The following is a 122,836-nucleotide window of genomic DNA, read 5'->3' on the forward strand; positions in this document are numbered from 1 at the left end:
ATCATATATCCAGTAAGGGGTTGGTACCTAAAATGTATCAAGAACTCCTACAATCCAACACCAAAATAACCCAAACAACCCAATTAAAAAATGGGCAGAAGGGCTTCTGGCTGGCTCAGTCAGTTAAGTGTCCAACTTCAGTTCAAGTCACGATCTCACGGTTCATGAGTTCAAGCCCCGTGACGGGCTCTGTACTGACAGCTCAGAGCCTGGAGCTTGCTTCGGATTCTGTGTCTCCCTCTCTGTCTGCCCCTCCCCCATTCATCCTCTGTCCCTGTCTCTCTCTCTCAAAAATAAATAAATGTTAAAAAATTTTTTACATGAGCAGAGGACCTGAACAGACATTTTTTCAAAGAAAACACATAGATGGCCAAAAGGCAGATGAAAAGATGCTGAATATCAGTAATCATCAGGGAAATTCAAATCAAAACCACAATGAAATATCACCTCATACCTACCAGAATGGCTCATAGCAACAAGACGAGAAACAACAAGTGTTGGTGAGGATGTGGAGAAAAGAGAACGCTTGTGCACTGTTGATAGGACTTTAAATTGGTTCAACCACTGTGGAAAGCAGTATGGAGTTTCCTCAAAAAATCAAAATTAGATACCCCATATGATCCACTAATTTTACTACTGGGTATTTACCCAAGGAAAACAAAAACACTAATTCAAAAAGATATATGCACCCCTATGTTTATTGCAGCAGCCAAACTATGGAAGCAGCCCAAGTGTCCATTGATAGATGAATGGATAAAGAAGATGATTTACACACAATTGGAATATTACTTGGCCATAAAAAGAACGAGATCTTGCCATTTGTGATAACATGGACGGACCTAGAAGGTATTATGCTGAGTGAAATAAGTCAGACAAAAAAAGACAAATGACCACATCATTTCACTTATACGTAAAATCTAAAAAACAAAACAAATGAACACACAACCAATCAATCAAACAGACAAACAAAAATAGACCCTTGAACACAGAAAACAAACTCGTGGTGGTCAAAGGGGAAGTCAGTGAGAGGATGGATAAAATAGGTAAAGGAGACTAAGATACAAACTTCCAGTTATAAAATAAATAGGTCACAGAGATGAAAAGTACGGCATAGGGAATAGAGCCAAGAAGATTGTAACAACCCTGTATGGAGACAGACGGTGTCTGCACTTTTCGTGGTGAGTAATGAGTAACGCGCAGAATTGTCAAATGCACAGAAATGTCAAATATGCACCTAAAACTCATATAACATTTATGTCAATTATACTCAGATAAAAAAATAAGTGAAAATAAAAATGATTGTTATGATTTTTTAACCAAATCAAGAGATTTTCAAAATAGCCATGTTTGTGAATGTTTTCATTAAGGTCTGTCAACTGGGAATTCTTTAAATCTAAAACCAAAGATCACTATTATTAAAGAAGATTGGTTTTATTTATTTACCTTTTGAAGTGTATTTACTTATTTTGAGAAAGAGAGAACACACACGCATGCGTCCGGGAGGAGCAGAGAGGGGTGGAATCCCAAGCAGGCTCTCCCCCTGTCAGCACAGACCCTATCATGGGGCTCAATCCCATAACCCAGGGATCATGACCTGAGCCTAAATCAGGAGTCAGACACTCAATCTACTGAGCCACCCAGGCACCTCTAAAGAGGTTTAGGTTGAAAGTCTGATTGTTTTTCAAAATGTTTTGCTACTCGTGGAAGTTTCTATCACCATCCATCATGGGGGCTAATAATTCACTTGAAACACAATGAATTGAGTTTATGTAGGATGAATATCTACATATGAAAGAATTGGGGATTAAAGCAATTGCCTCTTTGCTTTGAAATCGCTGTGTGTTTGAAGTAAATGTATCGCTTCAACTAGAATCATCCCAATAAGTTATGTTTCCCCTCCCCTCCTATTTTGTCAGTGTAGCCAGAAAATCTGTAAATAAAACCATTTTATTCAGATTCCAAACACACACTGACGTGCACACACAAAGACACATACTCATATACATTCATAACCCCTTCAACAAAAACAAGACTATTCCTTTCAAACGAATACCAGCCTTTACTGTAAGCCACCAGAACACTAATGTGCTTGCGCATGAGTTAGGGATATAGAGTAGCTTCCCGAACCCATGTGTGGTTTTTACAAGCCACTGCCTTCTGTTTACCGCTGAACGTTTCCTAAGGCCACTTCCCACCACACTGAAGACCTTCCATCAAAGGGAATAATATCCCACTGCTCTTCCACAATGTGAATGTTACAAATCATTCCACTTTAACAAAATATTTAGCCCTTCAATCTCATGTTTGAAAAGCCACATGGCAAGGGCAGAAGCCACAACCCGAAAGGCATAATGTCTAAGTAGCAAAAGTAACAAGTTCTCATTATTGCTCTCATTTGGCCCTTCAGCATGATTCTTTCTTCTACTTCACAAAAGCTCTGTCCAGCCATTCGGCAATAATTGTCAAGATGTCGGCTAATAGACTTTATTTTAACCTTAAGGGTCATTGGATTTTAGTGTCAGGTTCTAAATGAATTAAAATCCCTTAAGACTCACAGCAATAAATATCCTTCGGAGAAATTTCAAGCATCGTAATCATTGGCGAAAGAATATTTGGAGCAGGAACCTTCCCAGAAACCACATTCTGAAAACATGCACCTGCTCGGCTCCATTTCACTGGGCTGGGGGAAGCAGGGAGGTGGAGAAAGAGCTTTGTTTAGCATCAGAAAGAACTAGATTCTAACAGCAATTCAGGTATTGATTACAAATATGGCTATGGACAAATGATGAAACCTTTCTGATCTTCACTTTAGCCAAATGTATCATGAGAATAAGAAAACTTATGTCTTCAGGATATTGTTACAATTGGATGTTTAAATGCATATGAAATGCCTACTGGGTAGTAGGTGCTTAATAAATGACAATGAATAGCTATCAAATTCATCTATTTGCATCTTGAAGTAAATGTAAAACTGTGACCTGTATCATCATAATTGTGGCTCTTTTTCATGACTACGGTTTAACATCCGTTCTTTAATATTTGTAAATTTAAAGCGAACTCAACAGAAACTCGTTGCTTTGTTAACGTGGAACTTTTTCTCAATGGTAAAAGCATGTCCACTGCCCTCACACCTGTCAGAATGGCTAAGATCAACAACACAAGAAACAACAAGGGTTGGCATGGCTGTGGAGAAAAGGGAAGCTTCCTGCACTGTTGGCGAGAATGCAGACTGGTGCAGCCACTCTGGAAAACAGTGTGGAGGTTCCTCAAAAACTACCCTATGATCCAGTAATCCCACTACTGGCTATTTACCCAAAAATCAGAGAAACACTAATTCAAAGGATTACGTGCCCCCTGATGTTTATTGCAGCATTATTTACAATAGCCAACCTACGGAAGCAGCCCAAGTGTCCACTGATAGATGAATGAGGAAAGAAGATATAGATAGATAGATAGATAGATAGATAGATAGATAGACAGATATAGAATATTACTCAGCCATAAAAAAGAACAAAATCTTGCCATTTGCAACAACATGGATAGAGCTAGAGAGTGTTATGAGAAGTGAAATAAGTCAGTCAGTGGAAGACAAATAACCTATGATTTCACTCACATGTGGAATTTAAGAAACAAAACAAATGAGCAAAGGGAGAAAAAAAAAGAGAGAGAAACCAAGAAACGGACTCTAAACTATAGAGAACAGACTGATGGTTACCAGAGGGGAGGTAGGTGGGGGGATTGTTAAATAGGAGATGGGGACAAAGGAGTGTGCTTATCATGAGAAGAAACAATAAAACAATTGTTTAAAATGTTCATTGATAAATGCTTTCAATTTCTACTCTGTAGTCAGCATTTTGGACAGAAATGGAACATCATTTGCTACTTGTATGGGAGTCTAAGTGATATGGGAATTCTATATGCCTCTGAAATCCTATTATTTTGTATAACCTGAGAAGCAAGTGAGAGAGAGGAAATGCACACCTATAGGATTTTATGTTGTCGATAAATTCAACATCATAAAAGTATGCCTCTGTTCTATAAAATATCCATGTTCCGTACCTTAACAACACTTTATTTGTATAACCAGAGAGTCAAAAACAGGGAGAGGATAGAGAAGAAATTATTTTTGTTTGCTTTTTAAAATTCTACTTGCAAGTAGCATTGTCACCAAAAAAAGTAGATAAATAAACAACAAACTATTTCGTGAAGGGATAACTTGACAGGAATCGCTTCATAAGCCACTTATCCATAAACTATGGATATCTGATTATGATATCAGGATATGAGCCACATTTAGATATTTATTAAGTTATACTTTGAAACAAAGAAGCTAACATTGGCTAATATCAAAACTTTATTGTGTTTTGTTTTCCTCATGAGTCTATTATAACGTTCCTGAACTTATGGAAGTCTGGTTCAGATAATCTCTGTGAGTAAATGTTTTATGGGACTGGGCAAAAACAAAAATTCTTACCATTTCAGGTTTTTTCTATGTGCCACATGCTGTTCTAAGCACCTCATTTAAACGTTAGAACAATCTAGAGGATAAGTATAACTATCCTCATTTTTTTTTAAATTTTTTTTCTCAATGTTTTTATTTATTTTTGGGACAGAGAGAGACAGAGCATGAACGGGGGACGGGCAGAGAGAGAGGGAGACACAGAATCGGAAACAGGCTCCAGGCTCTGAGCCATCAACCCAGAGCCCGACGCGGGGCTCGAACTCACAGACCGCGATATCGTGACCTGGCTGAAGTCGGACGCTTAACCGACTGCGCCACCCAGGCGCCCCAGACTATCCTCATTTTTAAAAAAGAGAAAATTGATTCTTTTTAAAGATGAAAGATCGCCACTTTTCCAACATCACAAAGATAGAGCCAACACCCAAACCCAGTTAACCTGAGTCCAAAGCTTTCATTCTCCTCAGACGGCCATGAACGTCTACCTGTGATCCACTTCGTCTTCCAGGTAAGATAGCTTTTCGAGTGCTCTCACCTTCTCTGGGAAGCTGATGGCGGAACTATGAGCCTCAGTCATGGTCAAAGTGCCAAAGGTTTCTTAACCTCCAGAATAGCTCTCAAAACACCTGTCACAGCCTAGTGTGTGCATATCAGCAGAAAGTTAGGAAACAAAGTAAGAACATTATCTAAAAAGAAAAAGGAAAGAAAAAGTCACACGTGGCATCTGGGGTGAGCCACAAGTCTGTGTGAACAATTCTGTATATTTGGTTTACAACAGAGAAACTTTGGTGTGGGCATCAGTGCTCAGGGGAAATCAGGTAAACACAAGGGATAGATGTTGGTTTTTTCAGTCATTACAGCTTCCGGTGGCATCGCATGATACTCCTCGGGTGTTTCCTCACAGCCATCCTATACTGCGGATAAGCCAGAATGACCTCTTGTGACAAAATAAATATCAAACTTAACTTAATCAGTTGACTTGCCTGAGATTCCATCGTCACTTGGTAATATTGATAAGGTAGGGTAGAGGTTCTCAAACTTTTGGTGTGAATAAAACTTAACAGGAGATCTGTTAAAATTCAGATGCTTTTTTTTTTAATTTTTTATTTGTTTTTGAAAAAGAGAGGGATGCAGAGCGTGAGTGGGGGAGGGGCAGAGAGAGAGGGAGACACAGAATTCAAAGCAGGCTCCAGGCTCTTAGCTGTCAGCACAGAGCCCGATGTGGGGCTTGAACTCACAAACCATGAGATCATGACCTGAGCCAGAGTTGGACGTTCAACCAACTGAGCCACCCAGGGGCCCCAAAGTTCAGATTCTTAAGTGCAACCCTAGAGAACCCTCCTGGGGTGAGGCTCTGGAATCTACATTTTTAACAATATGTCAAGTGTTTTTGTGGCAAATGACCCAGTCTCTGTTTGAGAAACAGAGCTTGTCAATGAGCTTCTTGGTCTGCAAATGTTAAGCTGATTAAGGACAGGCTTGCGGAATAATCGTGGCCTGGAGTTTCCTGGAGTGGGCATATTACGGGATTTAACAAACTGTTTATAATGGCTTAAATCAAGCCATCTGCCAAGGAAATAGCTATCCAGGACCGTGGACAAAGAAAGGCGCTTCGGATACCAGGTCCCAGGGTCATCACAGGGAAGCTCTGTCCACAGAGATAAAAAGGACTAATAGATCACATAACTAACTACTCCAGCCAGACCAGCCTATCTGCTTGGGCAGATGGTGGATGTATCTAGGGCCACGTCCTTAGTTGGTGGTCTTCTCCATTCTTCTGTCTTAGGGATTGCTGACTCTTGAATGAAAATCGTCCTAAGGGAGTGATTTTTGGTGTTCATGAGAAACACTGAGAGGATCATTAAACCAAAAATCTTCTCCAAAAACATTTGACATCTTCTCTTATAAAGAGTATCTTGATCCTACCAGCTGAAAGCAATCATTTCTGGACCTCATTTCCCATTGCATTGGGTGCTTACCTCCAAATGACACCATGACTGCTCTGTGAAGAATGCTCATTTGTGTACCTTTCCTGTCTCTGCACATGACTGTACAAGATCCATTGTGGAGTCACAGTTTTATCCCCCAAGTGTGCACAACACATATCTGGCACTTCTAGGCAAGGGTGTTCTGGGGATTTGAGTTACTGAAGGTTTCATTTGCTAGAGAGTAACTTCTTGCAGAACTGCTAATAACAGCCCTGAGAAGATAATTTGAGAGGCTCGCCAAGCAAGTGATATTCCAGAATTTATCCCTGCCAAAGAAAGAACAGAGTGAAAATCCCATGTACCAGATATGTTTTTCCTCTGATCTGAGATTTATGATATCACAATTTGTGGAAACAGTGAATCCAGCTTTAAGTCCTTGGAAAGAAAGTCATTATCATGAGGAAAGCTAGGATTCTAAGATTTTTTTTACTCTCTTCAGGGGAAGAGAAGCCGAGTTTCTCTGGACATGGACTTGGCAAGAAGAAATTGGTGCAAGGTCTTGGTTTACCTGCCAAACTTTAACCTGTGCCTGGTTTGAGGGGAAGGCGGTGCAGAGACCATTGCAAGGCTAAGCACATCCATTTCATCTAAAGGTTAATTGTTGGGCAAAGATGAAGAGAGATCTCTTTCACCTACTGCAACAGTAAAGATTTGTGGGTTGGGTGTGTGGTCGGAACCTACTTATTCCTTGGTTCCATTTATTGAAGGTTCGTGGAGTCTAGTGCTGTTAGCAACTGGTGAGGCCTCTGACTTTTATTTGCGGACTGTTTGACATAGGAATGTCACGGTCAATGCTAAAAGCTGTGGTTTGCTCTCAGTGACACCTTGGTCCAATAGTGTATCTTGGCCCAATACGATGCATCTCAGACCATTTGGTTAATTCCCTTAGCATGTTGTTCCAGAGGCAAGAGTTTGTGGTGTCTTGGCAGTGCTTGGAAACTGGTAACATTTTTCTCATGTACTTTAGTCTGGATAAAGTTTTAGCTAGGTAGTCACGGTAAAAGCTTGTGAAGGTCTAACTGAAACGTGTTCTAATATTCCAGTTATGGTAGCTTTTGGACTGTCGATTTGGGCCAATAAGTGGGATTTAGAAATGGTTCCATAATGTGATTTGCTTGGTGGAAGGGGGGCAACATTAGCCTTGCGGTCAGTTTTCACTACAGTTTGTAACCAATGCTCACTTGAGGAGATCTTCTTTCTCTGCAGGTGGTCCCTAGGGCATCCTATACCCAGTAACCAAAATCTAATGGAGCCTCAGCTCTATGGCCCTTCCTTTATGAGCTTGGTAATGGGATAATAGTGCAATGGTAAATTTAGAAGGTCTTCAAGTACATTGATAAAACCCATGGACTCGCCAAAAAGCTATCAATCCTTAAAGAATCCTCAGTCTACTACTGAGACTACAGTCTACTACTGTATGCACAGGTACACTTGCATTTGGAATGTGAGAAGAGATACCAAAAACCCTCACCATTTTCAGAAGCTGTGTTCTTTCAGAGACTGTGACAATGTATATTGCTCCTTGGTGACTCCATTCTTCTTTTTTTTTTAATGTTTTTACTTATTTTTGAGAGATAGAGTGAGACAGAGCATGAGCAGGGGAGGGGCAGAGAAAGAGGGAGACAGAGGCTCAGAAGCAGGCTCCAGGCTCTGACCTGTCAGCACAGAACCCAATGTGGGGCTCGAACTTACAAACCACGAGATCATGACCTGAGCTGAAGTCAAACACTCACCCAACTCAGCCACCCAGGTGCCCCAACTCCATTGTTCTTTAATCATTACGGGTGGCTGATAATAAAGGAATGTGGGTGCCACATCTGAAGCCCGGTAATGGTTCTCCAGTGATTATACACCCATGTTACTGTGTAGAATGGAGTAATGGTAGAGCTTGTGGGTTAGGCAGTCAAATATAGACATAGCCCTGGATACCCGATTCATCTTGGTGCTGTCGTTGTACAATTTTATGGTGAAGACAGAGTATTGGCTATATTTTACATAGATCATAAAGCGTTTAGAAGGGGAGTAAATATGGGAAGCTGATATTTTTCCTTTTGTAAGGGTTATCTGGGAGTCCAAATGTCAAGTGCCCTATTAAATGACATGTATGTTTTGGTTCCTACCAATTACCTATCCTTCTCAAAGATCACATTCCTATTAGACACTGAAACTTATCCACTTCCCAGAATATATGTAACCTAATTCCTTGGTGCTCTACTCAGATTCCTTTTACTGAGTCACTGTATGTACCCCCGGGAGTCTGGAGACATTTGTTATTAACAGTTCACACCACCACCTTTCTCCGGAAGACCACCATTAGAGAATGGGAGTGGACTCACCTGGAGAGGTGTGGAGTTGCTCCTTAGCCAATGACTCATGGAACAGGGGTCTAATAATCCAGCCCCCCCCCCCCCGCCCTTGTCTCTGGGCAGGACAACCTCTATCATGTGATTCAGGCTCCCTGTGAATCAATCTACTTTTGTTGAACAACATGCTTGCCTAACTTCTCGCCTGGTCCATCCGATTTTCCTGATCCCCTTAAAAGTTTGTTTTCCTGAGACCCTCCATCAGTAAATCACTTGCACAGGAATCTCAGACAGCCCTGAGACAGAAATGAAAAAAAAAAAAAAATAGAGAATTTATTTTAAAAGAGAAAGATGCAATTGTGGTCACCAAGGCTCAACCAGGCAACTCGTCATATACATTTATCCTTTGGGGGTCTATTAAACAACACCTTCTCCATGGACACAAATCCATAAGATCTACAGTTAGCAGAAAAAAAAAATTAGCAAGGGAAATTATTTACTACATAAAATCTCACTCATACACTCACTGAAGTAAAAAGCAATATTTATTAGTATGAATTTGTTTGGTAAGTTAAAATTTATGGCAGAGTTGATCAATAAGAAAATGGAACTGTGTTGAGTAACTGAAACAATTTTAGGGCAGTCTTAACCAATCCGAAATCTTGAAAAAATTCCTAGTGAAAATTTCCTGTTTCGAAGCTGAATCACTTAAAATCTAAAATTGCATTCTTTACCTGTAACAAATGCTGACCATCGTTACCAAATTGTCATAAGGAGAGCTTATAAGAATACATGTTATTTCACAAGTGACATTAAGCTATGATCCGATTATCCACTGAATAGGTGCTCTTGATATTTTGTCTCTGATCATAAGTATGGAAGGAGTGGCTTTTTTTTTTTCTAATACTCTACCCTACCGAGTATGCACCAAACTGTTTTATTAAAAAATAATGCAAGACTGGGGGGCACCTGGGTGGCTCAGTCGGTTGAGCGTCCGATTTTCAGCTCGGGTCACGATCTCGCGGTCTGTGAGTTCGAGCCCCGCGTCGGGCTCTGGGTTGATGGCGCAGAGCCTGGAGCCTGCTTCCGATTCTGTGTCTCCCTCTCTCTCTGCCCCTCCCCCGTTCATGCTCTGTCTCTCTCTCTGTCTCAAAAATAAATAAACGTTAAAAAAAATTAAAAAAAATAATGCAAGACTAAAATCCCTTAACCAATAACACATTTATTAGACATTTACATTTTTATAAAGATACTACAGAAAAAAAAGTCCCTTGCTCTATCAGAAGAAGTTCTCTTAAAGGATTTACAGAACCAGGGAGTGAAAGGTGCCTGTGAGAATCAGATCTGAGCATCATAGTCCAAAGAAATTTGATGCAAACAAGTGCAAAACCTGAGTATGTTCTTTTATGGCCATGACCTCCAGCAGGATAGTCTTTCTCATCCTTATATCCTCATTCTGCTCATTTTGTCCCCATTCTTGATTAGAGACCTGAAAATAGAGACCTGATATTACTCATGCCCACTGCCCACGTGCAGCATACGTCAACCAGCAAGAAACGTAAGTACATGAACTGCATAGCTGTTGAAGTTACCTAGAACCATCCAGCTCAGTAATTATGGTCAACACTGTGTCCTCTTCATATCTTCGCTAAATAGGAGGCTTTGACAGACCCTTCAATATGTCCCAGGGTATTTCCTGTCTTTCCAAATCCACTTCTCAACCTTTTGCCCTCTATCTTCTGTTTTTGAGACTAACTTGTAGGGACTATACTAATGGGCATCATTGCCCTCTGGTCTCCGTTGGATTTGGTCAACAAAAGAAGGAAAGTAAATTTAAGATATTTACCTCCACAGCTGTCTTCTTGTGTGGTTGCCTCAGACTGGTTGCATTCCTCAACCAAAGGGCAGAGATCACTGCTCTTTTCCTCCAGATAACCCTCTCTATAGGCTCTTTGTATCCCAGGTTCTAGAAATTGACCCCACCTCTTTTCCTGACACACATGCTCAGCTGTTACCATTGTTATCACCCTGTTGTCATGAACTATCTTTTGATTCTGCACCTCTTGCCCACTCATTTGCAAACAATTCCTCATTAAAGCTTCCCGGAATGATCATCATTAGGAGGTGTTATTTGCTTCAGCTGGCTGGCTGATTGATAAACAATAGCATGCTCACTTTCTATGGAATTTGAAAGATGGCTGAAGTTTATCCCTGAGCTCAGTCAGCATCTAAGGGTATATTTGTATAATGTCACAGTTAAATGGATTTGATTTTGTTCATTAGAAATTTGAGCACCTATGCAAGCTAAAATTGACCAGTGATTACTGGATACCAATTATTTTCCTAAGCTTTTGGGGATTTAAATCTGTACATCTGTCTTTGGAATTAAGGCAAATTAACTGAGACTCATATAAAGAATGCAACACAATTCTTCAGTCTCTCAGGTAGCAGTGTGGACACTGGCTAGGGGAGAGGACAGAGGGAAGAGGGACACAGGAGTCATGTTAAAATAGACCCACTGAGTGATGATGAGGAGTGTGGCCACAGTGTGGTAATGGTAGTTGGGGCACTCAAGGAAAACACTGGACAAGAGTTAACTTGAATGGTGATAGGACGAATTAAGATGGAAGAGAAAAAAGTCAATACTTAGTAGAAGAACTAATGACTTTAGACATCAAGATTTAACTTCGAGTGAAAAGTTTTAGTTTATGTGGAAAAACTGAAAAGAATCTCCATGAATTCTCCTTGAGGACTAGCGTTGCGTTCTTTTCTGGCAAACGCTTCTCTTGGGGAGTAGAAAGGGAAGTGAATTCCAAAACAAATGGGTCTAGCAATTAAGGACACAATATAAAGAATTTGTTCTCCATCGATTTCTAACATACTATTTTCATGTGTTACTTATTAGGTATTTGAAAGGACCTAACATTTTGTTGAATTAGGCAAAAGAGGCAACATTCATTTCTATTAAGGGTAATAAGAGAAATGAAAGCTACCTTTTGCCAACCTTTCAATGTCTTGGCCCATCTGAGTTTCAGATTCAGTTCAAAATTTTTCATCTAAGTTGGAGTACAAAAGGGGAAATAGTTTTGGATTGACCAAAGCATAGATGTACAGATTATGGTGGGTGTAAAATAATGATCAGAAACTATTTTATGAGTTTTGAATAAATAAATAAATAAATAAATAAATCAGTAAATAAATAGGCAAACAAATAAATAAGAAACATATGGACTGCATTTCCCTGGAAATACACTTGGGTTTAAAAATTAAAAAGAAAAAATAACCACTTTGGCAAAAAGCTGACAAGTGTTTGCCAAACCCCAACAGTTGGAAAAATAGCTTGAAACATTTGAGGAACCCAAACATGGATGAGTTTGCCCTAGTTAGAAGGCCTTTTACGGTCAGATGAATGTGGGTAACAGTGGAGGAGGCAGGGAAGAAAAACAAATCACAAACAGCACATGGTCTGGCATTTTTCCAGTCACGTTAATGGAAACCTAGATTAAAATATTCCACAGAATGTACCTGACTCGAACTTTCACACCAAATAAGATCAAGAATTTCCTGGGTAGTTGACCCAACTTGGAATGAGAAGTGTTAACAGCTTAGTATGTCCGCATTGCATACGTTCTAGACTTAGTGACCTGGATGTCAAAAAGTTCAAAAAAAAATGATATGAATGACCACACGAATAGGTTCTCTGCAAGGGAAGAAGTACTCTGAGTGCAGGTGATGTATCAGAAGTGAAATTCTAAGTAAGTAATTAAAAATCCTGCCCGTGGAGAAGAAAATATTGATGTCCTCAAGGCAATTTACAAATCTGGACAGAGAGCCCTCAGATTCCTGAATATTTGCCCAGCAGAAACATGAAAGAGAGAAGTATTGGTAACTAGGAAAAAGATATTACAATGGAAAAAACTAATGAAGAAACGGAACACAAAACCGAGGCTTTTGAGAAATGCAAAGAACTATAAAACCGTGCCATTCACTCGACAACTATTCACACTCTAAGAACCAAACAGATGAGCTACGTAATTGATTTGTGTATTCACAAATTGTATATTTGCGTATACACAAATTTGTGTATTCATGTAATTGATTTGGGATTCACAGGGTAGCATAAACTACCATCTTATAATTGTTTTCATTTTCCCTATCAAAGAGGATAATTTTCAAACTGGAGCAAGTTAATTTTGTTAAAATTTCAGCCTCAAATTAGCAAAAAAAAAAAAAAGAATAGCAAAGGACATTAACTTTTTGATGTGTTACCGTGTCTAGACCTGGTAATCTGTATTCTAAGGACCTGAACAAAACCGCAGAGGACAAGCCAGGTTCCCATCAGTAATCTTTGCTAATTCATGGATAATAGAACTGACAGAGAATAATATATTATTTTCATTTTCAAAGTCATTGAGAGTGCAGAGTGAGGATTTCACTATTGATGGGGCAGTAAACTTATGTGAAGTACTTGCAATATTTTAGAATATTAACTCAAGAATAGTTCACATCTTTTTAAAAATGTTTTATGTTTATTTTTTGAGAGAGAGAGCGCGCGCGCGCGCGCAAGCGAGCATGAGTGGGGGAGGGGCGGGGAGAGAGAGGGAGACACAGAATCCATAGCAGGCGAGCTGTCAACACGGAGCCCCACACAGGGCTTGAACCTACGAACCATGAGATCATGACCTGAGCCAAGACCAGATGCTTAACCGACTGAACCACCCACATGCCTCAAGAATAGTTCACACCTTGAGGAATTTAAAGACTTCACTTTAGTTTGACTTTATTGTAAGTTTTCTAGAAGAACCTGGAAAAACATGTGTAGGAAGATAATGTCTCAGATTCATGATTCTGGCAGGGAGTTAGGAAAAAAAAGAAACTGCCATGGAAATAGATGTGGAATAGTAATTAATAGGAGTAATAAACAGATTTCAAATAAGATGGAATAACTGAAATAAACAAACTTTTAATGAGCAATAAAAATAATGTGATGAAGTTATTTATGAAACTAACCATAAAATTCAAGCTCTATAGGAAGTCAACTCTACCAGAAGTGTAGCTCCTAGATGGAGGCATCATACTCTTGTTTATTCAGCATAAGTGAGATGAGAACCTACTGTGTATTAAAACCTGTGACTCATGGGGCGCCTGGGTGGCGCAGTCGGTTAAGCGTCCGACTTCAGCCAGGTCACAATCTCGCGGTCCGGGAGTTCCAGCCCCGCATCAGGCTCTGGGCTGATAGCTCAGAGCCTGGAGCCTGTTTCCGATTCTGTGTCTCCCTCTCTCTCTGCCCCTCCCCCGTTCATGCTCTGTCTCTCTCTGTCCCAAAAATAAATAAACGTTGAAAAAAAAAAAAAAACCTGTGACTCAGTCAGTTAAGCGTCTGACTTCAGCTCAGGACGTGATCTCACGGTTCGTGAGTTGGAATCCCTCCTCGGGCTCTGTGCTGACAGCTCAAACCTGGAGCCTGCTTTGGGTTCTGTGTCTCCCTCTCTCTTCCCCTCCCCTGCTCATACTCTGTCTCTCTGTATCTCTCAAAAATGAATAAATGTTAAAAAAAAAAAAAAAGAAAAATTTTTTTTAAAAAAGAACCTGTCTTAACTACTAAAGTACTCTAATGCTGTTTTATGTTCCAACTACGCTATATTTCCCAGTTATTCATACTGTGATCTGGGTATTTCTGTAAAGGGATTTTGTAGATGTGATTCACGTCTATAATCAGTTGACTCTAGGGGAAAGAGATCATCTTTGATAAACTGGGTGAGCCTGGTTCAATCAGGTGAAGGGTTTTAAATGTAGAACTCAGGCATTTCTGAAGTGGAATAAATGCTGCCTGTAAACTCCAGTCTCAGATGGTGCTTGCGAGTACTAACCTGCCTTCCTAAAAGTCTGTGTTATGGATTTTGGAGTGACGTAACAAGCCCCCACAGTTGCCTAAAGTTGGTTCCTTGCAATAAACATCTTGATATACATGTCCTATCCATTCTGTTTCTCTGGTGGAAGCTTAACTGATACAGCTTTTGGTTCCAGAAAGTGGGACACTGCTGTCACAAAGAAATAAATATGTGGAAGTTCCTTTGAACTTGGATCATTGGACGGAAGGTGGAAGAATTTCAAGACATATAAAAGAAAAAGCCTAGATGGCCTTAAACAAACTGCTGAGAAATACAGATGGTAAACACTTCTAATAGAACTCAAGGGGAAATGAGGAACACATGACTGGAAACTGGAGAAAAGGTGATTCTTGTGATACGATGGCAGAAAAATTTTGCCGAAGTGTGCCTTACGGTGGTGCAGAAAGCAGAATTCATAAGCAATGAATTTGGGTATTTACCTGAGGGGATTCCAAGCCAAGGGTTCAAGATGCAACTTGGTTCCTTCTTTCTGCCTATAGTAAAATATGAGCCAAAAGAGGTACATTGAGGAAAGAACCATTAAACAAAAGGAAACCGGTACCTGATACTTAGGGACGTTGTCAGCCTCTCCCAATCGCAAATGATGCTAAAATGAGCAGATTCATTGCTAGGAAAGTGTGTTCTGAAGAGAAGGCACAAGTGTGTGCGGACAACGTTGTGCTAGTGCAAAATGGTGAAGCATGTGACTCATCGGTCTTCTTAGCCCTCTCAACAGGAGGCAGGAAAGAAGATGGGGTTGCCCAGGTAAGGTCTTTGAATTTTGTTTTTAATGTTTGTTTATTTTTCAGAGACAGAGACAGAGAGAGCACAGGCGGGGGAGGGGCAGAGAGAGAGAGGAAGACACAGAATCGGAAGAGGGCTCCAGGCTCTGAGCTGTCGGCACAGAGCCCTTCGCGGGTTCAAACTCACTAGCTGTGAGATCCTGACCTAAGCCGAAGTCGGACATGGAACCAACTGAGGCGCCCCACACAGGTAAGATCTTTGGAAGACACTTTTGTCTAGAGGAGTGAATCCCCATGACATACACCTGAGAGCCACAGCACTTTTAAGAATGTTGTATCAGCAAAAAAATCAAAACAAAACAAAAAAAAAAACTGTCAGGACAAAATGAAAGAGGGTTGCCAGACTCTCAAAATTTCAGAAGCAGGAAATGGGCTGATAAAAACGACTCAGTTGCAGACATGTGCTACCATTCAAAAAAAAAAAAAAAAAAAAAAGTGTAACTCCAAAAGCAGAGACTTTCTCCCAGAGGTTACATGGGTGTAAAAGGCTGCACAGAGACTGAACCCATAGACCCAGAGGGTAGCGTCACAGACACAGAAGCCAGAGACTCTAAATGCACAGAGGATTATTCCCGGGGCCTTGAGACCCAAAGGGATCTCATCTGCTGTGTTTCAAAAGCACGTAAGACCATCGACCTTTCCTTCCTTCCATTTTCTCCCTTTAGGGATGGGGATTTTTACAGCTGCTATGCAATGTCTGCCCCACCATCAGAATTTGTGAACAGATCATGTCTTTTCCAGTTTCACAGATTGGCAGAAGGAGGGTTTTGCCTCAAGGTGGATCCTACTCAGAGCCTCAGCTATTCCTGATTTAGGGGATTTAAGTGATGACATTGGGACTTTGAATCTGATGATATTTAAATGAGATTTTGGACTTGAGTTGATGCTATAATGAGTTGAGACTTTTGGAAATGATGAGACGATGTGACTCTGTTTTGCGTCCAGAAGGACATGACACTTCGGGGCCAGAGTAGACATAGTGAATTGAATAGTGATCCCCTAATCCCTAGAATCCATAAGTGTTATCTTATTTAGAAAACTAAAAAGGTATTTGCAGGTGTGATCAAATGAAGAATCTTGAGATGAGATTATCCTGGATTATCTGGACAAGCCACTAAATCCCATCACGTGTGTCTTTCTAAGAGGGAGGCCAAGAGATTTGACACAAATGAGAGAAGGCAAGGTGAGCAAGAAAGCAGGAATTGGGATGATGGGGCTCCAAGGCAAAAAATCCTGAAAGCCACCAGAAGCTGGCAGAGACAAGGAACAGATTGTCCTCTAAAGCCCCCAGAGAAAGTGCATCCCTACTGACACTTGGACTTTGGCCTCATGATACTGATTTTGGGCTTCTGGCCTTCAGAACCGGAAGCAAACAAACTTCTGTTGTTTTAAGACACCAGGTTTGTGATCATCTGTTGTAGAGAAAGATTGTTCCACAGAGATTATCTCAGGCTCATGGGGGCCACACTCACGTCGAGAGGAATTACAAGCCCTCACAACAATGGCAGGTGCACAAAACAGGAAAGATTGGTTTCTCCTTGGGGTAAGGAGCATATCACAGCAATGACTTTAGCTGTGATTGTAGATTAAATGCAGCTTATCTGGATCAGTAAGAGAAAGGAGGTCACTAACCTAGCGGGAACAAGAAATAAAAGGGTATGGGGGCAACGAAAGAGTAAGAGGGGTTTGAAAAGTGAAAAGGAATCCTATTCAACAAAAAATATGGAATGAATGAAAAGAAGGACAGCAATGAAATCGAAGAGGTAAGCTGAGGAGGGGAGCACCCGGGTGGCTCAGGCGGCTGGGCATCCAGCTCTTAATTTGGGCTCAGGTCATGATTTCACAGTCGTGAAACTGAGCCTCGCATCGAGCTCTGTGCTGAGTATGGAGCCTGCTTGGGATTCTCTCTCTCCATTTCTCTCTGGCCCTCCCCCATGTGCTCTCTCTCTCTCTCTCTCAAAATAAACATTTAAAGACAAAAGAGGCAATCTGGGGCCTTATTGCTGATGGTCTTTGAGCTGGTACTGAAGATTTTGGACTTACTCGTGTAAGGAACAGGAACTCACAACTCTGACCCAGTTAGTGAGTAGGGGTTTATGATATACTTTATATATACGTATCTTAAATGTGTTCACCCGAGAAGCTACACAGAAAAGAAACTAAAGCCAGAGCAGAGAGACCAGATCAGTTAAAGAACAATTACAACAGTCCAGCTGCGAAAATACCACAAAGATGACAGAGAGGAGGAGATGAATTTAGCTATTTTTGAAGTCATGCTCCCTGGACTTATTGACCAAATTAAACGTCAGGAATGAGGAGGAATCCAAGGGGTTGTTTTTTGTTTTCTTTTCTTTTCTTTTTTCTGCCACAGATTGAATGGATGCCAGTGCTACGACCTGAAAAAAGAAAGATGGGGGTGCTTGTGGCCTGTTTACACAATTCGTTTCTTCGTTTAATAAATATTTACTGTTCACCTACTTTGTCCAGCCTCCGGGCTAGTGATGTTCAGCTTGGGGTGATTCCAGCACCTGAAGAAGGTCAAGCAGTAGGAGAAGGGGGAGGAGGGAAAGGAGTCATTCAGACAGTGTGTACTTTTTTGGGTTTATTTCGTTTTGATTTTGGGGTGGGTTGGCAGTGTGGAAAGGAGTAGATAGCAGGTGAAGAGGCTGTATGTAGATTAGACAGGCGAGCTGAAAAGTGTGAACGGTTGTTAAAACAAGAGGTAAATCAGCTGTCGATAAGAATGTTCTATCTCCTTGAGCACAAATGCAACTTGTCAACATTTAAATTTTTCTTTAATGTTTATTTTTGAGAGAGAAAGAGAGATAGACGGAGCCCAAGCAGGGGAGGAGCAGAGAGAGAGGGAGACACAGAATCGGAAGCAGGCTCCAGGCTCTGAGCTGTCAGCACAGAGCCCGACGCAGGGCTCGAACTCACAACCTGGGAAATCATGACCTGAGCGGAAGTCGGACACTTAATCGACTGAGCCACCCAGGCACCCCGCCTTGGCAACATTTTAACGATTGGTTGACTTTGAAAAGTTTTGGCTTTAAATGTAAATCACATCCCATATGAATCTTCTCCTCTTATGTGCATTTTTTAGACTGTACCGCTATATAAAAATGTACAGTGATCTACAGATATAGACATTCTAGTATGTTTACGGCTGCTAGATAATGAGGCACACTTAGCATTGCACTTTATTAAAATTCCAGGAGCAAACTTACCATAGACGTTCGAATGAACCTTCATCTGTCATTTAGTAATTCTTACACAGTAAAAACTTTGATACATGTTTAGATACGGTGAGATACTGATTACATGTATATGCTGTCCAAACACACGTTAAAAGAATACCAGTCTAGGAAATAAGCCATAATATTCCTCTTTTTATCCCCACCTATGATGCAATTGTGCCGGACTATAAGAAGGCAGTATACAATACACAGTGATTATTTTCTTTTTTGCCTGAAAGCCAGGATTATTCTTAGTCTAGGGGCATGGCGGTTCTTTTATATTGATAATCAGGGAATGTCCAGTGCTTCCCAGGCCAGTGATAGTCACGACCGCATGCAAACATCTCTCAAGTTTGGCGTCTTGGTTGAAAAGAAGATAAACAAATAACAGAGAAACTTTCCATGGCCAGAATTAGGTACCTGGTATATACATTGGTTCTTGGCATCCTTCTTGCATTGAGAATGGTTCGTTTTCACGGATGTAAAAATGGTCCCATGGATATCCTAAGCAGAGTTTAAACTTCATATCCTCTTGGGAAGCGCTCCAGAGCATTGTTATTCTCTAATTCTGCATCAGGGAGATTTCTAATCATTAAAGGCCTCCAAAATACCTGGTCCTATGTAAAAAAAAAACTTCTCTTCCACCCAATACTGCTGAAGAGAAATGTTACTTTAATAGATATGGAAACGGGTAATTTTCTCGTTTTAATGGATGAGGAAAATATTATTTTGGAAATTTTAATAGATGAGGAAATTTACCTGGCAGAATGGAGATTCAAACCAAGCATGTGACTCTTCCACCCCGATGCCAAGCTATTCCTAGCACAGCACGCTGCTTCAGAAACACAGTACCTCAAATAATCAAACAAAACTTATGTTTTTGGTGGGTTTCACCCAGATTTAGCCCTCTGAGGAAAAATGTCATTTTTCTATTACAATCAAAGTTCAGCATATTTATGAATGTTGCCTTTAGTTGGTTTAAAGGACATAACTAAAGAAAGCATACTCAATTAACTAGCGATGCCGAAACGTACTGATTTATTTTTAACCAAGGTATACAATGGGGCACCCGGGTGGCTCAGTCAGTTGAGCGTCCGACTTCGGCTCAAGTCATGATCTCACGGTCTGTGAGTTCGAGCCCCGCATCGGGCTCTGTGCTGACAGCTCAGAGCCTGGAGCCTGCTTCCGATTCTGTGTCTCCCTCTCTTTCTGACCCTCTCCCACTCATGCTCTGTCTCTCTGTCTGTCAAAAAAAAATAAACCTTAAAAAAAATTAACCAAGGTATACAAAGTACCATAATATTTAAGCCAAAAAAAAAAAACCAACCATACAGTATAGTGAGTTGGATACATTTTTTAGATAATTTTTTTCATTTAAAAAATGATTTTTGTTGCTCTTTAACCATGTAGGATTGACCACATGCATTTACATCCTCTCCCTTGCCTTCTCAAGAACACACTGAAACGAAAAGATGAAACAATGAGCCAATTTATTCTACTTTCCTAGACCACCCTGTCTCGTATTTCCCTCTCTCCTCACACCTCTGACACCTCCTTCCTTTTCTTCACTCAGCCAAAAACCTTGCTTGTTACAAATCGAGAAAATAGAGGACTTTGACAAACTCGTGATGTATTCAAGCTTTTATTTAACTCTATGGGGTATGAAGAGGAGGGCTATTTAAGAGGTCAATCTTGGGGCACCTGGGTGGCTCAGTCTGTTGAGCGTCCGACTTCCGCTCAGGTCATGAGCTCACCGTCCGTGGGTTCCAGCCCCGCGTCGGGCTCTGTGCTGACAGCTCAGAGCCCGGAGCCTGCTTTGGATTCTGTGTCTCCCTCTCTCTCTGCTCCTCACCCATTCATTCTGTGTCTCTCTCTGTCTTTCTTTAGAAACAAATAAAAAAAGTTACCAAAAAAATTTTTTTTAAAAAAGAGATCAATCTTTAGCTACTGTAAGAAGTCATTGGGTGATGATCAAAATTGGCAAATCATGATTAGCTGACCACCGATCAACATGGAAGTCAATTTCAAAAGAAATCGCTAAACGTTTTTAAATAGCTGCTTCTGAAGAACAGAGCTAGTAGATGTGGAGGCATGGGAATACTATTTTCTAACTCCAAGCCTTTTAGTATTCATTTAAAAGTCTATACAATAAAAACTAAAATTGATAAAATGATAAAATGAAAGGCCGGGAAAAAAAATGCACAAAAATTATACTTGCCTTACTATTAAGATGTTAGTCTGGGTGATAATTTTACCGTGTTTTTTCTCAATATTTTTAAGTGTTACATAATTCATAAAGTTTGCCAATAAATTCTCATACAGAATAAATTCTTTGGTATCTTATTCTATTTTAGAAAACATTTCCAGTGTTTGCAACATAACTAACTCAGTAGTGGAAGAGAGGAGAGTACATGTTTCTGTTTGTATATATTAACTCATACTTCAGTAGCCAGGACAAGAAATTACCCTCTTGCTGGACCTGTTATTGGACTGAACACAGGAGAGGCAACAGAAATGTTTTCCTGGACTGAAGGAGTTGCTGGCTTTATCAGTAAATGTAATTTGCCAAAGAAATTACGTATCAAAGAGGGTTTTCAGCACTGAAAAGTGGGTGCTCTAGGGAAATGAAAAGTCCAGTCTCATCTGCACAGGTAACGACCCAATCTTAGACCAGGAAAATTCACCAAGGTAGTAAGAATCTCCCAAGTAAGGTTCCTTGGTAGACAAGAATCTGATCTCAGAAGACAGTTCATTCACACCTGGGAATGACAGATAAGCCATCAAAATCAGCAAGAGTTGTCCTTGACAAGGACAACCTCGAGGCACAAGGAATTGGCTAGATTTCTGAGTCTTTGATTGTAGGTCAATATCACATCATCTATACCCAAGAACCAAAAATGAAGACAAAATTTCTCTTTCAAAGACTTTGCCATCCATTCTATTCTTTTCCTGGACCATTCTAAGACAGTCCTTAAATGTACAGCTCATCATTTGGGCTGTAAATGAAATGATCCCAGTTAACTTTGGTTTTCCCATAGGTACGATGTTGTAATAAAGAAATATTTCCTACTGAGGGTTGATGGGGGGGAGGAAGGGGAGGGTGGGTGATGGATGGGTATCAAGGAGGGCACCTTTTGGGATGAGCACTGGGTGTTGTATGGAAACCAATTTGACAATAAACTTCATATATTGAAAAAAAAAAAAGAAATGTTTCCTAATCAACATCCTGATGTCCAATTTTCTTTCATAAAATGACCACAGTTTCTCTCTTAAAACTGTCTCTCATTAAATCATAAATTTATATGCCGTGCACTGTAAAAGTTTTAACCGTATAGAGAAGTTAATAAATTTGAATGATGCAGTAACTAGAGACACTAACATACTTAGTATAATGAAAGTATAATGGGTAGAAATACTTGGTGGATAAAATTTAGCAACTAAGTTACCTTCTGAGAAGGAACAATATTACATAATAAAGAACAAGCTTTGGAGGCAGGAGACTTGGATAAGTTCCTGCTCGGCCTCACCACTCTTTGGCTTTGCCCAAGTCACGCACCATTTCCAAGTTTTAACAGGTTGATATATGCAAACTGAAATTTATGATGTCCTTGTCATAAATTTCTCAAAGGATTAAACACGTTTGTCAATGCAAAATGACTGCTATAGTGACTGTCCCGCAGTAAGTGCTCGGTAAATATTTGGTTGTTGGTACCTGTTGGTTAAAAAGAAAGAATATTTGCACAAATCGTCTATCCTACGTGATTATTATTGCTTATTGATAGGGAATGTTTGAGACCGAGAACCCAAGAGCACTCAGGCAAATGGAGCTGTGTAAGCTGCCGGGAGGCCATCTGAAGTCTCAGGTACTGGTTCATGTCAGAAAACACACAGTGTCACTGATGGACTGAGTGGCCTCCTGCCAGGGCCCTGAGTCCTGGGCAGAACACTCAGCATGTGACTCATTGTAAGTCCAATCAGTGTAAGGGAGGAACCACCCGTTTAAAACAAGTGCCTCCTGGAATTTCTTAGAGCATGAGAAAACTCTGGGAAAGAGTGATATCTCTGATGCAAAATGCACAGGTTCCCCCCACTCCCCCCCGACTCTGGCTTGCAGTACTTTCTAAGAATTCCCTTTGCTCCACTCCTGTATCTGGTCAAAGCATCTCTTCTAAGCTCTCTCTTTGGAAGAGACTGGGATCTGGGGGGTGAGGCTTCCTGTGGCCAACGCTATACATAGGTTCTGCCTTTTTTTACCACACTGTGGATTACACTACACAATAAAATAGGAGGTATATCCCTTTAGCTTCATGTATAAACCATACTAGAAAACCCTATGCTACCTATGTAGCTTGAGCGCTGTCCCATGTACAGGCATTCGAACTTTAATTCAACCGCCATCGCTATAATTTAAACCAAACGCCATCACCATCCGCAAAATCCGTTTATTTCCTCTTTCCCTTCAGCTTAGCCAAGAGAATCAATCTCTCTCTCCCTCTCTCCAGTTTTATTGGTAACTGACCTACATACATCACCCCGTAAAGTACAAAATAGCGCGATGGTCTGATTTACAAATACTGTGAAATGACAACAGTAGGTTGAGTCTCCACCCATCATCTCGTATAGATACAATAAAAGGAAAAGAAAAAAAGATTTCTTCTCGTGATGAGAACTTTTAGGTTCTTCTCCTAACATCACGCAAGAGTTAGCTCTAGTCATCATGTTGTACATCACGGCCCTAATGCTTGTTTATCTTATAAAGGGAAGTTTGTGCCTTTTGACCCCCTTCCTCCAATTACCCCCCATTTAAAATTTCTCTCTTTTTAACATTAAACTTAAATCCCACTTGGGTGCTGCCACGCATTACCTGGCAATTTTTTCTTTCTTCTCTCCTCACTATGAAAGCTGTACAAGCTCACTCTCCCTGTCTCCATTTGGGCCTGAATCAGCCTTCATTTTCTCTCATATTTTAGTTTATACTTACATTTCTGTTTCACTCAAAAGCTTCTGGCACTCCTTATAAACTCCCCTTTCTTTAGGCGACTGAGGAGAGGACCCTTACACGTTGCCGGCACCCTGATCTTGGACTTCCAGCTTCCAGAACTGCGAGAAAGAAGTGTTTGTTGGTTACCAGCCACCTGGTCTGTAGTATTTTGGGTTGGAGCAGCCCAAAGGGACTAAAACAGAGGCACCCTGGATGAATTCAGTCTTCAGTACCGTCCTCCAAGTCCCTGTCTTCAACTGTATGCAGAGTCTGTGGATATATTGCTATTTCCTGTATCTTATGATGTTCTGGCGTCTTAAAAAGAAAATTATCCTTCTGACTAGGGAGGCACTGCCCACCCTGGGACTAGACTTTGATATTCAAGCCCACTCCATACCTCCTTTCTCGGGCTCAGGCGCTAGAGCGAACAGGATTCCTCTGCCTTAATCGTTCATCCCAGGGCCACGTATCAGGCATCCAGGGACGTCACCTATAGCCCTGGTGAAATATCCACACTAGATAATCCTAAACTCTTTACCCTGCCCCTGTCTTACCTTACTGTGGAAACAGCAGGGAAGATCTAAGTGCCTGCCATCACCTGTTTCTGCTCTCTGACCAAAACCTGTTGCCTCCCCCGGCGTCCCCTGCAAACCCACGCTGGGCCTGTCGTTTCTGGAGGAACCGTATTGTTAAAACTATTTTTCAACGGCCTGGGTCTCTCCGTATCGTCAGTCAGAGCCACGCACAGAATAATCGTTTTATATTTTAAAAAACATATTTTTTTCTTTTCAATAGTTCTACTTTGTTCTCTTTTACGCTTACCTCTTCTTTTTCTATTGCACCTTCATGCTGTTTTATAATATCCTGTTCTCCGAGATAGGAATGATTTCTTCATCTGTCTCTTCAAAAGACCTCCGAAACTCTGAAGCTGTAATCCGCTGATTCCACGAAATCCCTTTCCCCTGAAATTATATTCCAATTTTGACTGTTGATTTTGTTGGCAGTACCTTTTAACATTCGATTTCTGGGTATATGTCGCCCACACGTTTAGATAAGGAGGTTTTGTTGGTTAGCTCTTTCCTTTACTTCCTCTGTTTACCCATCCCTGCCTAGCGATCATTAGTTCTAACACCCTGGTATTGCACACTTCAGTGTTCTTGCCAGAGGAGACAGTGGGGACATCACAGACATAAACACAGATTCACTACGTTCCCCGGTTCCATTTCTGATGTCTGAGCTTAGTTTTACAACTAACCCGGGGCCACAGCTTACTACAAACCATTGCTGCAAATACCAGCTAGGTGCCCCCTTTTAAGCCCAACATCATGATCTAGACACGCAAGGTAGAGGATTCAGTTGAGGCTTCAGCTGGCGAGGCTGACTCCAGGCGACTATCCATTAGATGGCCAGAGTCCTAAATGCCACTGCCCACCGGTCCCAGAGTCCAGAAAGCCTATGACTTTATGACTCCGAACTTCTGTTTCTGATCCAAAGAGACCTCCTTTAGAAAACGCCTGTTTCTCTTTTTCTATTTTATCTTCTCCGTCTTTGTTACATTTTTGAACACAGGGATGTAAACAGGTGTAAGTATAAACTTAGTGTTAAGTTTACACACTCGTTAAGTGTAACTCACATAAGCTTTGTGTGCTGCCTTGAGGCTAAGTCTTGCTAAAGACAACAACAATCCCTAAATCGATAAAAATACATACAGCGTATTTTTCTAAAGAAAAAGCATAATTGAGCAAATACTAAGTTCTGGACTATCACTTCATCTTCCATAGCAGCAGCATATCTCCATACTGGGCACACGTACTGAACTAAGATGTATACAGAAGAGGAGTGCCTGAGTGGCTCGTTTGGTTAAGCCTCTGACCTCAGCTCAGGTCGTGATCTCACAGTCCTTGAGTTCCAGCCCCACGTCAGGCTCTGTACTGACAGCTGGGAGCCTGGAGCCTGCTTAGGATTCTGTTTCTCCCTCTCTGCCCCTCTCCTGCTTGTTCTCTCTCGCTCGCTCGCTCTCTCTGTCAAAAATAAGTAAACATTAAAAATTTTTTTAAAGATTCGTGCACAAGATTCAGCATTTGTTGTGTCTGAAGACACGATTAAGTAATAAATTACCACAACCATCCCTTTCTGAACGAGCTGAGAAATATGCCAGAGAGTCTGATAAGGATCAACATATAATTGGCACAGCTTAATGGGACCACGGTTTGAATTTGTATCTGTATCCTTCCGACTTCCTGGGTTAGTCTTTTGGACCTACTTTTAGGAAGAGTTACAAACAAGATATTTACCAGTCTTGCTGCATACAACTGGGAGCACAGAGAACTCTGCTCCTTTAAAAAAAAAAAAAAAAAGGTCCTACACGTTTAATGATCTTTACCATATTCATTATTCCCACCTGGGAAATCTGACCAGTACAGATTGGTCAAACCAGTTTTCTTTTTCATTTCCCAATTAGCTGAGCCTCTCTTTTTCCCTGGGGAGAAGTCAGTAAGAGATGTAAACAGAGCAACAGTTTCTTTCCATTTATATCCGAGCACAGCACATTACTCAACTTAATGAGTATGTCAAGTATGTGGAGAGTTTCTGAAAATGCAGATCCGCCGTCCGAGGCCAGGCCTGAGATACTGCATTTCCAGAAGCTCCCACGTCATGAAGTATACGGAGTCCCTAGGGTTTCTCAGACCCTCTCAGGAAATCCCCCAAATCAAACTGATTTTTCCAATAATATAAAGACATTACAGTGAAGTTTTCCAAAGTGTATATGACACGTGATGTTACAGTGATTGAATACAGAAGCAGATATGAGAATCCATCTTGAGTAGAAGATTTGCAAAAATATAAAACAATACCACTCACTTTCATTTTGGAAAATATAGCTATGTTTAATAAGCAATATATTACCTAAATAAGCACGGAATCGGTTTATTGTTGTTGTTAGTGAATACATCAACAAATATTTATTTTTTAAGGTCTCGTTCCTATTATCGTCACTATTAGTAGATCTAACCACATATTGAGGACTGCTCATAAACCAGATTTTTGGAGGTTCTCAGTAATTTTTCAAGGGCTCCCAAATATCTGAGATGGACCACTTCATAGAGGGTGGAAATTTATTTTTCCATGTTTCCACAGAAATATTAAGAAAGAGAAAGCATCCCAATATATAGATAGGTCAAGAAAATATTGAGAATGCACTCCTTTTAAAATACTACCTTACTGCAAAGTACTTAGGGACATTTTAGGAGGAAAAAAAATAAAAGAGTTTGGCTATGACTTATACTCTTTTTAATGGAATGTCAATAAACATTCAAGGAGTTCTTATTCAAGTCCCTTAAGGTTGGGAAATGACAGAACAGGAAAACAAGTGAGTCTTAATCCCAAAATATGCTACATCGCCACAAAAGTAGATGAGTCAGCCTACCCTTGGCTTCCTTAAATTCTCATGTTTTCTTACCCATCTTGTGGAGGAATATTTGGGAAAGTATTTTCCTTATTGAGCATATTATTTCTTCTGAAAGCTTCTCTTCAAAACACTTGTGGGGCAATGAGTCAAGTAATGCATTTGTTGACTTCACATGTGGCAAAAGATACAATGCGTCGGGAAGTTTCAAACCAACATATTTACTCGAGGAGCGCTTAATCCAATTGCCTGTGTCTTGCCTTCACCACCTGTAGCTTTGTAGAAAAGTTTGCACCCTTGTCTTTCTCTTCAACCCCACTTTGTTGGCGATTTCCTGCCTTGTGCTTTGTGTGCGTGACAACACATTTTGCCATCTTGCAACGTTTTCGGATGTTTGTCTCACCAGTGAGGAAACTCTGCATGGCAGGAACCGGCCTGGAGATGCTATTCCATCCACCTCCTTTTCTTCTACCTCTGGGTAGTGTGAGTGAAACTGTTCACGTGGTAGATCTGAGCCATCGCTGGATTCTCCTGTCGGTGTATCCATTTTATTTTCTGTCTTAAAGTACACCTTATTTATGTTCTTGTCACTCCCACCACCAACAAGAACAGGTAACCTCCTTTGAGCAAAAAAGTTGTGGGGCCCCTGGGTGACTCAGTTAAACCTCTGACTTCAGCTCAGGTCACGATCTCGCGGTTCGTGGGTTTGAGCCCCACATCGGGCTCTGTGCTGACGGCTCAGAGCCTGGAGCCTGCTCTGGATTCTGGGTCTCCCTCTCTCTCTCTGCCCCTCCACTGCTCGCACTCTGTCTCTCTCTGTCTCTCAAAAATAAATAAACGTTAAAAAGAAATTAAAAACAAAAAAGTTGTGGTTGTAGATTTGTTTTGTTTGCTTGGCTTAAAGCAACAGAAATTTATTCTCTCGCATTCTGGAAGCTGGAAGTCCAAAATCAAGGTGTCAGCAAGGCCACACTCCCACTGGAGGCACTAGGAGAGAATCCTTCTTTGCCTCTTCCTAGCTTCTAGTGGCCCCCAGCATTCCTTGGACCTTCTTTGGTTTGTAGCTTCTGCGTCCCCCCAATCTCTGTTTCATCTCCAGATGGCCGTCTTCCTGTGTGTGTCCGTATGCGTGTTTTATTAGGACATCAGTCACTGCATTTAGGGCCTAGCCTAATCCACACGACCTCATCTTAACTAATTCTATCTGCCACAACCTTATTTCCAGACACGGTCGCATTGTGAGGTTTCAGATGCTTTCTTTCGAAGAAACAAGGAGTTGGGGTTTTAGTTTTTGCTCAGTATCTTTACATTAGTTGCCTGTTACGTGATAATGAGTATTTGAAACAAAATAAACAAAACCAAGAATCAGAAATGCCAGACAACTGCGTAGGGTGGCCCATTTCAAATTACAAATTGCTGTATACTATATACATTAAGTTTTTCAGGGAACCACCCAGTGATTGGAAATGTCAATACCATACCCACTCATCGTAAGGGTCTGAGGGGGTGATATGTTACATCACGTGGTGGGAAAGGCAAGGGTCATGGAGTCTTCCCTCAAGGACCAACAATGACACCATGCTGCTGCCACCTGAATTCCCTTCTGGATTCAGGGTCTAGAATGCAAAAGCTGCTATTAAACTGAGCTAGAGTCATGATTATCTTCATAAATTATAATGCTTTAATGCTTTCTCTTTTCCTTCAACTCAGGCCGAGATCGTGAAGAAGAAACAAGAATTACATTTTTGTTTGTTTGTTTTTGCTTTGTCTCTCTTCACTTAACTCCTGTGGGATTGAATGATGCCACTGAAATCAATTAAGCACAGGTCTGAGGTTGCCTGGGTGCTGGAGGCACGTGCAGATGGCGGTAACAGTCCTCACACTCTGTGACGGGCAGTAAGGCGCACGTCAGGAGGGACAAAGAGACAGCACAGCAGCAACTTTCATACTGTCAGGGAATATAAACACAAGAGGACATGGATGAGAAAATTACATTGGTCTGCTTTATTTTATTATTTTTAAGTTTGTATTTATTTTGAGAGAGAGAGAGAGAGAGAGAATCCCAAGAAGGCTCCACGCTCAGGGCAGAGCCCCACTTGGGGCTCGATCTCATGAACCACAAGATCACAGCCTGAGCCACGATCAAGAGCCGGTCGCTTAACCAACTGAGCCACCCAGGCGCCCCACATTGATTGTTTCAGATTCATCTTTATAGTTCACACAGACACCAGAGGTAAGGAGCATGAGAAGACGTGTCTCTCTGAACCCTTATGGAGTTTCCACTTTGCATCAGGCTTTTCTTCAACTTTAGTGCCTGGAATGAATGTCTTCGATATCGTTACTCTTCTCAGCTCTCACAGTTCTCGTCCAACACTTCCCATCAGGGCAAAGTCAGAGATACACTCTTTGAGCCAAAGTTTAAGTGAACACAAAACAGTTAAAACTAACCCACAACTAATAACAATATCAATCGTCACTGTAATCATATTTATTTGCCATGTACCAGGCACTTCATACATATTTAAACTCTAAACCTTCATAAAAACTTAGGGAGGTATGTGTTACGAGATTTCCTCTCTTGCAATGGGGAAATAGGTGTCTATTTATCCCAAAAGCCTAAATAACTTTCCCAGGATCGCAGATCATGCCTAGACTGGGATATGAGCTTGGGGGTTTGGCTCGTTGCTGTGTTTTTGTTTTTGTTTTAAAACAGTTCTCTTTTTTTTCCTTTTTTTTTTTTTTTTGAGGGTGTGCTCAACCATACAGAAGGCTAGCACAAAGTACATTTTCAGCCACTCTTCTGCGTCACAGTTTGGCAGAAGACTTTTGTCACAATGCGGACCTCTGGCGGTTTGCTCTAACTTCTACGAGCCACACGATCGGCATCTCCCCACACCCCAGGGTCAGGCACAGAGAAGGGGCAGGTGAGTCAAGCATCCCTTCAAGCATCCCACCTCAGAGGGGTGTGCGTACCCTTATGTTGTAAGATTTGACAAACATTTGCGGTACGGACTAGGATGTAACAGACCTAGAATAACAGAAATACAGTTGAAGTCAGGTTTAACTAATCCTCAATGTGAAAGTTCTGGAACTGGCGTATCGGCTGGGATAACGGGTGTTGGCAATTTTGATCCAGACCAGCATGAGACATGCATAGGTAACACAGATCAGAATCAGAGAAACAAAAACGAAACAAAACAAAAAAAAAAAACACTAATAAAACCAGTGGTGCACACGTATTAGTTACTTGAGACTACAGTTCTCGGGGATAATGGGATAAGCCTGATCACTAACATCAGACCAATATAATAATACTGACTATGCAATCTTACTATTTTCAATTCAGAAAATGTTTAGACCGCCTCTGTATGTAAAGCATTGAGCTGGGGACTGGACAGAACGTGACGAAACAGAAGTGTATGAATCCGGATTCTCCTTCGGGTGACAGAATTCCTAATGAAAGTAAACAAAAATCAAGATTTTAATGACCTCGCCGGATTCAAGGGTTCTGATGGCATTATCTTCTCTCTCTTTTCTCTCTTATTCTTTCTACCGCTTGGCTTCCTTCTTAGCCTTCTACCATTTGATGGCATCTCTGGCTAGGCGTTTATTCTCCCCCTTTCTTCTTGGGCTCATACCTGTTTCTCTTCCCCAGCTCCCACCTTCCCCTGACATCTGGATGGGACCACATGGCTACTTCTGCCAAAGGACTGCAAGCAATGAACGACACTACTTAGAGGCAGAAGCAGATAAGAGGGGTGGCCCTCTTATTCTCTCTTTCTTCCATTTCTAAGTCAGCCTTGGAGACAACAGATGGAGACTGGGTAGGATCACAGCATGGAACGAGCTTGAATTTCTGAATGCTTGCATGGAGCAGTAGAACTCCACCTGCCATCGACCCACAATGAAATAGGATATGAGTAAGGACTACAATGTGATTGTGCAAAAGCACTGGGAACTGGAAGGTGTTGATTACAACGGTTAGAGTAAACTTCAATTGTGTGAAACCATGGAGAATTTATGGGTGTTTATGATAGCAGTTAGATTTCTCTTTTTCGTGCCTGGTCCTTGTATCTTCTGATCATGGGGAAAGAGTACATTTGGCTGATGACTAGGGCAGATGTCCCCCATGGGACTCCAATGGGCAGAGCTCTTTCTGGAACAAACCGGGATGGCCATGTGTGTGGGTGCTCTGAGCTGCCAGGTTGGGTATCCAGTGCCCTGGCTTGTGGGAAGGGGGCAGGAAGAAGATCATCATTATTCAAACACGTGCCATGGGTTTCTCAGAAAAGACAGGGCTTTATTATTAGAGAGAAGATGGTTAAGAAGGGCGTCAGACAAACTTCAGTGAACATGTGCAAACAGACTTTAAAAAAAAATTAACGTACATATTTTGTAGAGCACACATGTCTACCCATGCCTCCAGGTGCCTGTTCCTGGCTAGAAACTGGAGTTACAACAGTGACAAGGACAAGCAAGGTTGGTGTTTTCATGGAGCATGCATTCCAGTGGAGAAGCAGGACATAAAGAAAGAGAGGGAGGGGGCACCCGGGTGGCTCAGTGGGTTAAGCATCTGACTCTTGATTTCAGCTCAGGTCATGATCTCATGGTTTGAGGGTTAGAGCCCCATATCGGGCTCTGCACTGACAACGAGGAGCCTGGTTGGGATTCTCTCTCCCTCATCCTCTCTCTCTTTCCCTCCCCTGATCTCTCGCTCTCATAATAAATAAACATTAAAAAAATAAAAGAAAAGAAAGAAGGGAGGGAGGGCAGGGAAAAGGAAAGAGTGTGGAAGGAAGGGGGAAAGACAAGAATAATTCTGAGACACTGAACTACATTCAGCATGCCAAAATTGCCTTGTGTAGGAGGGACCCAGCCGTGAGACTTGTCAGCGATCAAAGGCGAAACAAGGTTTACAATCAAATGCGGCGAAGGAAAAATAAAACTCCAAGACACCTCATAGTCTCAAGACATTGTTGTGCATTTCTTGGAGGGTAACCTGTTTAGCTGGGAGCTAACAGAGAGGCCACGGGATCGTCTGCTGTTTAACCCTCCATCAGCAATTTTTTTAAGTCATTTTTAAATTTTCTGCAGGTTCCATAGAGTTTATCTGTGGAATACACCCGAGAGGCTTTCTCTGTGCCGTACCCGACTGACAGTTTCCCTCTGAAAATGCCTCCAGTCTTTTCCGTTTTAATATGCACCGTTTTCCTCATCCAACTTTCCTCAAAGAAAGCCACCTCATACACTACCAGGTGTAATGAAATGATAACAACTTGATCAATGCAGTGGCAGAAATAAATGAAGATCCGAGATGCAGAGAACCAGGCTAGAGATTACACAATCACATGTCAGTGTGTGTTCAGTAATTCACATCCAACGACTGGTAAATAATTCTAAAGTAATGAGTCAAAAAGAAACCTTTCAGGTATCACTCAACAGAGTCCGCTAAATCATTTGGGCTTTAGTTGACATGGGCCGTCAAGGATGTGATAACCTTTGTGGGCAGATCTGGTGAGGACTCCCCTTGACAGGATGATTTCAAACACAGGTTTGAGTCTTACTGAGTGACAACTTTATCCTTTCCTACCCAGATCTGTTCTCTAAAAATTTGATGTCCCCCATTCCTGAAGGACAAGGGAAATCATGGTTTCATCACTTACCTAGACTGGAAAGGGTGTAGATGGGTTGGAAAAAGATCCTGAAAGGAGAAAAACAAAAGCAAAAGTCTAGCTTTTGGGAAGAATGCAGGAAAATGTGGTCAAGGAACAGTTCCCTGAACTAGATAAATCAATCAGTCTCTACTTCCCTGTCTCTTCTGCTGCCTGAGGCTCATCTGCTCCTATTTTCAGCTATCAGAGGTAGCAATCTTTTATTTTTATATGTATTTCTTTATTTAGAGAGACAGAGAGAACATGCGCAGGGGAGGGGCAAAGAGAGAGAGAGAGGGAGAGAGAGAGAGAATCCCATGCGGGGCTTGAACTCACAACCAAGAGATCATGACCTGAGCCAAAATTAACCAACTGAGCTACCCAAGCGTCCCCCCGAGATGTAGCAATCTTGCTGGGATTCTGGAGTGTTTCAGCGACTGTGGGAGGCTCAGTTGAGTTGATGGTGATTGACAGGAAGGGTTCTTCCTGCCATGTAGAATCAAATCGTCATTCAGGCAGTCTCATTTCATGTTTCCAAAATGATTCTGGAGACAGAAAGAGAGGTATAGGATGAGCATCACCTCCTAAGTAAAAGAAAGTAACTAAAAACTTCAGTGCCTTCATCTGAACACCTATCTGCGTGTAGGATCATCTGCTTTTCCATCTATTAGTGCCTGACTGGGAAAAATGTGTGTTAGAAAGATATGTATTAGCCTATGGACAGCCATGAAAAAAAGGATACTGAGTGTCTTTCTTAAATCATCTAAGCAACTTGCAGTGACCTCAGCATGGTGAGCAGGAGGAAAGCTTGTTGACTCCACAGTCACCTTGTCCATTTCCTTCCTGCCCAGTGGGGAGTGAAACAGTAACCAAATGGTGTCTATCAACTTTGTTTAGACTAATTTCCTCTTCTTACTTTACTGACCAGAATAAGGTAAATACATTTAACATGGAGAGATCGAATCCTTTCAAAGAAGACTGTAATATTCTGGAGCTTGAGCAAGGTGTTACCATGAAACCTGAATTAAAAAACAACAACAACAACAATTAATTGTTGCTATAGAACAACTCCTACCTACTACAATTACTACTCATTAAGGAATTTGAAATTTTTTCTTAAATTTGCCTCCATGAAGGGAAAAATAAAAACCTCAAATGTTTCAAATTACTGTAGGCTGGAAATTCCTGATTTTCCATGTGTTTCCAGTAAGGTTTGATTTCAAGATGATTTCTGGAAAATAAAGGGGCAAAAAAAAAAAAAAAAAAAAAAAAAGAACTGGAGTAACTCATAAAAGCAAGTAATATGCGCATAATTGTGTAAGAAAAGCTAAAACAACATTTCCCAGCTGGTCAACATAAAAACTGACTTGTTGGTTTTACTTTACAGATAGCACCTGTATGTCTTAAATAATACACGTGTACATTATTCACTCGAAGACTTTTTATAGTTTAAAATTTCTGTGAATAAGAAAAAGGAAAATCTATTTTTCCAAAAACTTACTTTTTATTTTCAGCAAACTGATTCTGAAGTGTATGATGTTATCCATCACAACAGATAGAATGTTCTGTAATATGTCCTAGGCACATAGCAGAGACAATAGCTTTACCAGGATTGCAGCAAACTTCGCTGGAAAAAAAATCTCTACTATGCATGAAAGATTTCTTTGCGAGGGGCAAAGAGAAATTGGTGTAATTAATCAGATCAGAACTTTCTCTGCACAGGCCAGTGCGGCACAGAGGGGACACTGAGTTAGGGGTGAGCGTGTGTGTGTGCGCACAGGCATGCTGACATGCCTTGTGTGCGCAATGTGTGGGAGATTGTGCACGTGTATCGGCCGGTCCAGATGCATGTTAGACCATCCTGAGATATAAGAGGATTTGGAGACGAAGTTAAAGGGCTGGCAAAGGAGAGGACCGTTCGGGTATAGCTTCATCTTCTAAACATTTAGGATTCGTATCAAAGCTAGTATAGTAAATATACTCCTTCCCACATTCCTAGACTGTCACCTTTAGCTTTGTTTTGCTTTGTGGTAAGAACATTTAACACGGAATGTACCCTCAATACATTTTTAAGTGCACGATACAGTATCGTTAACTGTAGGCACGACGTGGTCCAGAAGATCTCTAGCATTTGTCTAGCAGAACTGAATCTGTACTCCCCATTTCCCCCTCTCCCTGGGCCCTGGCAACCATCACTCTAGTCTCTGATTCCAGGAGTTTGACTGTTTTATAGGTGACAACACGGATGAACCTGGAGGCATTACGGTAAGAGAAACGGGCCATCACCAAAGGACAAATGCTGCCTAATCACACAACACGAAGGGACTAAAAATAACCTCTGGTTTTGAAGCAGGTCTTCTGAGAACTAGAACTTGAAAAGCTGAGTGGCCCCCCAAGGAAAGGGCTGGCCCAGAGTCTTCAAGGCATTCATAAAGGGCCTTAAGTAGCCACGGAGAGGCTGTCTTCCTCGAATCCACCATCAGGCCCCAAAGGGAGACGATACTAAGGAAGCTCGAAATACAGTAAGGCCGGGGGTAGGGAATCTGGGTGTGGGAAAGGAAAATTATTGCGCAGAGTCGAGAAGCTGTGATTCTCCTGCACGGGAGGTGAGGAGCAGGTGTTTGGCTAGAGGGGGAGTATTTTATTGTCACTTATTTCCTCACCCTTACCATTAAAATCATAGATGGGGGAGGGGAGGAAATGACACTTTAGCAAATGGAAATGTGAGAACATACTACTTACAAGGACACACAAGTCCTATGGAGTGAAGCGGTCCTGGAAATACATAGCTCAGAGCGCCCGCAGGGGTTAGTTACTCTCTTGCCTTTTTCCCTCCATATTTGCATTTTCCAGCCTGTAGTCCAAGCAGCTCCTGGTACAATTGGCTCCTCTGTGAACCGTGAGCGTCTCTGAACGTCAATCATGGCTTATTCATGTTTATGTGTCTCCGGAGAACTTCACACAGCACTTGGTAGCCAGCCCTCGACAGACATTTGCGAAACTGGACAGATTTTAAGAGGTGCTGTCGATTGAGCACTGACTGAAGGAGTCAAGTTTTCAGGATTCAGAAGAGCTGACCACTGGTGGACTTGTTAACCGCAGGCAATCGCTCTGGTCTCTGCTCTCAGCTCCTCTTTGGTACCCGGAGGAAGCGGCCTTAGGTGATCATCAGGATAAATTTCAACTGCAACTTCCCACTGGCCGGCAGAGAAAGTCTCCCCTCCTTTTGGGAAATGTAAAATTACGTTATCAGGTGTGATCACGTCCTCCACCGACGCAGCGAAAAGTTCTCGTTAAAAATGCACAAATACAACGGTATTTTCGGAATAATCAAAGACTGAAGTAGCAGTTAGCCTACCTACGCACGACTGCTAATATATTTTAGCCTTCTACTGTAAAAGGAAAAGAACAACTTGGACTACTTTCATCCAGGACAAATGACTTCCTTGGACTGACAAGACATTCATTGTTCTGGAACTTAGCACTTCATCCTAATCCACGAGGGTAATATCCGAAAAGCATTACCAAACGAACTTCCTAAAGTATCCAAGTTACTTTCACAAAAAAGTTAAAATCACCCCCAAGTAGAAATCGTCTGACTATGTAAGAATCCACTCATCCTATTCATAAGCTGTCGTTATAGTGCCTTTCTTTGTGACTATGTGGTTCTAATAAATATTTAGTGCTTGATAGTCCTGTTTGGAGCCTTCTCTGCCCTGTCCTGTTCTTCAACATATTTCTAAACATTTGAATACTCTGAGGACAAATGTCATTATGTAATTAAGCTTAAAGGCATAAAGTTCAGAGGCATGATTCACATGAGAAATACCGTGTTTTTGAAAGAGGAGCAAAACTTTCACTAAGGAAAATTCGGCTGGCATTCCCATAAGTGCTAAAGAAGACATTTCCTGCCTGTGAAGGCAAATAATTGTAATTCACAAGTTCAAGCCACTGTCATCCAAAATGCTTATCTCGCAAAAATGATCCTCTGGGAGTAACAATGATGAAATGATTAACATTAGTAAATCAAAGTTGTTTTAGAGATGGTGTTTAGTGCCGAGTATTGGTGCTCACTTTTCAGTGAAACTGGAAGCAAAAAAAAAAAAAAAAGTTTGCTCTCTATTAAGACCGAAGGACCACAAGGTTTTGAGGAGGGACAGAGAAGACAGATCAGGATAGATATCCTGATCCTGAACACCTCTGGTCCCTCCAACTATTCAACTTTAGAATTGGCTTTGGGCAACTGACCACTGAGAGACCTAGGGGGTGTGGAATAAAAAGGGGATGACAAGCCTTAAGCAACAGCAATTTCCTGCCAAGTCTGGAGGTATTGCAGAATCCACTAGGGGCTGTTGGGTGGTCCAGGGTCCCCAAGCGATCATTTCATTTATACACATGAGCTAATGCTCAGGATATGCATCACCCCGCCTCCCCCATGACTGACTCCAGAGGGTCCTCAACGCACGGGGCACCGGGCACCATTGCTGGGCAATTCTGAGCTTCCCACACGGGGTTCCCCACCACTCTGAGGACCTCCAACCACTTCCTGAAAAAGCGATCACACCTCTTAGCAAGGATCTGGGGAAACCACCTGTAGCTCAGGGCCTGCTGAGGAAGAAGGCCCACTATCCTGCGCATCTCTGTAAGTGAAAGGTAAGAAAGGCAGAAAAGTGCTAATTATACAGAATTCATTTTACCCACGGATTCATTAATTAGCCTGAAGAATGAAGGGAAGTGGGAGGTGCTGCTGTTCTAGGAGATCTTCTACCCATTACCAGATAGTGGTCAGAACGCCCTGGGATGTTCTTTCCGTTTCTATTAGGGTCCATAATGACAGGAAACAAAGAAACTAGGAGAATCCTAGTCACAATGACTATGCCACTCACCTACCAATAAGCACCGACCTGCACCCCCCTCTCCCCTCTTCTCCAGTCTTTTTTTTTTTCTCCTAATGGGAATTTCTGAGAAGGATAGTAGGTCAGGGCCTGGAGCGATGAGCGGTTGTTTTAGGACACATAAATGCAAATAACGGGTATCTGATTTTCATTTAAGCAGGAGGAAGAAGAGAAAGTATGGGCACATATTTTTTTTTAAGCTTATTAAAAAAAAAAAAAGCTCAATTCTCTACCACAGTTAACTCTTTCTCGCCCTGCCTTCTTAGAGCAGAGCGAAGGAAGTTCCAGTCGCCCGGGATTAAGTGACAGATTGCGGGCGCAGAGGATCGGCGCGCGGAGAAAGGCGGGGGGGGGGGGGGGGAGCCCCGGGCTCGCACACAAAGGCGCGGAGTTCCCAGGCGGCGGGCGACCCTGCCGCGGACACCGCCGGACTCGGGGCGCAGCGACGCGCCAGGAAGCGCCTGCGGCTCTCCGGCCGCCCGGCCCCTCTGCCGGTGGCTGGAAGAACTTAGTCACCCGGAGCCCGAGCCCGACGAGCGTCCTGCAGCGAAGAGGCTGGGGACCTGGGGAGGGGAGGCACCCCGGGACCGGGGCGGCGGCGGGCCGGCGAGGAGGGCGCGGGGCGAGGGGCCGCGCGGGCAGCCGAAAGCCCCGGGCGGGCGGGCGGACGGAGTGGCAAGGTCTTCGAGGCGGGAGCGCACGGGCGTGCACCGAGGAAAAAAACTTGCGGCAGGAACTTCCTACCCAGGGAGAAGGAGCAGGAGAGAAGGAGGCAGGGAGAGACTTGCACTGTCTCAGTAACTTTCAAAACACCCCTTTCAGGAGATGAGGTAAGCCGGGGTTAGCCAACCCCGATTGGTTGTGAAATATCAGACAAACCCGGAGCCACTGTGGCTTTAAATGAGGCCAAGGAAATCTGTTTTTCTTACCCCAATACTTTTTTTTTCCCCCCTCTCGCCCTTGCTCCCTCCCTCGTTCCTCCTTCCACCTCGCCGGGTCCCTCTCGGTCTTCCTTTCCTCGATCACCCCCCAATCCCCCCCCCCAACCACCACCCCTCGCCCGCCCTCCCCCATCTGATTAGGCGCGGACCGGGAAGGGTGGGAGGGGTGGGGGAAGCTCTCCCTTTAAGAGGCAGCTTGCAGTGACGAATTGTTGAAATTGCCATTGCAGGATGGCATGCCGCTATAAATTCATTGTTCCACCTCCTCGCATCTTCACAGCGCTCGCGCTGCTCTCCGCGCTCGCAGCGGCCGACTGGGGATGACGGCGGGCAGGACGACACTGCATCCGAAGGGACACGGACGCGCCGCTTCGCTGGGTGCCCGCAGGCCGCGCCTGGCATTTTTTGTTTCAATTTTCATGGCTTTTCTCCCTCTCTTTCTTCCTTTCTTCCTGGTTCTAGTAGAGTCAAGGACACCCACAGAATAAGAAAAGGACTGGGCTCCGGAGCTTGGAACCCCCGCTGCCGGCGGGTCCAGAGCAGCGAGGGGGCGGGAGGCCGCGCGCACCAGTTGCCAGGCTGGTGCGCGACACCATCCTTACTTTTTGTCTTGCACCGTTAGTGGCTGCATTGGGGGCTGGATCTGGGTTATTCCCCCCACCCCCTTTCCTTGTATTTGCGGAACCTCCACAACCCGGCGTCCCCCCCCTTTTTTTTTCCTTTTTTTTTACCCCCCCTTTTTTTTTTCCCGGAGCACGCATCCAAACATTTTCCAAAGCAACAAAGAAAAGTTCGCACGCTGGCACCGAGGCCGGGACCGGCTGGCGCTGCCGCCAGGCCCTCCTCCCTCCGACACTTGACTCAGCCTTGCAAGCAAGTGTGTGTTGTGCCCCCCACCTCCCGCCCCGGTCACTTCCACACCGAATAACAGATACCCATCAAGTCCCCGTCGCGCGGCCCCTCCCCGCGGGCGGCGCACTATGCTGCTCGGGTGGGCGTCCCTGCTGCTGTGCGCGCTCCGCCTGCCCCCGGTCGCGGCCGGCCCCGCCGCGGCACCTGCCCAGGATACAGCCGGGCAGCCTCGGGCTGCCGCAGCGGCCGCCCAGCCCCGCGGGCGGCAGGGGGAGGAGGCGCAGGAGCGGGCCGAGCCTCCGGGCTACCCGCACCCCCTGGCGCCGCAGCGCAGGAGCGGCGGGCTGGTGCACAACATCGACCAGATCTACGCCGGCGGCGGCAAGGTGGGCTACCTCGTCTACGCGGGCGGCCGGAGGTTCCTCCTGGACCTGGAGCGCGATGGCTCGCTGGGCGCCGCTGGCTTTGCGCCCGCGGGAAGCGGTCCGGGTGCCAGCCGGCGCCACCGGGACCACTGCTTCCACCGCGGCACCGTGGACGGCAGCCCCCGCTCCCTGGCTGTCTTTGATCTCTGCGGCGGGCTCGACGGCTTCTTCGCGGTGAAGCACGCGCGCTACACCCTGAAGCCGCTGCTGCGCGGGCCCCGGGCCGAGGCAGAGGCCGGGCGAGTGTACGGAGATGGGTCCTCGCGGGTCCTGCACGTGTACACCCGCGAGGGCTTCAGCTTTGAGGCCGTGCCGCCGCGCGCTAGCTGCGAGACTCCCGCGTCCCCGCCAGGGCCTCGCGAGCGCCCCCCGGCGCACGGCAGCCCAGACCCACGCTGGGAGCTGGCCCCGCAGTTCCCGGACCAGACGGTTCCCTCCTCCGAGGGGACCCAGGGACCCCAGACGTGGTGGCGGCGGCGGCGCCGCTCCATCTCCCGGGCCCGCCAGGTGGAGCTTCTTCTGGTGGCTGACGCGTCCATGGCGCGGATGTACGGCCGGGGCCTGCAGCACTACCTGCTGACCCTGGCCTCCATCGCCAACAGGCTGTACAGCCACGCCAGCATCGAGAACCATATCCGCCTGGCCGTGGTGAAGGTGGTGGTGCTGGGTGACAAGGACAAGAGCCTGGAGGTGAGCAAGAACGCGGCCACCACGCTCAAGAACTTTTGCAAGTGGCAGCATCAGCACAACCAGCTGGAGGATGACCACGAGGAGCATCACGACGCGGCCATTCTGTTCACGCGGGAGGTGAGTCCAACCTGCGTGGGTGGTCCGAGCGCCCGTGGAAGGAGGTGGGTCAGAGGTTCAGCCTTGCTGACCTCCTGGCTTCTCCCACACGCCGCCTGCCGCTGCGGATTTGCCGGAGTGCTCCTTGCAGGATAACCCAGCTAGCCTGCAGCCCTGCTCGCGTGGTCTGGGTGTCCCCAGAAGCAATCCCTGCCTTGAATGGCTAGACCTGCGTAGACCATCAATCAGGCTGGATGTCTCTAGTCTGAGATATGGTGTCCTAGAGGCATAAATAGGATAAGAAGGGACTAGAATGGTTGAGAAAATGTACAGAGCTAAGTGGGAGAAGGAGAAAAGCAAATCTGTCTTTTTTTCTTTTTAATGTTTGTTTTTGAGAGAGAGACAGTGTGAGGAGGGCAGAGGCAGAGAGAGTGGGAGACACAGAATCTGAAAGCAGGCTCCAGGCTCTGAGCTGTCAGCACAGAGCCCGATGCGGGATTTGAACTCTTGGACCGGGAGATCATGACCTGCACTGAACTGGGACGCTTAACTGACTGAGGCACCCAGGCACCTCAAAAGCAAATTTATCTTTGGAATGGGTGGCCTTTCTTTCTTTCTTTCTTTCTTTCTTTCTTTCTTTCTTTCTTTCTTTCTTTCTTTCTTTCATTTCTTCCTCCTCCTCCTTTTCTTCTTTCTCTTCTTTCTCCTCCTCCCTCTTCTGTTTTTGTGGGGGTGGGGGAAGGGGGATCTTCCACCTCTCAGTGAGTCTAAATATACAACTTGGTGCAACCTCATGGGAGGGGCTTGTTGGTTCATCCGTTGTAGAAACTTTCATCCATGACCTCTCATTGTCAATGTCCATACTTCCTTACCGGAACCACTCCTGTGGCATAACCTGAGGAAAGACTTTTCAAAGGAAAGACTCTTTTTCTAGTTTGCCTTTTTAACGAAGTTCTTACGTGTCCACCTTGGTGAATTTTTGTTTCTGGTAAGGAAGGGATTCGGGAGGGCAAGGAGGATAACCCAGTCTTGTCAGGATCCTTAGTGCCTCCTTTGCCTAGTCCTCCAGTCAGGCACTGCCTGTCCCTCCGGAGCTGCCAGCGAAGGGTCACATCCAGCTTGCATGTTTGGGTTTTGGATGAATGTGTTTCTGAAGCCCCAGTGTGGAAAGACCTGGGCAAAGAGTCAAGACACGAAGAAGGAATGCTTTCCCAGGATTTCCCTGTTTTAAGGAAGATGGTTAAAGGGGAAGGAAAGAAACTGATCTCTATAGGCCCGGAGGTTCTGGGAAGAACACAATATCTATTTGCTCAATCATTCAGTCCCCACCTAAATGTGACATTCAGACACGGAGCCTGGGCTGGTTTTGAGCCTGGCTTCCTCAGAGCTCTGAGCCTGCTTCATGACTGTGCTCTGATTGGCAGTTTTAAGTCCTGCCTGGCGGCTGCCTAGTAAGAATTGCCTTTGAAAGCTCATTCTTTAAGTGTTTGGGATCCACCCAGGGTAGCTGAAGGATTTGAAAGTTTGAAATATCATGCAAATGCATGGTATGAAATGGATTGCCCAGAGCTAGGATAGAAGATGCCATGATGGCTTGTAGGCTTTAGAATCACAGGGCTCCACCACCTAATTCTCTGTTTTTACCAAGGCACCCCTGGTATGAAGGAAAAGTGTCGACAAATTTGGAATGGAGAAACACTTGTGGTCCATGGGGGGGACATAAATGTAAACCACATGTAAACAAAGATGCCAGAGGGCAACAGTTTAGGAAGAACCTGGCAGGACATGAGGCTACGCACGATGGAAAATCTTCCTTCTCATTAAGTGATCTAAAAACCATCCTGTAATTTCTCTGCACTACATTAATCTTTGAAATGGAAGAACGTTCGTTTTGTAGCCTTCTGTATGGAGTGAACCTCTCCTGTAAAACTAGTCCTTTTTTATTTGGTTTCCAAGACTTTTTTTTTCTCGTAAGCAATTTTCCACGTCTGGATTTCTTGCTCTGCTGCATCACAAGAAGCTGCCAAGAAGAAGGCTTCAGAGAGTTTATGGAAGGAAGTTCTCTAGAGACAGAGGAAAAAATACTTTTGTAGGCACACTACTCCAAATGAGTAGGTCGTTTTAATAGTTCACTTTCATTTCGGAATACAAATGCACGTTCCATAATTTTTAAAACAAACAAAAATTAATAGAAGACCCCATTACTCCCTACCTCCTCCTGCCCCATAATTTTCCTAATTGCTTCCCAGAAGAAAAAAAAAAGGGAAATCCGTTAGTGGTTCTAAATGATCTGCCTATTGCTTTTCTGGATTTGTGTTTTATTTGGGGAGTTAACAATTCCTGTTTTCCAAGCTCTGAAACCTATCAGTACGTTTTAAGTAGATAAAAAAAAGGGAGCAAGAGATTAATGGTCTATCTTAATGTTAGTAAGGATTGTAATAACATAACATTTTCCAAAGGAGTCTGCACATGGAAAATATTTTACATGGGCCCTCCGTCACCTCCCTGCCAAGCAGAAGCATACTTTTGGTAAAGCGAATCTCACTTAGGTTGTGGTTGGCCCTCTGGTATATACATCTAACTTGAGAAGAACCAAATACTTGAAAAGCATGTGTATTGTGACTATATAGACTTAATTTCAAAGAATGCTGTTCACTGGGGGGCTGAGAAAAATATGACAAGACCCTTAATGCAGCATCCAGTAAGAGTACCTTGAAATGTAAAGTTAAACTCCACCTAATGCTTCAGAATGTGAGAAATAAGGGGACAAGAGCAGAAATCATCTGAGCCCTTCCACCGTAGAAATCAGGTACCCTAAGACCTAAGAGAAACGTTCATGGCTTTTTTTTTTTTCAATGAGAAATACCCGAAGTTGGCACCTGGAACCTACTTTTACAACTCTGTTTTGAATGTAAGAAGTACGTTGCTTAGCAACCAGACGCCAAGCCATCAAATCCATGTTTTGATGGGCTCTGAGAACCGTTCAAATTTTGTGTCCAGATGTCGTCTCTTAAATTGCTTGTTTTTCAGGCATGAAGCGAATGTGTGAGGATATGTTTTCCACCCCTGTTTACTGGCCCGGGCCACCTTGAACGTTGTGTCTGGGAGTCAGCAGAATGGTGCTAGTAATTCATTTACCTGGCACTCTAATTAGAGAAACTTAGCACCAGTCAATTTTCTGGCAGAGGAACCATTTTCATCGTGGAATAGCGCTCATGCTGGAATTCGCACCCCTTCTGCCATCAAACAGTAGATATCTGATCTCCCCAGGATTTCGTTTTGCTTTCCAGAATCTTTTCCTTGTCCCCTGGTTTCCTCTTTTGTTTTAAAATAGGTCCTTTAAAGACAATCTCTTAAACCCATTTAGGAGACCACACACTCTTCTTTAGGAACAAATGTCCTACCTGCAGGATGATAAAATCGGAGATTGTTTAAGACCCCCGTCATCCCAAACTTAACACGGATCGAAAGCATTCGACTGAGAATGAACCAGCTGCAGACTGTGCAATATACAAGGTGCACTCGCTTTCATTAGTTATCACTCTGCGAGTTAATAGGCAATTGTCTCTCAGCTAACACCTCTCCTTATGTTCTGCTCTGCAGTGCTGAGAAATGAGAGAGCATTTCTCCTCCAGCAGCCAGCCCCTTGTTAGCTTGTGACAACAGGGAGCCCTAACGGGTGACCTGAAGCTAGGAGGAAGAAGGACGTGCTGTTTCTTACTTGCTTGCTGACTAGATTGACTAATCCACTTGCACATCTGAGTTCAAATCCCATTTAAAGTCCAAAGTGAACTCTTAGCCAGGGTTCCTAGCCTGTATAGATCAATCCTAATCAATAAACATCTAAATAACTCACAAATGGGAAGACTGGGAGCAGATTAAGCAGCTGTAGTTGACATTTTAAAAAGAAATGTAGGGGTGCCTGGATGGCTCAATCAGTTAGCTCTTAGACTCTTGATTTCAGCTCAGGTCATGAGCTCATAGTTCGTGAGTTGGAGCCCCGCATCAACAGCACGGAGCCTGCTTGTGATTCTCTGTCTCCCCCACCCCCTCTATGCCCGTTTCAAAAATAAATAAATAGACATTTAAAAAAATGTGTTGGATGCCCGGGTGGCTCCGTTGGTTAAGCGTCAGACTTTGGCTCAGCTCATGATCTCACAGTTAGTGAGTTGGAGCCCTGCATTGGGTTCTGTGCTAACAGCTGGGAGCCTGGAGCCTGCTTCAGATTCTGTCTCCCTCTCTCTCTGCCCCTTCCCCCCTCAAAAATAAATAAACATTAAAAAGAAAAAAACAAATGTGAGTTGCAAATTGCTAAGAGAATAGACCTAAAGGTTCTCATCACAAGAAAAAAAACGTAACTATGCATAGTGATGGATATTAACCAGACTTATTGTGGTGACCATTTCACAACATATACATATATCAGATCCTCATGGTGTACACCTAAAACTAATATAAGTCAATTATATCTCAATTGATAAATAAACCAATAAATATAGTGAAGAATATTCTAAAAAATCTAAGGTTCGTTACAGACAATATACCAAAACACACAGGACTTATGTAATTACTGTCTCTCTGTCTCTGTCTCTCTCTCTGTCTCACTTTTGGCGCATGGATATGGATACCTTCTATGTGTGAGGCACTCATTGATGCAACTGAATGCAGCATATGTGGAATATACCTGTTCCCTGCCCAACTGGGCTTATCACCAAGGGAAAGGCAGCAGGTGCACACATCTATCACTCTAATTAAGGAAAACTTGGGTAAATGTTGTGACCAAGTTATAAACAAAGTATGTGAAAAGAGAAGGGAGGAGTAATCAATTCTGCCCATAGATCTTAACATAATGGCATTGTGCATGTGATATCATGCTATCATTGTGTTATACAACCAAAATATCATCATAATTGGGCAGATGAAGACGTTAATGAAAAGAAGTAGTCTTCTAAGAGTAATAACTGACAAGTGGCAGAGAGAGAACGTAGTCCTAATGCTCTCTAAACGAAATAGTATGACTAATTTAGTCAGACAGTCAATATGTTCCTAATAAACAGAGAGGGATTCAGAAATTTAAAATGTGACCCCTTTCCTAAGAATCTGTCCCAGGAAACAGACAAGGAAATGGATAATTGCTATATAGCGTGATGATTTGTATACACATGTGCCCATGAGATATCATGGAAATGCGTTAGAAGGTTGCCTAACCCAGCTGAGTTCAATTTGGAAGAAGTCTCAGCGTTAACCAGACCGTAAGGAGGAAGTAGGCGTTGCAAACTTGCCCCGCTGTCATGTGCAATGGCCCAGGGACAAAAGGGGTTGGAAGTGATACAGCACCCAATATGAAGGCAGAGGTTGATAGAGTCTAGTCTAGAGAAGACGATGACAACTAGATTATAGAAGAAATTGTGTGTCATGTGTATCTAGTCTGTTCAGGCTGCCATAAAAAAATCTATACCATAGATTGGGGGGCTTAAACAACAGAAACATTTTCTCACAGTTCTGGAGCCTGGGAAGTCCAGGATCCAGGTTCCAACCTATTCAGTTTTTGGTGAGAGATCTCTTCCTGCCACGTTTTCGCTGTATGCTCACATGGCCTTTCTTCCAGGGTCCGGCATTGATGGTTGGAGGGGAGAGGAGAGAGGGGAGATTTCAATGTCTTTTGTTTGAAGGACACTAATCCTATTGGATTAGGGCTCCACTCTTATGATCTTATTTAACCTTAATTACCTTCTTTTTGGCCCTACCTCCAAATACAGTCACATTGGGGATTAAGGCTTCAGCATACGAATTTGAGGTTTGGGGGGAGACACAAGTCAGTCCAAAGCACCACACTTAAGATTTTAAGTTGTTAATTAAATCCAATGGGAATCTAAAACGGCCGTGACCAGAAGTATGTTCTGGGATGAGCCTTCCAGCGGGAGTAGTTGGACTCAATCCAGGGGGAGCCATTGCAGGCTCCATCAGTAACCTTCAAAAGGAGACTTGAGATAATCAAAATGAAAAGAATGGTATTAGAAATACAGAAGCAGGCACCAAATCAAGAGATTTTAAAATGAGGTGGCTGAGTTAATTAGCCCTTTCCAACAGAAGGAGTGCTTGGGCTAAGGTTTGGCCCCAAAATGTTGATAAGATATGCAGGAAATAGCGGACAAGAGGGGACATGACAGTGCAGTGGAAGCTGACAGGAAGCCTGGCTTGCAGGTTGAATGCCATGCTAATCAGATCTGGGCTCTGGAAGGTAACTCACTGCCACGTACAGGCAGGGCAGTTACAGGAGACCAAGGGACCACTTAGAAGCCTCAGATGATGGTACAGGCAGGAAGCCATAATGGAAGGAAGAGGAGGAGACATTTGGTAGGTGGGATCAGTGACTTAGGTGACCAATCAGATGTGGTAGGAGAGAGAGAGAGAGAGAGAGAGAGAGAGAGAGAGAGAGAGAGAGAGAAGTACAAGTAAATGAAGTCCAGGTTTCTTATCCAGCCCTTCCATTTTCTTCTTTTCTGGAATATCTTTCTCAGTGCTTTTTATACATTTAGTATGCTTCTAAATTGCTGAGTTTTACTGAACACACCATAGAGATAAAGACCATGCTGCATTATTTGTTGTAGGAAAGAATTTGCTTGACCAGGCACAGGCTATAAATGTAAAAGGTAACAGAACTGTCAAGAAAAATATGTGTGATGCTTTACCAGTACCATGGTGAGGGTGGTTTAGGAATTGGGGCGTTTAGATGCGGGTTCAAATTTTGGCTTCACCAGTCTCAGGCTTGCAACTTTGGACACTTATTGCCCTGAGCTTTAATTTCTCCACCTATAAATTGGAGTGTTTCCATTTAATATCAACACAGGTAGAGCTGGAAAGACTTAGGGATCACCTGGTCCAAATTCCTTATGTTAATGATGAGGGAACTTTGTCTCAAAGCATTTAAACAACTTAGGTAATGACTCTGACTTATAGTGTTAGAATTAAAAAGTGATCTGCGTTAAGGGTGCCTGGGTGGCTCAGTTGGTTAAAACTGACTCTTGATTTGGGCTCAGGTCAGCCCCGGGTCGTGTGGGACTCTGTGCTGACAGCTCAGAGCCTGGGATTCTCTCTCTCCCCCTCCCTCTCTCTCTCTCTCTGCTCCTCCCCTGCTTGCGAGCTCCCTCTCTCTCTCTCTCTCTCAAAATAAATAAATAAAACCTTAAAAAAACAGTGATCTACTTTGCATTGACTGTGTCTAATCAGCTTCCATTCCTGTTCTCCAAAAGGACTCTCCCAAGCATTTCCTCCCCCTAACCTCCAGCTTGCTGCTTCCGTCTTTCCCTTCTTCTTACTTTACCTTTAGCAGACGAAATGTCCCATCTTGGAACTTGGGCCACACCATCTTTCCAGCTTCCCCTGATTGCCTTTCACCCGACAAATCCTACATTCTCCAGCCATGACAAGCTTCCTGTCATCCCCCCCAAACAGAGCCTGCCTTCTACCACCCCCTGATGTATTGACCAATCTTTCCTGGTTGGGATACCCCTCCTCTAAGACTTTCAGACTTCTATTCATCCCTCAATATCAGTCACCTCCTTTGAGACACTTTTGTTGATTCAGATTCATTCTACATTGCCTCAAAAATCAGTTGTTGTAGCATGTCACAATTTGCTTCCTTCTTGGCATATCTGTTTTGCTCACTAGATCGCGATGCTTCCTAAGGCCAAGATCAGATCTTATTTATTTATCACAGGGTCAGCACTGAGCACAGCGTCAGCAGATTGGGGGCACATCGTAATTGTTTTAGGAATCAATGCATCTGGATCCGTGGTCTCGGTATATTTGTATCACCTAGTTGTATCCAGAAGCATGGACAGAGATAGTATACCATGGGTCACCATAATGGTCGGACTAACAGACCCGATGAACCCAGTTTCTCTTGAGATCTAAATCAAGACCTCTGCTATTGGGGATTGCTGTACAGGTGGCCAGAAAGGCAAATGACACCTCAAGAATTGGATGCACAGATAAATCTGCATTATGGTGTATATGTTTGAATAGTACTTAAGACTAGAATATGTACCATGCAAGATGAATTCTTCTATCTTAATCCCTTTTCATAGGAATTGGGAAGTCAGACAGGCATCTGAGGCTTATTAATTCCTCTTCTGTGCCCTTCTCTTGAGCTCCATGCTTGCCCTTATGAGATGGTAATATTTATATAAACAGAAGTTGCTGGTATTTAACTCAGGACTCCATTGGACGACGGACTCTCCCTTAATTGGGGCTGCCATTGCTGCAGGTGTGATGATGGCCGCTCTTCTTACCTTGTGTTGCTTTTTGGCTCCTTCCCGCAGCGCATTTATGCTGCATGAGAGGCCAGTCTCCCAGTCAAGGCCAGAAATCCCATGGCTCCTGCCATTCATTCCTCTTTGCACATTCTCATGTCTTCTTGGTTAATTTCCCCCCACCCCCAGTACTGACCACTGGGATTTGCTAAGGGGTCATTGGGACCAGTGGGTCAAGTGGGATTTGTACTGTCTTCTGGGCATCTGCTTCTCCAGGTAGCATACTTTTTTGGCTCCCTCCCCCGACTCCATCCCCAAGAATAGGTCTGGGGTGCTACTAGTCCTTCTAAATTTCATGATGAATCACAGATGCTGACACATTCATAATCCCTTAAACGGCCACATCTGGTGAGTGGTCACCATGTCAATGACTTCCTTGTCAAGTCTTCATCGATCTTGTTGACCATCTAAGCTCTATTTTTGAGTTAGATCCAATGTCCCAGTCATATCTCCTGGCCTACACCACAAGCCACCTGTTAAGTCTCTGCATGCTTTTCCAACTTTTACATTTTACTAATCTTCCTTTGCAGTGCTGTCTACACCATGGTGATAGGATCTGGATCCTGCATGAAAAGGGCCATCATAACATAACATCCAGAAGACAGGTGGAGGGATGGATGGATGGATAATAGAGATTGATAGACAGATAGAGGCTATTGCCCCCTTGTCTCCTTACTCCTAATCTGAAATAACATTAAAAAAAAATCCTACTAACTTCAAATAAAGTGTGCACCTGTAAATGTCATAAATCTCTACCACAAATTGGTATAGGTGTGATGTGCTGTATTCTCAGTAATTTGATGCACAAGTTGAGTTTTTACGCATTGGCATGAACATCGGATCACAACGAAATACAGACTTCTCGTTCGAAATCTTGGGGGTGAAACTGTATCTGGGTTGCCAAGGTTTGCAATGCGTGAATGAAGTGGAGAGGTTGCCAGTTTACATAATTATAGTTACGAAATTATGTAAAGTATGGCCATGTCATCAAGGGGTTTAATCAGTTGTGCTTACAAAAAAAAAAAAAAGAACAACTGCTTCTGTTCACAATTTTGGCACATGCACACATTTCTGTGGCAAAGGGCCAACTGCATTTAATGCAATTCACGGATAACAAGGAGAGTTGATAGCCTCTAATGAGCAATTGACACAAGCACACAGAGATATTAAGAATCCAGTTTAAACTTTGTTCAAAGCAGGAGGGCCATTTCCATTTGCTGTGACTCTTCATCTGAGCTGCTGAATGACATACGGAGTAAGAAGGGGCAACAATTCCTGCATTTCGTTATTTGAAGATAACGACCCCCAAATTGTGACGATACACATCACTCTGGGTTTAAAAAAAAATGTGTGCAGGGAAAGCCTGTCGTGTCTAGCAATGACAAGTGAGTCTTTGGTCTTAACGTGACTGAGATGATTGGAGAAAAACTGGATTGAAAATGTATTGTGCTATATTATTATCTCGAAGACTGATTATTATGCAAAAGCGTGTTCCAGTTTCAATTTTAAAAGCTACTAATTTGTTCTCAACAGCTGTAATTTGAGATCCCACGGGATGACATATGAGGATACACAGGAAACTTGGGGAGGCTATTGCTGGTTTGGGGACTTGATTCACCAAGGCTACTTGGCCGAGATTTCCACTGTCTGAAGCTATAATAACATGGAGGCAACAATGTAATGCATCACAGCTGGGATCTCATAATCTATGGAACACAATAAGGACCTGAAAGTGTAGAGAGAAGATCGTAGGGTATATATTTTAAATGTTCTTTACCTTGGTTAGATTTGTATGCAGCAAAATAGGGAAGAGTTAGATGACTATGTTGACATGGAGTGGGTAATGTTGGTTATGTAGTAAAAACATCGTGCACTGACTTCCTGGAACCTGCTGAGAGCTTTCTAGCATACCTTGTATGCTAGCATACCTAGCATACAAGGTATGCTAGAAAGGTGTGCAAGGTCTACGTTGCATCTGACTCTATGTCCCAGTTCACCTCAATTAAGCAAATGAACCAGACATTGTTGTAGTTGGGGATGCAAAGATAATAGCTATGATGGAAACAGTATTTATTATCTCAACCGGTAAATAGTCATCTTTTATAATGGTATTTAAAAAAAACCTTTTTCTTCTGGAATTCATTTATGGCTCACTAGGATACTATCTTGCATTTGGGGATGTGGAAATACACAATGTTCATTAATTTTCATTGAAAACGGTGGTCAAACACAAGAAGTTCTGATGTCTCTTAATACTCAAATAGCATTTAAGGGAAAGCTTATTACAGATCGATCATGTACAAAATCCTGGCTTATATTTTCTCTTTATGCTTCATAACTTAAAATTGTCTCGTGATGTCTTTTTCAGCTAACTCGATCATATTTAATGATCATTTTAATGGGATATGGTCATGTTTTTCTTTGAGAAGCTTTTCAAAGCTATACAACTTCTCATCAGAAAAATGCTCCCACTCACTTCTATAAACACAATATATTGCATATATTTTCCGCAGATTGATCAGGTTGAGAAATGCTGCATCGGATGCTATGAGTAAGAATGCACGCATTTTTGAAGACGTAACCAATGAAATTACAGCTGCATTTGGAAATGAAGAGCCAATCTTTCAAGGGATTACGCTTTTGGATTACAATTTAGTTTCCTATTTGAGTTACTGATACACTTGTATTTTGCCACAAACACGTGGTTGCAGTTTGCCCCTGTGATGCAAAATAAATTATTAGGCCGGGCTTCTGATAAGCTTAGCATGACTTTCGGTCAGAATTTTAGGGCTTTGGTAAGCAGGACTGTATGTGAAAGTGATCCTGCCCGTTAAGTGCCTGTGTATATGCTGTACCTCTTTGTGAGAGCCGAGGTTGCTATTGTAACGGACAAGCTACAATCCCAGGACTTCTTTTTAAATGCAGTTGAGTCCCATCCCCTCTGGGGCCAGGAGATGTTTAGAAGAGTCCATGCCACTAATCTGTCTTTGGAGCATTTCCAGAGCTGAACAGGTGATCCCATAAACCTATCCCCCTCTTGCTGTTTGGAGTGAGCAAGTGACTCGACAAGGTGGCTCCTTCTGGATGTAAATTGATTTTAATGATTTCTTTCTTTCTCCCCGGCAGGATTTATGTGGGCATCATTCATGTGACACCCTGGGAATGGCAGACGTTGGGACCATATGTTCCCCGGAGCGCAGCTGTGCTGTGATTGAAGATGATGGCCTCCATGCGGCTTTCACCGTGGCTCACGAAATTGGTATGCAGTGCCTTTTCTCTTCCCTCGCCAAATCAAACACTTGTAACAGCTGCAACGGGAACCAAAATACTTGGCAATTAATTCCAGATCTCTCCAGGTTCAGATGTACTGCTGGGGATTAAATGTGTTTATATTTGCACTTGTAGGGTTAACTGGTTAGGGAGAAGGAAGGCACAGTCGGGCACACAGGAGATGTTGCCTGTGGACAGTGTCATTTAAACCTCTAAGAGAAATTTGTGACAGCTACTGTCCTGTGACGTGTATCCATCAATGACTCTGAGATGGCATTTGTCACAGTTGACTATGAAATGCAGCGAGGTGCCTCTTGAAAGTTACCCAAGAGTCTCCTGACTCCTCCAGGGCTAATCAGTTTTGCACAGAGATTTGTCATGTTTATTCCACTGTGAGCGATAATAGCTCCTGTCAAAGGTGAATAATAGCTTAGAACAAACAGTCCTATCTCGTCTTTAATAACAAAGACAAACTGAGACCAACAGTCCGCAGGGTTTGTCTTCAAATGTCACCCGATTTGCGTGTCATAAGAGACACGTCTAAATCTTAAGATTGGGAATTTAGGATGGAGTTAATTGTTGAAAAATATCCCAGCAGTTAGGAAATGTGTTTGCTGGGCAGTGACCTAGGTTCCTAGGTATATGAGTACTTTAGTATTTAGAATTAGATATTAGAATCAGACACATCTGGGCTCAATTCTTCCTAAAGTACTTTCTGCTGTGTCACATTGGTCTTACTATTTAAATTCTCAAAGCTTGTTTTCATATCTGAAGTATAGGAATAATGGTGCCGATTTCTTGGAGTTATTTTGGGGTCCAAATTGGGTAGGTTACAGACACCAGCTGTTATTTATAACCACGTATGCTTCTGTTTTGCTTCTTAGGTAGCAAATTCATTTAACGTTAGATGTATGGCTCACCTTTTAGCATCATCTTCTTGGGAGCAGAGTATGCTTTGATACTTTTTTGCTCTATTTCTCTTAAACAGATTGAGGTTTTTAACCTAAAACTGTAATTCTTAAACAGAAATTAAAGCTGCTTTTTCACATTCCTAGTAGGCAGAGAACATTTCACAGAGGGCAGGTTTCTGGCTGCTGTGTTTTCCTTGGAGAGTCAAATAACTTCAAATCAGAGATGTAATTGTGTAAGTCAGCACAGTGCAACAGTGAAGTGGAAATCAGTGGTTAAATTTCAATTCTTAAGTATTAATCACGACTCTAATTTTCTTCACTGACATTCTTCTTACTATCTAAGGAAAAAAAACAGCACACGGACATAAAAGCCTTAACATAAATAACCACCTTAGAGCATCACTGATAATAATTTAATTTACACATTAATTGGGCATCTGTAGCCTCCAGACGGAGTCTCATCTCTGCCTCCGTGATCTCTGATTTGTCTCACGCAAGCGATTCAGACACTGAGTCTCCATTTCTTGTCTGTAACATGGGCTAATGATGAGATGTGTGCTACTTTAAAAGACCTGGCAATGGGGCGCCTGGGTGGCTCAGTCGGTTGAGCCTCCGACTTCAGCTCAGGTCATGATCTTACGGTCTGTGAGTTCGAGCCCCGCTTGGGCTCTGTGCTGACAGCTCAGAGCCTGGAGCCTGCTTCTGATTCTCTGCTCCCCCTCTCTCTCCGCCCCACCCCTGCTGTACTCTGTCTCTCTCTGTCTTTCAAAAATGAATAAACGTTAAAAAAAAAAAAAAAAAAGACCTGGCAAGCCTGAAGAGGTTTTTAAAACACATGTGCTATTTGAGCTCTCGGAGCTGGGAATATGTCTTTACCTCTCTCTCATTTATACCTATTAAGCTGATAATGATACAGCCTAATATAGATCCTTAATCAGTATTTATTACCTATAGACGGATGTGCACGAGTAAGTGGGAAAAACACGAGAGCTGCCCAAGGCAACATTCTGAACGTGCAGCAGAAGCTAAGAAGAATTAGCCCAAATGCTCCAGAGGATTATCATTAAGCAGAGATGATTTTGAAAGTACACCAGTAGTTAATCACCATTATTCAGAGCGATGGAAGTTCCGAAAGAAAGGTTCTGTATCTGTGGGTAGGCAGAGGCTGCTTCATCTCACACTCTGTGAGTAAGTGACACTGTTGGATTGTGACATCAGCCATCCGTAAGGTTATGAGCCCTACATCCTGATCTTCTAAAGAAGAGATTACAAAGTTCTTGAAGGAAGGGCTGTTTCTCCATTTAATCCTGCAATGGTCTGTTATCATGCATTGCTAGCATTTGGGAGGTTTCTCTGCAAGAGTATCGCTGTGGCAGTAAATTAAGTCTCTTTGGGGATGCATTAGACTCTCAAGACAACTGGGCTGGCATGAAGAACCTTCCGGCATCACCTTTCCCAGCCATCCTGAATTCCTAAACCAAGGGTAGACGTGGGCAGGCCCAGCAGCCTGAGAAGTAGGAAGACAGGTGCTGATGAGAACAAATGTTTTATTAAAGCTGTATATGTACAATAAGGACTTTTCTTAATGGTACAGTATTGGGCAGTTTTACAAGGGAACAGTGATGGAGAAGTATAGGCTTCTATGCGAAAAACTCAAGCCCAAATCTTTGATTCTATGACCATGTCCTCTGTTCCCTTTAATTTCTTGGTTGGGTCATCTCTATTTCCTTCTTTAGAACTCTCTATAATCCATTCTTCAGTCAAACACTGCCCACTTAATCTATCTTTCTGCATTACATATAGCTTAATCTGAGAAATTTAAGATCTGGGGATAAGGGGATATGGACTTAATTTTCCTTTCGCAGAGGGATCTGGCTTGCATTCTCTTTATTTTCTAATTGCTTCATTATTATTTAATTTCACCTCTTGCCTAGATATTGTGAACATATGTTATAAAGTACGAGCCTTAAAGAAATTAGAGACAATAACCCCACAGAATATTTCCTAATCATCTGTCTGTTATGACAGTCTTGCCTCTGCAGCCAGCGTGATCTTTGGTAATGCCACTCGCTGAGCTGTTTCCGGCACTTTATTTTTAGATTGTTGCATGAAACCATGGGTCTGAGCTAACCATGCTCTGGATTCTAATTCCACTTCATTCTTCTCGTTGTGATTTCTTCCCTTCCTTTTATTAGACATTTACCACTTTCCAGATTGGGAGGTTATATATATAGGCTGTGGACAGTGGTAAAGTGACCTCAGTTTTTGCTAGAGTGCTTTGAAATCTGCTTGAGAACATTCCAAAATGTGCAATTTGCTTCATGCACACAGAGTGTGGAGGTATGTTACTGTGCTCAAAGCATAAGCTGTGAAGAAAATTTCTAGGCTGTTCCCATAATTTTTCTACTTGATTTCTTCTATAAGCAGTAAAGGATATACAGTGAAACCTTGAAGTGCAAGTAACTTGGTCTGTGAGTGTTTCACAAGATGAGCAAATAGGTCTAATAAATTTTAACTTGCTAACCCAGTGATGTCTTGCAATACGAGTAGTATGTGAGGCTGAACATCGCATGATCACAACCGAGCCAGTGGTTCTTGAAATTCGCTTTGAGACACGAGTGCTTTGGATTACAAACGTGTTTTCCCAGAACGAATTATGTTCGAAAAGCAAGGTTTTACTGTATTTGATGAAGGAAAATGCTTTCGGGGTGCCTGTGGCTCCGTCGGATCTTGATTTCGATTCAGGGTGGGATTTCGCATCCTGTGAGTTGGAGCCCCAGGTCGGGCTCCACGCTGACAGTGCAGAGCCTGCTTGGGATTCTCTCTCCCCATTCTCTCTGCCCCTCCCCCACTCACTCTCTCTGTCTTGAAATGAATACACTTAATTTTTTTTTTAATTAAGGAAGGAAAAGAATAATGCTTCCATTAACGGACTTAAAGTTTCTCACGCTATGCCCCACCACTGCGTATTTCTGTACCTAGTGGTTTAAAATACAGAGTCCTATTTGAATCACAATTTTCTTTGGTCTTTTATCCCCTCTATCTAAAATGTTTCCGAACTTGAAAATTAACGTGAAGTACTTGAACTAGCCTGAAGGACCCATCGTACAGCTTCTCTGTCCATCAGGCTAAAATCAGAGTGGCTTCAGTGAACAATTCTGAAAAGTGACTCTTTCCCTGGACCAGATATTAATGTGAACCCTTCTCTTTTCCTGCTAATCGTTTCCATAAAAAGAGCTAGATTTTGGAAATATATCGTCTACTGATGCCAGTGGAGGCTTCTGGAAAATATATTTTGATAAATATAGACCCTACACAGGCAATAATAATTTGTGTTCCTCCTTGCTATGTTTTGTGTATGTAAACATCGACTAAATTGTTCGGACATTTTAAGAAGTTGCTTTAAACTCTCGGGAACACAGTCCTCATCCGTGTGCCTTGAGTGGAGGCAAGAATGTGGTTATGGCCATTTTATAACCCAAGTGTGAACTGTGGAAAGTTTGCAAGTGAATGTAAGTTTACATTTTGAGTTTATATTTTTAACTTGTCAAACTTTTATTATTGGCTTGTAATAATAAAGATTTCACCTGCTGCACACATGGTTCTCCAAAATAATAATTTTATTGATGTTGGGCCAGCTCCCCATATGCGAGGGGGAACAATCTGATTTTATTTAGGCTAATGAAATCCATCATTTGCGAACTTGCTGAAGCTTTGCTTTATCGTAGTTAATTATAAAATGTGCTAAGGGAATCTCTCCACCGTGAAAGACTCCAAAATGCTTCCTGAGCTAAAGTCAGGCAACTTAAAAAGTCAAAGCCAAGTATTCAGCTGGAGGCTTAGGAAGTAAGTGGTGGAGACACGGCAGCCCGGCTGCCCCTGTTTTGCTGTGGTTAGAGGGAGTTCTTTGGTTGCGCTGATGTGTGTGACTGTGCTCCCAGAGATGATTAGATTAAACAAGGCCATGTTTTGAAAAGCTGCAGAGGCCCTCGAAACACCATAGACTGAAGCCAACACACAGAATCAGATGTCAGGACCAACTGTGAATGTGGAGTGAAAGGAAGCTAGGATTAAACTTGGATTTAAACCCGAACGTATAGCTTTAATCAACGTGAGCTAAACGTATTATTATTATTATTATTATTATTATTATTATTATTATTTTCTATCTAGTCTGGAGCCATACCACACTGTCCTTCTTGGCCCCCAGATGAAAGGTGGAAATGGGTCTCGACTCTACGTCCCGCAGCAATGGGAGATTTAGGGTTTTTTCTGTGCCGGTTCTGTGTTTTCTATATCATATCCCAATTCCCATTTCTCTTGTGGAAGCCTCTAGATTGCCTGCCACATGTGTAGAAATCCAAGTTGAAGGTCACATAAAAAGTAAAGACATCACAAACTTGATGCATGATTTTTTCCCCCTCTAATGGTTAGCAAACGTCTCCTTCTGTCCTCAATTGTCTGTTAATATCAAAATTTATCAAAACTACTTAAGATTAGAGTACTCAAGAGCATAACAAAGCGAAGATATCAGTGAGAACAATAAAGTCAGCTCACAATCCCTGGGCCTTTGATAATTGTCAAGCGAATTTTCTAAGCACCTTGCATCTTTTATATTATTTAATCCTCACAAAATGCCATGGGGTAAGCACTATCAATGAGTCATCCAAGAAAGGAAAAAACACAGAGATGTAAGCATCTTTAAGAAGTTTCTAAACGTGCCTGAGGTCAACAGCTAGTATACTGCTAGGGTAAGACGTGAACCCAATTCACTTGACTCTAAAACCCAAGATTTTGATGCTATCCTATAATGGCTCGTTAGTGTTGATCTTCCAGGAGATAATCCTGATTTTGGTTACAAAGGATTCCATATCCTTTGTATCCACAGCTAGCTAGAAGGCCCCCAAATTAAGTTTTCTTCCTTCCGAATTCTATAACTGATGCAACACTTACCATTCATGCTTAACGTTTTGAAATGGGAGTTTGTAAGGGTTTTATTCCTTCTGCATAAGGCTTTGCATTTGAATAGACATGTAGGATCCACTTCCTGGAGCTCCTGGTTCTCTTCTTCAAGGATTCTGGATTTGGATCCCACGTGAGCTGTTGGCTCACTTTTCAACCCCTGGCAAGATCTTCTTACACCTCAATAATCCCAGCTGGAAAATTAGGTAAAATAAAAACATGACCTCATGAAGAAACAGATGCTTCATCCGAGCTGTTCTTTCTTAAGTAAACACATTACAGAGCTTTTTGTGACTTTTTGTAGGATGTGGTGCTCTGTCCCCTTGTCCGTTGGTCAGCTTAGGGTCAAGATACAAGAGTTTGAAATGCTGTCTAATTTTCAGACCAAAGTTTAGAAGAACAACCCAATTTCCTTCCTGAGGTTAATATTATAAGTTAGCCCTAGTTGTAGAGTAATGCCTGAGCTGAATAAGACACTGGACCAACATTTCCCTTTGTAGTAACGTGTCTTCACCCGGTGTATATACATTTTCTCAGATTTACTAACATCAGAGTCATTTGTGAATTTAAGGAGGCAAGATACTCTTTAAGTCTATACTGTGAATATCAAAGATGAAATTTACTTAATGAGATCTCACTCATTTTGCCTTTAAAAAGACAATTACCGTACTAGAGAAACTACTGGGTGACTAATTGTTTGCTATTTCTGAGATGAACAGTATAATTCAAACTCCTACCCTACAGACTTTGCTTTGACATAATTCACCATGAAATTTATTTCCTTGTGTAATCCAAATAAGCTCTTTCCAGATCTTACTTTGTGTGATGGGCACTCATGAGCAAGATTGTTGTATTTGTGATATGATCGAATTATATTAAGAATAGATAAGTATTCTCTCCAAAAGCATTTGCAATTTACATCTTGACTTTTAATAATGATCTCAAAGAACAAGAGGCAGTTCTGAAGTCTGTAGCACTTGGGAAAATATTGGATTACCCAGGTGCATTATTCTCCCGAGTTTCCTTCTGACTTCTGTAATACCTTTCATGTTCTTAGTTCATATATAAATACAAATGTCATTAACAAGTGCACTCACTACACAAGTGTGTTTGTTCCTTTCATTGCCTCCAGATTTGAGGTGAAAGGTTTCCAGCTACGTTAATCAAGAATTAAAGATTGACTGCATGGGGTGCCTGGGTGGCTCAGTTGGTTGAGCTTCTGACTTTGGCTCAGGTCATGATCTCACAGCTTGTGAGTTCGAGCCCCGCGTCAGGCTCTGTGCTGACAGCTCGGAGCCTGGAGCCTGCCTCGGATTCCGTGTCTCCCTCTCTCTCTGCCCCTCCCCCACTCATGCTCTGTCTCTGTCTCAAAAATAAATAAACGTTAAAAAAATTTAATAATAAAAAAGAATTAAAGATCGACTGCAAAAGATAGCCTTGTAAACAAGATGACTTAACGTAGTTAAAGCAAACTGCTCTTCAATCTTTTGCACGTCTACTAATTACAAATACTAATACTTCCAGTTTTAATATTCATACGAACACTAATTCTTGCAAATGCAAATACTAATTCCTCCTTAAAGCGAGACTTTGGGACCTCTACTTGAAACCCTGACAGTGAGTTATCGCCTTCTGTCTACTATCTACGTTGTCTCTTCTCGGTAGGGGTTTGACTCTAGGAGCTTGGTTGAGCTTCTTCAGATCTCTTCTTTTACCTTCAAAACTGCCTTGACTCCTCCTCACTCTTCTTTTCTTTTCTTGCTTTCTTTTTTTTTTTTTAAGTTTATTTGCTTTGAGAGGGAGAAAGAGAGAGAGAAAGGGGGAAGGGCAGAGGGGGAGGGAGAGAAAGAATCCCAAGCAGGCTCCTCACTGTCAAGGTAGGGCACCACATAGAGCTCGATCTGAGGAACCCTGAGATCGTGACCTGAGCCGAGGCCAAGAGTCAGATGCTTGACCGACTGAGTCTCCCACGTGCCCTCCACTCTTCTTTTCTACGGGGACTTTGGAAAGAAATACCTGGCTTTCCGAGGGTGAGAATTGCCTTTCTCTGTGGGTTCCTTGGTTCTATCACTCGGGCTCCTCCAAGGACTTCACCCCTCAACTAACTCTGCTCTGTATTGCTCTAAAGACTCCTCGTAAAATGCATTTTGATAAACCAACACCCTAAGTTTAGGGGTTGTAAACATTTTCTCCACCAAGGCTTCATATGCTTCATTTGCCGTCTTAATCTCTGGGACACATTTGTGCAAATCCCAGCTGTGCTAATCCTGCTGAAGGCTGCTTCTCAGGGAAATGCTTCGTCTCTGCTCACATCTGCAATTTTCAACATCCCCGTGGGTGACTGATGAGAACGAATTCTCACTGGAAAAGGCAGATGTCCTAGGAGATCAGGGACATCGTGATCCATTCTAATTAAACCGTTCACAACACCGACTTGAAATGCATTATTGTCCGCTACGACATTATATCTTAAGTTTCCTGGATTCTGGATTTTTCTATGTTAATAAGCGTTTAGTGCCATAGTGTGTGGTCTCTAATGTGAGTGTCCTTTTAAAATATCCTGCGCTTTTATATGTATCTTGGCATTTCAGGGCTCAGAGATATTGGCAAACCTCAGGCTGACATTAATGTCTTAGCATAATGATCGGGGGACTCACATTTGAAAATACCACAACTTTTGCTGCTCACGGCCTTTAGTATGGCTGTCACGTCTCTCCTGAAGAGCATCCAAACATTCCTCACATTGATCTTCCATTTTAATTCCTGTCCAGCTCCTGAAGGGAAGTCACATGGGTCTCTCTCACTGTGCCCTGCTCCCAGCTACTGGAACTGACTGCCTGTTTCTGTGGGTGCTTAAATGTTCTTCGCGTTGGCCATGACTCCTATTGTCCTTTAGAGAGCATGCTTCTCCCAACCAGCCGACAGACTTTCTTCATGGAGAACAGAATATTCCTCCAAAGATTCTGTCTCTCCCTTGACCCCTAAGCCGTCCATTCCCGATTCACTTTTGCAGATCTTAGAAAATTCACATCTTCTTTTAGCTCTTACTGAAGTGGAACTAGTATTTGTTCCTGCTCAGAATGGCAATCTTTTCTGGTGGCCATATAAAAATTCCTTATACGTATCTTCGGCAGCAGCTAAGTTACACTGATAAATTAGGAAATTGATGGAGCATAAGATTCACAATATCCTGCCAAGTGGCACGCCAAAAGATTCATAAAACTGTAACAAAATATTTTTTTTGTTTTTTTAACGTTTATTCATTTTTGAGAGACAGAGACAGAGCATGAGCGGGGAAGGGGCAGAGAGAGAGGGACACATAGAATCCAAAGCAGGCTCCAGGCTCCGAGCTGTCAGCACAGACCCCGACGTGGGGCTCAAACTCACAAACCATGAGATCATGACCTGAGCTGAAGTCGGATGCTCAACCGACGGAGCCACCCAGGCGCCCCACAAAATATTTTTAAATAAACTGTTTTGCTTGTATAATTGAAATCTTTAAAAAATTATATGTGTCGCTGTTCTATATGAAAGAAAAAATTGAGGTACTCTTCAGGGCTTCTCAAAGGTACTTTGGTATTTGCCACATGGTCTATATTCTATTCTTTTTTTTCTTCCTTTTTTTAAGTTTTTATTTATTTACTGTGAGAGAGAGAGAGAGAGTCCCATCCAGGCTCTGCACTATCAGCTCGGAGCCCGATGCAGGGCTCGAACTCACAAACTGTGAGGTCATAACCTGAGCCAAAATCTAAAGTTGGATGCTGACCCCACTGAGCCACCCGGGCGCCCCAGCCTGTATTGTAATTCAGAAGTCTGAAATTTACCCTCCAAAATCACCTGATGCTGTAATAAAAATTCATATAGAAAGTGTTATTTGTTTCGACACATTTGGAGGAAAAGACTATTGTTTTGTTAAATAGATCCGAATATCTTATGAAATAGAATGCAAAATCACATATTTTTCTCAAATATAAAACCTGGATTGAAATAAATGTTAAGTGGCAGAGGTCACCCTAGGCCACTTTCCCTCTCTCTCTTCTATGCCAGGGGGAAAAAAAAAACCCAAGTGTGAAATTTCCACACAAATCTCACAGCGTTAGCTGATAACGATTCTACGACAGAAAAGTTCAAGAAGCAGAGAGTGCCTTCTCCACAAGTGTTCTTTGCACTAAGTAACTTTAAGCCATTTTGGACAGGACATGGTGAAAGGTCCTGTTTTTTTTCAAAGCTGTGGGTTGCATGAAGAAAACTCCCATGTACCATCCAAAAATTGGACAACCCCTGCCCCCCCCCCCATCTCCTTTTGCGTGTTATTTGGAACATACTTAACAGACTCTGATGCACATTCGTGCTACTGAGGAAATAAAACGTGAGAGCAGGAGGGTTTCCCACAGAAAACTTGCTAGGCTGGCAAATGCTATTGAAGTAAATAACTGTATAAATACCATAAAAATGTGGAGCTTTGGAAGGTCACTGAGCCCTGGCCACTTAATTTCAGCCACAACAGCAAGCAGCTGCTTGGTGGACAGTTTTGTTATGAGGTGTTGGTGATTTAACAAGTTGGCCAAAAGTAGCTGGAATGTGGAATGAAAGATTTCATCTCTGTTGGGTTTTACTGTTGTGCACTGAACTTTTTTGGTTTTTTTTTTTGTTGTTGTTGTTTTGGCAGAATGACCAAAGTCCCTGCCTTTGGCAGCCAGGAACCCAATGCAGTCATCATTTTTCTATAGTATTTTATACACCCTTTTTTTGATCCTTTGTGTATGATTCTATAAAACTTTACCAAAAAAAAAAAAAGCTATTAGGATCTACTTGTCTACTTTTTCAGAGTCTCTACAAAATACTGTCCTGGAATTAAAAAAAAAAAATTTAGGGGCGCCTAGGTGGCTCAGTCAGTTGGGCGTCCGACTTCGGCTCAGGTCATGATCTCACGGTTCGTGGGTTCGAGCCCCGCGTCGGGCTCTGTGCTAACAGCTCAGAGCCTGGAGCCTGCTTCGGATTCTGTGTCTCCCTCTCTCTCTGCCCCTCCCCTGTTCATGCTCTGTCTCTCTCTGTCTCAAAACTAAATAAAAAACATTAAAAAAAATTAAAAAAAAATTTAGATATCCTGGAGAATGTCATTTTATCCTTAGACTATGTGAAAATCTTATATAACAATAAAAAAAAAAGACTAGATTATAAGAATGTGGTTGGGACACTGAGCTTGATAGACTGGAAATGGCAGCCTGGGATTGCAGGGAGCATGCATAGTGAGCTGGAGCACGAACACCCACGGGGCTGAGTGGTTTGGGACAATCACCGACGTTTCTTGTAGCTGTTTTCTCTTTAAGCTCTAACACGCCGCGATGGGCATCTTGGTGCCCTAGATGGTTCTTCAATGGGTATGTTTTTCAAAATCTGTCATTTATTTGGGGGATGAGCAAACATGCAGAACTCTCTAAACAAAGGAAACGAAAGGGTGACAGCAATCTTACCTTTGTTGGGAACCAGAGCGTTACTAATTTCACTCCTCTTTCTTTCCCCTCCTTGTTGTCTCTTGGATAGCTACCTGGTAACTTGGCCAAGAAAATAGAAGTCACTGACATTCAACAACCGTCTATTAAGTGTTTGCAACTTGCAGAACATTGAGTTAAATACAGAGGTTTCAACAGTGGATGGAGGAGATGTTCTCTGATCTCATGGGGCTCCTGGTTGATCAGAGAAGGCGGAAAATTAGACAAGTAATCAAAATAACATGTAGTCAGGGCTATGACATAATCCCACAGTTGCCTTGCGAATTCTAGATTCTAAATAAGGCCTGTTTCTACATGTCGTTGAGCATGTGTGATCCAGATGGATTATGGGACCGTCTATTCCTTTGTGTAATTTTTCAGTTTTCCTCTAAATGTTCACCAAAAGTGACTGCTCTGACTACACACAGCTTTAATTTCCCTGGGGGTCCAGTCTGTGCATGAGAAAGCAGTTAAAATGAACTCATGTACAGTTGGGGGCAGGGGAGGGAGACCAAGTGCTAGTATAATTGTCACGGAAAAGTTGAAATGCAAAATCACTCATTATCTGTGCTCCCGCTCTTCTCTCCCTTAGGACATCTACTTGGCCTCTCCCATGATGATTCCAAATTCTGTGAAGAGAACTTTGGTTCCACAGAAGATAAGCGCTTAATGTCTTCCATCCTAACCAGCATCGACGCGTCCAAACCCTGGTCCAAGTGCACTTCAGCCACCATCACAGAATTCCTGGATGATGGCCATGGTATGTGTCATTCAAGACAACACGGGCTCAGTCACAAAACTTAGGGGGGATTATTACCAGTGTTACTTTATTACGTCCTCATGAAACCCACCACACCCTGTGAGACGGTGGTTGTTTAGGTAGGGTCAGAAAAGGACCAAAGGGACTGTCTGTTGTTGTATAATGCCAACGTCCTTGGTGGCATTATAGCTATGGTATTTTTGCTTTGGAATTGAAAAGTTCAAAAGAGAAACAGTGTGGGAGACCACACAGAATGCCTAGCCAGTGCCCTGAAAGCCTGGCTTCTATTCCGTCTTTCACCACTAGCTTCCTGTGAGAATATTGGCAGACATCTTGTTTCCCTGCTATTAATATGACTCTCAGAATTATTTGTTACATGCCTCTTACAAGGGTGTGGTTACAATGTAGGTGACCATTCTGTTGGATCCTCTTCACGGCAACAGAAAGACAGGAAAGGAAGCTCTTTAGATTTGCATTCACTGGAAGAATCTGGTTTTATCCTGACAGCAGATTCTCCTAGAAGTAGAATGAAAACTACAGAAAAGAACAAGAAAATCAATTTGAATGGTGAGAAAATACTTTAAGAACTTCAAAGGAAAATCTTTGGTTTTATCCATTAGATACAGTTCAAGAGCATAGCACACTTTATTAAATTCTGTAAATCTAGGATTAGTCCTGTAAATTATATAAAAATACCAAGGAAGTCACAGTTTTTAGAAATAATAAATTCTGACCTTTAAGTAGTTTTTGAAACAAGCTGTTGGTAATTTCCTAACATCCTTTTTTATTTTCTTTATTTTTTTCATCTTTTATTATTTTAAAGTTCTAGACACACAGGATAGATGCATTAGAGTTGAGGTAGTTGACCTACAGAGACCGTGTGGTTCACAATTTTCTCAGGTTATAGCAATGGACATATTCTCATTCCTTTCTTTCCTCTTAAAATTTGTCTCTTTTTGATACTGGTGGTTGAACTGAATATGACAGAAATTTTTGATCATAATAATTGTCCATAAAATTATCTCATGATGCATGGCTTAGAGTTAGCTGAAGAGGACCCGTGATAGTTGTTTTTCTTGGTTCCACAAAGCTAATGGCGTAACATTTCATAATATCTTAGTGAGTTGGCCGTCTTGAACACTGGCTAAGTAACGTCAAAACAATTGATGAATCCTTCAAAGAAATTCTGCTACCAAGTTCTTTGGTATCTTGGAGGCAAAATCTGTTCATTAACTCCATTTCGCTATGTTAGTGGTGAACCAGTAATGCTTTAGCTACTTTAAACTCTTTAAAATATCTTATTCCTGAAACAATCCAGGCCTAGCCTGGTTTAAAATTTCCCTCAATAGAAGCTGCTCTTTGCTCATTGGATGGACGTCCCAATATCTCAAAGATTTAGGAAAAAATACTAAGAATCCATGTGTCAGGCTTTTTCTTAAGACTAATAATAAGGGGTATTTTTCAGTGCAGCTCAGTTTACAATGCTGACTTAAAGATGATAAAGTCCTACAATTGAATGTTTACCTAATTACCCGCCTGTGCACATTGAACAAGTCAGTATCTAATAAAGTCGCTCTTGGGTGGGGCGTTAGTCTCCGCTCTTAATATCACTTTTGCTGCTTTTTTCCCAGGTTTTCTGAAAATGAGATAGCATTAATATTTTATTTCAGAATACACATTACACATTCCAAAAGTTTGAGCTAAACTTTGAATCCCTAAATGAGTGGATTTAGTTGCTAAGGCAGCAAATACTTATGGCTAAAACGGGACCATTTTTATTTTCCTGTGCAAGTATTAGGTCAGCTAATTACAATGCTGTGCAGAATTGTGTTCCTTATTGCCATAATTTTGGAATGAGTCGTTTATTTCATGTTTGTGGAATTCATGATCTTACTTTCTGTGCAGTAAATATGCTTTCAGTATTGTCTTCATTTTTATTTTTTTTTTTATTTAAAAAAAATTTTTTTTTCAACGTTTATTTATTTTTGGGACAGAGAGAGACAGAGCATGAACGGGGGAGGGGCAGAGAGAGAGGGAGACACAGAATCGGAAACAGGCTCCAGGCTCTGAGCCATCAGCCCAGAGCCTGACGCAGGGCTTGAACTCACGGACCGCGAGATCGTGACCTGAGCTGAAGTCGGACGCTTAACCGACTGTGCCACCCAGGCGCCCCATGTCTTCATTTTTAAACATCACTCCTGTATTTAAGAGTCCACGCTCAGATTTTTAAAACTTTTGCAACAAATTTACATAGTTTACATGTGTCTCTATGTCCATTCCAGAGATCTTCATGGTAGATAGCAACCAAGAGCATACTTTTAGTCGATGTGGATCTTATCACTTGCGTTGATAAAATCTTATCTGAGTTTCCCACTCACATGTTAAATACATTGATTAAATTACCAAAATTCTTGGAACAGCAAATTCTCATAGTCTACTTCCTAAATTTATTCATTTCTTGAAGCTTAGACTCTCTTACTTTTGAATATATTGGTCAGGCAGTCTTGTGTTATGACTAACACACACACACACACACACACACACACACACACACAGAAGCACACACACACTGATTTTTATCAGGAGCCTGTAATGAATAAAGTCATTTCAGAATATGGAGAGCCAAAGAAAGTAGGGTACAATTGCAAAGCTCAATTACGCTCATTTCAAAACAGCACACACAGATACCGAAACAGTGATACCCTCTATGTACTGTGATTTAAGTGGGAATTCAAATAATTTAATAACTTTTACACTGCCACCAAAAAATCGAGTTAAGTCAGTTTATGTGAAAGTGCAGTGATAGTAAGCCCAGAGGTGCCTGGGTGGCCCCGGCTCCGTCTGTTGGGCTTCCAACTTCGGCTTAGGGCATGATCTTGTGGTCTGTGAGTTCGAGCCCCCCGTCGGGCTCTGTGCTGACATCTCGGAGCCTGGAGCCTGCTTCAGATTCTGCGTCCCTCTCTCTCTCTGCCCCTCCCCCGCTCATGCTCTGTCTTTCTCTCTCTGTCAAAAATAAATAAACATAAAAAAAAGAACTAGTAAGCCTGATTTTGAGATGGTTGAGGCTCTGACATTTCAGCTTCAGAGCTTGGGAGAAAACCAGGGAGAGCATCAAAATCCTAGTGGAGAGACAAACAAACACATCTTTCTTAAAAGGCTAGACTGATACCAAGAAACCATATTGTAAAATCCTTTTACTTTGCTTATAGGGAATGACTCAGACTTCCATGCAAAGCCCTTTCATTCATAGTTAATAGAAATGTTTCTACTATTTCTCTGCACTACTTTTCTAGGCCGCTGACAGTTTAAAGCAATAAAATGGTCATCATGGCAGGGGCCAGGGGGAACTTCTGGCAGGTAAACTGAGAGCAAGAAGGGATATCATTTGACAATGAAGGAGAAACCAGAAAAGCTGTAAAATGTAGCCCTAAAACATTAAAAGCTCAGAGGTCTGGTACCTTTTGCCAAAAGGTCAAAAATGGTATCATATCACCATAATCCCCGAAGGTACCTCTATGTTTCCATGTGATACAATGATCGATGCTCAGAAAAAAATGATTTGCTCTGTAGGAAGATTAAATTGATTAAATTGTGACACTAATATAAAGGCAGCAAAGCCAAGGAGATACTCTCACAAAATTTATACAATTTTTAGATGGTGTCTAAAGAGTTCCTTGTCTGGAAAATCTATTCATGGATAAAGAGCTCATCCATCTCCTTCCCACCGGTGCTAGAGAAATGAGGTCTTAAAGCTCAGTTAAATTCCCATGATTTGATTTGTTTTTAAAATGATTAGCCATAAGTAGCTGGACATTTGTAGCACTCTCCCACTGCCAAATTTAAATTCATTAATACTGAGTGTTTCCTGATTTCATTCCAACAAGAAGTATGTAACAATTAGGTTACGGTTGAAAAGTAAACACGCACAGGCTAAAATAACTGGACTGCCGATTTGTGATTCAGAAAAGGAGAAGCCACGTCTCAGGGGCACTCCCCCACCAGCCTCGCCAAGATACTTGTAGACATTCTGCAGCGTTTATACAACTTAGCTCTATGCAAGCTGGCGAGGACTGTGATCCCCAAAAATCAAGGTAAGCACCGGCAGAGAAATTGTGCGGTGAAAGCAGGTTGCTGAATTTCTTTTCTCAAAGGCTAATAACTGTGAAGCCAAAAAGATAGCTATGTCCACTCTATCCCGAAGTCCACGGTGCGAGGTGATGAGGAAGGCCACCCCCCAAACAGGTGCAGCTCAAGAGGACCCTTGACACAGGCTGCTAAGGAAAATCTAGAGACAACTTTGAAATATTAACATGGGACATACTTGAAGAGCTAAGTTTACAGCCATCTAGTAAACACAGAACTTTGGAGATAAAATGGTATTAGAGAACCAGTTCTCTGAATCCAGTGTAGACTATGACGCTAATAACAAGATCTTAACATTCAGTTTTTAAGGCAATACTCATAAAACTCCAGGCCCATCATGACAGTATCTTGATTTTCACAGCAAATGTATTCTTTAAAAAGAGTCTGCAAATAAGGACATACTTAAAGGACTGGTATTTTTAAACAGCTATGCTTCACCCTATAACAAGGAGACTGTTTCATCTAATTTCCTTGGCGTAACATTTGCTAAACAGGCACTTCAAGCTTGTGACGGTGTCACCAACAGATCCCTGGAATTGCCTTTGGTTAGCGACAATGGTCTGTGCGTTGTCAATGGCCTCAAGGTGTCTCTGTCACCTGGCCCGTAATACATCACTTCCTCTTCTACTGCTAGCCATTCAAATAAACACCTATAAACATTGGGGTCCAAGTGCCCCTGTGCATCAGCACTCCTGTATCCCTTGGGTAAATTCCTAACAGTGCTATTGCTGGGTCATAGGGTAGATCTATTTTTAATTTTTTGAGGAACCTCCACACTGTTTTCCGGAGCGGCTGCACCAGTTTGCATTCCCACCAACAGTGTTGATGGGGGATGGGAGGGAGGGGAGGGTGGGTGATGGGCATTGAGGAGGGCACCTGTTGGGATGAGCACTGAGTGTTGTATGGAAACCAATTTGACAATAAATTTCATAATTAAAAAAATATATGAAAGGCCAAGATAACTTCAAGATCATTTTATAGGTTTATGAAGAATAAACATACATTTTAAATATATATAAAAAAAAACACCTAAAAGAACTATGAGTTGCCAGGGAGATATGCTTGCAAGTGAAAGGGGACAAGTTTCATTGGGAATATTCATTGATTTCTGATATACCATGGGTATTTGGACCGATGCTTAATTTCATGCCTGTGCTATTGGAAAGGAAGAGAAAACAGAGAAATTACCATCATGCTAGAAACAGAGAATAAAATATGAAAAGAATAGAGAACAACCAAATTTGATCTGATGATTTTCATTAATCATTGAAATGAAAGACAAACAGTGCTAGAAATCAGATAGAAAAAAGCCAGAGATTTTTCTACTCCATTTCCTGGAGGCCTGGCCTACCTGGCATCCCCCTTAACTTTCTCTGTGGCCATGGAGAGACTACCACCGTCTTTCCTTTAATAGCTCATCACGAAGCTCTGCCTTTTACATTTTTTAATTTTTCACCTTTAAAGCATTTAATTGAACAGGGCTGGTAAAAACGAATATGCAATATGGACACATTTCTGTTGCCTTTCTTCTAGAAACTATCCATTCTTCTATGGAGAAAATGTGAACACAAAGGGGAAAAAAAAGGAAGCAGGGAGGAAAAATAAAAACAATTTGGCAATTTGTGGAAGAGAGCCCAGAAGAGCCCAGATAGGAATTCAGACTAGGATAAATTGAAAAATACGGGAAATAGATGGGAAGAAGTGGTCGAGAATAAAAGTCAAACACATTAAGAAAAGTCAACGGTAGATGGCTGCTTTTAGAGGAATGCAAATGATGCCGAAAGATTGACAGATATCCTCTTTCGCTCTTGCCCCAGATTATACACATTTTTAGAAAAATGGACAATGTATATCCAACCCACTGTGATTTAGGTGTTAAATATTGTATACCGTGTGATTCAGAATCAGGCCCTAGGCTGACTTCTTTTTTATTATTGTTCAAGCATTCCATTTGGTAGAGGTGTCTGTACCTATTTTATATTGCAAAAGGACATAATTAAGCATATAGATGAAACTGATAGACTGTATGTTTCAGGATACACAGAAACTAATGCAGCAACAAATCCTGATGAGAACACCGGAATAATAAATTAATGGCAATTCTGAAATAAATCATTTTATTTTAAGCAAGAAGTCATCCCGAGGTGACCTCTAAGGGAAAACCATAGAACTGAGATACCATATTTTTAAAAAAAATTTTTTTATGGTTTATTTATTTTTGAGACAGAGACACAGTGTGAGTGGGGGAGGGGCAGAGAGAGAGTGAAACACAGACTCTGAAGCAGGCTCCCAGGCTCCGAGCGGTCAGCACAGAGCCCAACATGGGGCTCAAACTCACAAACCGCGAGATCATGACCTGAGCTGAAGTCGGACGCTTACCCAGCTGAGTCACCCAGGCGCCCCTGAGACACCATATTTTTAATAACAAAGCAAATGTGTTATTCATTTTTAAAATTTACCCTTTGGGCGTGAAACCAATGTAACATCATGTGTCAACTTTACTCGACACAAAACAAAACTTAACACTTGGGTATTAAGCTTTTTAAAGAGACCCCACATCCCAAAGTCTCCTTGTTAGAAGTTGATTTCAAATTGAATTCTATGTTTCTTTTTGCTCACCATCTCCTAGCCAGGTGGAAAGACGTCAGTGACTACAAGCCCACAAAGAGGTGGTAAATTATTTTGGCTCAAGACAAACGAAGTTCACCCAGGCCACATGTATCCACACACATTAAAGGCTCCCCTGCCTAATCCTTAGTTAGGCAGTCTTACAGTTCTGTGCTTTTCAGTAAAATAAATTTCTTGAAACAGCACTTTTGAAGAATCGGAAAGTATTCTTGCTGTCTCAGACGTTTGTTGACAGTTCTTGTAATATCAGCCACCTGTCAAGCATTCCCTGGTTTATACAATGTTCTCTTCTCATGTAGCAATGAAGATAACGCTTTTCATAGAATTCTCAGTGCCTGGTCTTACTGTCTTGCAAACAAAGCTTGGTGAGGTTTGACTATCATTCTTTCCTATTGACTTGATGTTGATGTTTTTCTTTTAACTCGATGTTTTTCTCCCAGAGTTCTCTTTGGCTGGATGCTTATTTTTAATGCTTTTTCTGGCTTGCCTTCAGAAGCTTTACCTCTTCAAACGTTCTGGCTCGGAAACTAAATAGGAACTCTGTTCTTTATTCATTTTCATATAATGCTTCCATCAGATTGACGAATTCTAAGGTATTCACTTTGAAGAAACTTGACCGTGGTTGTGAAAACATTTGCAGTATACTTAAAATGTGCTGAACTGTTCCTTTTCTCAGTGGAAAGTAGGATTGAAATGTGATTTTCTTTTGTTAAGTGAGAAGAATGACTTGAATGTGTCTAAAATTGTTAAATAATGTTGAGCATAGAGTCACCTGTCATTGTTTTGTAAATTTCCGGTCACCCTTTATATTTCTGTTAGTTGATTTTATGCTTACAGTGTCCTAGTGAGAAGAGAAGCATTCCACAGAGCTTGAAAATTAGGGGAAGCTTAACTGAGCTTGGTCAGGAATACTCAGCCACTTCGTGTTTTGCCAGAATTAGACTTTAGACCAGGTGTTTCTACCATTAGGCAGGGTATCCACCATTTAAAAGATTCCTCCACGCGCCTGCCCGGTCAGCAATAAAAGCTAGAAATCTATCCACATGCTAAGCAGAGGCGAGAAGGAATATGATGAGGAAGGCAGGCTCTGAGCATAAACCCCTCATAGCTACATGACCTTGGGTCAGTGGCCTGTGTTTTCATTTCTCAGTTTTCTTATCTGTAAAATAAAGAAAATATTAGAATCTGCCTCAAAGAGTTCTTGTGAGGATTAAGTAAGCGAGTACATTTAAAGACGTGAGGGGGTGCTTGGGTGGCTCAGTCGGTTAAGCATCGGACTTCGGCTCAGGTCATGATCTTGTGGTCCATGGGTTCAAGCCCCGCATCGGGCTCTGTGCCGACAGCTCAGAGTCCGGAGCCTGCTTCGGATTCTGTGTCTCCCTCTTCTCTCTGCTCCTCCCCCGCTCGTGCTCTGTCTCTCTCTCTCTCTCAAAAATAAATAAACCTTTAAAAAGTTAAGAAAGAAGTGAGAATAGTGTAAATATTTGTTACGTTTAGTACTATTAATAATCAGCGAGCAAATCCTAAAATCATGTAAACAAAAACGTGCAGAAACCGATGGGTAATGGGCATGCTCCTGTAGGCCCAGAGACAATTCATGGTACTAACTCACTGAGCAGGGATACTTACGGGAAGCTTTTGAGGGGAGGGGAGGCGTGTATCAGCTCATGAGTTCACATTACCTGCATGTATGCCTACTTCTACGGATTCCCCAGCATCACTCCTTGATGCTTCTCACAGTACTATGTAAGGAGAGTACCAACTTATTTGTGTGACACGCTTCAAGCACCCAACAGCTACTAGGTGCATCCAAGACTAGACCCAAATGGGAGACAAAGAAGAAGAATTGAAAGAAGGGCTTTGTCCCAAAGTTTCAAAGATGAGGTCTTGTCTTTGCCCACTGCTCCTTTATTCTGCGGCTCTTGAGTGCTCTGTAGTTAAAATTCACATAAGTCTAGAAGAAACGCCTCATTTCTTTTATTTTCTTCACTTTTGGGGGAGACGTGAAGGCGTAGATCTGGGTCGTTTTTGTGTTTTCCCCGTATCTAGTATGTTTGCTGGGACATCGTAGGTGCTGACCAAATGCTTGTTGATGTAGTGAATGAATGAGGTCTCCCCTTGTAATTATTTACGGAATTAATGGAGAGGGACGTGGATGGGCACATGAGGAAGACCTAGGCTGACAGTGGAGAAGGGTATAAACAGAGCGCATGAACAAATTCTGTTTCTCAGAGTTGTAAATGCTCATTTATTAGTATTGTTTTTGCTGCTGTTATTGTGTCCATTGTCTTATTTCCTCCGGGTCCGTCCCGATTTCCTCTCACCCCTCAGCACAGTGACTGTTCTTACAGCTCATTATTACAAAATAATTTCACTTGATCATCCCACAGTCATCGTCACAGATGCCCCAGAGCACGTACGTAGCCCGTGAAAATCCGGGAGGTAGTTAGTTGGTGAATGCAGGGAGGCACCCGCATCCCTCTCCTGTGGAGCCCCTGCCCCCGGGCATCAGCCTGCAGACGTGTGGCCGGCTTATGCTCCCACGCCAGCTGGAGCGCTGCGTTTTCAGACCCATGAGTTGCGTAGGTAGAAGCCTAAACACAGAGCAGCGGTCAATCTCGGTTTTTCTTTCAGGTAACTGTTTGCTAGATGTACCACGCCAGCAGATATCAGGCCCTGAGGAGCTCCCCGGACAGACGTATGATGCCACCCAGCAGTGCAACCTGACGTTCGGGCCTGAGTACTCAGTGTGCCCTGGCATGGATGTGTGCACTTGCCTGTGGTGTGCCGTGGTCCGCCAGGGCCAGATGGTGTGTCTCACCAAGAAGCTGCCAGCCGTGGAAGGGACGCCATGTGGGAAAGGGAGGATTTGCCTGCAGGGCAAGTGTGTGGACAAGACCAAGAAAAAATATTATTCAGTAAGTGATTTTGTCACGCCATGCCTGGGGACGCAGGATCTGAAGAACATTCCGGTGACATGTGTGGGTGCTATCACCAGAAGGCTTTATTTCCTAGTGAAGATATTTTTCCTTGAAAGGCTCAAGCGGTGCATTTGCTCAGTCTCCTCCGCTTTTCAAGGTCCTGAGGAGAGCGTTGACATACACACGCACAGTGCTTGTCTTTCAAGACTGTCACACAACCACGCATTCTCAGATGCCCCGACAGCAGCCAGAGCTCTTCACCCATTCCTTCCGCAAAGGAGTTTATAGCGTTCTTCCCTGCGGCCCCTCTCATCTTCCTGCTGCAGTTGCCAGAGTTGTAGACCCCTAGGGCATCAGAACAGAGCTAATCATTCCCTGTGGTGCAGTTACACGTAGCGTGAGTGCGTGAGGGTGTGGGTGCTCCTCGATATCCGTCATATTTCCTCTCGACAGAGAAGGACTCTAGTCTTATCAGGAACTAAGCCAAACTCACGTCAGATACGGTTATGCGTGTGATGGGATCTGCTTCAGATGGGATGCATGATGTCAGCAAACGGATGCAGAACTTAGGTGCTAAAGAAGGAAAAACATAAATACAATCAGCCATGCCAGGCATCGTGCAAAGGCCTCAGCAGCGTATATCTTGTTAAAAATGCGGAATCATGGGGCGCCTGGGTGGCTCAGTCAGTTAAGCATCCGACTTCGGCTCAGGTCATGATCTTGCGGCCCGTGAGTTCGAGCCCCGTGTCGGGCTCTGTGCTGACAGCTAAGAGCCTGGAGCCTGTTTCAGATTCTGTGTCTCCCTCTCTCTCTGACCCTCCCCTGTTCGTGCTTGGTCTCTCTCTGTCTCAAAAATAAGTAAACGTTAAAAAAATAAAAAAAAAAATGCAGAATCAGAGCTGACAAAAAGTTAACTGTAGGGCCGTGGTTATTGACGGAAATGGGCAGTATCAGAAGGCCCAGAGGAACCAGGAGTAATCCTTGCAGTGTGCTCAATACTGACAGGGAAACATTCAGATCCTAGTGCCACTGGACGGCAGGGAGCAGAAAAGAGTAATTGCTTAGAATTGGAATTGCACTGTCATTCCAGAACGTCCAATGTGACCATGCCCAACTCAGTGAAAATTTACACCTGGGATGCGGTTTCCATTATGTCATTGAATGCAGATGATTTCCAAGTGTATGTCTTGAATGTTTTTCTCCTGAGTTAGAAATATCTTCTATTTTCTCTTTCAGACATCAAGCCATGGCAACTGGGGATCCTGGGGGCCCTGGGGCCAGTGTTCTCGCTCGTGTGGGGGAGGAGTGCAGTTTGCCTATCGCCATTGCAATAACCCCGCACCCAGAAACAGTGGTCGCTACTGCACGGGGAAGAGGGCCATCTACCGTTCCTGCAGCGTCACACCCTGCCCACCCAACGGTACGCTGCTCCCAAGTGTCAGCAACCCACCATGTGCGACTCGTAATATGTATTCTAGCAGTAATAAATAAAGGAGGCTTTTATTTATTTATCTATTTATAAAATAGATTTTATTTATCTATTTATAAAATAGAATATTAATCTTGTACTTCACGGTTCCACCAGTGTGCGAATTAATAACAGATGCATGAGTGATTTTTAAACGGTTATTAAAAGCAACTCGGTATTCAGAGAGTAGGAAGAAAATAATGGTTGTTTTCAACTCCATGTACAGATAAAACCCTTCCACCCTTGTGTGTCAAGAGGCTCGCAAAGAAAGAAGTTTGCGCCTTCTCCTAAAAATTATTTAAAAGCACAAGATTATGTCTCAGGTTCAGAGTAGGTAAAGTAATCGCATGACCTGTTTGTTTTTTAGGGAAATCTTTCCGTCACGAACAGTGTGAGGCCAAAAATGGATACCAGTCTGATGCAAAAGGAGTCAAGACATTTGTGGAATGGGTCCCCAAATACGCAGGTGTCCTGCTGGGGGATGTGTGCAAACTGACCTGCAGAGCTAAGGGGACTGGTTACTACGTGGTGTTTTCTCCAAAGGTAACTGCCCACCGCCTGTCCAGAAGCAGTGGAGCCTTGCTGGAGATTATTTGGTAGAATAAAACCTAGAGCTACCAAATGTAAACAGTCATTATTCCTGGGGTGGCTAGATTTTGGAGGGTTTTCTTTTCATCTCTAGAAGGTCTATGTTCTCAAACCTTACACAAAGAACAAGAAATTATTCTGTACAAACAAAACAAGTCAATATTTCAAAAGCTACTTTTGAAAAGTGTAGCTCTCTGTCAGGGAAGGTGTGGTTTGACTTTAACTTGAAAATAAGCATGAAAACAACTAGAATTTCCGAGGTATGTTTGTATGGGGAACTGAAAGCAAGAAAGCTTTCTATTTTTCCATTGTTTAATTAAGAATTCCTTTGGCGGGGCACCTTGGGTGGCTCAGTCGGTTAAGCGACTTCGGCTCAGGTCATGGTCTCGCGGCTTGTGAGTTCGAGCCCCGTGTCGGGCTCTGTGCTGACAGCTCAGAGCCTGGAGGCCGCTTCAGATTCTATGTCTCCCTCTCTGTCTGCCCCTCTCCCGTTCATACTCTGTATCTCTCAAAATTAAGTAAATGTTTTAAAAAAAAATTCCTTTGGTGATTCATGAAGGTCGGTTTCAAGATCATCATCTCTGACCCAGACTGTTAAATGTCTTACACCCATAATATGAATTCATATCCCTATAGTTAGATGCGTTATGATATATGTGCATGAAATGATCCCTCATTTATCACAGGAAAGCATTTGCTAAGTTACTAACAGTTTTATTTCTCACAGTGAATGGTATGCAGCAATTTAAAATACTGTTTATCTAATTTGTAAACAGGTGCTGCATTTAAAACTACCTCTGAAACTGGCCTTCAGATATGTGTGACATACTACTGAAAACAGAAGTGAACATCCACCTTAAGTCATTTTGAAAATACTTTCTCTTTTCATTGTAAAAAAATACATTTTCGGGGTGCCTGGGTGGCTCAGTCGGTTGAGTGTCCGACTTCGGCTCAGGTCATGATCTCACGGTTTGTGGGCTCGAGCCCCGCATCGGGCTTTGTGCTGACAGCTTGGAGCCTGGAGCCTGCTTCAAATTCTGTCTCCCTCTCTCTCTGCTCTTCCCCCGCTCATGGTCTGTCTCTCTCCTTCAAAAAATAAATAAAAAAGAATTTAAAAATTTTTAAGAAAAAAAAAATAATACAATTTCATTTAAAAACTGTGACAAATAAGATCACCTGGAAATGCCACCATCTGGAGACCTGTGGGTCTGCTGAAGTATACCCCACTTCACTTTGCATACATATACACACTCACATACTCACACACATATATGAAAATAGTAGTAGATACCCAAATGCAAAATACAAGTTTATTTATACATGTGACTACATATGCTATTTATATACGCTCACATGCACAAACCACAGAGTGCATATTCATACTATTTTATAGCTAGTTTTTAAAATATATACTATTTTTGGGTGTGATTCCTTCACTCCAAATGTATTCAGTATCTTCTAGTAAGTACTTTGCCTGACTTCCCCAGACTCCTTTTCTGCACTAATATGTTTGTGTCTATTTCAGTATCTGACTGTTCAACACACGATAGGGCATGCTTTTCAACCACAAGGAGGTTTGGATGTCAAGTGTAGACTTTCAAATGCATCACTAGAGTAACAATTATGCCACCAAGAAGGATCTCTGCCATCTTTTTTTTAAACTTTGTAAAATGTTTATTACTGAGAAACAGAGAGAGACAGAGCATGAGTATGGGAGGGGCAGACCAGAATCCGAAGCAGGCTCCAGGCTCTGAGCTGTCAGCACAGAGCCCAGGGCGGGGCTTGAACCCACAAACCGCCAGATCGTGACCTGAGCTGCAGTCAGATGCCCAACCGACCGAGCCACCCAGGCGCTCCAGATCTCTGCCATCTTGAGCTTGCTCATTTTCCGCACAAGGGACACGTCCCACATGCGAAGTGAAACGATCGTTTCTAGCAATGTAAAAAGGCGAGACGATACCATGGGAACATGCTCGGGATACAGAAAGGGAGAGGACGACCTTGGGTCTCCTGGCACATTTGGAATTAGGCTCCAGAGAAAGTGCATAACTGAGATTTATCTCAGGTCTTCCTTCTGCCAATATGTCGAGGATGTTTCGGTTAGATACTCCTGGGAACTATGCTTTTTTGGTTGTTTGTTCATTTCTCGATGTACTGTCCTGATCAAACTCAAAACTCAACGAATTAGGACTTGCTCTCTTACCGTGCAAACGAAACCACCTGGGCACAAGTATCTCCCGCTGCTAACGTGAGCCTCGTTATTCAGGTGACAGATGGGACAGAATGCAGGCCGTATAGTAACTCCGTGTGCGTCCGGGGGAAGTGTGTCCGGACTGGGTGTGACGGCATTATCGGCTCCAGGCTGCAGTATGACAAGTGCGCAGTGTGCGGGGGAGACAACTCCAGTTGCACCAAGGTGGTCGGGACCTTCAATAAAAAAAGGTGAGGGGGTAGAACCCTTGCCCTTACGTGCATGGAACAAAGCTTTAGCCTTGAGAAACTGAAAGGGTGACTCATGCTACGTCATGAGCCATCCGTGGAGGGATCCAGCATGGCTCCAGTAACATAGGGTCCACTTGAGAACCAGGGAGGGAGATGAGAAAGCTCTGGTTGCAGAGCCGGAGCTCCTGGTGCCTCTGGTGGCAAATAAACCGCAATGGCTCTGATCAGGGTCAAGGTCTTGCAGAGTGGGAACACCCAGAAGGAAAAGTCGGTGGGGTCCCCGCTAGCCATCTCGCTATTTCTGAAGCATCTCTTATTTCGGAAGCATAATTTAGGGAAGGATGGCCAGTTTGCATCATAACGATTTCACTTCACAAAGGATTTTTCATCAGGCTGTATTTTTCTTGAGAAGACCTGTAAGTTAACTGGGGTGATGGAGACAGCAATCCCATTTTATAGTGACCTCTGCAGGTTTAAATTTTCTCTATAAAGAAATATATGCAGTAACGTCTGCTTCCTGTCATGGTCCTTGATTATGCTTTTGTTTTAAGTATGTAAATGTATAAAGTATCCAGTTTTGGGGGGGGGCGTCTCAGTGGCTCAGTCCGTTCAACGCCCAACTCTTGGTTCTGGCTCAGGTCCTGATCTCATGGTTGGTGGGTTCGAGTCCCGCATCGGGCTGCATGCTGATGGTGCAGAGCCTGCTCGGGATTCTCTCTCTCTCCCCCTCTCTCTCTCTCTCAGCGCCTTCCCTGCTCACTCTCTCTCTATCAAAATAAATAAATAAACTTAAAAAAATGATAAAAATAAAGTACCCAATTTTTGGCATGAAATATTATGTTATCAGCTAGGAGGACGGAACAGGCTAAAAAGTCTGCTGGAATGCAGGATTGTCTTTCCCCTTTCTCAAACCACTCTTTCGCTGAGTAGTGTTGGCCCAGTACGCATGCATTCTTGATGTGTGTGCTGTATTGTCTTTACCGGCAGGTAATATGCAAACCCAATGAACAATAAGGATTTATTAAAATAGTCACATGCCATGTTATTATGAACCACTGGAAATTATCTTTGATATAATAAAAAAATTGTATGTCTGCAGAATCTATTCTGAGTTAAAAGATGCATTACTAATCTTGTTTGCTAGCGATTCATCGGACTGTATTGAGCCATCTCTGTAAAATACCCTGCATGTCAATTACATACTGCATTTGTATATATTGCCAAGGTGCAAGACACCTTAGAAATGATGAAGTATACCTTTTTGTTTTACAAATGAGGAAACTGGGACTCTGAAAGTGTAGGGCTTATCTAATTTTGCACGGTTGTTAAATGCTAAAGCAAAGGCTATACCTTAGGTCATGAGATGAGAAGGCTATCTTGTTTAAAAAAAAAAGAAGGGGAAGGGAAGAAGTTCAAGAATCAAATAAGAAGTAAAATACCTTATGTACTATATGCTATGCATTTTTCCTACATAAGCTTAGAAGCCACTTTTTAAAGTACTAAATTTAGCATTTTGTCTCTGTATTGACAACCAATATCTGCATGTTCATTGTCACATGAAAAGATGAAGAAATTCACAGTAGCGACGAGTGGTGGGTGACACAACAGCTTGTCAGTTGATTTAACCAAGATTATATTGTGTGATATGACTGTTGAACTATTCCAGATAAATTACCTTGGTCAAATGTGACATATGAGAAAGGACATTGATCTTGGAGCTGAAATCTTGACAATCAAGCTCTGACTCAGTGACGAACATCATGTGATCTTTGAAGGGTCGCTTTTATATTTTTTTTACTATCAGAATTCTTTTTTTTTTAATGTTTACTTATTTTGGGGAAAGAGAGAGACAGAGACAGAGCATGAGTGGGGAAGGGGCAAAGAGAGAGGGAGACACAGAATCTGAAGCAGGGGCCAAGCTCTGAGCTGTCAGCACAGAGCCCGACACAGGGCTCGAACTCACGATCTGTGAGATCATGACCTGAGCCGAAGTCAGATGCTTAACCGCCTGAGCCACCCAGGCACCCCTACAACCAGAATTCGTGAGAGTAGAATGGAATTAATAGTAATTATCTTGCAAGTTAATATTGCTGTGTGCATCAGAGGAGATGATGCATATTAAAATATTTCAGCAAGCTCACACCTCTTGACAAATACGACCCTAATCTTAATTCACTCCTCCCTCAATGTTCCTCACCTCAGTAAATGGCAGCTCCGTCCTCCTCTTGCTCAGTATCAGGAGAGTAAGAGAATCATATTTTATTGAGGCGCTAAGAAATCAAGGCACTAGGCCTACTACCTCCCGCTGCCTTGGGAAGGTCAGTCTCAAGACCTCCTGCAATGGCTGATAATCCCAACTGATTCTCACGAATATGAGGAACGCTAAGGAATAAGGATTTAAAACAAAACAAAACAAAACAAAAAAGCTCTCCTACCTGATTCCCTTACCCTTCATTCTTTATTTTCTTGACATCCTGTTCGGTGTCACTTAAACTCTGTATATAATCAGAACGTATTTTCCTGTAACGGTTATAAAGTATGACTGGCAGAGGTAAGGGTATCGCACATGGGGATGTTGTGAAAGGAGCATAAAGTAAGAGTAAGGGGCCATGGCTTTGGAGCCCAGCACTGCCACCGGCTCTGGAGTGCACCTGTTCAAATACTGTAATATACCTCCACTTTATATGCTTCCTACGTAAGACGAGAGATCCTCCCCAACACCCCTCCAGGTTATGTTTCAGGCCACGGTAGGTTTGCCTATGATCTCTTGATCCTAGATATTTCAAAAAAAGTAAGTCCCGTAACAAATTCTAAGGCAAAATGTATTACAAAAATAAAAATAATGAGTCCAGTTGGATGGGTAAGCAGTATCATCAGCCTTGCATCTTCTTTCTCCCAACACAATAGAAAGTGGCAGTCGCTGTCCATCAGATTCCCAACACACAAAAGGATTTCCCTGGGGAGGAGCCCCTCTGGATTCAGAGGAAATGCCTGGGCAGGGCAAATACCTTAGGGATTTTCAGGGTAAAAATTAGTTGCCCCATAACCCCTCAACCTGAGTAAGAATTTAGCAGCAGATCATTTAATTTCACACACACCACACTACACGGGCAATTTGTTTCTATTCAAATAACTAAGAAAGTAAAACATATGGGGACCTTATTATCAAATTACTTTTGGAGGCAGAGATTTTCACAAAGATGACTCCTTACACGTAGAGTCTCTTGGTGCTCAATTAGCATTTCTGTCCTGGCCTTTTTCAAAAGCTGTGGATATTAGAGATATTGATGCCTTTGCCCATATTCTGGAGCATATGATGGGTCGTTCGAGACCTACCTTATTTGTCACCCATCACATAGCGTCACTTTATCTGTCGTAAGTTTCATGGACACAGCATTTGAGGAAATTTGCTATGGCATCAAAGATTCACTTTTTTTTTTGTTTTGATGATACTAGTCAGCGATGGTTACCCACTTACAGAATTTTACATTCCATTGGTGTTCTGCTCAAATAATCCAGAGTTCTAGTAGAAATAGAAATAGAACTTCTACTGTGTCTCTAGTTCATCAGTTAAATCTGTGGTTCCCCAACTATTCTGCACATTTGGAATGACTCCCAAAATCCTGCTGTCTCTTCCCATCCTGACAGATGGGATTTAATTGGTGTGGGGTCTGGGGATTTAAATTTTTAAAAGACCTCTGCTTGATTTTAGTCTGCAGACAAATCTGAGACTCGTTAATTTAAAGATTTCTATGAGACTGAGGGCGGATTTTTGTTAGTATTTACACATATCCCATTTTGTGACAAAAGAACATAAAGGAGCTTTGTAAAGATGATAGGCTTTGGTAAGAGTGTGCAATGTGTTTGAAAATCTAAATAAAGTTGGCGTACGTTTTAAAACGAAGGCAGGTTGTTAACATCCTAATTTTGAACATCACAATAAAAATGTATATACTCTCATAGTCTACTCACAATTTTATTTTGTTATAAGGAAACTAATTTTTGAAGCCAATTTTAAACTAATCTCTTCACTACATTAAAACGTGTGAAGATAAGGTAAGACTTTTAGAGAACTCGTATTTGTTTATCCGTTTACTAAGTGTTTACTTATTTTTCCTTCTTTCTCTACCTCTCTCTCCTCTGTGGACATTCCTGCTTCCAGTAAGGGTTACACTGATGTGGTGAGGATCCCCGAAGGGGCAACCCACATAAAAGTCCGACAGTTCAAAGCCAAAGACCAGACTCGATTCACTGCCTACTTAGCCCTGAAGAAGAAAAATGGTGAGTACCTTATCAATGGGAAGTACATGATCTCCACCTCGGAAACCATCATCGACATCAATGGAACAGTCATGAACTACAGTGGTTGGAGCCACAGGGATGACTTCTTGCATGGGATGGGCTACTCAGCCACGAAGGAAATTCTAATAGTGCAGATTCTTGCAACAGATCCAACTAAAGCATTAGATGTCCGCTACAGTTTTTTCGTTCCCAAGAAGTCCACCCAAAAAGTAAACTCTGTCAGTAGCCACGGCAGCAATAAAGTGGGCTCACACACTCCACAGTTGCAGTGGGTGACAGGCCCATGGCTCGCCTGTTCCAGAACCTGTGATACGGGCTGGCACACCCGGACGGTCCAGTGCCAGGATGCAAACCGGAAGTTAGCGAAGGGATGCCTTCTCTCCCAGAGGCCTTCTGCGTTTAAGCAATGTTTGCTAAAGAAATGTTAGCCTGTGGTCATGAGCTTATGCAGAGCTAACTGGATGATTCATCACTGATCGGTCGTGGCAAATGGTGGTGATCAATCGTGGTAAACAAGAGGTCTACCTGAAGCACAGAAAGTCACGCTTCAATGTCATTGTCAACAGGAGTCTAATTATGGGCAGAATCTGCTCTCTGTGACCAAATGGAGATGTGCACTGCTTCGTGCGACAGTAGTGACCTTGGAATACAGAAAAACTTGGGAGTTATTGAACATCCCCTGGGCTACAAGAATGAAAAAACACTGGTGAATGTAGAATCAGGGGACATTTGAAGATGGCAGAACAGTCTCCCCTTTGTCACCTACCTCTTATAGAATGTCTCCAAAGGCATCATAATCATTTTCATCCATAATACACAGTAGCTTATTTTTACTGTTTGTAAATCATTCTCCCTTGGTATGTCACTTTATATCACTTGGTTCTATTAAAAAAATATATATATATATATATTTCTATAAAAAATGTTTGACCAAAGTAGGTCTGCAGCTATTTCAACTCCTTCCAGTTTCCAGAAAGAGCTGTGGATGATTTACTGGAAATTAAGAACCTGCTGCTGTTTTCACAAGATTTCACATACTTTCAGACTACAGGAGATCAGATTTTAGTCAAAAACCATTTTGACAGGAAGCATCTTCTGCGAAATTCTAAAAAGGAAAAGGATCTCCGCGTAGCTGGTCATTTAAATAGATACACCGATCCATTTACTTAAACGTCAACTGCCTGTGTTTTTTCAGGCAGCCAGCCAAATGAATGCATAATTAGGATGTAGATGTAGTGTTTGCGTGTGTGTATGTTAGGCGTATTCAAGAGTCTAAACACTAGTTTCCTCATGTTAGAATTTAAAAGGCAGAAAAACACACAAATATAAATTTTCGATTTGTATCTTCACACTGCTTGCCCTTTCAGAGGCTTCCAGCTAATGTCCTACCTTGTGTAATATTCGTACAAAACACACGCCAGAGAGTTTTCTAATCGCATCCGACACGTTCAACACTGGTATACCTCTTACCAGCCAGCCTTGAAAATGCATTTGTTTTCGCTTGTATGTTTTGTTCAAGGGTTCTGTTAAGACCCGCAATGTTTTGTACTTGTTGATTTAGTTTGATAGGAGTATTAAAGATCACTTTGGAGTTAGTCACATCTAGAAGTGATTATCATATATGTGGCTCTTGCAAAAGGAAAAAAAAATAGTGGTTAATATTAATAAGACTGTTTCCACACCACACAGGCAGTGATTCTTTGCGTTGTCTTTTTAAATCCAAGTATACGATACTGTCCATAAGATTTTTCCCAGTTGGAAAGCACTTGGTTGTACCAGTAAGTGTTTGATGAAACGGGACGATTTTTGAGAAGTTTGTTGCTTCTGTTTCCATAGCCTGTCTGGGTAGGTTGTACGTTTGAGTGTTAGATATGGAATTTTTTTTACGATTGACTGCCTAAAAATCTCTTTTTAAATGGTCAACTGTACCCCTCTACCCCATAGCTCAGAAAATCCAAGGTGTTCAAATTCATCGGGATTTCTTTTTCTTTATGAAAGATTACAAAGTCAATTGTTTCATATGAAACTTTATAATAATCATACCAAATGTGCCTATTATTAGAGATTTGCATATAAAGATATTAGGGGACAATTGTTTGAGTTCCCTTAAAGCTCACCAGAGTTTATTTTTATTAGAAAATATTTTTAATATAAAATAATTATGTAATTGATCTTGCTAGATCACATTGATTTCAGTGGGTGAGGAGAATGGAGGTCTCACTGTTTTAAGTATTTTCTTAAGAAATTATTTGGTGAAACAAAATAACGTTTTACAAAACTGTTAATCATCCTTTGGCTTTTCATCGACTGACTTTGCTTTAGACATGGTCATTTACTCTTAATAAATTATTCATTAGAGAAATGAGTCCTATATAGAGCTGGTCACGTACATTTGATGGAGGTCACCAGATATCAGGGACAGGAAACAATGCTATTCAAATCACTCGGAAAAGAAATTTAAATCATACCGACGATTTGACTATTCCAAAAGAATTAATAGCCAGGCCAACCTGACTTTTTCCCAGTTTTCAAAATAATTTTAATCAAGTAACTCAACTGGGACAAAATTTGTTTTTATCTTTTGTTGTTATATTCATAGCAGCATGAAAAAAAATAATTGAAGGGCAGCCATGTTTGTCTCCTACTCTGCTTCTCTATACTGTATTCATAGATTTTTTTAGTATGATTTGTCATTTATTTTCCCCCCAAACAGTGAAGTTTTATACTTCTCATTGAAATAATCCTAGAGAGCTTAAAAGGAATAAACCACTATTCCGTGCTTTTAAGGAGTTTTTTTTTAGTTTTTTCATACGAGTATCAATAGTTTGAGGAATGTATGTCTATCTAAACTCCTGAGAAAAGCGATACAGACTGGAAACTGAAATTCAGAGAAATGGAGTGTTCAATAGATAAAAGGAATGATAAAGGGAAAATCCCCTATAATGAAATCTAATTCAGTCCAGTCTAATGTTGGACTATGCATTTCCCCTTTCCATAGTTGCATCGTGAATGAAGAGTCCAGGATTCACGATGCTGAGGCTCCTTCCTCGAGGAAAAAAGTTTGTCTGAAAATGCTCAGGATAGTAAGAATCTAATCCCACAAAACTAAACACTCCGGATTCAGTGTCACTAAATAAAGGGAGCCCAGAAGAAAATGACATCTCTTTCTTCTGGAACAGAAAAGGCCAAATTAAGCCCTGCCTTGTTGTTTAAAGGTTTCAGGGCATTGTTTTAATTTGTTCAGTAAATTCAACGTCCTTTGCCTTCCTGTGGAAACAGTTTTATCCCATGAAACTAAGAATGAAGGGATTAATCACAAACAAAAATAAAGTTGCAGCACTGAAAAAAAATGTAATTTATTGTTTTTGCGACTGGTATGTGAATTTGTGTGATATAAGTATTTATTCTTATTTAACAAAAATATGTGCAAATTCTATATTTAAAAAGTTTTGCTGTTGTCCTACTTTTAATTTATGCTTCATGTTTGTGTATAAAGTACACTTTGTGAGTTTACATAATATACAGCACTGGTTGCTTTTGTATTTTTTTACGAAGGCTTTCTGCGTGAAACAGGCGTATATGTATATATTCCTCACGTATCCTTATTCTGATACTGTAGTCTTCCTCTCTAAGGAAGTTTTAAACTTACTCTTTCTTGACTAGTGGTATTCGTTACTTGTAGTTACATTAATAAGTCTGTTGGGTTTCATTAATACTAGTTTTTCCAAGTCACAGATAAGAAAAACACTTATTCAAGCAACTGAAGCCTAAGTTCTCAACTTGGTGTATAGATAGCCTGGAAGCTTCCCACAGAAGCTAAGACACAGTTCAGAATCCCTGATACCAGTGATAAACGCGGACAGGGAGCTGTTGATACATGAAATTTGTGTGCACACAATGTCCCAAGAGCTATCAGTGATGATAAAACCAAATACTGTCCTTTGCTGCTTTAAAAACACTCCTTAAAAATTAATACCATTTATTCTCTAGCATTGGCGGGATCCTATAGTTAGAGTAAACAAATTGCATTTAAGTGATTTAAATACTAGTAATCATGAACGTTGCTACAAATATGGGGTCTCCGTTGATAGAATGTCACTTTGTACTACTAATGAATCTCACTGAGTGAAAATAGGACTTGGGACAAGCAAGGACATCTTTTATCACATCAGCTTGCCTCTGACTGATTTCAGTCTGGTCACAGTAATAAGGCAAAGCACCCTTGGATATACAACTGACCAGATCTATCTCTGGCTCTGATGTTTCCCCCACTGACTCATTCCTTAATAACAAGGTCATTGTAATGGTTTAGGTGAGCACAGCAGCCAGATTCAATGAAGTCCAGGACTTGTGTATGACTTAGAGGTCACTCTTTGTGAAAGAAGATTGGATTTAGTAATGGCCAAATTTTGCTAATAGTTTATGGCTGAGGATTGGTGAATATTACTGATCTATTTATGATTAAGTGGAGGTGATAAAAATACCTCATATTTTTTTAACATTTCAAAGTTAATAAATGAATAACCATGAGTATAGAAATGGTCATCCAGAGCTATCATAGAGCCAGTCTATCATTTAAACACACAGGAAAGGAACTTGTATGTTTTCTCTATCATTTTTCTCATTTGCCAACACCTATAGTTTTAGATTGTCAGACAGACCATTTTAGGTAATTAGTACACTGAAAAAAACCCAGAAAACTCCCTAATAGCCTCCTTGCTAGCATGAACTAGAGAAATGACGTCTGAAGTTATAGGATCATGAAACACATCAGTCTATAATGCATAATTATATTCTAATCAGTTAGCGCATGGGAACATATTGAAACAAGAACCTGTTACATTAGTGAGATAAAGAAACTGGAAATACACATGATGCTCAGATCAGAAAAGTATTCATCTGCCAAATGTCTTTCTGGTGTAATGATACCATAGTTCTCAATGCAGATTTTATGGGGAAAATAATGAAGGTATAGTTGCTAGAAGTTGTTGGTTTTAAAAGAGAGGAAGACTGAAATGTACATATTAGCCAACCCAGTTAATTGCACCTTCCAAATATAGTAGCACTTTAGTGATAAATTGGCTACCTGTGGTTCTTATCCTGGAGCTCCACCAACTGGTCCATGTGGACTGTCATAGGTCAAATGAAAAACCAAATGGCCCATCATCTTATAAGGCACGGCCACATCAGAGTGATCCAAAGTCTAACACTGTGAGGAAAACTGTGATTTGTAAATAAAACAGCATATATTTTTTTTCAGTTTCTTTTTGGCACATCCAATGTAATTTTTATCAAGGTGCTAATATTGATCAGTGACCAACTATCAAATATGTTACTTCGGACTCACTATTCTACACAATTTTTCAATTTGCAAAAAAAAAAAAAAAAGAAGAACTCTTTTAAGTTTTTGGTCTAGGCGGGGCACAACTTGATACTCAATGTTTGGGAAATGCATCAAATGGTCAGCCTGATCAGCAGGGTTCAGTGACATAAGCTATAGGTACATCCAGGATGTTTAAGGTGACATCGAAACTTGAAGAGTGTCAGGCTAGAGGAACAGACTTTTAGAGGAGTTGTGTTTCAGCACTTACTAAACCATCCATGTTCCTTTCAAACTAACTTTTTGTTTCCGATACACAAGCTTTTGTGTGTATTTAGCCTGACTTTTTTTTTTAAGCTTTGCAATATTTTATGTCCATGGTAAACCCTTGACAACTCTTTCTTGGTCTTTTCTTTAACAACCCACAGCATATTAGAAACACCTCAGACTGAGAGTATGATTAGAATAGGAGATCATATTGTGTGTGACTTTGTAAGACTAGACTTTCGATTAAGAAAAATACATTGTCTCCGGATGGTGTCTTTGCATTACACGCTCAGCCGTGACATCAATGTAGGAGTTGACAAATACTGCTTCCATTTAGTATGTTTATTAGAGGAAATCATGCACATGCTTTGTAAATAGACTGCAGATAACTAAACAGATTGTAGAAATATATTTAATTTGACGTGAGCTGTGGCACAAATTTTTGATTTCTATATAAGAGCCTTGTGAGTAAAGACAGGTAATAAACCTAAGTGGGTATAACGGAGATTTTTATATCTTGAAACATGATTTCAAGCCAGAGTAAAATATCGAAGATTTTCATGTCGTTGTATATAAGCAGTAGAATGTGACCTGCTTATTATCTTCAATTTGTCAGAAGTGATGGTATGTGTCAGTAAATGTAATGCAGTTGAAAACCCAAAACTCTTGGAAAACTAAGACGGGTCTTGTTTAAAATGTCTCTTCCGCTTTGGCAAATTTTGAACCTGAATCAGCTATTGAAAGCATTACCGCGTCTTGTAGCCTGCATTCCACGACAGTTCTGTTATTCAGGTAAACCACTTGAACTGACTCGTTTGGGACCTATACTGTAATATTTTTCGTTGAGGAACAATATCCTATTTTGTAAAGCATTTCCCTATGTGTGACTTCAAACTGTAAAATTAAACATTGGCTTTGTGGTTTCAGTGGGCATAATAAATGTTAATTGTAAACTAGGTTAAAGTATGTACTGCATATAATATGTTTTAGAGTTGGAAAATAGTGTCCATTTATTTTTAATTTTCTCATAAGAGTAGGACCAAGCCAGCTCTTAAGGAAGTCCTTAAGGAAGTCCTAGGCTCTCTGCAGTTTCTACCATTCTTCCATTTGGCTTAGTACTTCTACCTTAGTTACGGGACTTTGGAATTCTTACTTCAAGTTCTTCTTACCTGAGTATCACTCGCTAAAGTCTGTCTAGTATTGAAATTCTGATGTTAAATTAGTAACAGCAAGTAACGTAGTCACCTTCATTTTTCCTTCTTTAAAGATAAACTTATTCTAGGTAGACCAGGAAAGAGTCAACAGTGCACACATGGAAATTCAAAAAGAATTGACATTCATTCACTAGCAAAAGCCTTTCTGTTTGCGAAAAAACTTTATGGCACTAAGGTTCTTAAGGACGCTGATTCCTTCTAAGCCTGAAATCATTGCTATTTAGTGTGCATCAGGTTGAATTTCTCCCATATACCAAATAATGTTTCAGAATTGTTGTGCTTTAAGTGTGCCGCTTAGCAGGATATATAGATTTTGAATAAGTAATTACAAACACCTAAACTCTTAAAAGATGGTATAGAAACTTAACCATAATAATATTGCTAAGATTGGTTGAACATCTCTTTTGGGTCAGGACCTGTGAGAAACATCTCACAAACTTTCCTGCATGTGTTTCTCTCCATGAGCATTATAAGTTTGTTCTTAATATCCACATATTAAAGGGGTGCCTGGGAGGCTCAGTCGGTTAAGCGCCAGTCTCTTGACTTGGGCTCAGGTCATGATCTCATCATGGTTCGTGAGTTCAAGCCCTTCATCGGGCTCCGGGCTGACCGTGTGGAGGCCGCTTGAGATTCTCTCTGTCTTCCCCTCCCCTGCTTATGTTCTTTTCCTCTCTCTAAATAAATACATAAACTTAAAAAAAAATCCCAATATTACAGATGACGATCCCATTATAATAACTGTTAGTGGTCATCTTGTTGTTACCAAGTGTAGGCACTGTTATAAGCACTTTAGATATTTACTATCACTTTTCACCCTCTTTAAGCGCTGGGAGTCTTCTATCCCTGTGGAATGGGAGTCTGAGGGGGGGACTATGGAGTGAATGGCAGACTGTGTGAGATTGGGGAAGTACAGGGAAGTGTTTAGATGCCCTATGTGTGGTGGGCCCCCCGAGTAAATCCAAGAGTAGTCCTGAAATTCCAATAAAAACGGCAAGGAAACTATGGAGAATCAGACAAGCAGCAAGAAAAGAGGCAAGTGCTCCAAGTGTACAAAGGACTGTTGTTTAAAGAGAGAGGAAAGAGAATTTGATTTAGAAAACTAATAAATTTCTGGGAAGAATTTAAAAAAAAATGCAGTATTTCACCTTACAGTCTCCTTCACAGCTAATAATGAGCTGGTTCAGACAAGGTCACAGGCATAAAAATGGTCCTGAGGGGTGCTTTTGGATCAGGAGTGGAGTGAACAAAGATGATTAGAAACGGCACTATAGACCCTGGAAAAGTCCAAATCATCCATAATTCCTGGGTTCTGTGGGAATCTTTCTGGATAGCTCATTGTTTTGTCTGCTCAGTTAAACTCCTATCTTCCCACAGAACGAATGACTACGTGTCCCAACGCAGACACAAGCGAAGGGTGCACCTTTATTTTTCTCAGTTTCCCTCCGTGTCCATCTACCAAGGTGAAGAGAAGCAAGTCTCAGAATGATCAACCACCTGGGTCATTCCTAGAAATAGAGAAAGATACAGAGCAGCCCCAGGGCCACGTCTAACATGAATTCATGAATTCGGCTGTAATACTCGGTTTCTCTTTTCACCTCCAGATGCCCACAGCACCTTGTCTCCCTATTTCAGCCTTCGTCAGGGTTGGCCTCGAATTGCAGGTACAGACTTTTGTTGCGGTGGTTATTCATTATTGAACACATCAAAATCTTGGGGAGCAGGAAAGCGTATTTCTTAATCACTTGTAGGTGGGCTCATTTCAAAAACTCAGCCATGCTCTGAGCCTAGACATTGATAAGATTGTGGGGTAATATATTGGTATTGCTTTAAGCTGCTAAATGTGTGACAATTTTTATGGTACCTACAGAGAATGAGAACACAGGTGAAAACAAGGAAGGATCCCGATCTACAAGGGATTATGAGAAAGGCTATTAGGTTAGACGCTTAAGTGGAATGAATAAGGTTAAGACCCAGTTATTGGGGCTAGAATACAAGGGGGGAACACAGGACAAACACAGAATCTGAGTTATTAGAACTCGCACAAAGTTGTGGAATGAGACTCCCATTTAAGCTAACTGACATAGAGTCACTTGGGCTGCTAGAGGATAGGTCCATATATACACTCAGACTCAAGGACAGAATTAGGTAAAATCTTGGTGCGAAGTCAGAATCACAGTGATAAGAACAAGCACAAACAGGTTTCAAAGAGATAGGAGCGGATGGATGGGAAAATCTGCCCGCAGCAATGTTTTCCAAAGTGCGGCTAAGAAATCCCTTGTTGCCATAAATAAATGTAGAGGTTTTCACCAAATAAGTGAAAATTTTAATAAGAATGTTCTGATTATATATTGCTATTCACAGGCCATCCCCAAACTTAGTGGCTTAAGACGGGTGTTTATTGAACTTGATGATTCTGTGAGTCAGGGTTCAGTTGAACAATATGTCTACTCCACAGGTCAACTGGGGTCATTTGGTGAGATGCACCAGGCTGGGCTGGAGTGGAGGGGCCAAGATAGGTTCACTCACACACCTAGTGTCTTGACAGGTGCATTCAGAAGGTCAGGGTCAGCCCTGCCCTTCCCTTTTTATGCAGTCTTAGGCCTTCCCCTGTGATATCTTCACCAAGTTGAGTTTTCTTACAAGGTGGTTCTGGGTTCCAAGAGTGGGTGTTACCAGAGTACCATATGGAATCCACTAGCCTTCTTATGGCTAAGACTTGGAAGTTCCAGAATATACCATTTTAACGCAACTAATTACAAATTTCAACATGTGGGGTGCCTGGGTGACTCCGTTGGTTAGGCATCCGGCTCTTGACTTCAGCTCAGGTCATGATCTCACGGTTCGTGGGTCGAGCCCTACGTAGGGCTCTGCAGTGGTAGTTCAGAGCCTGCTTGGGATTCTCTCTCTTCCTTTCTGTCTGCCCCTCCCCTGCTCACATGCTCTGTCTCTCAAAATATATAAACAAACACATTTTTTTTTTACTATGTGTGAATTGGCAACACTCAAAGACCTTTTCTTGATTCTTCCAAAAGTTAAGAGATTGTACAATATGCCATTTTTGGGAGTTTGGTTAATCAACCTTTAAGGTTAATTTTTCTGGCTAACCTGTCATTTCTACACACATAAAAATGGAGGTTTTTGTTTCAGAAACAACACTGTTCAGAATCAGAGAGGCATAAGAGTGAACAAGCAAGTGGAAATCATTACCCTTTATATTTATTTTTGTATAAAATAAGCAAGCTACAGACAAGGAGTCGCATAGTCTTATAATTAACTTGGTGTACCGGCCCTGACTCTGGGGAGTCTCCCAGGTTGGGTGGGGAAGATGAATTGATTTTTATTGTTTTTTGTTCTGTTTTCCCAATCTGCATGCCTTTCCCTAAAATAACATTTCAACATGTCCAAAACGTTGTTCTATGGGACCACAAGTGCCTTACTTAAAGAAGGCCCCAAATTTAATGTTGTAAAGACAGGTTTTGGTATCAGTGGTACATGTGGACTTACATAAATAATAAACCTTTATTTTCCAAAGTATATTAAGCCGGCTGTATGCAATAGCATAATAAATTGTTCAATCACCTTCAAGTCATTTCGCGAGCCAGTAAAGCCCCTCTATTTTAGGAGGATAAGGACTCAGAAAATGAGCTGTTTAGGAGTTATAAATAGCACATTAATTCAACTATCTGTAATGCAATGATCAAGTTCCCATTCCTACCAGTTCTTCTGTCATTGGTCCTATAGGGGACCAGATGATGGATGAATCGGTATATAAATCCATCAGCACGTATTTTAAAAGGTATGTACTGTTGAAAATGAGTCAGAAACTTTTTTTTCTTTTTCTTTTATATATTTTTGAAAACTTTTTAATGTTTATTTATTTTTGAGAGGGGGTGAGAGCAAGAGGAGGGGAGGGACAGAGAGAGAGACACACACACAGAAACCAAAGCCAGCTTCAGGCTCTGAGCTGTCTGCGCAGAGCCCAGTGTGGGGCTCAAACCCACAAACTGTGAGATCGACCTGAGCTGAAGTCGAGTGCTTAATGAATGAGCCACCCATACAACTCTAGGTCGGGAGCTTTAAGAAAGGACTCTTGGAGGGGCGCCAGGGTGGCTCAGCCGGTTAAGCATCAGACTTCGGCTCAGGTCATGATCTCGTGATTTGTGAGTTCGAGCCCCACATCAGGCTCTGTGCTGACAGCTCAGAGCCTAGAGCCTGCTTCAGATTCTGTGTCCTCTCTCTCTCTCTCTCTCTCTCTGTCTGCCCCTCCCCCAGTCGAACTCCGTCTTTCAAAAAATGAGTAAACGTTAAAAAAAATTAAAGAAAAAAAAGAAAAGAAAGGACTCTTAGATGTTGTATCTTCCTCCTCGTGAAAGAACAAAACCATTTTAATATTGGTAGAGTGTCTCTGGAGCCCATGATTTTGTTCCTATAATCCAATAAAGATAGATTCCTAAAACTTTTTTTTTTTTTTTTTTTTTTTTTAATCATAGGAAGAAACAAATCTCCAACACAGGTCCTTTCTGATTGTCCAGTTTTCCTGAAAATAATCCTCCTCTTAAAGTACTTTTCCCTTGATCTTCCATTTATCCTTTTTTTTTTTTTGGAAAAATCTATATTGTATAAGGAGTTCAACTTCTTAAATAAATGCACATGTACGCAAAATATGTACAATTTCTAGAGAACTCGAGGACTTTGGAAGCTGAACGTGAATTCCAATGTAACAGAAAGAAAAATATACATGTTGTAAATGACAAGTTTCTAATAAATAACTTGCAAGTGAAAATTTTGCTCCTAAGGTTACAGCATATTTAGTATACACTGATAATTTTTAAAAATGTATTTACTGATCCCTTATGTAATGTGGTCTGTGATAAGGCATGATAGCAAATAATACACAGTTCCAGGATTCAAGGACCTCAAGGCAGAAAGAGATCTCTACAGGTGAAAAAGAAATCATATTGCAGGGGCACCTGAGTGGCTCAGTCAGTGGAGCCTCCAACTCTTGATTTTGGCTCAAGCCATGACCTTGAGGTTTGTGATTGAGCTCCACATCAGGCTCCACACTGGCGACGGCACAGGGCACGCTTGGGATTCTCTCTCTCCCTCTCTGCCTCTCCCCTGTTCTCTCTCTCTCAAAATAAATAAATAAACAAAAGAAAAAAAAGAAATCATCTTGCAGTCCAATAATTTCTACAAAACGGTTGAAAACAGTGTCATTCATGTAAGATAGTCACCAAGGAAGGAGCTAGACTCTTGAAGTGTGCTGCTAGACTTCCAGATTCTCTTCCTCTTCTGCACATTGTAGACACTGCTAATGCTAACATCCATTCACCTTCCTTCCTGCGTCCATGTGAACAATGGGGGGCAGATGGTCAGCTGGAGAGTGGGTCCTTGAGCAGTTCACCCAATGCCAGCAGTCAACCACCTTTGAAATTTTTGTCAGTGGGAACTTTTTTTAAAGGTTTTAAGTCCTTACTAGATTTTCTCTTTCCAAAGCATTTCTAATGGACTCGTTTTGGTCCTGGGAATCGTAATTCAGGAATTGTGTCAGGAGACGGCACCTCCACTGGGGGAAAGGAAAGGGAAAGATAGAGGACCTTCAAACTACATTCTATTTCATATGATGGAAAAGGTCGGGAAGGAACTGGAGAACAACGTAGTATGTTTTCAAATAGTTGACAGGTTATCACGGGAAAGAAAAATTATGATTATTTTATAGAACCGGGGTGGGGGTAGATTTAAAACCGGTGAGTTTGTCAAAATAAGGACCAATGTAGAAAATAGCTTCTGCCATTCTCACATTCTAGCTTTTCTTTCAAACACAGTTGCCTCAAAAGTAGCATAACTATAAAGGTTTCTTACTTCTCCCTCCAGTGAAAAATTTCTCAAAGTGTCAAGGTATGGGGCTTCTGGGTGGCTCAGTCGGTTGAGCGTCTGACTTCGGCTGAAGTCATGATCTCATCATTCACAAGTTCGAGCCCCACATCGAGCTCTGTGCTGACAGCTCAGAGCCTGGAGGCCACTTCAAATTCTGTGCTCCCTCTCTCTCTCTGCCCCTCCCTGACTCATGCTCTGCCTCTCTCTTTCTCAAAAATAAACATTTAAATTTTTTTAAAGTGTCAAGGTATGCAGTGTGTGTGTGTGCGTGTGTGTGTGTATGCATGTGTGTATATATATATATATATTACTTTTAAGTATATTTAATATTTATCTTATTCATCCTATAGACTGATGTTCCCTTCATGTATTCATTCATTATGCAATGCTGTCAATCATGAAAGCTTAGTTTTACTTTTTCCCTAGTACAGTGGTTCTCATTCAGGGGAAATTTTATCCCCATAGGATATTTGTCAATGTCTCGAGATATTTTTGATTGTCACGATGCGGGGGGTGGTGGGGATGTTACTGGCTTCTAGAAAGTAGAATCAAAGGATGCTGCAAAGCACAGGATAGCCCCCTTACAACAAAGAATTATCCCCTTCAAAATGTCAGTAGCGGTGAGATTGAAAAACACCACGTTAGTGGATCCCTCCCGTCTCACTCTACCTGTGTGATACACATTCTCAGGGGACTACTTCTTAAGTAAGTGGATGTGAGTCAACATGCCTGTGACTCTTTTCTTCTCACTGCTGTGGAAGTTAGAGAGGCAGGGGCTGGGGAGTCAGGGCTTCATTCTTGCGACCTTGGCACTTGGTATGTATTCCCTCACATGTGAAGCAAATAATCTCAGGTAGGTTCGGAGCCCTGGGCATTGTTGGGACAATCGACGGATTATTCAGGTGAGCATGACATAGACTGATGATAGGCAATTACTATAAATCACTGTTAGTCTAACTTCCAGCCACGTACAACTGATTGCAAGAAAAGCACGGGGATCAGCCTTGGCCCATCCATTCTAGAAAATTAGTATTGTGCCCAAAGCCAGGTTTGCACATTTTTTGAATGAGCCAAGCAGAATACTTTCCATATAGCCAAATGAAATGAATTGAGAAGAATGAAAGTTTTGTTCCTTCAAGGGTATTTTTACACGATGTTGTAGTTTAGGTGAAAATGTTATTTATTTTTAAATAGTAAGCGCTATAAATGAGCCTGTTTCAGTTTCTGGGGGGGTTTTAGAAGTATGACAACTTTAGGAAATACAAAAACACCATAATACAACAGACAATACCAATTCAAGTTTTCGATGGGAGTCACTAACGATAGATATTAGGGTTTTCTTTAAGAATTTGTTTTAAGGATAAGAGCTGTATAAAGGCTTGTATATGAAGATTTTTTGCCAAAATATACATTCTCAAGCTGATTTTTTAGAATACCTCTAATGCTGTTTTAATTGACTAAGGTGGGGGGGGGGTGGATGGGGTTTTCTTTTCCCTTCTTTCTCTTCCAGAGTTTCCTAATTTAGAAAGGAAATCGCCAGTAGTACAAATGCTGGAAATTTGGTCAAAACCAAAAAGAAAGCACAATACACAATATCTTGAAGATTAGGAAGATGTGAGGTGGGCTGAGGGCGCGTGGTAGAGAGTAGGTCACGGGCGTCGTGGTTAAGAGCAGGTAAGATCGTGGGATCAGGGGAGGACACACTACGGAAGTGTGCTTACATTTTCATGAGGCTATTACTCATTTTCAGATATATACCGCGTAGTTGCCACTGGATTTCATCATGCCAAACCAGAAGGATTCCTGAGGCTCTCGTTTATTTCTGCTGTCTAAAGCCATTACCTTCCACCTCCTAAAAGACTCAACACCGCAGCTTTTAAGTCGAGGCCAAAGACACTACATCTCTAGAAGCGAGTGTACAATTTGAAAAAAACAAAACAAAACAAAACAAAAAAACGCTGGCGCTCTTGATGTGCTTTGTTTTTTCTCTCGCAGAAATGGTGCTCCATCATAAGGGTCGATCTTGGCTCAATTCAAAATCTGACACACAGTGACTGGTATGTTCGCAAGAGTCGTCAGAATTGAGGACCATCTCTAAGAACACGTTACCTCGGTTCTGAGTCGCTGTGCATGTGATCTAGACGGCGAATGACTAATTCCTTCTGTCAGTTCAAAGCTGAATGCTGGAAGCAGCCTGTTCTCCTAGATGTTTAACTAAATCTTCTTGGCTGGGCTTACTCAGCCAAAGTCACAAGCTGCCAAAGCACTGTTGCATTTAGAAAGACAGTGGCTTCTCATTTGCGGGGATTCCGCGCTTTGAAGAGTATTTACAGGCTCATCCTTCATCCTGGAGGGCCTGACTCTGGAATCCAGCAGATGATGGATGATGGGTCCTCAGAGCATTTAAATCCCAGCCAAGTTTTCCAGCCACACGTTCGTTTTCCTATCTGATCACGCTACTTTGTGTATCATTGTGTGTATTGGAATAGGAAGTTAAAAAAAGATAGACTAGGGGCACCTGGATGGCTCAGTCAGTGAGACCTCCACCTCTTGATTTCAGCTCCGATCGTGATCTCACGGGTCATGAGATCGAGCCTTGGGCCTGGCTCTGCACTGGTGGCATGGAGCCTACTTGAGATTCTGTCTTTCCCTCTCTCTCTAGCCCTCCTCTCTTCACACACTTATTCTTTATAAATAAATAATAAATAAATAAATAAACTTAAAAATAAAAGAGGTATTCTATTAAGCGTACCGAGAGTGCCGAAATCTTACTAACTTTGATAATCCAGAACAAAGTAATAATAATCCAGAAATCTTACTAACTTTGATAACCAGAGCAAAGTAATAAAGCTAGAATTCTGGTGTTTGCCCCACCTTCTGTAACATTAGATACAACTTAGGAGCTCTACCTGGACGTAGGCTAGAGGATCTCTTCTGTTACCCTTGACCCTGGCGTCCATGCCTTATGCCAGATCTCTGGTCCTGAGCCATGTCTTTCGCCTTGTCCCGACTGAAGCTTAGGCATTTGTTCATTCAACAAACCTGGATCTGAGGGTTCAGACGTTGGCACGTTTTCAACCTCTCAGCCCTGTTTTCCCTGTTTGTAAAATGGGGAGTTTGGCATGCCTGTATAACGAAGAGCACAGAGGAATAGCTCCTTAAACTTTGGTTGTTCTTTAATCCTCCTTTCTAAGTGTACCCACGTTCTCTTCGTGGAGTTCTACTTAAAGTTGTCAGTGTCTACCGATTGTCAATTGTTCAAACAGAACTCCCCGTTCTGGCACTCTGGGGCATACACAAGCCTAATTTTCTCACTTTGTCTCCCCTTTGCCTTTGTCCTGCACCACAGGGTCACTCTCACTCATCTAAAATGAGTTGGCCCTCGACCCATGTACTTGTATCGAAGGACCCCATCCCTTCTGTATGGCAGGGCTCCATCCCGCCATTTTGCTACTGAAAGTGTGCTCTTTTTCTAAGGACCAACTTCACTGTCACTTCTTCCAAGAAGCTAGGAGAACCTCACTCCAAATGCATTCTTCCAAATTCAGAGACTGAAATTCACCCCTCGCTTTTTAAAATCAAAAGTCGAATAAACCAAGCACACACCATGAACTTATTTCAGTTCATGGCAGAGTCAACAAGTGGACTAGAAAACAGACACGCCTGAAAAAAAGAAACACCTTCGTTTCATTTTAGCTTAACCTTTTGTCTCTCTCAAAGAAGAGCCTGTGTTTGCATTAATTCTCCACGTAGATCGAGTTCTGAGATCCTCGAGGGGTCTGGTATGCATCCTGTTTGCAAACTGAGATTTCTTTAGGAATGAAGAATAAAAAGTGCTTACGCAGGCCTGAAACAGAAACCTTGCTTTGGGGCACTGGTATGGCTCCAATCTTTATAATCGGCATCTCTGAAATATTCCATTTTTCCAAAGTGCAAAGTCGGGTTTCATAGTTCCCTCATAACTTGTTTTCCTAGTGCACTCCAATCAGTTTGATGCCAGTGAATTTCTGTTGTGTTTATTACATTTTGTCTTCTCTCCACCCAGGCCTCCCACCCTCAAGTCCCACACTGTGACCAAGCCTTTGAGTAACCAAAAGCTTATTAGCAAATTTTCCAGCAAATAGAATTTTTTGGAATTTTTTTCTGCCTTTGGTTGATGGGCTTACACTGAAATAAACCAGTCATGTTTGTGCTAAACTTCTATTGGAATTTCACTTCCAGTCACATTTAATGAATGAATGAGAGGCTGAAATATACCAACAAAATCAAGCCTTGAGTAAAAATAAAGAGAGGCAGAGAGACACTGAGTAAAACAGAAAGAATGTGAAAAGGAAAAGTTGGGAGAGAGAATGAATGTTCAGTCTGGACTCTGTAACAAAAACGTAAAAAATACAATGTTCCCTACATTTAACAAGAACACGCGAATGTTCAAGAGAACTAATTTGATTTTATTTTCATGTAGATCTATTTCATAACTTAATTAATTTATTTTAATTAAACCTTAATTTTATTTTCACGTAGATCTATTTCATAACTATGCTATCAAAATATTGATAAATTGATTGATAATATAAATGTTAAAAGTCACAAAATAAACATGAGGTCACAATGAACTGACCTCTCTCCATGATCATGGAGAGAAGGGAGACACATGAAGTGAGCTGTGTGATCACTGCAACTTTCCTTCTGGAAGCACTTTCTAAGTCTCAAAGCAGGGAACGGGAGCCCAAGCAAAGTGTGGCAGTCCCACTGAGTGGATGAGGTAGGCATTAACATTTGGACATGACAGCAGATGGATCTCCAAGGCAGAATACTGATTATGAGGAAGCTCAGAGAAATAGCTCTAGAAAGCTGCATGGGACCCTTTGAGATCTTAGTAATGTGTGCACAGGGTAAAGTTAAACCTTGCATATAGTAAAACACAATAAGGCTGGGCAAAAAAAAAAAAAAAAATGCTACAAGGGAAAGGGGCACCGTGATGGCTCAGTTGGTTAAGCATCCAACTCTTGAGTTTGGCTCAGGTCACAATCTCACGGTAGTGAGATCGAGCCCTGCATGGAGCCTGCTTAAGAGTCTCTCTCTCCCCCTCTCCCTCTGCCTACCTCTCTCTCTCTCTGTCTCTCTCTCTCTCACACAAAACAAAAGCCACAACAGAGTCATGAGCTGAAAAAGTCCCAAACTATTTTGTCTGACTACTCAAACTGGAGAAAACTCGTCGAGTGCCTGAGGCATTCAATAGACACCCCAGATAAAGTCTTTACTGTAGAGCTACTCCATGCCTCCTCAAACAAGCTGAAAGATAAGCTCAAAATAATCCACAAGTCTCTACATTTCCTGCCAAAATATACTTCAACGCTCTTGAAATGACGGCAGCAAAATCCATACACTTATCACCATAACATGTGCCATGTCTATAATCATACAAAAAATACTGAACATGAAAAGAAGCAGGAAAGTAGTTCATAGTCAGAAGAAAGGTTTAATAGAAATAAACTGAGAAATGACAGATGATAGAATTAGCAGACAAGTATATTAACGCAGCATATTGGAGCTCCTGGGAGGCTCAGCTGGTTAAGCATCCGACTTCAGCCCTGGTCATGATCTCAGAGTTTGTGAGTTCAAGCCCCATGTCAGGTTGTGCTAACAGCTCGGAGCCTGGAGCCTGCTTCGGATTCTGTGTCTCCCTCTCTCTCTGCCCCTCTCCCGCTCATGTTCTTTCTCTCAAAATTAAATAGAAATCATTTTTAAAACATTTTAAATTTAAAAAAAACGGCATAAAGATTCTCAAGGAATTAAATGAAAATAAGAACATAATGACAAAAAAATTAAAGATTTTTAAAACATGATTAATGGAGTTGATAAACATAGTATCTGAGAGGACAATTCGCTGGATGCGCTTTAGAGCAGATTAGAGACTGGACAGTAAAAGATTAATGAATGGAAAGCCATAGCAGTGGGAAATGCAAACTAAATACTGAGGGAAAAAAGATTGAAAAACAAATAAACAGAAGCTGTTACCTGTGGAACAATTTAACTGCCAGAAAAAGAGGAAATTAAAAAGATTAAAAGAAAAAAAGAAAGAAAGAATGGCCAAAATTCCCCCAGTAATCAAGACAGGGTGGTATTTCTGGGGGCGCCTGGGTGGCTCAGTCGGTTGGGCATCTGACTTCGGCTCGGGTCATGATCTCGTGGTTCATGAGTTCGAGCCCCGCATCGGGATCTGTGCTGACAGCTTAGAGCCTGGAGCCTGCTTCAGATTCTGTCTCCCTCTCTCTCTGCCCCTCCCCCGCTTGCGCTCTGTCTCTCTCTGTCTCTCAAAAATGAATAAACTTTAAAAAAAAGGTTTTAAAAAAAAGACGGGGTGGTATTTCCAAATGTACAAACATATCACTCAAAGGAATACAATAAAAGTCTTAGGTATAGTTCCACGCATATCTGGTCATTTGATTTTCAATGTATGTGCTAAGGAAATACAATGGGGAAAGGAGTTGTTTCAACAAAGAGTGGTAGAATAACCAGACAGCTATGTAGCAAAAGAAAAAGAATGTCAACACTTACTTCATACCCTGGAGACAATTTTCTCAAAATGGATCATAAGCCTAAAATGTAAAATCGAAAGCTACAAACCTTCCAAAAGTAAACATAGGGAGAAACCGTTAAGAACTTGCTGAAGACAAGGATATTTTAAGATAGAAACAAATTGTTGTATTCCAATACAATGGACTCGGCAACAGAAAGCAAATGAACTTACATGGTGACGCAACTGCATGGTTGAAGGTCAACAATATTCCCCTAAGCTTCAAAAGGTACCTACCCTAATGGTGGCTGATGCATGACACATGGACACATGGCCTAGGCTGGTCCAAAAGTGTTTAGAGCTTGTGAGACACAGAAACAGTTGGTACAGAATCCTTTCTGATGCTGGCTGCACATCTATCATCCGGGGCACCAGTAGAGGTTCCTACAGTGGCTTCCAGAAATCAGATATGGAAGTGGGGATTGGGCAAGCTGAGACATCAAGTTGTGTAGTGATGGAAAGGATCTATGGCATTAGCCTTGTTTGTGCAGTCACGGCCATCTCCCAGCCTTCTTTGCTCATGACAATTGCCTGAGCCTTGTTCTAAGTCTTTCTGGCAATTCTGTGAGTTGCTCAGCGTCCATTCAATACTCTTCACTTCTTGCAATGGTCTCTGTTACCAGTTACTGAGAACTCTGGTTTACACAAATTGTGTCAAATACCATGCATATCCCGGTGATGTGACATTTTATATCTCTAGTTTTGAGTCCATCTGCAGACACATAAACACCCTGGAAATCTCCCTTGGATACAAACTAAACATCTATAAAACAGAAACAGAATTCTTGATCTCCTCCTCCCCCGAGAAGTGGTAATTGGCCAACCAATGTACAGTATTTTCTTTGTACAATACATAATTTAGCAGCAACCAGACATCTCCACCTTTCTTTTAATTACCGTAACTATCAAACTATATACTGTTACACAACCCAGTGCATCCCTTTTCACTTGTATCCCATCCGAATTCACCAGAGGTAAAAGTACCAACAATTGGAAAGCTACGCAAGCCAAAGGTCATCACCCCTTCACTGATCACAAACAATAGGAACTCTGTTGCCATCTGGCCATTGTGAGACCCAATTCTTGACTCTCAGTTTGAGAGGCAGCTTCCCAGAACCACTTCAAGAACCTACAAATGCTGGCATCGGGTTGGATTCCCCAGAAGCAAATACTGAGATGAGGATATTTGAGAGAACGATGTAAGTCAAATATTTAGCATGTAAGTAAAGGAGTAAGGATGCAGGGCCAGAAATGGAAAGAGGGAAAAAAGAGTGGGATAGTAACAAAGCCCCACAGAGTGTAACTTCAGTTTAGGCACCCTGCACCCCTGGTAGGTCTCACCCCACAGTTGTCCTCCTTGGGGGACAGAGTGTCTATATTCCATCGTGCACCAGCCATTGGCTAAGAGCTGGTTCTAAGGAAAACAAACTTCTCAGGCACTTCCCCTCTCTGTGCTTGCAGGCAAGGCGGGTTCCAGCAGCCTGACACAAAACCCACAAGTGTTTGTTTTGTGCCTCTCCCACTAGACCGCGGGTCACGGGAGGTCAAAAGCCAGGTCATCCTGTACAGCGCTGCATCCAGTGCTTAGCATGGTGGAAAACAGCAACAATGCCTCTGCCTCCGGCCTGGCACTGTTCTGAGCCCCAAGAGTCGGGGTGTGAAATTGGCAGGACACTCCTTAGGAAGCAGCATTCTGAGGAAAACCATGGGAAGTAATTTCGACCGGGATTAACAAGTGCATCTGGGATGTGACAAGGAGCGAGAGCGGAGGTTTAAGGCCAAGTTCAGACATCTGGAGCAGCCAACATACTAGCAGGACTGAAGCAGACAGAATGGAGAGATCCTTCAGGCATTACCGCATCTAAAATGGAAGCCAAAAATATTTGTAACGCCAGGCTCATGGCTGTTGGCATCAGTGAGCCTGGGGGATTAAGGGAGCCAAGGAAGACCAGGTGAATTTGACTGTTTGATAATAACACTCAGAAAAGACAAGACGCTCTCCAAGGAACTGGGAAATCACGCGGAAGAATGAGCCGTTTCGTCCTGAACCAGTTAGTAAATCAATGAAAAAAATCCAGATACGTAGTATCATTTTATGGGAGGAAATGAGGAGAGATTACGCACTGAAGTAATTCAGACATCTTTGAGCCCTACCAAGTTCAAGGCCAAACTGGCCGGTCCAATAGAAATATCATGCATGCCACAAAGGAATTTTTATTTTTTTCGTAGGTAGTCACATTAACAAGAAAGTATAAAGCCACGGGTAACATTATTATTAATAAAATACTTTACTTAACCCAATATATCCCCCAAAAGCTACCATCTTCACGAACAGGCAACATAAAACTATCAATGATATATTTTCTATTCAGTTTCTATTTAAAGAAGTTAAAATGAAATCAAATTGAAAATTCAGTTCTTTTTCTCACTAGCCACATTTCAAGTGTTCGATCACATGTGGCTAACGGCTGCTATATTGGACAAAGTAGTGCTAGCATTAAATATAATGATGATGTGAGACTTTCTGAAAAACACTGACTTTAACGACTATCTGTATCTAATGCTTACATCACTGAACTTCTTACTCATCTTTCAGAAGGGCAGATTTTTTTTTTAAATGCACTTATTGAAAGCTTTCTAACGGCAGATTATCAATGAGGCTACTGAGAAAGCCAAAGCAATCACCACTGACTGAAGAGCGTTCTAAGGTAAGCTGCTTTTGTTTAGAATTTGGGGCTCTCTGACATGATCCATGACTTCAACTTGACCTTGCCGCTCTGTTTCTAGATGTGTTGCCATATGTTAATGAAGTTCTCACCGTAGCATGAATAGATGATCAACTCATGGGAAGGATGTAGAGGGTTTTAAATAGTTCCGATATAAGTACCACTGAAAATTTGGTGTAAAGGTGGTGAACATTTTTGGCGTAAACTTCTCAGACTCCAAAGGAATCCTATTGGTATTATCCTACCCGAAATAAGACACAGCAATACAGGAAATGTAAATTCTGAAAATAAGGCCAAATATTAAAAGTTTCTTGTGATAACTTATTATGATTCCTTCTCCCCCTCCGGGGGGCGGGAGTGGTGCAAGGGAGAGAGAATCATGCAAAGTCAACTGATTGCATACCGGAACACAGCTAGACTCGAACATTTCTTGTAGTTGGGAATTTATTCTTATATTATAGAATCAAGGACACCTCCTATCCATGAAAACTGATCTGGAAATACAATCATGAATGCAGTGCAATTTTGGGGGCATTTCTCGGGGAATACATTTTTTTTATTTTGGTAGATAGCTCAAAATGGCTTCAGGTCCAGCAACTTCCATTTCGAACCTCTCTTGAAATAATCCCCAACATGAACATATAGTCTCACGATTTTGTTGCCAACCGTAGTCTGCATTAATTAGTTCAAGGGATTTCTCCCAAGTATCACACACGTTTCTGCACTCTCAATAAATGATAACCTGAAAGGAAGGTAGACATCACTAAGGGAGTTATGGGAAAAATTCTTACCAAGAATTACCAGGTTTTCATCACCAAGATGCCCCTCCATATTCTATATCAGAAGCTCTCTTGATTGCCATTTATGGGACAATATCTCAACATTCACTTCAATCGTACCCTCCCTCATAGACTGAAAAAGAGCTTACAAGACAAATAAGGATCTATCTTGGATTCCGTTCAATCTCTACCTACCTTCTTGTCTCACCTGTACTATAAAAAAAATAGACTGTGTTGGGGCACCAGGGTGCCTCAGTCGGTTAAGTCGACTTCAGCTCAGGTCATGATCTCACAGCTCGCGAGTTCAAGCCCCGCATCAGATTCTGTGCTGGCAGCTCAGAGCCTGGAGCCTGATTTGAATTCTGTGACTCCCTCTCTCTCTCTCTGCCCCTCCCCTGCTCATGTTCTCTCTCTCTCTCTCTCTCTCAAAAATAAATAAACAGTAAAAAAAATAAAATTATAAGGTAGACTGTGCTAGACAAAGGAGATAGTGGAAAGTAGTTTAAGCTCACTTTAACCATATTCCACAAGAGATGGGTTGGGAAAATATTAGAATATCAATCTACTTTTCCTCAAGACCATTAACCAATCATCATCAGAGCTGTCTACTCTTTGCTAGTGATACATACATAAAATGCATTAAATACATATTTATATGTATTTATGTATACATATGTATTTATATGTATACATACGTGCACGTGTATACATCATATATCATCAGACATATATGTGTGTACACAAAAACACACATGGCCACACTCGCTTAACTCTCTCCAGAACAATCAAATGAAAAAGCAACTGGGGAAGTGAAATTTCCAGGACTTTCTGCATCAACTAGTATGTAGAATTGTAGCTCTACAAAAGGCCACTTGTTTGTAATTTACAAATGGTAGCTGAGTCCATAGTTGAGAGCTTGCATTCAGATCCAAGCAGTCTGGATCACATCCATGACCACAAGAGCAACATAAATATTCATTTTTGGAACGTAAGAGGTTCTCTAGTCCAACTCACAAATCAACGTTTAATGTGTTCAATATCATCCCTGACAGTGTATTAATAATTCTTCTAGCAGTAGGACAGGGAAACATTTCTGAAGCAGAAGGAATATGCCAGGGTTTCTCCCCCTCTCCCTGCCCTGGGGTGACAAGTTAAAAATAATTTAAATTTATTCCTTAGGCAGTTCTGCTCTCTGATTTCCAGATTTTGAAGATTTGCCCCTTCCCATCTGCTGTTCCATAATCTTTTTTTTAAAATTTATTTGAAGAAAGGAGGGGCACCTGGGTGGCTCAGTCAGTTAAGTATCTGACTCTTGATTTCAGCTGAGGTCATGATCTCACAGCTGTAGGATCAAGCCCGGGTCAGGCTCTGCACTGACAGTGTGGAGCCCGCTTGAGAATCTCTCTTGCTCTCTCTCTCTGCCCCCTCCTTGCTTGCACTCTCTCTCTCTCTCTCTAAATATATAAGTAAATTTTTTTAAAAAAGGAAAAAAAATAATCCATAAAAAGTAAAATTTGCATAAAATTTGCAAAAAAATGAACTATCATTCATTATATATTTTCTAAGACATTTCTGTAGCTTGGGGGGAAGAAAAGAAAACTGGAAAGTGCTGGAGTGAGTTATAACATTCACTGTGCATATTTATTCAGCCCGTCTATATACCATGTCTAATACAACAACAGGACCACATTTCTCTCAGAAAATGCTAAGTAGGCTTTCAAAAGTGCTTTTCACACGTCACGAGTGATGTTCCGTCTCCTTTTTACCCTACGAAGGAATTCGGGCTTTCTCAAGGTGGAGCTCATCTTTGTTTGCAGAGAAAGAACAATTGTTGTTGTCTAAAAGAATTTGCCAGAAATAAAAGAAAACAGAAACATCACCAAAATTGTGGTTTCGAATACAGACCAACTTAAAATGCTTCCAAGGTTTTCGGAGTCAACCATACAAGCATGCAAGCAGTTCTATCAACAAAAGGGATGGGGTTAGGAATGTCACAGTGATCTCTAAGCAAAACTTTCCATAGGCCTAGGGTCCTGTTTCCCTCTTTCCCATAAACATCCTTCGCGGTGATTCCATGGCAGCACCGGGATTGTCTGCCATACCAAACAAAGCCATAGTTGTTGGCACAGGTACCTCCCTAGCTCTGGAATGAGATTAGAGACGGAAGAAATATCAACATCTACCAAGGCCAATGGAAGCAAATTTAAACTCTCTTCTGCCACCAAACAAACAACCCTAGCCACATCTTAAAAGCCGCCATCAGGATGCTGGTTCGGACCCCACAACCCTGAAGTGGCTTCCATATCTGCGTCCTGTAATTAGTGGCGGGTGTTCCCTCCAGACACTCAAGGGTTAGAGATTGGGTTTGAATGTTGTTCCGAAGTTTATCCAAATAAGGCTGGATTTTTCTTCTGTGGGTGTTCCTCCCTTCCTTGCCTTGCTTGTTTCCTTTCCCACCCCACCCCTACCTCTTCAGTTTTCTCCTCAATTATATTCTATATACTATTTCCTTCTTGACCAAGAATTTCCTATTGGGTCCCATAACTTAGTGCTTGCATTTGATTTTCCAAACGTTCGTTTTACTTTCTACAGACTAAAGACGAGATGAAACTTGTTGTCAAAGAGAGTGGCTAAACTGAAAAAGATCCATGTCCCTTTTAGCCGGAGGGTGAATTGCTCATGCCCGTCCTTCACGAGCTTCATTTTCATCTAAAAACAATTTTTTTTGAAACAAAAAACAATAAAGACTAGAATCAGCCCTGTCATTATATGGCCGGCTAGCATAAGAGACTCTTAAAAACTGAGAACAAACTGAGGGTGGATGGGGGGTGGGAGGGAGGGGAGGGTGGGTGATGGGTATTGAGGAGGGCACCTTTTGGGATGAGCACTGGGTGTTGTATGGAAACCAATTTGACAATAAATTTCATATATTAAAAAAAAAGAACACCGTGATTTCCAAATGTTTGAGGAATTACCCCCGCCCCTCTTGTGGGACTGTAATCAGGGGCCCAAGCCTCTCCTACTTAAGCAATGGAGATGTTCCTTAAGGTGGGCAATAATTCAGAGCACTCTGGAATTTGAATCTTGAGCGAAGGGACAAAGGGACTGGAAGTTGCTGTGGTTCATCCGTTTCCACTGCGTCTTCCTGACTAGATCCCTCGTGTTATGGCACACTTCTGGGGGCTCCCTGCACTCGCTTTCTCCCTGCCTGGTTCCTGTCAGTCAGAATCCCTCTCCGTTGCATGTAACCAACGAATCCCAACTAATATTCAATTAGGACCTGTCACTTCTGCTTAGAAGGATAACACATATGCCAGATTCATTGGATTATAACCACACTCTGTGTGATCAGTACTGTTCTTAGGGCTGGAAAAAAATTACAGGAGAAAAGGGAGACACTGACTTGCTCTCAGAGGGTTTACCGCATGGGTAAGATTATTCCACAGGCAACATTACCATTCCCAGGCACACAAAGACCTCAGCAGGCCTGTGTTCATTATCCAAGCAATGACTTTTCTTGTCACCCACTTAGTTTCCCAAGCCTAAACCTGCAATTCATCCTCGACTTCTCCCTCCTCCTCACCCCACACATCCAATTAGTCACACCTCATTCGGTGAGAAAATATTTATTAGCAAACCGCGTTGACTGTGCTGATGTTACATCTCCTACCTCTTTCCGTTGGCAAAGCCTCGGCTTTAATTCACCACCTCATGATGCGTTTCTCAGGTTCACTTAACTGCAGCAATCTACCAACTGGCTCCTCTGCCTTTTTCCTTCTGATCCATTCTCTTCTATCAAGACGGCGTCTTCTTCCTAAAGTGCAGGTCTTGCCATGTTGCTCTCCTGAGGCTGGCGAACGTCTTGGGAAAAGCTTCACCTGTCTCGGTCTGGTATTTACAGCCCTTCAAGGCACTTGAAAACTCTCCGGAAGCAAAGAGAGTTGTGACTAAACAACTGAAAAGGAAAGGTTATCAGGACGTGGCTCTAGCTTGTCTCTCCGGCCCCACTTCTTACCACTCTATGCTACAAGCTGCTTACAGATCCTCCAAGAACCATCATCTCATCTCCTGGCTTGGGCACCAGCTACTCCTCTACCTGGAATGCCCTTCCTGTTCCCTGTCCTCATGTCACCTAACTCCTACTCTCCCACCCTCCGGGCCAAGGGGAGCTCCCCCACCTTCATTACCACATGCCATCACCCTGTGCACCCCTCCTACACATTATCTTTCTCTATACTGTAATACACACACTAGCACATGTTAAGGCATTCTATTTATAAACACAGGAAACATCCTAACACCTAGCTGTTGTAGTTTCAGGACTCTCTAAAAATGCCAACCCTGGATTATAACAACTGTATTACTGCAGCAAACAAATAAACTTTCTAGATTTATGTGAAGTTCCCATCGACTCAGGGCTCCGTAAACTCTCATGAAAAGATTTTTAAAAACTACGGATTTTCAGAAAATTTTACATTTTGTGGGTAACACCTTACATATTGATGCGTCAAGCAGACTTGGAAGTAAAAGTCAATCCAACAGAACTGGTTTTATGGAAGAAAAAGGATGAATTAAGCCAATCTGTCACAGCCAAAGAAGAAAGATGACACATTTTTTGACAATATTCTCTGGTTAAATGAATTAAGTCAAAAATAATGGAAAGCTGTACAAGAAACAAGAGTATAATTGGGCTATTATGGAAGGGAATAGGATGGAGTCAAATGGGATAAAATTACAAAATAACATAAACATGGTTTCAGAGGCATTTGTAATAATGACAAAAAAATGGCAATATGCATATGGTAAAAAGTGGGTGTGCTGGTCACAAAAGATACTTGAGGTAGTCCTTTAAGAACTCATCATTCTGGGGCGTCTGGGTGGCTCAGTCAACTGAGCATCCCACTTCAGCTCAGGTCAAGGTTTCATAGTTCGTGAGTTCGAGCCCCGCGTCAGGCTGTGTGCTGACAGCCTAGAGCCTGGAGCCTCCTTTGGATTCTGTGTCTCCCTCTTTCTCTGCCCCTCCCCTGCTCATTCTCTCTCTCTCTCTCTCTCTCTCAAATAAATAATAAAATATTAAAAAATAAAAAAAAGAACTTGTCATCCTTCTTCTACTATGAACAGGTCTCAGTCATCAGCCCTTGGCCGACTCTTCTACAGGATGACTTTCTCTTCCTATCATTGCTGTCTTGGGCCATTGATTACAACTGAGCATTAATCCCAGATCTGTAGCTCCTATTCTCACTTCTAATTCAGTTCTGATAGACAACCATTCTTCATACACAACTGTCCAATGGGCTTGCCCTTATTGCAAACAAAATGTATTCTGTCACCTTCTGCCTAATGTCCGTGCCTCTGTCCACCGTTTATTTCTGCAGATACTACCAATCCTCCAAAATCATAGTCAAAGTCAAAGTCCCCTGCTCCATATGCCTTCGAGGCTCTCTCAACTTATCCCAAATTCTACCTGTCTCCTAAAAGCTTGTTCTAATCTCACATTTATGCAATTTTTCACTATTCCACCATTGAATCACTTCTGATAATATAACAGTGCTTCCAGTGAAACACGCAAACTAACTTGGATTCTTTTTGCACACAAAAGCTCTGGATAACTATATTCGTCAAGATAGGCTAGTATATGCTGTGCTAACAAACAATCCCCGAATTTCAGTGACTTAACAAAAGTTCATTTCTCATTTATACTCTATGTCCCATGTGAGTCATCGGATAGCTCTACTGAGCAATCACTCAGGTTTCCCAGCAAATAGAGCCTCTAATATTTGGTACTGCGTTATCCTCAGTTGCCATGGCAGGCGAAGAAAGAAACTAGAGAATGATGCAGGGGATTTTTTCTTTCCCTCTGATCAGAAGTGACATAATTCATTTCAGCTCACATGGTCTCACCGAGCTGCGAGTGGGCCAAGAACTGCAGAGGAGCAACAGAATACTTAGTGAGCTTTGCTATTTCCATCACAAGAAATTGTATTAATAATTTCAGCTTAGTTGTGTAAAAAAAAGTGTCTTGGGGCACCTGGGTGGCTCAGTCAGCTAAGTGTCCCACTCTTGATTTTGGCTCAGGTCGTGATCTCATGGTTTATGAGATCAAGCCCCAGGTCAGGCTCTGTGCTGACAGTGTGGAGCCTGCTTGGGATTCTCTCTCTCTCTCCCTGCCTCTCCTCTACACACACTCTCTCTCTCTCTCTCTCTCAAAATAAATAAATAAATATTAAAAAAATAAAGGAAGCTCTCAACTCAAGTATTGTGGTGTTTCACTTTGGAACATTACTGTCTGCAGGAAAAAAAAAAAAATTGAAGACTATGACGACAAATCCCCCTATGTCTCCTGCTGTGGGAGACCAAATGGAAAGCAGCATGGATATAATCTTAGAATCTTAAACCCAAAAGCCCAGGCACATTAGCAGCTCCCTACTCGGCATGGACAAAGGACTACCATTTACTGATGTTGAGCTTAGCTGACCAATAAAGATGGTCTGGAACATATCTGATGTGATACAGCCAAATTCCCTTGAGCTTCCAGAAAAAATATTGAAAGATGGGAGCTAGTAACAGTTTCGTTTCATTGTTTCACTGCTTTGAGGGTGCATGTGTTCTCCACAATTAGAGAGAATTCTATGAGAACAGAAATTGCTTAAGATAAACTCCCCCCTGTCTTCCGGCACCCTATTATCAAGAAATACTCAAGGCTGTTTCATGGTGGATGAGAAGCTCTTCATTAGAAAGACCATTTGAGGAGGGACAGGCAATCCTTCTTCACACATGGCCTCTCCTTCTGTGTGGAGAGTGTTCCATCGTTGACCCCCCAGCTCTTCCCATCCCCCCCCAACACTCAACCCCACACAGCTTATCTAACTGGGGAGTTTGGAAAGAGAACCCGGGCTAGTGAAACCAGCATCTTTTTCTCTCTTGAGATGCAGCTGCCCATATGTTCTATTTTACTTCTCTGTGGGCCAGCTCTATTTTTATAGGTAGTGCCCGGTCAAGCACTCCCGTGACAAGGTGAGTAATGCTACATATAACTCTCTGTAGCTCTGTACACAGAAGCCCACATCCTCCCAGATGCAGAACACATTCTCCAATTTCAGTTTTAACTGTAATAAGGGTGATATTTGTGTTCTCCATATGTTGGCTCATTTATTGTATTTCTTAATCGGTAAAGAATTTGAGTGGGAAGTAGGGTACAATTTATTACATCCCCCAAATAACCTCCAAAGGTAGCATATGTTTTACATTATTTATTTAAATACAGTTGTTGTCAATATTCATAATAGGCTTTTTGCCATTGTTAATATGCCGCCACTGCTTTAATATTCAATGACACTAATACATTTTTGCCAGTTATTAGAATGTGCAGCTGTCACTAATTTTTCATAGAAAATTTTAATATGAAATAAATTTTTGCAAGTATAACTTGCAATATACACGCATCATATTCTTAATCTACTTGTCCTGTAACTTGGTTATTTACCAAGAGGTTAAAAAAAATAAAGACGCAACTAATAAAAATCAGCTTTAACATAATATTTTTTACTGACATTTTCCATAAACCATAGACATGCAATAATGTATTAATTTGGATTCAGATAAGGTTATTTGTTCATTCGAAGTTTATGGTAGAGCCATGACCTTAGAGAGAATCAAATTAACCTACAAATGCCAATGTTCTCTGATGACCAAAAAAAAAAAAAAAAAAAAGCCACTGGTCTTAAAAGCTAAAAGAGATTAAACATACACAGCTACCTTTCAAATCAACTCCAAATACTTCATGTAAGACTGAAAATAGAAGTCATTCTTCAGCACCTCTAGCCTACAAGCTGCTAAGAAGACAACGTATGCGTCAAAGCATAAAAGAAAACTGAGGTTTGTCAAATTACATTTATTTGAAGGCCACATAATAACTGTCTGCTTTTAAGCGTCCCCTTTTCGGTGGCCTTGTTATTATATCACATCAAAATTGGAAAACTAAGAAATCTGCACACACGCTTGTGTGTGTTAATTAAGCTCTAGCATATTAAGTCTCTGCTTTTCATTTTTCCCATTAACTGCACGGTTTCTTGATATCAGTACATACAGGGTTTAGTGACTATCTGGACACTTGCATTTTGTCATAAAACGGAAGCTATAAAGTTTTCATAGAGCTTTTCAAATCATGGAATTCAACCCCAGTCCATCCCAGCAGTTATATCCCCAAAAACAAACCCCAGCGCTCACATCCTTGTAAACTTTGGTCTAAAGTACGTCTGCTCTTCCCCTGGTAGGAAACTTAAAATTCAGTGGACAACTATTGGATGCGGAGAGGGACCGTGTATCATGGATCGACACAGCCAGAGAAAACTCCATGGCTTTTCTGATGCCTCATGATTTTTCAGGTAGTGGAGCTAAAATCAAAGCAAAGTTTCATCCTTCTGGTTTTATGAATTACATTTATCCACTTCAGAGAAAATATTGGCTCTAACAAGCATCCCCTGTCCTGGTGGGGTGGATTGAACCCCAAGTAGGTGAGAAGTCTGCTCTCAAAATTTCACACAAAATAACAGAATTTCCTGTTTGCCTCAGCTGTTTTGAAAACTCACAGTTCTGATTCGACCACTGACCAAGACGGCTTTGCTGTAAGTTGGAAATGGGAAACATCATTCACTGACCCAGCAGCACCTGCCACTGACTCCCAGAAGTCACTCATTAAAGAGTCTATTTGGCATTTTACCCACCCATTCATCCAGACTCCCAAAGTCCTATTCCTGTAACTACTTAAATCATTGCAAAATAAGAAGCCTAAAAAATATTAACATAGTTGACATAGAAAATATTTCACAGGGCACCTGGGTGGCTCAGTCAGTTTAAGTGCCCAACTTCGACTCCGGTCATGATCTTGTGTTTCATGGGTCTGAGCCCCGGATCAGGCTCTGTGCTGCCAGCTCAGAGCCCGGAGCCTGCTTTGGATTCTGTATCTCCCTCTCTCTCTGCCCCTCCCCACTCGTGCTCTGTCCCTCTCTCCCTCTGTGTCTCTCTCTCTCAAAAATAAATAAACATTAAAAATTTTTTAAAAATAAAAATTAAAAACTGAAACAAAATCTTTCACAAATTTGTCGTATGATTTTCAGCCTGCAGGTCAGTAAAAACATCGTCTCTTTAAACACGATTTTAACCAGAACAAAACTGTTGCATGTGAGTTTCTATCGTTGAAATTATTATGGCTATAAAAACAAAATTAGCCTAAATCCCTTTGCTTCCAAGCAAATCGAACTTTCTGCCCAATTATAGTAATTACATCATGTCAAGTACTTGATCACATTTACTTTTCTGCTCTTTGCTGTTGACCTCTGTTCTGTTTTGTTTTCATTCGGAATTGTTCTACCTTATGCTACGTTTACTCTTACAAATCGTCTTCAGCCTTGTTGGATGTGGCTCAAGTGCCAAACTGTAAGGAGTTAGTTCAGGAATTCAGCAAGGAGGCTGTGGTTACCAGACTTAATATCGTCTAGGAGCAGTACGGAAGAGGCAACAGCTCACCAGCCTTCCAAGACTTCACCCGTCTTAGCGGAGGTCACTGGTAACCCTTGCTGGCAGAGAGGTAAAGCAAAAGAAAGTAATAGCCAGTGCAAGCCAGGACAGGAGAGATAAGCATCAAATATGCTGGGCTGCGAGGCAGGAAGCCTTGCAATCAGTTTAAGGAGAGCTAAAGATTCTTAAGGAAAGACTTGGGAGGCCCCCTGGGTCCGAATGAAAATCTGGGTTACCAGGAGTTTATTTACCAATGAGAAGTCAGGGTATTTTATTGGAAGCACCACCACTTAGGTCATATGTTTAGTTCATGACGTTGAACTACAGAGGTAGAGGTAGAGGTGGCTTTTGAAAAAGGGACCAGTGCTTCCCTCCTGGACCTGTCCATTCTGAAAAACACTGCCTCCATGTGAGAAACGAGTAATTGGAGTAAAGGACGAGTACAAACCAATCAGTTGTATAAATGAACGCATTCCATACAAGAAAGACTATTGACCTGCATCGTCGTGTTCATGAGAAAACTTCGAGATTATTTTCCCGATGTCACGTGGTGTGATGAAACACAAATTCGTTTCTAAGTCTTTGTCCTCCGGAAGCGTAGGTTGCCCACTTTGGGTTTGTACACTGACAAAAATGAAAGTCCATCAGTGATGTGCTACACATTTCACTCTGTAGAGTGGAGAAGAGCTTTGTTTAGGAATCAACATAAATGTCCACGAACATAGGAAAAACGACACTTTGTCAGATTCTTATTTGATTTAAATTCAGGGTAGCATTTTAAAAATAAACAGGTTAGGGGTCCTGGGTGGCTCAGTCAGTTAAGCCTCCAACTCTTGAATTCGGCTCAGGTCATGATCTCATGGTTAGTGAGCCCCGCATCATTCAGGCTCTGCACTGACAGTGTAGAACTTGCTTGGGATTTTCTCTCTCCCTCTCTCTCTCGCCCTCTCTCTCTCTCTCTCCCTCTCTCTCTCCCTCTCTCTCTGTCCCTCTCCTACTCTTGCATGCATTCTCTCTCTCGGAATAAACTTTAAAAAGTGAAAAAAATAAAATAAAATAACCATTAAACCACGCAAATCTCATTGCTATTTTGTTATTACATCAAGAAACTATCACTTCCATTAGTAGAGCAATAGAGCATCTGTGATAAAGTATTGTTTCTTTTTTCTATTTACATGTTATACAAATCAGTTAATTTATTGCTCACTTAAATAGAATGATCACATAGTGCTGACACATCCCCATAGACTTGTCTTCATGATATTTGAGAATTTCAATATATTGATTGTTCCTCTTTTACAAATTGGAAATGCAGGCTCAGAAATTATTTGCTTTTTACCAAGTTCATTCAAATGGGACTTGCTCGTTAAGATCCAGGAAACATACAAATTTAATGCCGCTTTTGTATTTTACATATTTATATGTTAAAACCCTAAGGAATGTCCACAGTTATATGTACTGCCCTTCGGCTCCCAATAGAAGATCTAATTGATACTCAGAGACCTTTATGCGAAATTTATACCTGGACTCATCTGAAACAAGTGTTTTCAATCAAAGGTGGACTTATATCTTCTATAGACAATCATATATTTTACATGGCCTACCATTAATCTATAAAATCTATAACATTAAATAATTCACCAAGAAACTAAATTGCTAAGTTCTTACGTAATTTCTCCTTTTAAGTAAAAACAAAAACCAAACCAAAAAACTTCAGAACAACTTTGATCTACACATTTAGCGGAATAACATTTTTACTTAAAACTTACACACGTTATTTTTCAAATAAACATCCTATTTTTAGTAATTCCAAATTTATAGCAAAGTCACAAGGAAAAAATACAGGGAGGTCCTATACCTTGCATTCAGATTTTCCTAATGTCATTTCTTACATGACCAGTATTTAATTGTTAAAACTAATGAATTAACATTGAGAAATTGATTAATTGAACCACAAACTTCATTCGGATTTTAGGTTTTGCCAATAATCCTTTTTCTGTTTTATGATCCAATCCTGGATACTACATTGCATTTTACTACATTATTTTTTTAAGCCATGTTTATATTTATTTTGGATAAAGAAAATAAATATCAGTAATACAACAAATCTTATTTGAATTTTTAAAATCTTTAGTATATAAGACATGTAGTAAATACGTAGAAATCTAATTCACTTACTTGCCAGAAGTTTTTATAAAACTTAGAAAACATTTAAAACGTTTCTGATTTTACTACCGTTTGTACCTCTAGGGTAATGATTATTTTCATTTGCTTTCTGTTATTATTAATTAACATGAGTTTGTAGCATAAGCATAAAATTATATGAAAATATTGAAGTAATGAATTCACATATGCTCTGAAAAAGTGGAATTTATATTTCCACCTGTTTATTAATAGTATTATTTGCGCAGTGTACAGGAAGATGGGTTTCTGTGGCTACAAACTCTCTGGTTACAAAAAAAAGGACTATTTACCTAGAGATTGTAGATGAAATATCTGAGAAAGTGGAGAAGGAGAGAGAGAGAGAAAGACAGACAGAGAGAGAAAGGGGGCGGGGGGGAGAGAGAGAGAGAGAGCCTTCAGCCACACCAGTCTTGGGTATATCTGAGGAATTGTGAATAGAGAGATACTTCATTAAAGCCTTTTTGGAAATTGAATCTGAAACCAATACATATGGATTTGTCACTGAAATCATAGGGGATGATGCATGCAGGAATTAAGAGATCATCAATCCGTTGCACTCAGGAGTAGTCAGTTATGTCGAACAAAATTTTCAAGCCAAGAAGTAAGGAAAACTCAGAGAAGACCAGAGGAATCATCCAAATACGGTTAAATGATTAGAGAACATGATCTTTACGATGTGGAATTATTTACTCTAGAGAAAGAAATGTAAAATCAATCTTCAATTTTAAGCTTGGCTACTACCCAGAGGATGCAAGAACTACACGTACTGAACCCGTAACAGATGGAATTGATTGTAACATTGGAAAGATGTACGTGAGATCAAGGAAGAAAAACTAACTCTTTCTGATGGTGGAAGTTATTCAACTGTTGAAAGTGAAACAGTGTTTTTGTGTTTAGCCAATAAAACGAAATAGCAATTTTAGCGGAATTGCATGTTTACCGCGTCCTTGATTTTCTTTGGATTATCTATCCCCCCATACACCCGCGTCCTTTAACAATGTGTCCACGTCTGGGTATTTCTAAATCTCATATAAATGAAATGTTACTGTATATTCTGCAATATATCTTTGTTTCCTCAAAATTGTATTTATGTAATTAGTCCATGTTAGGGTTGGGATATTTTTTGTTTGTGTTTTTGTTTTGTTTTGTTTGAGAGCTATCTTATTTCCTGGCACCATAAGGTACTCCAAACACATTTTATATTTCCCCTTCCCCCTCAAACACTTTACAGGGAGGCCTCGTTCCTTCTACTGTAGGATGATATGTAGAAACCAAGATCTGGGTTCCAAATGTGCTTATTTCTACCAGGTTGTCATTACTTTTAGACCTGCTCAGTACATAGATTTCAAAGGTATGTATACATATACTAACCCATGCATACATTATATTTATTTCTGTATTTATATATTTGTGCATATATATATATATATATATATATATATATATATTGAAAACATAAGTAAATATTTTCTGGAAAATGAGATGCAAGTATATGTATTGAAAATATTAAATATTCAAATATATATATCACAAGTTCATACAGATATCTCCAATGCCCATCTGACACCACAGGGGTCCCTCTTCCCATTTCCCTTTACCCTTTTGTAAGGTTTTCCTCAGACAACCAGAAGAAAACTTGGCTCTCATTTTCAACAATATACTTATTTATTTATCCAATCATAATGTAAATCATACTACATAAAGTACTTTCATAATTGCGAACCCATACCTGTAATGAGAAACAAATTTCCTCACCGCAATGCATTATTTGTGTAATGCTATTTTGTATTTAGACTATCCACATATTATTTGTGGTATGCAGTTCTACTGGTTTTTAAAAAACACAAAAAGTCATCAGTCGATGGATACTTGGGCTCTTTCCATAGTTTGGCTTTTGTGAATAGTGCTGTTACCAACATTGGGGTGCATGTGCCCTTTGGATTCAGCATTTTTGTATCCTTTGGGATAAATACCCAGTAGTGCCATTGCTGGGCCATAGAGTAGCTCTATCTTTAACTTTCTGAGGAACCTCCAACTGTTTTCCAGAGTGGCTGCAGCAGTTTGCGTTCCCACCAACAGTGTAAGGGTCTTCACCTTTCTCTGCCTCCTCGCCAACATCCGTTGTTCCCGGACTTTTTAATTTGAGCCATTCTGACAGGTGTGAGATAGGATCGCATTGTGGTTTTGATTTGTGTTTCCCTGATGACGAGTGATGTTGAGCATGTTTTCATGTGTCTGTTAGCCATTTATGTGTCTTCTTTGTAGAACTGTCTGCTTATGCCTTCTGCTCATTTCTTAACTCGATTATTTAATTTTTGAGTGTTGAGTTGGAAAAACTCTTTTCAGGTTTTAGATACTAGCCCTTTATCTGATGTGTCATTTGCAAATATCATCTCCCATTCTGTAGGTTGCCTTTAATTTTGTTGATGGTTTCCTTCTCTGTGCAGAAGCTTTTTATCTTGATGAGGTCCCAATATTCATTTTTGCTTTTGTTTCCCTTGCCTCCAGCGACATGTCTAGTAAGAAGTTGCTATGGTCGAGGTCAAAGAGGTTGTTGCCTATTTTCTCCTCTAAACTGTTGATGATTTTCCATATCACGTTTAGTCTTTCACACATTTTGAACTTATTTTTATATGCGACTTAAGAAACTGGCCCAGCTTCATTCCTCTGCATGTGTATCCAGTTTTCCCAAACATATTTGTTAAAAAGACTGTCTTTTTTCCATTGGATATTCTTTGCTGCTTTGTCAAAGATGGGTTGACATATAGTTGTGGGTCCATTTCTAGGTCCTGTATTCTGTTCCATTGATGTGTCTATTTTCTCTTCCAGTACCATACAGTCTGGATGATTACAGCTTTGTAATACAGCTTGAAGTCTGGAATTCTGATGCTTCCCACCTTGCTTTGCTTTTTCAACATTAATTTGGCTATTGGGGGTCCTTTCTGGCTCCATACAAGTTGTAGAATTGGTTGTCCTAGTTCTGTGAAAAATGCTATTATTATTTTGATAGGAATTGCAATAAATGTGAATATATATATATATCACATATGTATAAATATACATACATATATATATATATATATATATATATATATATATATATAACAGAGGAATATTACTCAGTCATCAAAAAGAATGAGATCTTGCCACTTGCAATGATGTGGATGAAACTATAATGTATTATGCTCAGTGAAATAAATCAATCAGAGAAAGACAAATACCATATGACTTCACTTATAGGTGGAATTTAAGAAACAAAACAGATTAACATAGGGAAAGGTAAGGAAAAATACAATAAGATAAAAATAGAGAAGGAGGTAAACCACAAAAAACTCTTAACTACAGAGAACAAACTGAGGGTTGCTTGAATAAAAGTGGGGGGGGGCATGGGCTAAATGGGTGATGGGCATTAAGGAGGACACTTGTGATGAGCACTGGGTGTTATAAGAAAGTGATGTATCACTAAATGCTACTCCTGAAACCAATACTACACTATTTGTTAACTAACTTGAACTTAAATAAAATCTTGGAAGAAAAGAAAAAGATTCAAAATGCCGCATATCCGCCATTATTGTGATATAAAGCAGTTTCATCTCCTCCCAAAACCTCTCATGCTGACCTTTTGTTGTCAACATCCCTCCTTGCTTGTTGCCGTAGCAACTATGGATCTGTTTTCCAGTATGTCAATGGGATCAAATAATATGTAGTCTTTTGAAGTTGGTGTCTTCTCCTTAGCAAAATGCATTTAAGATTTATCTACATTGTATAAACCGATAGTTCTTTCCCTTATATTGCAAAATAAATGTTTTAGTTTATGATTGTAGTACAATCTCCTTATTCATTCAGTGGTTAAAAGACACCTGAGTTGTTTCTAGGTTTGGACAATTAAGAATAAGGTTGCTGTAAACAATCATGGAAAGGATTTTATGTTAATATAGGTTTTCATTTATCTTGTGAAAACAGTGAAGAATAAGATTGTTGGGTCACGTGGTAAGTACATGTTTAACTTTAAAAGAATAAAGAGTTCAGTAATATTCATTTAAATTATGAAAACTGTGCTAATGTAATTCAATGGGGGAAAGGCGATGATCTTATCAGTCTGATGCTGTGGGAATAAAGATGGCTACAAATTTGTAGACCCCCCTTCCACTGAGACATGGTCAGTATCTCTTCCCTTGAATCTGAGCTTTCCTGTGACTTCTCTCCCCAACAGAGTATGAAGGAAGTGACGTTATACTGATTTCAGACCGTAAGTGGACTAACAGCTTCCACCTTGTTCTCTTGACATCATGAGCCACCATGTAAGAAGTCCAACAACTCTGAGGTCACCACACTATGAGAATCCTGAGGCACACTGAGAAGCCATTTTTGAGCATGAGATACCGGGAGAAGCCCTTTTCAGGATAAGACACCACGTGAGATACAGAGCAAGAGAGAGTGGTCAAGGAGCCAGGTCACCACACATTTGAGTGAAGAAGCCATTTTGGAAGTAGATCCTTCAGCCCCATGTGCTCCAGCTGATAACATAAATCAGAAATGAACCATCTTGCCAAGCCCTTCCAGAATTCCTGATCCAAATAGTAAGGGGAAAAGTATAAAATTGGCTCCCACTTTCCTTCACATATTCGAACATTAATTTCAAATGGATTATGACTCCAAGTGTAAAAGGTAAAATTATAAAATGTCTAGGTAAACCATTGAAGAAAATCTTTATGACCTAGGATTAGGCAAAATCTCTTAAACAAGATTCAGAAAACACCAAGCATAAAAGTAAAAATTGACAAATGGTACTCCACTGAAATTAAAAACTTTTGGTTTACTAAAGACACCACTTAGAATTTCAAAAGGTTTGCCCACAGATTGGGACAAAATACTCCTAACACATACATTTTTTATTTTTTTAACATTTATTTATTTTTGAGAAGAGAGAGACAGAGCATGAATGGGCGAGGGACAGAGAGAGAGGGAGACACAGAATTGGAAGCAGGCTCCAGGCTCTGAGCCATCAGCCCAGAGCCCAACGTGGGGCTCGAACTCATGGACCACGAGATCGTGACCTGAGCTGAAGTCGGACACTCAACCGACTGAGCCACCCAGGCGCCCCCACATACATTTTTTAAAGTATTCGTTGCATATCTTTGTCCAGTCCTTATTTTCAATCTGTATATATTTTATGCTTCTTAATTAAGACATAAAATTATATAGATGATTCTTTTTTATTATTATTTTAATCTGACGATCTTTGTCCTTTAACTGAAATATTTAATATACTCTCATTTAATATACCTACTCACATAGTTATTGACTTTGTTTTCTATTTGTTCTCTATTTGTCCCATGATACTACTCATTATATATATATATATATCTCCATCATATATATGGATATATGAGCTATATATACATAGCTCTCTAGTGCGTTTCAAAACATACATTATTTTAATTTTTATCCAGTTTTTGTAGTTGGTATGGTGGAAGCAATGGTCAGCTTTTACCTTCTATATCCTATCAGAAGCTCTTCATATTAATTTTTCCTATCAGATAAGATTTCCCTTTGC

General features: G+C 41.5%; 1 protein-coding gene and 1 long non-coding RNA gene across 4 annotated transcripts; one reads left to right on the plus strand and one right to left on the minus strand.

The window, feature by feature from the left end:
* Positions 1–38,289: 38,289 nt before the first annotated feature.
* On the plus strand, positions 38,290–89,372 carry ADAMTS5 (ADAM metallopeptidase with thrombospondin type 1 motif 5). Of its 2 annotated transcripts, XM_027041763.2 has the most exons (9): positions 38,290–38,443; positions 38,785–40,638; positions 52,059–52,191; positions 64,160–64,327; positions 73,733–74,016; positions 75,256–75,439; positions 75,855–76,030; positions 78,342–78,517; positions 82,680–89,372. In XM_027041763.2, exons 2-9 carry the CDS (start codon positions 39,535–39,537, stop codon positions 83,245–83,247), a joined length of 2,793 nt encoding a protein of 930 aa, XP_026897564.2. In that variant the 5' UTR covers positions 38,290–38,443; positions 38,785–39,534; the 3' UTR covers positions 83,248–89,372. The 2 variants fall into 2 exon arrangements, with proteins under 2 accessions (XP_026897564.2, XP_026897563.2); XM_027041762.2 differs by lacking the exon at positions 38,290–38,443 and having other exon boundaries at positions 38,729–40,638.
* On the minus strand, positions 52,008–109,619 carry LOC113594404 (uncharacterized). Of its 2 annotated transcripts, none has more exons than XR_003414805.2 (4): positions 109,250–109,619; positions 63,550–64,861; positions 58,067–58,269; positions 52,008–52,240 (listed from the first exon to the last, which is right to left on the minus strand). It is a non-coding gene; the product is annotated as an uncharacterized LOC113594404 (long non-coding RNA). The 2 variants fall into 2 exon arrangements; XR_008297577.1 differs by lacking the exon at positions 109,250–109,619 and adding an exon at positions 81,854–82,684.
* Between the last annotated feature and the right edge of the window lie 13,217 nt (positions 109,620–122,836).

This window comes from Acinonyx jubatus, chromosome C2 (genome assembly GCF_027475565.1).
Source record: "Acinonyx jubatus isolate Ajub_Pintada_27869175 chromosome C2, VMU_Ajub_asm_v1.0, whole genome shotgun sequence".
Classification (NCBI taxonomy): Eukaryota; Metazoa; Chordata; class Mammalia; order Carnivora; family Felidae; genus Acinonyx; species Acinonyx jubatus.

Coding starts and splice junctions, on each gene's coding strand:
- ADAMTS5 (XM_027041763.2), top strand. CDS start 39,535: ATGCTGCTCGGGTGGGCGTCCCTGCTGCTGTGCGCGCTCCGCCTGCCC. Junction 52,192..64,159: donor CACCGTGGCTCACGAAATTG/GTATGCAGTGCC, acceptor TCTCTCCCTTAG/GACATCTACTTGGCCTCTCC. Junction 74,017..75,255: donor CCAAGAAAAAATATTATTCA/GTAAGTGATTTT, acceptor TTTCTCTTTCAG/ACATCAAGCCATGGCAACTG.